Genomic DNA, 143,747 nt, shown 5'->3' with positions numbered 1-143,747 from the left:
ATTAATTTAAAAACCCTAGCCACCATCTCTCTCTCTCTCTCTCTCTCTCTCTCTCTCTCTCACGTTTTGCCTTGAGTGAATCAAAGAATTTTATTCTTTGATTGTTTTGGATTATTGAAGCCTTTGATTATTCTTGCAAAATAGATTAAAGTATCTATGGATTATCTTCATGTGGACGACGTGAGTGTAATTCTACATTGAATTGGGAAGCGAGATCAAATCAAAGACATTTGAAGGAGCCTCCAAACATTCGTAAGAATTCTAATCCTTGTATGGATTTATTTTTATACAGATTTTAGTTTAATATGTAAACATTATAATCGTTGCCAAATTTTGGATTTAGAGTAATGATCGATTCGTTTTAAATTATTTCGTTTTTTTCTGCTGCGCGAATCTGATCATTTACTTATAATTTCAACCAAACACAAAACCAATAAGATGCACACTAAAGCAAACGAAATGGGTGAGGATCAACTGAAAGAACGTATCAAAACAAGCTCTAATAGCACTTTTTAAGAGTTGTTGAACTCTAGTTAACGTTTAGGTACCCATTTTTAAAGTGCAGTGGAAGTTTTTACCAAGCTGATTAATAGTTATCGAGTTAAGCATGAATCAACATCCATAAACAATAAATGTAAAGCATACCAACATGTACATGGTTTGGTTAAAACCACTCTTAGCCTACATCCATGGGACTTCGTCCAGATCGAAGCAAATCCACTAAACAACAAACATTCCAAGATATAGTTCAAAGTTGATTTTAGCTACAGCAAAGAGAACTCCCTGTTCTAGTTACACTAAACACCACCCTTTGAATCTCAAATGTCTTGTTGCTCCAACGACCTTTTCACGTCGAGAACACACCCAAAGAACACTTGAGCTCCACCCAAGCTTCACATGGCGAAGCCACGCTCCAACATCAACAATGGGACCAAGTTCTAGAAGCCATTTAATCAAGGATAAGAGATGATAAGTGTTTGGTAAAATAACATAGTATGAACCTTTAAGGAAAAATACTCTCTAAAAATTTCAGAGCACAAACAAATATAATATCAAAGGTTAGATTTACAAATGAGCAGGAATGAAGATGATATAGGCCAATCTCGTGCTCCCCAAGTCTTGCCAAGTCAGCAAAAAAGGGCTGACATATGTTGGTCCAAAAATGGAACAAATTCCACCAATCTTTTGGGACCATGAGAAAAAAAGGCAAAACCTTATTTCCCTCAACCGCAAGAGGATATTGGGACATCTGTAGGTGATCCTCATGACAGAACAACAAATAGACAAAAAATATATCAATTGATAAAGATAAAAACGTAACTTGTGAAAAATGAGTTAGACATGCGATGTTAGCATAACAGAACAATGTGCCCACACACAAAGTAAAATGTGAAATGAAATGCAACAAGCATATGTCTGACATAAGTGTGCAAGCAAATATCCACTGTGAACACACATGAAATGAAAATGCAAAAGACATAAGCCTGACATGCCTGACATAGCTGTACATGTGGAGGACAAAAAGAATTTTGACTTTTTGTTGGACCACAAACATATATTTTCTCTTTCTTATAGAACCACAGACAAAGCCTTACAACTTTTTAGGACCACATGAGGAAATTGTGGCACTTGTAAAGTTAGATCACACAAATATATCATGAATTAAAATTAGCTTGATGGGCAAGACAACAAAGAGAAACACCACTTGGCAAAATGTGTCAGACAGTAGATGCTTGCACAAAAGAGCGATGTGTGCATATATTTACTTAACAATTCATTATCCACCATAACATAAGTTTGACAAAAATATCAACAGAGTTGGTACTACCACCAACTAATATCTCAAGTACATCTTCCCATTTTATTTAAAAACAATAAATAAAATTGAAATAAAACATAAAATAAAGGACAAAAAAAAAACCACAAAAAAAAAAAAAATAAGGGATAATGGAAACTTTGTTTCAGGACTATTTTTCCAGTGTGGCAGAAAAAATAATTGAAAACATCAGTTGGGAGAAATAAAAATTAGATAAGCCAATCGTCAAGTTATGGAGTTGCAACCTCAAGATTGTTCTTGGTCTTGGAAACATATTCTTAAGTTTAGGGTGTTGGTTAGGGGGAAAATTAAAAGCATTATTGGGAATAGGACTCTTACTTCTCTTTGGTTTGATAATCGGCACCCCAATGGCCCTTTGTTGTGTAAGTATGGACAACGTATTATTATTTTTATTCGGGTTTTGCTAAAGATGCTAGAGTTAGTGTTGTGATTGATGACTTATGTTGGAGATGACCGGTGGTAAATTCATGGGCTTTTGTGGACATGATAAATTCCGTAAACTTTAGTCCTTCTTTTAGGTTACTTGGACTCCATCTTCTTCACGTTGTTTTTCAATTAAATCAGCTTGGGAGGTTATTAGAGGAAGGAAACCAAGAGTGGATTGGAGAGACCTGGTATGGTTTCATAATTCTACTCCCCGACATGTTATGATTGTTTGGATGACAATGAAAGGAAGACTCCTAGTAAGGATAATCTCATGAGGTATAGTGTTACTTCTAATGCTAATTGTTGTTTTTGTAATATGGGGCAAAAATCCTTAAATTACCTTTTCTTTGCTTGTCCATTTACTCACTCCCTATGGTGTTGTTGCTTTGTTTAGCTTTTGTGTTTAGTTGCTTAGTTTAGCAATTAGTTAGTAGTCTTCATGATGCCTAAAGCTTGTCCTAGGGTAGGATGACCCTTTTTTATGGCCTTTTGTAAATTCTCTCTTTTCTAATGAATGTTTACTTACCCAGAGAAGGAAAAAAAAAAAAAAAAAAAAAGAATTATGGAGTTGCCAACTTCTGGCCGGATTTTTCAATTGGTGTAGTCTCTTCTTTGGATGTTTAGGAGGTGTCGTCTCCTTCCCCAAATTTTTAGGAGGTGAGGCTCCTTCGACGGGTTTCGCGAGGTGAAAAGTGCAGAGGGGACAGAAATTTAAACGTGCATTTGAAAGATTCCGCTGGTGATATTTTTATTTTTTTAATCTACGGGTGATGTTTCAATGCCATTGCAAGACTGAACTTTGGCGTGGATGGTGTCATTTAACAATGTCCGTAAAGGTGGTTATCACCGGGGTAGTGTGGATTTTCTCTTCACGAAAGTCTTCACTTAAAAATTAGGCAGGAAAAACTCTAGAGTGAATCAAAAGCTTCCTATTAAGTGATAATTTATACAAATAGAAGAGTTAACAAAACGAATTGCTGTCGAAACTGATGTGTAATTGGTGGAGCTTCTTGCATTTCTAACAATTCATTTTGATAGATATCGAGCACTCTTGGTTCTTTGCCTTGGATTTCTTCTCCTGTGGCATTGGAAACTTGAGTTTCATTTTTGCAGTAGCAGAATAACAAGCTTTGACATCATCACTTTACATAACATAGATTAACATTTCATTAGTAGAACTATTTAAATTAGAAATAAAGATAGTAAACAAAAAAAAAAAAATTGCAACAAGATAAATATTTATATATCCGATACTCAATTTTCAATTTGATAGAATGGATCTGGAAGAGTTTGTTATATATCTATTTTTCTACCTTATAACTTGAATCCATAAGAAAATTAATAAAAGCTATCAGATATAACTACCTTTTAACTTCTCTTTTATCAACTTTGGATTAACCAAAATGAAAGATTCAGCAAACAAAAAAGAAAGCACTAACAAATTAGGTCACAGTATCTCAATTATTAATTAATAAAACCAATGAATGAAAAACTAATAAAATTACTTAAATTAGCACATAAAAAGGAAAAAGAACAAATAATTCTATTTATGAACTTTACCGATATCCGGCGTTTCTTGTTTGGCTTCGGAGACTCACCATCATCATCACCACAAGAATAATAGCAGCAACGTCTTTGCTACATCCATACAATAACATAAATTTAATTTATAGAACCGAATTTTACAATATTTAATCATTACCCTTCATAGAAAGTGATCCAAAGATGAAGCAAATTGGATAAATTTTAACTCTTTCTTAAGAACTTAAAATAATAGCAATAAACTTTTTATATATAATTTACTCCAGATTTTGAAGATTAATTTAGCCTCGAAACTCAAAACATAGTGCAGAAATTCTTACAAATCTGTAAGGGAGGCAGCAACAAAGAAAGCAAAACTTGAATTGGCAGCAGTATGCCTCTGCCTTCATGATTTTGTTGAACAAAGGGAAGAGACAAAATTTATGAGAAAAAACATTTGAATTCAATAAAATTCAGATTTAGTTGTATATATTGAATTTTATATTATCATAAAGAATCAATGCCACAAAACAAGCTTACATTTTACACATTCCTTGATTCCCTTCTTAATTAATTAATTAATGATTAACACAATCATCCAGGTAATTAGATATCTAATTGGATTTTTAATGTACAATTTTAAACATTCCTTGGTTCCCTTTTAATATTAATTAATTATAAAGCAGGCATTGAGGTTTAGATATCTAATTGGATTATGAGGGATAATTATTTATGGAGAATTGAGATAAGCCTCTGCTTTATTCCGAGAAAATTTGAGTTCAATTTCCGGATGACTTTCTTGTAAAAGTGTATCCATTTGCGGAAAACATTTTCTGATTTCCAAAACTTTTCCAAATTCATCCTTAATTATGTAATGAAATAGATAAGAGAAGTAATTTACAACCTTTCTATAATAAAAAGTCTTTCACTTGAAACTAATTAGGTTGTGGCATCCCATTTTAATAATTAAGTTCATCTCTTGAGCTTTTACTAATTGATCTGTAATATATCACATATGTACATTAATGAATAATCCGATGTCTTGTATGGGTATAAATAACTTCGTTCATAAAATAATTTGGGCTCTATTATTTCAAGGTTTGTTCTCGTTGATCAATTCTGATGTCTTGTATGTATCTTCTTAGTAAATTAATTTAGTCTCAGGCTTTTATGTCCTTCATTCCATCACAAGAACAAAGTACTCATCAAATTCAAGTTATATAATTACAACAGTTGATTCCCAATTAATATAATAACTAATAAATTTTGAACTAATTAAAATTGGTTGTAATTTCAAGGTTGTACTGTCCTTTCACCGAGGGTCCTCAAAACAGAAAAGACTCGGGCAAAAAATATAATCTAATATAATAAATGAAACTTAAAAGGAGATAATTAAGTTTTAATTAAATACAAGAAAATTCTTGCAAACTTAACACTGCTGCAGCAGAAACAACAGTAGAAAGCTGTGTTGGGTAAGAAATTCTATTGCCTCACTTGGTGGAAGGACAGTACAGCCTTGAAATTACAACCACTTTTAATCAGTTCAAAAAATTATTGGTTTTTATATTCAAAAAATGGTTTTTTCTGCACTAGCAGAATATTGTAAGAAACTCTAAAATGTCGTTGAAAATATGTAATTTCAACGAGAAAAGGCTGTCGGACATAAAAAGGTTGTCTGATATATAATAAATGAAACTTAAAAGAGATAAATATATAAAATATAATTAAATGAAGAAATTCTTACAACTTAACATTGCTGCAGCAGAAACAGCAGTGGAAAGTTATATTGGTAGGCTAGTCATTATAGAGAGACGGAATTTTTATATAGAGAAGAAAGAAGGATAGCAACGATGGAGGAGAAAAATTGTAGCAAATTCATATTTAAATAAAATTGATTCTTAAAGTGACATGTTCTTATATACGTTACTTTATTCCTTCATAAATTGAAAAGAACATGTGACATTGGGTTGTGATGCCTTAATTTATAGATATGAAAGGTACATTGATGAAAGGAGAATATTTTTTGTTCAAGGATACTATTTTATTCCAAAGATGGACTGGTTAAAGACTTAAAAGTTGCATAAGGTGGTGATGATGAAAACTAACAATAAGCATGGATCTTAATTTAGAGGACAGTTTCACCACAGCTAAATAAGGTGGTGACTAACGAGACTACCCGTCTAAATTTTTCTCATAATCTTCTCATTGTTCTCCTTGGTTCATGGTTTATTTACAAAAAAAAATAAAAAAAAATTTGTGGGGCTTTGTTTAATAACTAAAGACTAAATAAAAATAATAAAACTAACAGTTTAATCAAATGTTTTTACATTCATTCTTGACTTAAAAGACTAAATAAAAGGTCATTTACTTAAGAATAAGAATATAATATATTGTCCCATTGGAAAGTCTTATTGATGCTATTGGCCCCTACTAATTTTATTAATAAACCTAATTTCAAAACTTTTGAAATTTATTTACAATATTATCCTCTCCTTTTTTTTTTTTTTTTTTTTTTTTTGGTAGGTAAACTTTTTATAGAAGGAAGAAAGAATGTACAAAAGGCCTGAAAATGACTAATCTACCTTAAACAGCCCTGGATTAGAAGCAAAAAAATTATATTATCTAAGTCAACTCCTAATCTCTCTCTTTTCCATTCCTTTTGTTAAAGAAATGGAACCAAACAGAGATTAAAAACACAAAGAAACCCACTACACAAGACAAGTTAAGTTCAAAAGTATCCAAAAACAAAACCTCCCCAACTCTTCATGATACAGCCCATAAAACAGTCACAAAAAACAAATCAACCGAATAGCAAACCAAAGGGTGGTAACCTCCGAGGTTATACAACCCATCCACCCAAAAAGGCATATTATCCTCAATTAACATTACATAAAAAAGTCAAATATCAGAAATAATTAAACTTTTATAAGGTTTATTTAGAGTGGAGTTTTGTAAGATAAAATGTAAGCATTAAATAAGCATCACCCTTACTTAAAGAATTTTGAAAAATATCCCAGATTTTTAATTTTAAATATACTCATAACTTGTTTTTTGTTATAACATTTTTTTCTTATTTCAAATTCATTATAGAAACTTATTTATTTTTATTTCATTTCTCAAATTTTTATTATTCTAATATATTTATAACTATAGACGGTAAAATCTATAGTTGACTCGAGCAAATTTGATCATGTGAGGTGATGAGAATGCAAATGTCATATTTTTTTTCCCTTAATGTCTAGTCTTTTAACTTATTTGGTGCCTAAATGTACTCATTATTATTTTATTTTGATTGGATGCAAATGGAGGCGTTAAATGCAAACGAAACTAATTGGGCGATTTCGGACAATTTTGACATGCTTCGTAATCTAGGCATACCTCTCTCATCCGAGCTCTGATTGAGATTATTCAAAATTCTATGGAACCCCAAGAAAGAGATCTACAACCTTCTGTTTTGAGTTTTGAGAGACACTCGCTACATCAAGGTCGGAATCGGGCTTGAAGTTGACACACCTGCACTGCTGACGTTCCGGAACATTCGGCCTTATCATGCAATTAAAATATGTGGTATATTGGAAGTTTTCAAGATTGGTGCACGAAAGTTACAGGGAAACACCACTTTCCTAGTTATATTAGGACTTTATTATTTTTTAATTAATCAGATTTGGATACATGTTTATTTAGGATAAAACTTAGAATATTTTTAGGAGATTTGGTAGGCTTCAAAAATGAATTGGACGTGCTAAGAGGGGGGATCAAATACACTACACAGCCTCTCTTCCCGCTTCTCCAACTTTTCCTTTGAGTTTTCATAATGGCCATGGGTGGCTAAATTTTCAATCAATAAAACTATGAGATCTAATTTGTTTTTAGTGTTCAATTATGCTTTGAGTATCGGAGTTCTCTCTAGTTTTCATGATTGTCTCATTTAATTAGTAGGAGGCGAGTAGGAGGCTATAGTTTATTATTCATTGCAATCTATCGCTAAATTAGATATCAAATCCGTAATTGTTGATCCCTCTAATTTGTGAAGTAACTAAGATTTAATGATTTGCTGCATCAGAAATTATTAAATCTTAAGAAGAATGTTGACTAATTAAATACAATCGCTTGTGTTGTGTGGTGTTCAGCTTCATCAATCTCTCTAATTCGTAAGGCTACTACTAGATTAAACCTTTAGCACTTGTCTGGGTTATTTAGTAGTAAGATTAATTAGATCGCCGTTTTTAATTAACTGGGATTAAGGAGGATAGGAAAATAGTTTCAACGGTGAATATTCAAAGTTGAATTGATATATACTGCATTGATGATCAATTGTAAAATTCCAATGGCGGATGTTGACTTAGACCAAGGTTTGTTCTTTTGATTGATTTCGATAATTTAATTTGAATTGTTCCTTAGTTGTTTTCCTTGAAATTGTTTCGTTCTCAAACACACACCCCCCCCCCCCCCCCCCCCCCCCCCCCGCCGCCGGTTCACGTAGCATAAAACTAGGCAGACACTCTCGTGGGAATGATCTACTGCACTACTACATGTATTTTTTTAGGAGTATAGATTTATTTTTGGTTGCCTACAATAGCACACCATGAGGACGAGGCCATTGACAATCGTTTAGACCTATAGGTAGACCTGGCAAACAAGTCTATACCCACAGATAGACCCATATCGGCAAAACAAAATATGGTACGGGTCCATAATTACAAACCCCTTTTCTCTACCCGTACACCAGCCCACCCTTTTTATGGGTGAGCTGGGTATTGCCTTCAAGTACCTGTGAAAAAAAGAAAAAAAAACTAAATCCTAACTAAATCGCAATCCCTAATTCCTAAAACGACAACACTCTTCCATTCAACATCAACAACACTCTTCCAACTCTCTTCTCTTCCATTCAACATCAACAACACTTTCCAACTCTCTCTTTCATTGACATGACAACACCAACAGCTCTGTTAAGCATATTAGAGCTCATGTTCATCTCGTAACTACTTACCTACCATCAAATCTTTTTTAATCGCTTTCTATTTTCTTCATCTAACTCACCCTTTTTTTCTTTAATTTTCTTGCACGTTTGACTTTGTTTTCATAGATTGAAAAATAATTTAAGTTCACTCTAATTTTGGCTATTTACTTAATTCTCCTATTATTGGTTGTTTCAGGTGAATTTTGGGTTTTGAATTTAATCTTCTTTTTGGTGGTTGACTCAAATTTCATTTTTTTTTTTTTTTTTTTTTTTGGTTTGGTTGTTGAGAAGTACATAAAGGAAAAATGTATTAACTTTTAACCTTAAATTTACCTATGTCTTATTTAGTTTTGGTATATTATGCTTAGCTATCTTTGTAATAGTTTTTTCGTCCTTTTATTTTTTCTTGTATTCTTTTCCTTTTTGAACAGAAAAGGAAAAAAAAGAAAAAGAATTTAGTTAATGTTATTGAGTTAATTAGTTTATGATAAAGCAATTTTGGTAGAACAGATGATGAATTGAGCAGGTGTGGTCTTTAGTTAGGCGGTTTGATCAACCGTAAAGGCACAAGCCATTTGTTAGCAGGTGTGTTGTGAATGGGGACCTTGGTATCAAAAGCATCAGAGAAGTTAACATTAGGTTTGGGCTTCCTGCTACAACAAGCACTATAAAAAATGTGAATTGAAAACTGTAGAAATTGTGAATTGAATTTGGAGTAGATGATTGTGGGGGTGTAACTATAAAAAATGAAAACTACAGAAATTGTTGGGGTGTAACTACAAAAATTGAAAATTGGAGTGAACAATACGGTACCTGCGGGTCTACCCGTACCCGCATTGGGTAGAGTTCAGGTCCAAAATATTGGACCCATTTAGAATCGACCCTTTTGGACCCATACCCATTGGATCCATACCAATTCATACTTAGGCAACCCGCCCAATTTGCTAGGTCTATCTATAGGGACAAAGAGAGCAAACGTGAAGGCACGGGGGATACTAGTGTGTGTTTACCATAGGCACTCTAATGCTCAAGTCAACACGGTTGAAGGGAATATATAAATGAGGTTGAGAGCGAGAAAGGGTTTATTGAGAGTGTTTGGCTAGGGCAAGACTATGAGCATAAAGTGGTTGAAGTATGACTTTACGACGACTATGAGAAGTAAATTAGTTAGAACTAAGCTTTATGACGAAAAAAGTGGCGATTCTTGAGAGCAAGAACTTTTTAGAGCTAAAGCTATGAGTTGTATGTGAATGAATAATGAGAGGCCTTGCCTTTGTTTATATAGTGAGCTAAAGTAGCTTGAGTCATACTAGAACTAAGCGTTCTCACAACAGGAATTTGAATGAAGAGGAAACTTGTAATGCTAATCCAAGTAGAAGTAGAAATATTAGTTCATGTAAGATTAGGAATTTTGGATGAACTAGGAAATAAGCAGGACTCTGAGTCTTATTTTGGAAAAGATATGAGCTAATGGGCTAGAGCCCAATTTAGCTTAATTTGTAGAAAGGCCCAACTCATGAAGTGGCCCAAAGTATAAGTTGGTTCAATTCGTAGGGTGACCCTAATCGTAGAGTGACCCTGATCATAGAGTGATCAAACTTGTAAAGTAACCTAGCTCGTGGATAGGGCTGACTTGTGGTGTGGTCTAGCTCGTAGAATGGGCCGACCCATAGAAAGGATGTTCTTACAAGATGGGTCATCCCATTGGATGGTTAATCCCCAAGTTGAATTTAAGCATGGGTCCAACTAGAATTAGGCTAAGGNATCTTTCTGATTGATCATTGCACTTATCTGTCTGAACTTCAATGATTAGGCACTGGCATATCAACAATCAACACACATCACAAGAACTAACATTATATATATATGTATGGCATACATTTTCTACTCTTATGTCCTCAAAATCACGAAAAAACGAAAAAAACTTACCATTTAAATTCAGTCTCGCTGCTCTCAGTTGACACAAAAATGCAGAGAATGTCTCCTCTCTCTCCTAAAGAAGCAACTCACATGTATTTTACTCTGAAACCATTTTATTTCATCAAAATCATTGTATTTAGATTCGCTTTTTAAGCTAAATTAATGAGATCTCGTTCAAGGGTACCTAAAATTGCATTTAAAGTTGTTTCGTTAGAATCAGTAAACGGTTATTTGTTCATGAAGTTGTGGTTATAGTATTGCGGTGGGAGAAGATAGTGGCCGGAGAATCAAACACTATGGCAGAAACAAGCGGCGAAATTTATCTGTATGCTGAAGGTTTGATTTGTTAGATCTAGAATTTGGAAGTGAAGAGAAAGAGACGGGTTTTTGTTTACACATTGCCTTCGGTTTGGTTTATCTGGGTTTTGGTTTGCCATTTTGGAAGTGACAGAAAGGTATGGGGGAGGGGAGACAGGGGAAGAAGGGTTTGAAACTTTGAATTAAATATTAATGCGTTTATTTTATTGGATAGTATTTTGAAAAAAAAAAAAAGTAAGTAATAATAAGGAGGTAGGATTTAAAAATTAACAAAACAATCCTTAGGTTTGTTAATTTACTAAACACCTCTGTAATAAAAATATTAAAAATTACAAAAACACCTCCACCCACCCATTAAATACCGACAATCGGTCACCATTGCTAGAGGTTGGCCGGAGTCGTCGTATCGACGCATGACCAGTTGGATTTGGTCGATCGTGCGTCGAGATGGCCTTTTCCAGCCAGATCTAGTCGCGTTTAGTCGTCAACGATAGCCGTCGTTGACGACTTGCTACGACCAAAGATCTGACATTTTCTGACCAGATTCATTGTGGATCTTGCCAAAAAATGTTATATCGACGCACTATCGGCCAGATCCAACCAATAGTGTGCCATTATACCAGATTCCAGCCACCTTCTGGTGGTGGTAGCCAAAATCTGGCAAATGTAGATGGGTGGGTGGGGGTATTTTTATCAATTTCCAAACTTTTTTTGGGGGGGTATTTAGTTAAATTAATAAACTTAGAGAGTTTAAAAATAATTATATAAAATATAATAGTATTTTCAAAATAGGGAAACAAATGTGTAGTTTAAAAATGAAAGGAATAGGATAGGGGAAATCTGTCATATTCCTATTCTACCCAAAATTCATATTTGTCTCCTTATTTTCAAAATTCAATCATATTCTATTAAACTATTTTTAACCCCTTTAGGTTTGTTAATTTAGCTAAGCACCTCTTACAATAAAATATTGAAAATTAACCCACCCATTGAATGCTGATAGTCGGCTACCACCGCTAGAGGGTGGCTGAAAGTCAGTGTAATAGTGCATGACCAACTAGATTTGGTCGGTCGTGCATCGAAAAAGGTCAAATCTACAATCAAAGATTTGGTCGTTGACAGTCAGATATTTGACCACATTTGGTCATTAACGACAGCCAAGATATGACCAATGTTGAAGACCAGATATGGCCAAATCTATGGTGGATCTGGTCGAAAAAGGCTATATCGACGCACGATTGGCCAAATCCACCCGGTCGTATGCCATTATAGTGACTTCCGACCACCCTCCAATGGTAATGGCCGACTGCCAGTATTTAATGGGTGAGTGAGAGTGTTTTTATTAATTTTTAATGTTTTATTATAGAAGATATTTAGCTAAATTAACAAATCTAAAGAGTGTTTTTGTTAATTTTCAAATCCTACATTTCTAATAACAATCCAACTCATTTTTTTTAAAAATACTACTCAAAATAATAAATAATCATCGCTGCAAGATCTATTTTATAAAGGTTAGATGGGATTAAGACCCAGGAAAACAAAAATCATTCTAGTAATTTTAGATTAAATATTAATAAAACAAATTAAAATAAAATTTAATACAAATATTTAATGATAATGAATATTAAATTTTTTATATAAATTAAGTACTAAAAAAAGAATAAAGGTAAAATTCAATATAAAAATAATATAATTAAACAAGGATTACTAGACCTTAGAGATGCTGTCAGAAATTCATGGAATTTATGCATGTGGGAAACTATGATAGCTGACCTAAGCGGAACCAATCAACACAACGATTGATCTAAAAAATGGTCAAGACCCTCTTTTTATCCCACACACACATACACCCACGCAGCTTCTAACATCATCTAAAAGGGCTAGTGAAAATTAAACAACAACATAAATGGAGAGCATAAATATTAATGAAGAACATGTACAAAATTGAAGAACAAGAACATAAAAGAAAACATAAATATTAAACATGTTAAAGAACATAAATTAAAACATATATGGAATATTTTGCTATCTATAACATTTTCAAAGTATTACATCACCCTTGAGGTTGAAGAAAACTTAGAAATATGAAAGAAACATGGAAGAAGTATAGTAAAGATGTGTAGAGAAAGTATGGAAGTGTAGAGAAAATATGGAAATGAAGAGTGAGAGAAATAAACAAAAGTGTTTTCAAAGTTTACAACCAAGTTCCTCCTCCTCCCGAGAATGGAAAAATCTTTATTTATAGATACAAGGGAGACAAGCACTCATAAATGAGGCATTAATTACAATGCTAACTTTTTTTTTTTTTTTTTAATAATTAAGTAGCCTACAATTGTTGACAAAACAAAGGCTTACAATACTTGACTTTTTTACAATGGCTACAGGAGATATTACAATGAAAAGGCAAATTACCATTTAGTCCACTCCTATTTTACATAAAGGACACCACCATTCTGGATAAGATGAATTGTCATCGGATTGAGCATTGATGGAACATATGCATGTCTGTTTGGCGTGGAGCAATTTCTCAGTGTAGTCTGAAGGAAAGAGTTCCCACGGAGCATCATCGTGAAAGGATGGCCATATTGCATCTGGAATGATCTGCTTTTTTTCAAAAAGGATTTTTTTAATTGATCTAGTCTCAACAGGATGATCAAACATATTATGAACAAGATCATATGGATAAGACCGATGAAAGGTGACTTGATGGTGAGAAAAATATAGGCCATCAGATCAGCTAGAGTGATGTCTGTGAAAAAATATTATAGACCATGCCATTTTGGTAGACATAGGACCTTTGGATCGGGCAAGTTGGTGAGCAAACACAGATTTCCATTTGTCGAGGGTTTTGAACCATCGGAGAAAAGTCATCAAAGAGCGTAATTCAGGGGTTGAGGTTGACTGGTATTGGGAAATTATTTTCAACATATGATGGATTGGGAATTGAATAGCAATGTGGTATTGATGTAACATATACCAAAAGAACCATAATAATTCTTCTGGAAATATGATATCAAGACCTGGAGGTAAACAAAAGATTTTTGAAAAAGGGTAATCTGGATGGACCCCTAACATATCATACATGGATTGACCACATTTTTCAATGCATTGAAGTTGGTAAGAAAACATGAGGGTGGTAGCATTTTCATCAATGGTACGTGTTTGAACAGGTTGTCGAATTTAGGAGGTACATCTGGAATATGTTTGGTGAAAAGATGATGAACAAACTGGACTGGGTGAATGGTTGGAACATAAAACATGGAAGAGGTTTGGATCCAGGGTTCATGAAACCAACTTGTTTAGGTTAGGTCTGGATAAATAATCTGCAATGGTGTTGGTGTGACCTTTGATATGTAGATGGTGAAAAATATTACTGAACATTCTCGCCCAACGAAGTAACTGCTGATGTGGAACTTTTTTCTTATGGAAACGAAGCATTGATCAAAAGACTTCATATCAGTTTTAACAAAAAAAATGATGTCCAACAAGGTGGAATCAAACCTTTCAATGGCATTTTTGACTGCTAACTTCCTTGAAAGTAGAATGATATGTTGCTGATTTGGTTTGAATGCCACTCTTTATCCGCAAGATGTCGTACCTTGCCGTCATCTTGTTCCAAAAGCACTGCACCCAATGAGTGTCACTAGCATCCGTCTGAAGAATGCGTTTCCCCGTAAGGAATCTTCATAGCTGTGTATGGAAGAATGACGCTTTGAGACTCTTGACTGCATTTGTCTGCTTTTCAGACCATTCTGGAGGATTCTTCTTAAGCATCTGGGAAAGTGGAGTAGTGAAATGAGAAATGTTAGGGATGAACAGCGCATGTAATTGCATTCCCAAGAATTGTTGTATTTCTTTCTGGTTGTGAGAACATCTAGGAATTTTTGCAATTCATTAGCAATATGAGGTTAGATCATACTTGCCATCAGCAATCACCATACGAGAAAATCAATATTTGTTTGCCCCAATTGCATTTTCTTCTCATAGCATGATACCATAATGTGGATGATATCAGCAAAGTCACGAAGAAGACGTATATGAGATTCCTCGTCTTTTGAAAAGAGAAGGATCAATCGATTAAGAGACATGTATGCAAGGAGCAAAAATCTTCGTCATGGTTTCTGAAACGGGAGGAGCGACTTTTTTCCAAAGGCATGACGTCCATGGTAGTGTTGATTGTATACAGAAAGCAGTTTATGACGATCATCAGATGAATTCCAATTGCCAAAAGCCAGCTTTGAGATCAATTTTGAAAACCATCTTTGCATTATGGAGATTTACAAAAAACTTGTTTGGAAGGCAGAGGAAATTTATCATTACGAGAAAGAAATTCAATGTCTGATAATTGATGACAAGTCTGAGTTTTCCTCTAGCCTGTTCTGCTCGTTTATTGACATAAAACTTCACATGCCCATTGAGAGTCTGTGGGTTCAAGCAATCCTGAGATAAAAGCTGAGTACATCTTTGTGGGCGGACGGAGTGTTCCGGTGACATCCGGAATGACTCCTTTAGTGGGATTGATATCTTCGCTCTTGGAATGGAAGACGGATAAAGAATTCCGAATTCTTCCATAATGGATGAGCACATTTAGGAGAAAAATCGCATGAGAATCTGCCCAAGAACGAGAAATAAGCTGGTACTTGATCTGCTCAATAGATTGCCTTCAATCTGGAATAAATTAGGCTGTTGGGTCCAGGATTGAAAAAACATCTTGTAACGAACACCATCAGGGAGATTCTAAGTTTACTGAGTTTAGAATAAACATCAAAACCTAGAACCATGTCTTTGCCAGGTAGATCGAAACCAAGAACTTTATGAAAAGTGAAATAGCCTGGGAAAATTTGGATTTTAATGTTTTGCTGATCAGATAGTAGTGAAAGTCTCACTATTAGCAGTGTAAATATTTCCTAATGAGGTTTCCACTGAAGGGGAGGATCTTAGGTTGATTATAGTCGAGTAGCACCAGTACCAAGAATGCAATGACTGAAACAGATTTGAGTATTTAGTAGGAAGATCTGAACTTTTCTGTAGGTATGTGACATGAAAGGCTAATGATGGAAGGATTGTGTTGCTTGTTGGATATGGTAGAAATAGGACAATCATCTGAATCGAGTACTCATTATCAGTGGCTGCAAACTGGAAATGTGTCTGAGGTGGGTTCGTCATCCATTGAAAACCAACTTTCAACCATCATCACAAAATCGATATCTGTAGGCTGAGAAAGTTGTTGCATCATTTTGATTGACTGCTAGGCTTGTTTGGACATTTGGCAAATCCCGGTCGGTTGCATAAATAACACCGATTGGACCGTTTGCCTTTACTTCCTTTTGCGAAGAAACTGCGGTTCTTGAAACGTCGAAATTTGCGTCGAGCCGAGCATATAGGCGAGACTTGATGCGTCTAGAATGAAACTTCTTCTTGGTAGGACAAGAACATGAGCGATCTATTTGCACTTATCTGCAAGTCTGGTCGTTGACAAACCTTTGTGAGCTGTTTAGAACGCTCATATATATCGTCAAATGTTTTTGAGAACAGAGCTTTTCCAGAGCAAGAATACAAACTGGTAAATTTCACCAAGAGAAGTGAGCCAAGTTGTTTGTTCGAGACTGCATAAGCTTGGTTGCTTCATGACTTAGGATTCAGGAATTGATGCCAAAAAGGCTTGCTTCATATAGGATCATCCAAACCCCTAGTATATGAATCGTTTGACCATCTCTTTGTAAGGCCTGTCAAGATCTTTCTTTTTTTAGAGACAGCATCGCATCTTGAAATATTCTTCTCTGACTTGTTTCTCATAAAGGTGAGGAATCCACAGAATTCATCATACATGAGATACAGGGCTTGGTTGATATCTGGCATTTGGATGAACAAATTTTTTCTATACTTCTGAAGACTTATCCACTAATCACGGAGAATGCCACAAATCTAGCTGTAAATTGCGTAAGGACATGGAGACTTGGCATTAGTTTCAACATCTCAGCTTGTAACCACCTGAAATTCATACATTCGAGTTCTCCATTTGTGTGGAGGAAGATCATCGACAGTAAAAGTGTGGAGCTTTGCTGAAGCTGTATAAGAGTCACGTTCAGCCGGAGTATGACGAGATTGTCGATACATAGGCGGAGAGTCTGGAATGGAATCATCACCTTTAGGCATCTCATCATCGACCGTAGAGACAACAGTGGTCTAACGATTCAGGTTATGGGTCATCAGTTGGGGATAAACATGGGATGTTGATCAGAATTACTTGTCAAAGTCAAATTCACTTTCAAATGATTCTCAGTGAAGGTATATGGCTTCTGATTCTGATTCTGTTTGGAAGTTGATAGAGAATCCGGAGAAGACCCGAAGCGGCAAGACGTTGCCTTTCTGCCATGTCCCGCAAAAAAGAGCTCATAAAATTGGAGGAGACAGGATTTTCAGAAGAGTCAGGATAGCAGAAGGTTGGCGGTCTTCCATCATCATTATGTGCATTGGAGCCTTATCCTTAGATAAGGACGCTGAGGCTAGAATGAGATCTGAGTGACTGGAAGAGAAAGAGTCAGGAATATCAGCGGATGGGGTCCGCGGTTTAGCAGAATACTTTTCTCTCTTCTTTTGTTCTCGTTCTAGCTTGATCTTTCATCACGTTCTTACGAAGCTTGGCAATAATTGTTCAGTGTTGCCAAAGCTTGAACAGCACCAGAAGGTATATGGTGAGACCAATGGTTGGCTAATTTTTGGGAAGGGGAAAAAGAGGGTTGTGGCCATGCTGTTGTGGAATCAAACGGGTTTGTACTAATGACATTTCAGGGAAAGTCTGTGGTTGTTTGTTTTTGCTTAAGATATTCCTGCTGAAGCGATGCCATTTGGGTTTTTAATGACTCATTTCGGCTTCCTTCTGGAGAAACGAGCTGAATAGCCATGGGAGCTACTGACAATATGCATTAATTCCTGATGGAGCTGATCAATCCTGTGTTGAAGTTGATCAATTTGTTTTTGTAGCCGAGAAATCAGCATAGTTTGGTTCTGAGACTGGAGAGTCCACCTGATGAGCTACTAGATCCGTTTTTGTTCAAGTCTGGTCATGGTTTGTTTGGGCTAAAGCATTTTCAGTTTGCCAATTAAGAACTGCTTCAGCTTGGGAGAGTTTAAGTGTGTTCCATCAGGCTGTAAGCTTTGGAAGGAACCACTTTTGGTTGTTGATGTAGTTTCTTGAAGGGAGGAAAATCGTGTCATAATTGGAATGTTGTCCTGTCTTTGTGGCTCAGGGGATTGGATCATCATGACGGACTGAACATTGCAGTATGAGCAAGGGGTGAATGGGTTGGTTTATTTTCTTTAGCAATCCACCGCAGAGACTGTTGAAAACATGGTAAAGGCTGTTTGGTAAGGTGATTTGACAGGTTTGGATAGTTTTAAAGGTGATTTGGTTGAGGTTTCGGAGGGATGTCCCATGAGGGATCACTAGATGGTGAATCTTTTCTGGCTGGTGGAGAATATTTGACATAATAGTCAAATTTACCAGACGGTTGACCAGAGAAGACCAACTTCAGATCATGTTCTTCAAAACGGGAATGAAGATTAGTCTGACTGCAGCGAGCTTTCTTCTTTTTCTGTTTGAAATGTTTCGGCTTGAGATGCTACATCGATTTCCCAAATAGGATCATCACGGCATTTTGAGCATTGGCAGTCAAGATCAAATGGAGTGTGACCAGTGACTGGATCATATTGATGGTAGACAGGAGCACCAGATTGTTGAAAAGAATGAATGGAAAGTCCAGGTTCCCGTACTGTGGTAGTGGGTATGACCGGAGTAATCATGAATTGAGTTTGTCGAAAACTCAAAGGTGGAGCACTGGGAGTTGCTGGAGACTTAAATCTGATAGTTGTTGTTCCATCACTGTTATCATGCATGGTAGATTCTGTAGAAACCACCGGAGTTTCTTTTTTGTTAAGAGACTCGTAACTCGTCACCCAAGAGTCGGGTAACAATTTAATCAAATCATATCAAGAAATTTGCCTGGGAATATTGATGCAACGAGGAGTATTCTGAGAGTCAATAGTAAGGAGCAGTGTATCAGTAGTCGTAGGGATAGCGAGATCAAGAGCATGGTCTTGGATTCGCCAAACCATTTGATAATGCAAAGTAGCTGTAATACATCCTGGATTTAAATCTGCACCAACAATCTGTAATTGAACTTTAAGAGCCTTAGAGCAATGAACATCAGAGAGAGACATGTTGAAATTAGGAAATAGCATCATGATGACTGTCCCAGCATTCAAAGTTGTCTGTGCTGTCCCGATACAAACATGTTGATATTAGACAAATCTGGTGTCCAATAAAGCAATTCGAACAGAGACTGGAAGTCCTTTTCTGCCATGATAAGAGAGAGCGAGCCGGATAGCGCCAAAATGCACATGAAAGTATCCTTCACGGATCCATTGAGTAATGGAGTCTTGAGGGATTTCCAAAGTAACATATTGTTCTTGGGATGTGGCTGGAATTTAACACTTGTCAAATGTACTAGTCTGGACATACTCTTTGACTGGCTTTCTGGAAGGACGGAGAAGAGTTTTAAAGGTTTTAGACAAAGAAGACGTAGACCTGGAAAAGGCTGTGTAAGGATTTACAATGGGAGGGATAGTGTCTTGGATTTTTTTATTTTCTGGGATATAAGATATTTCATACAGACTGTCTACTTTAGAAGAAGATCTAGATAAGCTAGTATTTATGGGAGCAGTAAACGTAGATAAAGCTGAAGAGGATTCCATGTACGTAAGTTCAACCTCTTGGATGTGTAATATCACCTCAAATGGTAAGGATAGCGCAAGACCTGAATATTAAACAAAACATAACAAATGAAAAAGAGAAAGAAAACATAACCAAAACTTAAAGGAGCCAATATCCGAGGGGAGGTAATCCTCCGCACACGCAGAAATTAGAACCAATAAGTAACTTAAAGAAGCCAATATCCGAGGGGAGGTAATCCTCCGCACACGCAGAAATTCGAATCGATAAAAACATCTTTGCATTATGGAGATTTGCAAAAAGAACTTGTCTAGAAGGCAGAGGGAAACTGCATCATGATGACTGTCCCAGCATTCAAAGTTGTCTGTGCTGTCCTGATACAAGCATGTTGATATTGGACAAATCTGGTGTTGGTGTGACCTTTGATATGCTGGACGGTGAAGGAATATTTACTGAACCATTCTGCATCTTATATCCCAGAAAATCAAAAAAATCCAAGACACTATCCCTCCCATTGTAAATCCTTACATAGCCTTTTCCAAGTCTACATCTTCTTTGTCTAAAACCTTTAAAACTCTTGTCCGTCCTTCCAGAAAGCCAGTCAAAGAGTATGTCCAGACTAGTACATTTGACAAGTGTCAAATTCCAGCCACATCCCAAGAACAATATGTTACTTTGGAAATCCCTCAAGACTCCATTACTTAATGGATCCGTGAAGGATACTCTCATGTGCATTTTGGCGCTATCTGGCTCGCTTTCTCTTATCATGGCAGAAAAGGACTNCTCAATTTTATTTGGGTTTAAATTGATAAAACTTTATTACAAATGTCAGTTTAGGGTTGCAACAACTATAAGGACAAAGTGGTGATTCTGAAAGTTTTAAATTTTAAAAATCCAATGGTAACTTCATTCATTTAAAAATTATTTTTAATAAAAATTTGGAAGGACAAATTGGTAATTTATGTTCTTATATATAATCGAGGGTATATCAGTTATTTATATTTAAAGAGTGGGTATATTAGTAATTAATCCAATTGATATGACAAATTAATAAAAATTATAAAGTCAAATATTTAAGGGTATTTTTGTCTTTTCAATTAAATATTAACAGAAAACCCTAACAAAACCCGACGAAGGATGGCAAAGTGTTATTTTGAAACTTAACAGGTGGGAAAGCGTCGTTTCGCCAAACCTTGGGTGGGAAAATGTCGTTCTCCCCTTAAAATAATATTTGTGGTAAAAGCTTAACATTAATATTCAAGTCTAATAAGATATCAGAACAATAATAATTAATTAACTTAATCCATATGTGTGAAAGCAAATGATTTTTTCCCACCCAAATAATGTTTTAATAACACTTTTCCACTTACAAACTTTTTAAAATACCACCTTACTACCCAAATTTATATTCCCTTTTTTTATTCTGACATCATTGCGATCCCACACCACCACCATTATCTTCCACAATCATTACTCACCAAAACCTCTCAAACTCTACTTCCACTGACATCGCCAATTGCCAGCGATTGAGCGATTAAGGTGTGTGCAACTGTCCCTTCCAAGTCAAATTCCGATCAATCACAACCACAAAAATCTAACCTTCTACCATCAAAAGACTCATTGGCTCCCTCTCTTCAAAAGCATCAACAGTTTGGATCGAATTTGTTCTCTGTTCACCACCAGAATATAAATTTGGTTAATAAAGTGATATCTTAAAAGTTTATGAATGGAAAAGTGCCACTAAATTATTATTTGGATGAGAAAAATCATTAACTCTATGTGTGATGACTCGCGCGTGCACAACATCATTCAGGAGGACTCTCGATTTTAAACTCCTAATTAAATTTCCAACCTTATTATTGTTTAATTTCTAGGGTTTGTATGACTTTCACTTTTTAAAAATCAAAGGTCAACTTCAACTTGTTTGTAGAAGTCATCAGCTTACTGGGTTTCCGAATTACTATTATATCATCTATAGTAACAGGCTCTTTATTCGATGCGTAATTTGAGATTATACAATTTTCATCTTAATTAGCTTATCCTTCCTTTCTTCAATTTGAAATATTATTACCACTTTTTCATTTCTCTTATGTAAACTTCAATTTCTAATTTATAGGGCTATAAAATGCTTGTTCTATATATATAGAAGGTTTGCAATTTCGATTTTATTCCTCATGTTCGAGGTATCATCGGCTGTAGTGGAAATACTTGGGGAACCATTGCAACCACCACATTATGGGCTGAACAGCAATTTGGGGTGACCGAGATCCTATTTCCGATGATCCAGGTGGGTTCTACACTCATTCACTTTATTCGTACATAATTTTATCAGCAGGGTAACATGATTAATTGTATAATTAGGGTTTTGATGTCTAATTCTTGTGATATAACTTAAGTATATATGTAAATTATTGGTTTTTGAGATACTAAGAGAATACAAGAATCGTGGAGTCCTGGTGTTTTCCTTTGTGTTTCAAGGAATATTAGTCCCGGTGAATCAACTTTGGAGGATTCAACCGGGATTTAGCTGGAGTTGGACTTTTCTTCTCAGCATTTGGTATTGTTATAATGTGTTTGAAGGAAATAGCCAATTCGGCAACCATGACACGAGCTGAGAGTCAATTTTGAGCATTGGGGCTTGCATTTTCTTTCGTTCAAATATGTTCGACCATCACAGCCGTCATGTTTCCACCAGGATTTGCTATGATTCCCATTTTCGTCGAAAGTCATCCATTGTTTTGCAAAAATTGGAGTCTTAAATATTATGAGAACGGTCTGAATTCAAAATGCTCTGGAATTTGTACAAGTGTAAATTAACCAACATATAACGCCTTATTTTGTGGAGATATGAATTACTGTTAAAGTCAAATATTATGTTTCCATTACATCCGTGATTGTATGGGATTATGATATTAAGGCAGAATATATGCATTGCCTTTTACAGATTATCTTTCATGTATAAATAGCCAATCCACAAGGCATATATGATATACAAATACAATACACAGAAAATATTTCTACAACTCTTTTCTTCTTTGTTTAGGCATTCTTCTTGCCTTCTTTTTTTTATTCTTCTTCTTTTTCTTAAATCTCTAACATGGTATTAGAGTTGTCCTTTTAAGCTTCCACCAAATCAACCTCTCTATTCTGTCCTTTATATTCAAACAAGAAAACTTGGTTACTTTTTATCTCTTTGGTTCAACAAAATGGCAGATGATCAAACTACAAACATCACACTTTCAAACAACACCAAACAGGCCCAACCCCACCAAATCAAATCGGCCCAATCCTACCAACTCAAACTGGCCCAAACCTGACACCTCAACCCAACCCATTTTCATACCTGTTTGGATTTTTGGGTCCCACACTGGGTCAGGATTCCCAACTGGGTTCAAATCCCTACCCGACCCATTTCCCCTTCAACATCCAAATGATTCCAGCAACCGCCTTGAACCAGGCAACATCCTGCACATGCAGGCCTCCGATGGCCCTAAAATCATTCTCATCAGGCAAGTTTTGACAAGATTTGAAAATTATGCCACTTGGGCCAAAGATTTCTATTGCACTCTTATCACAAAGGATAAAGAGGGCTTCATTGATGACACAACCACTCCACCACCCACCGATGACCACCTTCATCACCATTGGAAATGATGCAATATGCTCGTCCGTTCATGGATCGGCAATTGTGTCTCATCAAAAGTGGCAGTCGACTTGCCACCTATTGATCTTGCAAAGGAAATCTGAGTATACATCAAAGAGATGTATGGAAAGTTGGATCTAGCCAAACCTTCACTCCTTGGCAAAGTCTCTCGGAAATCAAACAACACATTCTGTCTATAACGACATATTTCAACAAATTAAGTGTCATTTGGAATGCCTTAGACACTGTTGAAGAAACACTCAACGGACCACCAAAAACACTCTATTAATACCAACGGATCCGAGATCCAGAACGCCTTAGCAAATTCTTGCTCAACCTTAACGAAGCCACTTACCTTTTCGCACCCAAACGCTTGCCTCCAATCCACCACCATCTCTTCGTTGGACTTTCCAATTGGCTATCCAAGAGGAAAGCCAACTGCAAGTTCTCAGCAAAGGGAAGCCTTGGCTCTTGCCGGCTCTCGATCACTACCCTCACCCTCACCAAATTCTCTCTCAAATGAAGAACTTCTCTCAAGTAGCTAGGGTTGCAAATGAGTAAAGGTAGTTTTTTATATGACAAATTGAATGGCCAGGATTCATTTAAATCATCTAACGTCCCAAATTCTTCTCATGGGTCAACCGGGTCCAATGGTGTTAATGGGCCTGGTCTTATTTCTTCTCTTTACACATAAAACGACCCACATTTAGGAAATGGGTCAAATGGTTTTCATGGGCCTGGATCTTCAAAACAAGACAAGCCTAAATTCTATTGTAATTATTGCAAATGTTGGAATGACAATCGGGATCACTGTTGGAAGCTTCATGGGCGTCCTACCAAGGACAAAAACAACAATACTTGAGTCCATCAAGTATCTAGTAATTCTTCAAGAGATCCTGTTCCAGCACCCTTGATTAGCTCAAAACAATACACTCAGCTCCTCCAAATGCTTAACAACACCCCATAGGCATCAACAACATCATTTATAGGTACATCTTTCTATCTTAATTTTATTAAAGATAATACAAGATAATTGATTTAGGAGCCAGTGACCACATAATTTACAAACCAAAATTTTTCCATACCCATACCATCAATACCACTAGCACTTCAATATGTATGGCCAACGGCAACATTGCCCTTGCAACCTACATAGGCACTGTTCATTTAACCAAACTTTTAGTGCTTAAAAATGTACTATGTATTCCAACATTTCATTTCAATCTCATTTCTATGTCTAAACTCTGTCAAGATAATGACTCTCCCTACAAAATGTGAATTTAAGGACCCTTCGATTGTGAAACTAATGGGTGTGGGTAAAGTCAATAATAATCTTTACTATTGGACACAGTGGCAGAGCCAGGATTTTTGCCCAAGGGGGGCCTCCACGGCTTCGCCATTGTTTGCCAAACAGCTAGTGAAAACTTTTAAAAAACCACCAAACTTTAAGCAAAAGAGTTTACAGCAATCACAATCCACCAAAAATATTCCACACAATTTTAGAGGTCAATCACAACTCTAACACAAGTAAAATAAATAAAAGTTTACAAAGAGATAGATTAAAATCACCAAAGAAGCAGTCAAACTTCATGTTGTATAACTCCAAATCCAGACATTAATATCAAAACTCAACAGTCTAGATTAAAGATCCACACATCCTCTGCGTATTGACCAAAGAATCAAGTTAGAATGGTATACCTAAAGATTTAAATATATGAATATTGACTGTTTAAATATGAAAGCAAGTTAGAATAGTATACCTGAAGATCTTCAATTTAACACGATTTTTTGCTTCGATATATTCTGAAAGTGTTCAATGATATCTTTATTTTCAATTGTAGCAAAAACTTCATTTTCAATGTAAAACAACAAGCAATTGTTCATCCAGTCGTCTCCCATTCGATTACACAAACTATTTTTCACAAGATTCATTGCAGAGAACACCCTTTCAACTGTTGCAGTAGCCACAGGCAAAACCAATGTTAATTTAATAAGCAAGAAAACTTTGTTGTAAGCAACATCCTTCTTAAACTCAACCATTTTTTTAGCAAGGTCGGCAATCCCTTCAACATGAGTGAAATTGGCATTGGTGCTAACATCCTCATAATAGTTTTCAAGTTGATCATCGAGCAACAAAATATCGTGTTGAGGAAAATCAGCAGGATAGAACTTTGCAAATTCAAGCAATCTATCTTTGTTAAATGCAACAAAAGAGTTATTGCAACCTCATATTTACTTCATCAAAATGATTATTGAGTTCTTCTTTAATGTTATCCAAAACTGTATACATCAATTCCACCTTAAAATGATGTTTATTCGTAATTGGCGCAATCCCCGGTTTTGTCCTCCCAAGGTTATCTTCCATATTCTCCAAGATTGGTATGTCATTATCTTTGCACATATCAAAAGCTTCTTTTAACAATATGTCGAAACAAGTGTCTTCATTTCTCATTTTATGCAATCGACGCTTTGAAATTTGTACAAATTGTATGGCATTAAGAAGATCCTGATCTTTTCTTTGTAATGCTTGTGACAGTTCATTTGTGATTCCCAATACTCTTTTCATTAAGAATAACAAAAAGATGAATTCAAAATTCTCCATGATTTGTAATAAACTCCTTGCTTGACTTTTGTTTTGCCAATCGTCTCCTTCAATCTCAATCACTCTGAGCACACCAACAACAGAAGAAAATAAATTTATGACACTATGAATTGTCCCTATGTGTGAACCCCAACGTGTATCTCCTGGTCGTTTAATAGTACATTCTTGATTCAAACCTCGTCCCATATGAAGATCACCATTAGAAATCAAAGATATCACATTTTCATATTGTTTATCATGTAGAAGATCTTTACGCTTACAAGATGCTACTATAGTGTTTGATAACATAGAAAGAGATTGAAAAAATTCACTCAATACCGAATGGTTACTTACAACTTTGACTAGCGCTAGTTGGAGTTGATGAGAGAAACAATGAATGTAGAAAGCTGATTTATTTTCTCTCAATATCAAAGTCTTCAAACCATTGAACTCACCTCTCATATTGCTTGCTCCATCTTAACCTTGCCCCCGTAAACTTGTCAAACTCAATCTTTTTTTTTTAAAAAATTCATCTATTGCAATTTTCAAAGACTTTGCAGAAGTATTCTTAACATACACAACCCTGATAAAATGTTCAATAACACAACCTATTTTGTCCACATAGCGAAAAACAATAGCCATTTGTTCTTTCACTGCCACATCACGAGATTCTTCAACTAGTAAAGAGAATGGTTGTTTATCTCTCACAATTTCTGCAATAATTTTCTTGGTCGTCAAATGAGCACAAACACTAGTTAATTCCCTTTGGATGTTGGGGGCTGTCATTTGATGGTTTTTCGGAGCATTTTCTAGCACAACTTTTTTTATGTCATCATTATGATTGGATAGAAACTTCAATAGTTCCATAAAGTTATCTTGATTTTCAGATTCAACCGACTCTTCATGACCACGAAATGACAATCCTTGATGTAAAAGAAATCTAATACAATCAATTGATGCATTCAAGCGAATGCAATAGTCCAATTTGGCCTTTTTCGACACACAAGCAAGATTTACATCGATGTGTTGCCTTTGGTTTATCAAATCAACACACTTGGCATGACATTGGTTATGAGTACTAGAATGATCTCCAACATGTTTTTTCACTTTTGCTTTATCTTTCCAATTATTAAATCCCTTACTCACAAAAACTTCACCACCTGCTTGGTCACCATAATCAGCTTTGAAAAGATAATAATTTAAACAAAAGATGCAATCTTTTGCCACACTATATTCCATCCAACTTGGACCTTCTTTGTACCACTCTAGTGTAAACCTACGCTTTTTATCTCCGAAAAGAGTGAAAGGAAAGTTATGATCTTTAGGTTGGCAAGGACCTTTCAACAAGTATGCTCTTCGAACTTCCTCCTTTTGCTTGTCAGTACAACAAATCTCGTTAATTGGTATCCTCAATCCTGGATCAGTTTCAAGCTCATCTAAATTGAACATCCCGACCGAAGGTTGAGCTTCTTTTACTTGGTGTTGTTGTTGCTGATGTGGGGCTTCTTCTTCTAATGGGATTTGATTAACCTCAATATCAATAGAGTCTCCATCAACAATTTCTGCTGGAATTTTCTTTAATCTCTTGAAATAATTGGATATCATAGCTATCAAATAAAAAAAAGATAATATGATACATGTAAAGAAAGACCGATGAAACTTTAATTAATAAAATTACAAGGACTGACTTATCACGTTTTTAGATGTAACAATTAGATCTAATTAAAATATTATTTTAGCAATTAATTAATCATTTTATTGTGTTAATTTTCTTATATTTAAAATCATTTTAGGGAAATTTAAAAACTTATATAATTTGCTAATCAATTTTTTGACTTATTTAAATTATTGGCATAGATCAACTAGATTTAATTTAATTACTATTAGAGCATACTTAGTCAACTAATCACATTATAAAATAATAAAAATATCATTATTAATATATTAATGATTGGTGCAAATCAAGTTGTCCTCTAATTATATAAAAAATTAATTTTATAAATGTATTTATGATATCTAAAGTCACAAATTAATAATAATGTTTTCAACCAATTACAAAATCAAACAAACACAAAACAAACTCACAAGATTTATACTTTTTTTCATCAGAATAAAAAACCTCCATAAAAACAAATATGATTTAACCCTAAAATAAACTAAATTAAAATAAGTAATATACATACCTAAAACTAATAAAGCAGAAAATAGTCTTCAAAAGTTGTAACTTCAACCGAGCCTATAAGACAAAGAGAAAGAGAGACACACTTACTAAATAAAATTAGGGATACAAAAATTGTGGTTTTATAAAGATTGGCCACATATGGCATATATATAATATATTTATACTAATGAAACTAATGGGCCCCACAATATTTATGATGGGTGAGCCTGCTGCATTAACATATTTTGATTGTGGGCCATATGTATTATACTTTTTGATATAAAAATCATTAGTTATAAATATTTGTAAAAAAAATTCAAAATATATGAGGGTCGGCCTCAAGGATGCTAGATCCGCCCCTGATTGGACACCTAATGTCTCTTCTACTGTTTTTCCCAAATTATCCAATTTTATTCCACACAATAAAATGTCTTATTGCAATACAAATATTAATAAAACTCCTTTTATTTTACATCAAAGACTGGGTCACAGTGCTTCCATTCCTAGCCAAAATGTTCAATTTGCCCACTTGCCAAACAATCCCAAAATACATTTCCCATTAGCACTTTTACAACCAATTGTCCCTTTACACTCATAGACCTATACATTTGGGATCCATATCAAACACCAAATCATGATGGGGTTAGGTATTTCCTTATTATTGTCAATGATTCTTCTCGTGGCACTTGGGTTTTTCTCGTGCAAACGAAAGCCCAAATCATTACTCACGTTAGGAATTTCTCAACCATGGTTATTACCCAATTTAACACATTTTTCCAAAGGGTTCGTTTTGATAATTCAAGAGAATTCATGTACTTATACTCCTCAACTAAACGAAGTAGTTGAACGAAAACATTGGCACTTATTGGAAGTAGCTCGTGCCCTTAAACACGAAGCCAACATACCTTTTTCCTTTCAATCATATGCCATCCAGAGTGCTCCATGGTAAGACACCATTTGAGATTCTATTTGGGAAAACACCGAACCTTAGCCACCTTCGTGTGTTTGGCTACCTATGTTACTCCAAAGTTGTTAGGACCAATGGCAAATTTGGGCCATGAGCTACTCCTTACATCTTCATAGGATATCCTATGCTGCAAAAGGGATATTGTCCATATGATCTTGACACTCATAAATTCCTAGTATCTCGAGATGTTATTTTCCATGAAGACACTTTTTTGTATAAAGGTGCAGTTCCCAACTCTGAACAAACACAATTGCCTAGATTCCTTGAAGACAATCCTCCTACCACAGATCCAGATTTTGTAATAATTCCTACACCTACTGAACTACCAACAACTCTAGATTCTCCTATACCCACAAAATCTCCACAGTCTCGTGTAACTCTATCAGAGTCTCCTCTTGACAACACTTCCACAGAAGCTCCTCAAAACTCCCCTAGCCTAGGCGCGGATATTCCTGCACGACAATCTTCCCGTCTCACATAGCCACCTATTTAGACAGTTTATTATAAATGTCCCACCATACAAGCATCAGGTACTCCTTATCATATATCAAATTATATCAGTTATGATAGACTTTCTCCTACACATAGGATTTGTGTCAATCACATATCTGTCGACCTGGAATCGTCCTTTTACCTTGAGGTTGTTTCACACTCTCACTAGCGACAAGCCATGGCCAATGAACTTAATGACCTCACCCATAATAATACTTGGGGCTTAATGCCTCGTCCTTCACACAGAAAGCCCATTGGGTACAAGTGGGTATACAAGATCAAACACTGTTCTGATGGGTCCATTGAACAGTATAAAGCTCAGTTAGTTGCTACAGGCTTTACTCAGCATAAGATTTTGATTACTAAGAGACTTTCTCTTCTATTGCAAAACATGTCAATGTCTGAGCTTCCTTTTAGTTGCATCTACTCGTGACTGGTCATTACATCGAATGGACGTTCATAATGCCTTTCTTTCACTGATTATTTCTTCCACCTCAAGGCAACTTGAAATCTCAACTATCTTGAGGTTTGGAACAAGAGTAAGCCATACAATTTGTTGAAGATAGTGTATGGAGATTCACCATTTCTCCTAAATCTATAACGCTATTATATACAGTTAAGCATTCGAGCTCTAGAGATCGAGTACATCTCTTTAAGTTTAAATACTTAAGATTTGTCTAACTACTTAACGTTTTCGGTTGTTCTTGTATGCTAGTCCATGATAGGATCAAGCCATTGTAGTGAGATCGTTAGTATTGGGAAAACTTGCAGGGATTCATTATGAGAAAGATTTAGAACTTTGGGAGAAGATAGAATAGATCGTAGGAAGTTATGGGGGATTCTTCATAACTTATTATGATTATGAAACAAAGTTAGAAGACAAGGACAATATGTAGGAAATTGATAGATCATCGATTTTGTTATTCGTCAAAGATATCCTTGTTTGTTACCATCCTCGACATATCAATCTTGGGAGCTTCAGTTAATCCAGCACCTGCATGAATAGAAAACTTCTCTTTCTCGTCAATTTCGCTTGTTATCTACAAAGCCATATCCCGAATCACATCATGCATTTTTTACATGATTATCATCTTCTTCTTCGATCCCCAATAATGGAGTATCCTAAACTATATATTAATCCCTCATCAATCCAATAATCTATCAAGTCTCTTTTGTGAATTTTTATAATCTCCGAGAAATAAACTTCAGTACCAAAAAGAAAATCAAATATTATTATCGTCAGACAAATGATAATAACTGAACTTTAAAAGCCTTTTTTCCCACACTTGAAAATTTAGAGGTTGAAATCCTTAAGGCTTGGATAACTTCATTCCATTCTTCAGCTGTATTTCGATCACAAACGTTTAGGCATTTGTAGACTCTTTTACAGGATGTTGATGGATTTTTTTTTTTTTTTTTGGATGACGGATGTTCGAACGAGCTTATGCGCACCCCCCCTAGGAACTTAGAACTACCACCCGGGTAAAAGCTCTAGTGGTTATCTCTATTAGCAATCGAAGAGGGATTCGAATTTAGGACCTCTTGAATAATACACTCAAGAATCTTTATCGAATCAGTCGACCACCCAAAGACAGTTAAGATGGAAATTTACTATGCAAACTAATAACTAATATCAAAATCCAAGATGGGAATGATGTAATAATTCCATTTCTTTGATAAGATTCTAATCAATGTTCTGAAAACCAGACCGGACCGCCCGGTCGGATCGGTTCGACCGGCAACCGGAAGCAAATCCGGTCCGGTATATATAAAAAACGGCTATTTTGATTGAAACCGGATTGGACCGTGGTCGGACCTTCGAAATAGTGCCGAATCGCGGTCCAATCGCAGCTAAACCCCGTCGGATTCCGGCATCTTTCGACGGAGAAAACACCCCCATTCAACGGACGACATCTCCACGACCAAACCCATCCATTTTCAGTCGTCGTCATCCAACCTACATCGATCGCCGTCCACCTAAAGTTCACACGACGTCTGATTTCTTTTGTTGATTCCGACGAGTTCTGACGCCGATGGAACTCCCTAGCACCACCATCAAAGTCGCCGGAACCTACACATCAAAAGCCCCAAGATTCCAGCTTCGATTGGCCGTCAATCGTCGCTGCCGCCACCACTCACCAGAATCTTCACGCGATAGGGGTGTTTTAGATAGATTTCAAACCTTAAGGGAGTATTATATGGGTGTTTTTGATGAATTTCAAACCTTCAGGGACTAAAAATATTTTTATAAATTACGGTCCAACCGACTGATCCAATCGGTCAAATCGGTCAAACCGAAAACCGGACCCTTGAACGAGTCATTGTCCGGTCTGGTTTTCAGAACATTGATTCTAATTTGAGCTACTTGTTTAACAGAGAGGTAAGACATGAGGTGATGAATGAGAAAAGGAGGCAACTCCGAGATTCGATCATGGGATCAATTCTCTTATCTATAGTCTTCAAATCTGCAAAAATATTCAAATTCATATATTTCTATTAAAAAAAAATCATAATAAATCAATATATTTCTATTATACTTCGAAGACTTTAAAGTAATAAATAATAATGTGACTTTTGTTTTGTAGCCTTTAGTTATGAAGATTGTGTTAAGAGATTAATATTGCAGAGCTCAAACCTCCTTGTTGGTATTACGATGAAATTATTTTATTTATATTTTGGATGGGAGAGTACAAGCCAATAAGGAAGAAGGATAAATGGATATACAATATTAAAGCAAATATTAAATTTTATAGATTATTATGAGAAATTGGAGTGAATTAATATTTAATTTCATCACTTCTTCTCTTCAGTTGGATTAGTTAATTTTTTTTTCATGGTTTTTATATAGAATATTAGTTTCTTTTTCAATTTTTTTTTTTTTTTAATTGTGTGGGATTCATTCGATAACTTGTTTTTTATTTTGGTTTTGATTTTAATTTTGTTTATTTGCCATTCATATATATTAATAAATCTGTTTTGATTTTGATTTTAATCTTGATTTTGTTTATTTCCCATTTGTAGTCCGAAATCACAAAACTAATGAATAAAAAAAATCACCAATTAAACCAACAAAAACATCACCTCACTCATAGAATTTAAATATCCTTTCATTAGTTTAAAACAGAAACTTCATTCAATTTGTCATACAAAATAATGGTATTATTATGAGATTAGAGAATTCTTGATCCCTGAACCCAAAATACTTCCAATGAAACAATTCACAAATTTCAATTTACAAAAATTTAATTTGATAAACAACCCATGTTACGAAATGGGCCGGTTTGTACAATGGATCTAAGCGTGGTCCCAACCGGAGTTAGACCATGACACTGGGTCATGTAATATTTGTTTCGTTTTTGGGCCTGATAAGGCCCGTTACGATTTTTTATCCATACATGGGTGAAGATGAGAATCATTGGATTTGAAATCTCAATATCTTATTATTCATAAATTTTTCAAAAGAAATTTAAAGAAATATAAATGAAAAACTGAAGTGCAAGGTGAGAATAAGGTAATTTAACATGTTACCCACTAAAATAATCAATATTTTCATGCATATCTCAAATAATTTTTTAAATACTATATTCCAATAATATTATCAACTTTTTTTTTTTTTTTTTAGTAATTCATAATTTTTTTTTTTTTTTTATGTATAGTGTAATATTAATAAAAATTCCATGTAAAGCTTAAAAAAGCATTAAAATGAAAATGATTATTATATTGTTCTAAAAACAAGTGATTCTTAAATGATGATAAGATATTATTGTCGAGTTGAATGTACAAGACCCGTCGTCTATCCAATTAAAGTATAGATGACTGTTCGTCCTGCAATGCAGTTAACAGACGACTTATCGTTTGTAATTTTATTTACAAAAATTAATTATAAATTTCTGTTACCACAAATAGATTAGTTGTTTGCCGGTTAGTAGCCATGGAGTTCTGTTGAGACATTCTGCAACTAACAACAGTAAAAAACTAAAAAACACAGAGAGAGCGAGCACGAGTCAAAAAATATCGGAGAGTTCTTTCACGGTCAGTTAATCAAATTTTTTTCATTTATCAATCTTTTTTTTTTTTTTTTTTTTTTTTTGGTTTTGTTTAAGTTAAAGGACACATATTTGGTCCTTAATCAATGTTTTCGTGTGAGTTTCATGAATTGCGTGAGATGGGTATGCTGTTAATTACTGTAATCAGATAGCAGAAGTTTTATTAAATCAAGTTATGTGCTTCATGTTTTTGTTCTTTCATGGCTACGGTAGATTTTCCATTTCATAATGTCCTGATAGAATGCAGATTAGGCGGCAGTATTTTTTCTTTTGCATTGTACTCACCATGTGCTTGAGGAAATGAGTCAAAGAATGAGTTAAAAAGTGGAAACATGAGTATTTATTTAAGTGGCCGTGCTCGGGTTAGTTTGATATTCTAATCAAATTTTAATGCTGAATTTTAATTGTTGGGGTTCAAAATTAAGTGTTTTGCTTCATCACCTCTGCCTCATAAAAACCCACATCATTAATTACAAAGCCCCGCTTCAAGTTTTTGATTCTGACATTACATTTGCACCATTTAGTTTTTATTCAAGGAAGCGTGAGGCAATTAGATACTCTTGGAAACAAATGCTCCGGACACCACCAGCTCTGCCTTCTGTATGGAATCCATCTCAGAAGGGTAAGCTAGTTTCTTTCTTTTTATTTTGATATCGAGGATTAAACTGTTAATGGGACAAGGGCAATGGAAGGGTATTTTCATTTGGCGCAAAGATAGGTATCACACATATTGTACTTAGTGTAAATGAAAATTTTAGCACCCTTGTGAAAAATAAAACAATCATCAGGTGCTACTTTGCAAATGGTATTTCTGCTTTAAAAGTGTTGGTGTAAGCTAGATTACCAAAATGAGCTAAAAACAAGTGTCATTATTATGTAAAATAATTTTTGACATTGCTTCACTTCACAGATGTTCAGCACAGTGCCATGGAGTTGAGGCCTCAACTCTCAGCTACTAGCTTATACACTCTATGGTTGCAGGTTATGTTTTCTTGATTATGTTCTATTGGGTTTTTCATTTTAATCATACATTATGTTGGAAGTAAATCTGTGAATATGCGATGTATAAAATGATTTGCCTATCTCTGTTTTTATGTGTTGAAAACAATGCTAGTTAAATTTATGAATATTTGCATAAGAAAATGTTATACACCTATCATGAATCTATAAGTTTGTGTTTTGTCCTTGCTGACATTCTTTATGGATAATTGTTTTGGAAGCTCATACTTCAATTTCATTCTACATGCAGTTTGGGCTTGGGCAGTTTCAGAAAGTTGATTCAACAAGTTGTAGGACATTCCTATGTGCTAGCCAGAGATCTGGACATTATCAAACTGTAAAGAAACAAAAAGGATATCCCCAAAATGTGGATCTTCCACCTATACTACCTAAGAGAAAGAAGAAGCCTTTTCCCATTCCAATAGAGAAGATGAANTCGTCTTAATTAGCTTATCCTTCGTTTCTTCAATTTGAAATATTATTACCACTTTTTCATTTCTCTTATGTAAACTTCAATTTCTAATTTATAGGGCTATAAAATGCTTGTTATATATAGAAGGTTTGCAATTTCATTTTTATTCCTCATGTTCGAGGTATCATCGGCTGTAATGGAAATACTTGGGGAACCATTGCAACCACCACATTATGGGCTGAACAACAATTTGGGGTGATCAAGATTCTGGGTGCACTTGGTTCATTATTCTGATACTTTTAGAATAATATTTTGAAAAAAGTAAAATTGGGTGGTTATTACGTTTTAGGATTTAGAAATTAACAAAAATATCCCCTAGATTTGTTTATTTACTAAACACCCCCATAATAAAATTTTGAAAATTAACAAAAACATCTCCACCGACCCAATAAATACAGACAATCGGCCACAGCCGTTGGAGGGTGGCCAGAGTCACCATATCGGCACACGACTGGCTAGATCTGGCCGTTCGTGCGCCCGTATGCGGATCTGGCTATCAATGGCCAGATCTACAGCTAGATCTGGCCATTGACAACCAAATTTGGCCGCATTTGGTCATCAAGGATAGCCAAAGATATGGTTGACGTTGATGATTGGCTACAGCCAAAGATCTGACTGTCAATTGCCAGATCTTTGATAATAAATCTAGCCTTTTTCGGCTAGATCTATGGTGGATCTAGCTGAAAAAGGCTAGATCGGCGTACTATAGGCCAGATCCAGTCGATAGTGTGCCATTATACCAGATTTTAGCTAGCTTCTAACAGTGGTGGCTGGAATCAGGCAAATGTGGGTTGTTGGGGTGTTTTTATCAATTTATAAATTTTTTTTAGGGGTGTTTAGTTAAATTAATAAACTAGGGGGTTCAAAAGAATTGAATAAAATAGAATAATATTTTGAGAATAAAGAAATAAATGTGTATTTTGGATAGGATATGGAATAGAGGGGAAAATGAGTAATGTTATATTTACAAAGAAATTTTACAAAGATTTCCATACAAAAGGGGTGTTTGTCTGAGCTTATGAAAATTAGCTTATAAGGAACAAATGCTTATAAGCTTATAAGCATTTGAAATTTTAAGTAATTACATGTTTTGTTAAAGTACTTATAAGTGACTGATAAGTAGTTGACGTGTTTGGTACAATGTGGCTTATAAGTACATTTTATTATAAAATGACTAAAAATGGTACTACATTAAACAAGGGTATATTATAAAATTTTAAAATTAAACAAGGATAACGTGGTAATATACTTGGTCAAACTAGCTTATAAGCAGAGTGCTTATAAGCAAAAAAAAAAAAGTACCTCCCCCCCAACTTATTTTTTTTTTTGTTATAAGCTCAACTTTACACTCAAAAAGTTATAAAACAAACATGTCAGCTTAATTTGAGAGCTTATAAGCTTAGCCAAACACCCCCCAAAGTGATGTGGCAAAAAGTGAATTTAATGAGTTTGACTTTTTGTTTCACTCTTCCATTCATTTATGTCACCTCTTTTGTATGAAAATCTTTGTAAGATTCTTTGTAAATATAGTATATTGGGAAAAATGTGTACCAAAGGCGCCCAGCTATTTCCGATGATCTAGATGGTTCTACACTCATTCACTTTTCGTACGGTTGGAGATAAAGATTCGTACACTTAGGATAGGAGTACAATTTTCAGTTATCATTTTTCTTTCCGCTAGTCTATCTGTGGTTTCTATTATGTTCTTTCTAAGCGATTAACACTGTTGCACCACAAAGTTCGCTTAATTTTATCAGCAGGGTAACATGATTAATTGTATAATTAGGGTTTTGATGTCTAATTCTTGTGATATAACTTAAGTATATATGTAAATTATTGGTTTTTGAGATACTAAGAGAATACAAGAATCGTGGAGTCCTGGTGTTTTCCTTTGTGTTTCAAGGAATATTAGTTCCGGTGAATCAATTTGGAGGATTCAACCGGGATTTAGCTGGAGTTGGACTTTTCTTCTCAGCATTTGGTATTGTTATAATGTGTTTGAAGGAAATAGCCAATTCGGCAACCATGACACGAGCTGAGAGTCAATTTTGAGCATTGTGGCTTGCATTTTCTTTCGTTCAAATATGTTCGACCATCACAGCCGTCGGGTTTCCACCAGGATTTGCTATGATTCCCATTTTCGTCGAAAGTCATCCATTGTTTTGCAAAAATTGGAGTCTTAAATATTATGAGAACGGTCTGAATTCAAAATGCTCTAGAATTTGTACAAGTGTAAATTAACCAACATATAACGCCTTATTTTGTGAAGATATGAATTACTGTTAAAGTCAAATATTATGTTTCCATTACATCCGTGATTGTATGGGATTATGATATTAAGGCAGAATATATGCATTGCCTTTTACAGATTATCTTTCATGTATAAATAGCCAATCCACAAGGCATATATGATATACAAATACAATACACAGAAAATATTTCTACAACTCTTTTCTTCTTTGTTTAGGCATTCTTCTTGCCTTCTTTTTTTTATTCTTCTTCTTTTTCTTAAATCTCTAACATGGTATTAGAGTTGTCCTTTTAAGCTTCCACCAAATCAACCTCTCTATTCTGTCCTTTATATTCAAACAAGAAAACTTGGTTACTTTTTATCTCTTTGGTTCAACAAAATGTCAGATGATCAAACTAAAACATCACACTTTCAAACCAGGCAACATCCTGTACACGTCAGCCTCCGATGGCCCTGAAATCATTCTCATCAAGCAAGTTTTGACAAGATTTGAAAATCATGCCACTTGGGCCAAAGATTTTTGTTGCGCTCTTATCACAAAGGATAAAGAGAGCTTCATCGACGACACAACCATTCCACCACCCACCGACGACCACCTTCATCACCATTGGAACTGATGCAATATGCTCGTCCATTCATGGATCGACAATTGTGTCTCATCAAAAGTGGTAGTCGACTTGCCACCTATTGATCTTGCAAAGGAAATCTGAGTATACATCAAAGAGTTGTATGGAAAGTTGGATCTAGTCCAGACCTTCACTCCTTGGCAAAGTCTCTCGGAAATCAAACAACACAATATGTTTGTAACAACATATTTCAACAAATTAAGTGTCATTTGGAATGCTTTAGACACTATTGAAGAAACACTCAATGGGTTGCCAGAAACACTCTGTTAATACCAACGGATCCGAGATCAAGAAAACCTTAGCAAATTCTTGCTCAGCCTCAAAGAAGCCTACTTACCTTTTTGCACCCAAACGCTTGCCTCCAATCCACCACCATTTCTTCGCCAGACTTTCCAATTGGCTATCCAAGAGGAAAGCCAATGGCAAGTTCTTGGCAAAGGGAAGCCTTGGCTCTTGTCGGCTCTCGGTCATTGCCCTTACCATCACCAAATTCTCTCTCAAATGAAGAATATCTCAAGCAGCTAGGGTTGCAAATGAGTAAAGATTATTTATATGACAAATTGAATGGCTAGGATTCATTTAAATCATCTAACGGTCCAAATTCTTCTCATGGGTCAACCAGGTCCAATGGTGTTAATAGGCCTGGTCTTATTTCTTCTCTTTACACATATAACGGCCCACATTCAGCAAATGGGTCAAATGGTTTTCATGGGCCTGGATCTTCAAAACAAGACAAGCCTAAATTCTATTGTAATTATTGCAAATGTCGGAATGACAATCGGGATCATTGTTGGAAGCTTCATGGGCGTCCTACCGAGGACAAAAACGGCAATACTTGAGTCCATCAAGTATCTAGTAGTTCTTCAAGAGATCCCGTTCCAGCACCCTTGATTAGCTCAAAACAATACACTCAACTCCTCCAAATGCTTAACAACGCCCCATAGGCATCAACAACATCATATGTAGGTACATCTTTCTATCTTAATTTTATTAAAGATAATATCTGGATAATTGATTAAAGAGTTAGTGACCACATAATTTACAAACCGCAATTTTCCATACCCATACGATCAATACCACCAACACTTCAATCTGTATGCCCAACGACAACATTGCCCTTACAACTAGGGGTGCATACGAGCCAAGCCGAGCCGAGCCAAGCCTAGTAGTGGCTAGCTCAAGCTCAGCTCGAATGTATTAGGAGTAGGCTTGAGCTCGAGCTCGAGCTCGAGCTCGAGCTTGAGCTCGGCTCAGCTCAGCTATTTATAAGGATTTAACAAAATGACGTCGTTTTGAACCCACCTACTTCTTCTTCTTCTTCTTCTTCTTCTTTTTCTTCCACCGCCACTCCCACTAACTTCTTAGTCGAATCTGTTGAGACCAAAATCCAACTCCTCATCTCCACCTAGTCATAATCTTTAGTCGATCTACATCATGAGGAAACTACTCACCACCATTGGAGTCCACCCCACTGCCATCGAACTCGTCAGATCTCAGCTTTACCTCCGACCTCCTCTCATGCGACACCTGCGTCAGTGGCCTTGACTCTCTCTCTATTTTCGGCCGAATGAATGACTTTATTTCAGATTTTAGGGCAAATATGAATACACAAGCTGAAACCTTACCGATCGATCTCACGAGCTCTCCTACTCGAATGATGTTTCGAGTGATTCGAACAGGTCGCGAAGAGTTCAAATCGAGCCCAAAAAGCTCGACATTTTTCACGAGCTTGAAGTTGAGCTCGAACTCGTGAAATACTAGTTCTCCAACGAGTTGAGGCTGAGCTCATCACGAGTCGAATCCGAGTAGCTCACAAGCTACTCGGTTTGACTACACCCCTACCTACAACCCACATATGCACTATTCATTTAACCAAACTTTTAGTGCTTAAAAATGTACTATGTGTTCCAACATTTCATTTCAATCCATTTCTATGTCTAAACTCTGTCAAGATAATAAATGTCATTTACATTTTCTCCCTACAAAATGTGAATTTCAAGACCCTTCGATTGTGAAATTGATGCGCTTGGGTAAAATCAATAACAATCTTTTACTATTGGACACCTGGTGTCTCTTCTACTATTTTTCCCAAATTATCCAATTTTATTACACACAATAAAATGTCTTATTGCAATACAAATATTAATAAAACTCCTTTTATTTTACATCAAAGACTAGATCACAGTGCTTCCATTCCTAGCCAAAATGTCCAATTTGCCCACTTGCCAAACAATCCCAAAATACATTTCCCATTAGCACTTCTACAACCAATTGTCCCTTTACACTCATACACCTATACATTTGGGGTCCATATCACACACCAAATCATGATGGGGCTAGGTATTTCCTTACTATTGTCAATGATTCTTCTCGTGGCACTTGGGTTTTTCTTGTGCAAACGAAAGCCCAAATCATTTCTCACATTAGGAATTTCCCAGCCATGGTTATTATCCAATTTAACACATCTGTCTAAAGGGTTCATTCTGATAATGCAAGAGAGTTCATGTACTTATACTCCTCAACAAAACGGAGTAGTTGAGCGAAAACATTGGCACTTATTGGAGGTAGCCCGTGCCCTTAAACTTGAAGCCAACATACCTTTTTCCTTTTAATCGTATGCCATCCAAAGTGCTCTATGGTAAGACACCATTTGAGATTCTATTTGGGAAAACAATGGACCTTAGCCACCTCCGTGTGTTTGGCTACCTATGTTACTCCAAAGTTGTTAGGAGCAATGGAAAATTTGGGCCATGAGCTACTCCTTACATCTTCATGGGATATCCTATGCTGCAAAAGGGATATCATCCATATGATCCTGACACTCATAAATTCCTAGTATCTTAGGATGTTATTTTCCATGAAGACATTTTTCTGTATAAAGGTGCAGTTCCCAACTCTGAACAAACACAATTGCCTAGATTCCTTGAAGACAATCCTCCTACCACAGATCCAGATTTTGTAATAATTCCTGCACCTATTGAAGTACCAACAACTCTAGATTCTCCTATACCCACAAAATCTCCACAGTCTGGTGTAACTCCATCAGAGTCTCCTTTTGACAATACTTCCACAGAAGCTCCTCGAAACTCCCCTAGCCTAGTCCCAACTCTTCCTGCACGACAGTCTTCCCATCTCACACGGCCACCTATTTAGACAGCTAATTATGAATGTCCCACCATACAAGCATCAGGTACCCCTTATCCTACATCAAATTATGTAAGTTATGATAGACTTTCTCTTACACATAGGATTTGTGTCAGCCACATATTTGCCGACCTGGAACCGTCCTTTTACTTTGAGGCTATTTCACACTCTCAATAGCGACAAGCCATGGCTAATGAACTTAATGCCCTCACCCATAATAATACTTGAGACTTAATGCCTCGTCCTTCACACTGAAAGCCCATGGGGTACAAGTGGGTATACAAGATCAAACACTGTTCTGATGGGTCCATTGAAGAGTATAAAGCTCAGTTAGTTGCTACAGGCTTTACTCAGCATAAGATTTTGATTACCAAGAGACTTTCTCTTATATTGCAAAACATGTCAATGTCCAGGCTTCCTTTTAGTCGCATGTACTCATGACTGGTCATTACATCAAATGGACGTCCATAATGCCTTTCTTTCACTGATTATTTCTTCCACCTCAAGGCAACTTGAAATCTCAACTATCTTGAGGTTTGGAACAAGAGTAAGCCATACAATTTGTTAAAGATAGTGAATAGAGATTCACCATTTCTCCTAAATCTAGAACGCTATTATATACAGTTAAGCATTCGAGCTCTAGAGATCGAGTACATCTCTTTAAGTTTAAATGCTTAAGATTTGTCTAACTGCTTAGTTGTTCTTGTATGCCAGTCCATGATAGGATCAAGCTATTGTAGTGAGATAGTTGGTATTGGGAAAACTTGCAGGGATTCATTATGAGAAAGGTTTAGAACTTTGGGAGAAGACATAATAGGAAATGGATAGATCATCGATTTTGTTATTCGTCAAAGATATCCTTGTTTGTTACCATCCTCGACATATCAATCTTAGGAGCTTCAGTTAATCCAGCACCTACATGAATAGAAAACTTCTCTTTCTCGTCAATTTCGCTTGTTATCTACAAAGCCATATCCCGAATCACATCATGCATTTTTTACATGATTATCATCTTCTTCTTCGATCCCCAATAATGGAGTATCCTCAACTATATATTAATCCCTCATCAATCCAACAATCTATCAAGTCTCTTTTGTGAATTTTTATAATCTCCAGGAAATAAACTTCAGTACCAAAAACAAAATCAAATATTATTATCGTCAGACAAATGATAATAACTGAACTTTAAAAGCCTCTTTTCCCACACCTGAAAATTTAGAGGCTGAAATCCTTAAGGCTTGGATAACTTCATTCCATTCTTTAGTTGTATTTCGATCACAAACGTTCAGACATTTGTAGACTCTTTTATGGGATGTTCATGGTTTTTTTTTTTTTTTTTTTGGATGACGGATGTTCGAACGAGCTTATGTGCACCTCAATTAGTCCCCTAGGACCTTGGAACTACCAGCTGAGTAAAAGCCCTAGTGGTTATCCCTATTAGCAATCGAAGAGGGATTCGAACTTAGGACCTCTTGAATAATATACTTAAGAATCTCTATCGAATCACTCGACCACCCAAAGACTGTTAAGATGGAAATTTACTATGCAAACTAATAACTAATATCAAAATCCAAGATGGGAATGATGTAATAATTCCATTTCTTTGATAAGATTCTAATTTGAGCTACTTGTTTAACAAAGAGGTAAGACATGAGGTGATGAATGAGAAAAGGAGGCAACGCCGAGATTCGATCATAGGATCAATTCTCTTATCTATAGTCTTCAAATCTGCAAAAATATTCAAATTCATATATTTCTATTAAAAAAAAATTCATAATAAATCCATATATTTCTATTATACTTCAAAGACTTTAAAGTAATAACTATGATGTGACTTTTGTAGCCTTTAGTTATGAAGATTGTGTTAAGAGATTAATATTGCAGAGCTCAGACCTAGACCTGGCAAACGGGGGGTGGGCCGGGGTCCGGGTACAGGCCCTTATACGGGTCGATATATACGGATCCAATATTTTGGACCGTGCCCTACCCTATACGGGTACGGGTGGACCCGTTTTTTCTCTCTCCAAATTTTAGTTTTACAATTTCACCCCTAATAATTTTCAATTATGACAATTACACCCCCAAATCCTACAGTTTTAATTTTTTTACTTTACACCCCCTAAATCAACTACTCTAAATTCAATTCAATTAAGATATAAACAAATGGAACCAAAATAAACAATAACACAAACACAAACAAACAAAATATAATACAAAACTACAATACCAACCAAAATAAACAAATACAAAATCACTAATACACAATTACACATAAACAAACAAAATAAGTCAATAAACTATAAATACCAACTAAAATAAACAAATACATAATCCAATATTCAACAAAAACATTCTTAGGATAACAAATGTTCATCCCACAATGGGCGTGATAAAGTCTCTTGATTCCACAGTCTAGATCCAGTCAATGGCACATTAAGATGATCATCCGAATATCATTCACCTCATCATCTACAAAACATGATCAATTACAAATATAATAATGTAAATAATAAAAATATATGAAATATTTGTTAACATGTTACCTTCAAACTCATATCCATATAGCCAGTTGAGTGATAAAGGTGGAAATTAGAGGTTAATAAATTAGCCAAACATAAAAAATTTAGAGACAACAATTCATGCCAAATTCTTCACTCGTTCAACCAAAAGGAAAAGAAAGCATATAAACATTTATCAAAAAGACTGTTAAAACCATACTAAAAAACACACCAATAGAAATAAAAAAACACGAAAAAAACAACCCAGTAACATAATCAATTCAAAAAATCAGCAAGACAAAATAGTTAAATTCTAGGGTAGCATGGCCATTCATGGCTCATTTGAGAAAAATAAATAAAAAATCCACATAAACCATCATTAGCAACTACACTAAAGACAGTATAAAAACTTACCATGAACAATGGAGCTATTTATAATCTCCTTGAAGATAATCAAACGACCTCGTCACCTTCTACCGATAATAGAACACAATTCCGCTGCAATGAATGAAATCAAGAAATTTCACAATTTTAACTAATCCAAATAACTTGTAAGAACAATAATTTATGAATGCCTCAAATGGTAGCCAATACAAGAGCTTCTTCCCAAATACTTAGCATAAAAAATACTCATGTAATTGACGATTCAATTCATTCCAAACAAATAAATTAAATGGAAGCCACTAGAAAAGTTTCTGATTCTCTCAATTCCCTGAACTCCCAGATTTCTTGCAATTTAGTAAATTTCCTCTCTGCCCAAACAACTCAAACCAATGTATCTAATTTATTCTCACGTTTTCACATTTCTCTCCAATAACTAAAACCAGATTAAAACTAAGTACAATTAATTTTCTCACTTTTTCACATTTGCTTTCTGTCAAACAACTAAACTAGATAGAACTAAATTAATTCCAATTTTCTCCACTTTCTCACATTTTTTTCTACCCAATTTTCTCTGCCAAACAAATCAAGAAGATTAAAACCAAGTAAAATTCTATTTTTCTCCACTTTCTCAAATTTTCTCTCCGTTAAAATAACTCAACCAGATTAAGAATAATAAAATTCTCATTTTCTCAGTTTCTTTCCATCCAAACAAGTCAAACAATAAAACTAAAGTAGAAATTATAATTTGCTCTCACTTTCTCATTTCTCTCAGTCTAAACAACTCAAATATATATCAAAAGTAAGTACAATATTTGAAAGTATTTCATATCATTAAAATTTTCAAACTGGATTTGGGCCGTTCACTTTTCTTCTGCTATCTCTTATTAGTCATTCATCATTGGGCTGTTCTTCACTACCTCATTTTGTCTCCGTCCAAACAACTCAAACTAGATTAAAACTGAGTCAATAAGTGAAAGTTTATATCTTTCAAAGCTAATCATTTAAAAAATTTGTGCAAAGACATCAGTCAACATTTTTAAGGAAAAACAGTTTTGGAAATATAAATTTCAGTGACTAGCAAAACACATAACCGATAATAATTGATTCAGTACATCCCTTATACATTTAAGTAAACCCCACTTGCAAAACCCATCAACCAGGGGAACCCAACACAAACACACTCAACGACACAGATCGACGTACAAGGAAAGCTCACACAAAATCTGTCAAAAAAACAAAAACAAACACACAAATTAGGGGTTGGATTCATATCAGCCGACGAGGTGAGTGACGGCGACTGGGCTACTGTGGTACTGCCGAACTAGGAATGGGAATGAATGACGAGTGACGAACTGACGAGTGATGAACTGACGAAGTGACGATTAATTGAAGAGGGAGACACCGAGACAGGGAGTTGAACTTTAGGCAAAGAAGACTGATGACTGATGAGAGATTGAGAGGTAGGAGAGATTTGAGTTACTGAGAGTCTGAGAGATGAGAGATGAGATGCGGCCGCGATCTGAGATGAGAGATCAGAGATGAGATGAGAGTGAGACTGTGAGAGGCGTGAGCGTGATAAAAAACTTAGGGATTAAAAATCATTAGTGAACTGAATAGTGATAGTGACCAGTAAATACGGGTGCCGCGGGTTCACCTGTTAAAACCGTGAGATATTGGACCGGGTACGGGTACGGGTCTCAAAAAAGGGGTTAATATATTGGACCTGTACCCAATTTTTTAACCGGGTACGGGCCGACCCACGGGTCTAGACCCGTTTTGCCAGGTCTACTCAGACCTCTGTGGTATTACGATGAAAATATTTTATTTATATGTGATGGGAGAGTACAAGCCAATAAGGAAGAAGGATAAATGGATATACAAATTAAAGCAAATATAAATTTTATAGATTATTATGAAGAATTGGAGTGAATTAATATTAATTTCATCACTTCTTCTCTTCAGTTGGATTAGTTAATTTTTTTTTCATGGTTTTTAAATAGAATATTAGTTTCTTTTTCAATTTTTTTTTTTTTTAATTGTGTGGGATTCATTCGAAAATTGTTTTTTATTTTGGTTTTGATTTAATTTTGTTTATTTGCCATTCATATATATTAATAAATCTGTTTTGTTTTGATTTTAATCTTGATTTTGTTTATTCCCATTTGTAGTCCGAAATCACAAAACTAATGAATAAAAAAAATCACCAATTAAACCAACAAAAACATCACCTCACCATAGAATTTAAATATCTTTCATTAGTTTAAAACAGAAACTTCATTCAATTTGTCATACAAAATAATGGTATTATTATGAGATTAGAGAATTCTTGATCCCTGAACCCAAAATAATTCCAATGAAACAATTCACAAATTTCAATTTACAAAAATTTAATTTGATAAACAACCCATGTTACGAAATGGGCGTTTGTACAATGGATCTAAGCGTGGTCCCAACCGGAGTTAGACCATAACACTGAGTCATGTAATATTTGTTTGTCTTGGGCCTGATAAGGCCGTTACGATTTTTTACCCATACAAGGGTGAAGATGAGAACATGGATTTGAAATTCCAATATCTTATTATTCATAAATTTTTCAAAGAAATTTAAAGAAATATAAATGAAAAACTGAAGTGAAGGTGAGAATAAGGTAATTTAACATGTTACCCACTAAAATAATCAATATTTTCATGCATATCTCAAATAATTTTTTAAATACTATATTCCAATAATATTATCAACTTTTTTTTTTTTTTTTAGTAATTCATATATTTTTTTTTTTTATGTATAGTGTAATATTAATAAAATTCATGTAAAGCTAAAAAAAGCATTAAAATGAAAATATTATTATATTGTCTAAAAACAAGTGATTCTTAAAGATGATAAGATACTATGTCGAGTTGAATGTACAAGACCCGTGTCTATCCAATTAAAGTATAGATGACTGTTGTCCTGCAATTCAGTTAACAGACGACTTGTGTTTGTAATTTTATTTACAAAAATTAATTATAAATTTCGTTACCACAAATAGATTAGTTGTTTGCCGTAGCCATGGAGTTCTGTGAGACATTCTGCAACTAACAACAGTTAAAAAACTATAAAAACACAGAGAGAGCGAGCACGAGTCAAAAAATATCGGAGAGTTCTTTCACGGTCAGTTAATCAAATTTTTTTATTATCAATCTTTTTTTTTTTTTTTTTTTTGGTTTTGTTAAGTTAAAGGACACATATTTGGTCCTTAACAATGTTTTCGTGTGAGTTTCATGAATTGCGTGAGATGGGTATGCTGTTAATTACTGTAATCAGATAGCAGAAGTTTTATTAAATCAGTTATGTGCTTCATGTTTTTGTTCTTTCATGGCTACGGTAGATTTTCAATTTTAAAATGTCCTGATAGAATGAGATAGGCGGCAGTATTTTTCTTTTGCATTGTACTCACCATGTGCTTGAGGAAATGGGTCAAAGAATGAGTTAAAAAGTGGAAACATGAGTATTTATTTAAGTGGCGTGCTCGGTTAGTTTGATATTCTAATCAAATTTTAATGCTGAATTTTAATTGTTGGGGTTCAAAATTAAGTGTTTTGCTTCATCACCTCTCCATAAAAACCCACATCATAATTACAAAGCCCCGCTTCAAGTTTTTGATTCTGACATTAAATTTGCACCATTTAGTTTTATTCAAGGAAGCGTGAGGCAATAGATACTCTGGAAACAAATGCTCCGGACACCACCAGCTCTGCCTTCTGTATGGAATCCATCTCAGAAGGGTAAGCTAGTTTCTTTCTTTATTTTGATATCGAGGATAAACTGTTAATGGGACAAGGGCAATGAAGGGTATTTTCATTTGGCGCAAAGATAGGTATCACACATATTGTACTTAGTGTAAATGAAAATTTTAGCACCCTTGTGAAAAATAAAACAATCATCAGGTGCTACTTTGCAAATGGTATTTCTGCTTTAAAAGTGTTGGTGTAAGCTAGATTACCAAAATGAGCTAAAAACAAGTGTCATTATTATGTAAATAATTTTTGACATTGCTTCACTTCACAGGTGTTCAGCACAGTGCCATGGAGTTGAGGCCTCAACTCTCAGCTACTAGCTTATACACTCTATGGTTGCAGGTTATCTTTTCTTGATTATGTTCTATTGGGTTTTTTATTTTAATCATACATTATGTTGGAAGTAAATCTGTGAATATGCGATGTATAAAATGATTTGCCTATCTCTGTTTTTATGTGCAAAATGTTATACACCTATCATGAATCTATAAGTTTGTGTTTTGTCCTTGCTGACATTCTTTATGGATAATTGTTTTGGAAGCTCATACTTCAATTTCATTCTACATGCAGTTTGGGCTTGGGCAGTTTCAGAAAGTTGATTCAACAAGTTGTAGGACGTTCCTATGTGCTAGCCAGAGATCTGGACATTATCAAACTGTAAAGAAACAAAAAGGATATCCCCAAAATGTGGATCTTCCACCTATACTACCTAAGAGAAAGAAGAAGCCTTTTCCCATTCCAATAGAGAAGATGAAGCAGGCTGCAAGGAAGGACAAAAAACTTGCAGAAAGAGGTATAGAGAAGCCCCTGAAGCCTCCAGAGAATGGAATACTTGTTCCCCAATTGGTCCCTGTTGCTTATGAAGTATTAGATGCCTGGAAAAGTTTGATCAAAGGCCTTGCACAGCTGTTGCATGTTATTCCTGTTTATGGTTGCAGGTAAGTTGGATTTAAATATACACAGAGACTCTTAATTCATTTTGCAGTTCACAGTTTTGACCTGTGTCTTAGAAATTTGATATCTTTGCACTTCGACAGTGAGTGCTCGGAAATTCATGTTGCCCAGAGTGGTCACCTCATTCAGAACTGCCATGGTGCAACCAGCCGAACACGTCGAAGTTTTCACACATGGGTCAAGGGTTCCGTTGATGATGTACTTGTCCCAATAGAGTCGTATCACTTGTTTGACCCTTTCGGTCATCGCATTAAACATGAGACTAGGTTTGACTATGACAGGATTCCAGCTGTTGTGGAGCTATGCATCCAAGCCGGTGTGGACATACCAGAATACCCATCTCGCCGAAGAACCAGACCTATCCGAATGCTTGGAAAGAGAGTTGTTGATCGTGGTGGAATTCTTGAGGAGCCAAAGCCATGGCGTTCTAGAGATAAATCACCACTTGTTGATCTTGATACAGCTGGGGTTTATGGGCGGTTTCCACCTCCTCCGTTGGAGGATGTACCCAGGATTGCACAAGAGACAATGGACGCATATGAGGTTGTCAAGTCAGGTGTGACAAAGTTGATGAGGAAATACTCTGTGAAAGCATGTGGTTACTGCTCAGAGGTTCACGTTGGACCTTGGGGTCACAATGCTAAGCTATGTGGGGCCTATAAGCACCAGTGGAGGGATGGGAAGCATGGTTGGCAGCCTGCAGTCGTGGACGAAGTTTTCCCACCAAATTATGTATGGCATGTTCAAGACCCTACGGGGCCTCCCTTGAGGAGTGCACTGAAGAGGTTTTATGGTAAGGCACCTGCGGTGGTTGAAGTTTGCATGCAGGCGGGTGCACAAGTTCCTGAAACATACAAGCCGATGATGAGGCTTGACATTGTAGTCCCTGAAACTGATGAGGAAAGACATGTTGCATAATGAGTTCATTCTAAATTATTATGCTCCATTTTATGTGTACTAATCATGCAAATTGGCTAGTCCTAAACTGCTATATGGAAACACACTTCAGTTATTTAAAGACTAAAAGTCATGTGAATACAAATAGTTTTTTAGCATATAAGATTTCTGGTATGTGTGATTTGCAGTGATTATGTATAANGACTTTTGTAGCCTTTAGTTATGAAGATTGTGTTAAGAGATTAATATTGCAGAGCTCAGACCTAGACCTGGCAAAACGGGTGGGTGGGCCGGGTCAAACGGGTACAGGCCCTTATACGGGTCGATATATACGGATCCAATATTTTGGACCCGTGCCCTACCCTATACGGGTACGGGTGGACCCGTTTTTTCTCTCTCCAAATTTTAGTTTTTACAATTTCACCCCTAATAATTTTCAATTATGACAATTACACCCCCAAAATTCCTACAGTTTTAATTTTTTACATTTACACCCCCTAAATCAACTACTCTAAATTCAATTCAATTAAGAATATAAACAAATAGGAACCAAAATAAACAAATAACACATAAACAAACAATAACATATAATACAAAACTACAAATACCAACCAAAATAAACAAATACAAAATCACTAATACACAATTACACATAAACAAACAAAATAAGTCAATAAACTATAAATACCAACTAAAATAAACAAATACATAATCCAATATTCAACAAAAAACATTCTTAGGATAACAAATGTTCATCCCACAGTGGGCGTGATAAAGTCTCTTGATTCCACAGTCTCGAGATCAGTCAATGGCACATTAAGATGATCATCCGAATCATCATTCACCTCATCATCTACAAAACAATGATCAATTACAAATATTAATAAATGTAAATAATAAAATATATGAAATATTATGTTAACATGTTACCTTCAAACTCATATCCATATAGCCAAGTTCGAGTGATAAAGGTGGAAAATTAGAGGTTAAATAAATTAGCCAAACATAAAAAATTTAGAGACAACAATTCATGCCAAATTCTTCACTCGGTCTTCAACCAAAAGGAAAAGAAAGCATATAAACTATTTATCAAAAAGACTGTTAAAACCATACTAAAAAACACACCAATAGAAATAAAAAAACAACGAAAAACACAACCCAGCTAACATAATCAATTCAAAAAATCAGCAAGACAAAATAGTTAAATTCTAGGGTAGCATGGCATTCATGGCTCATTTTGAGAAAAATAAATAAAAAAATCCACATAAACCATCATTAGCAACTACACTAAAGACAGTATAAAAACTTACCATGAACAATGGAGCTATTTAATAATCTCCTTGAAGATAATCAAACGACCTCGTCACCTTCTACCGATAATAGAACACAATATCCGCTGCAATGAATGAAATCAAGAAATTTCACAATTTTAACTAATCCAAATAAACTTGTAAGAACAATAATTTATGAATGCCACCTCAAATGGTAGCCAATACAAGAGCTTCTTCCCAAATACTTAAGCATAAAAAATACTCATGTAATTGACGATTCAATTCATTCCAAACAAATAAATTAAATGGAAGCCACTAGAAAAGTTTCTGATTCTCTCAATTCCCTGAACTCCCAGATTTCTTGCAATTTAGTAAATTTCCTCTCTGCCCAAACAACTCAAACCAAATTGTATCTAATTTATTCTCACGTTTTCACATTTCCTCCCCAATAACTAAAACAGATTAAAACTAAGTACAATTAAATTTTCTCACTTTTTCACATTTGCTTTCGTCCAAACAACTCAAAATAGATAGAACTAAATTAAATTCCAATTTTCTCTCACTTTCTCACATTTTCTTTCTACCCAATTTTCTCTGCCCCAACAACCAAAGAAGATTAAAACCAAGTAAAAATCTTATTTTCTTCCACTTTCTCAAATTTTCTCTCCGTCAAATAACTCAACCAGATTAAGAATAAATAAAATCTCATTTTCTCACGGTCTTTCCATCCAAACAAGTCAAAAAAATAAAACTAAAGTAGAAATTATAAATTGCTCTCACTTTCTCATTTTCTCTCAGTCTAAACAACTCAAATATATATCAAAAGTAAGTACAATTATTGAAAGTATTTCATATCATTAAAATTTTTTCAAACTGGATTTGGGCCGTTCACTTTTCTTCCTGCTATCTTATTAGTCATTCATGCTCATTGGGCTGTCTTCACTACCTCTCATTTTGTCTCCGCCAAAAACTCAAACTAGATAAAACTGAGTCAAATAAGTGAAAGTATTTCATATCTTTCAAAGCTAATCATTTAAAAAATTTGTGGCAAAGACATCAGTCAACATTTTTAAGGAAAAACAGTTTTGGAAATATAAATTTCAGTGACTAGCAAATACACATAACCGATAATAATTGATTCCAGTATACATCCCTTATACATTTAAGTAAACCCACTTGCAAAACCCATCAACCAGGGGAACCCAACACAAACACATCAACGACACAGATCGACGTACAAGGAAAGCTCACACAAAATCTGTCAAAAAAACAAAAAAACAAACACACAAAATTAGGGGTTAGGATTCATTATCAGCGACGAGGGTGAGTGACGGCGATGGCTACTGTGGTACTGCCGAACTAGGAATGGGAATGACTGACGAGTGACGAACTGACGAAGTGATGAACTGACGAAGTGACGATTAATTGAGAGGGAGACACCGAGACAGGGATAGTGAACTTTAGGCACGAAGAGACTGATGACTGATGAGAGATTGAGAGGTAGGAGAGATTTGAGTTACTGAGAGTCTGAGAGATGAGAGATGAGATGCGGCCGCGATCTGAGACTGAGAGATCAGAGATGAGATGAGATGAGTGAGACTGTGAGAGGCGTGAGCGTGATAAAAACTTAGGGTTAAAATTCATTAGTGAACTGAATAGTGAATAGTGACCAGTAAATACGGGTGCGCGCGGGTTCACCTGTTATAAACCGTGAGATATTGGACCGGGTACGGGTACGGGTCTCAAAAAAGGGTTTAATATATTGGACCTGTACCCTATATTTTTACCGGGTACGGGCCGACCCGGGTCTAGACCGTTTTGCCAGGTCTACTCAGACCTCCTTGTTGGTATTACGATGAAATTTATTATTTATATTTGGATGGGAGAGTACAAGCCAATAAGGAAGAAGGATAAATGGATATACAATATTAAGCAAATATTAAATTTTATAGATTATTATGAGAAATTGGAGTGAATTAATATTTAATTTCATCACTTCTCTCTTCAGTTGGATTAGTTAATTTTTTTTCATGGTTTTTATATAGAATATTGTTTCTTCAATTTTTTTTTTTTTTAATTGTGTGGGATTCATTCGATAACTTGTTTTTTATTTTGGTTTTGATTTAATTTTGTTTATTTGCCATTCTTATATTAATAAATCTGTTTTGATTTTGATTTTAATCTTGATTTTGTTATTTCCCATTTGTAGTCCGAAATCACAAAAATAATGAATAAAAAAATCACCAATTAAACCAACAAAAAATCACCTCACTCATAGAATTTAAATATCCTTTCATTAGTTTTAAAACAGAAACTTCATTCAATTTGTCATACAAAATAATGGTATTATTATGAGATTAGAGAATTCTTGATCCCTGAACCCAAAATACTTCCAATGAAACAATTCACAAATTTCAATTACAAAAATTTAATTTGATAAACAACCCATGTTACGAAATGGGCCGGTTTGTACAAGGATCTAAGCGTGGTCCCAACGGAGTTAGACCATAACACTGAGTCATGTAATATGTTTCGTCTTTGGGCTGTAAGGCCCGTTACGATTTTTTACCCATACAAGGGTGAAGATGAGAATCATTGGATTTGAAATCTCAATATCTTATTATCATAAATTTTTCAAAAGAAATTTAAAGAAATATAAATGAAAAACTGAAGTGAAGGTGAGAATAAGGTAATTTAACATGTTACCCACTAAAATAATCAATATTTCATGCATATCTCAAATAATTTTTTAAATACTATATTCCAATAATATTATCAACTTTTTTTTTTTTTTTAGTAATTCATAATTTTTTTTTTTAGTATAGTGAATATTAAAAAATTCCATGTAAAGCTAAAAAAGCATTAAATGAAAATATTATTATATTGTTCTAAAAACAAGTGATTCTTAAATGATGATAAGATTACTATTGTCGAGTTGAATGTACAAGACCCGTCGTCTATCCAATTAAAGTATAGATGACTGTTCGTCCTGCAATTCAGTTAACAGACGACTTGTCGGTTGTAATTTTATTTACAAAAATTAATTATAATTTCTGTTACCACAAATAGATTAGTGTGTTTGCCGTAGTACCATGGAGTTCTGTTGAGACATTCTGCAACTAACAACAGTAAAAAACTAAAAAACACAGAGAGAGCGAGCACGAGTCAAAAAATATCGGAGAGTTCTTTCACGGTCAGTTAATCAAATTTTTTCATTTATCAATCTTTTTTTTTTTTTTTTTTTTTTGGTTTGTTTAAGTTAAAGGACACATATTTGGTCCTTAATCAATGTTTTCGTGTGAGTTTCATGAATTGCGTGAGATGGGTATGCTGTTAATTACTGTAATCAGATAGCAGAAGTTTTATTAAATCAAGTTATGTGCTTCATTGTTTTGTTCTTTCATGGCTACGGTAGATTTTCAATTTAATATGTCCTGATAGAATGCAGATGGCGGCAGTATTTTTTCTTTTGCATTGTACTCACCATGTGCTTGAGGAAATGGGTCAAAGAATGATTAAAAAGTGGAAAACTGAGTATTTATTTAAGTGGCCGTGCTCGGGTTAGTTTGATATTCTAATCAAATTTTAATGCTGAATTTTAATTGTTGGGGTTCAAAATTAAGTGTTTTGCTTCATCACTCTGCCTCATAAAAACCCACATCATTAATTACAAAGCCCCGCTTCAAGTTTTGATTCTGACATTACATTTGCACCATTTAGTTTTTATTCAAGGAAGCGTGAGGCAATTAGAATACTCTTGGAAACAAATGCTCCGGACACCACCAGCTCTGCCTTCTGTATGGAATCCATCAGAAGGGTAAGCTATCTTCTTTCTTATTTTGAATCGAGGATTAAAATGTTAATGGGACAAGGGCAATGGAAGGGTATTTTCATTTGGCGCAAAGATAGGTATCACACATATTGTACTTAGTGTAAATGAAAAATTTAGCACCTTGTGAAAAATAAAACAATCACAGTGCTACTTTGCAAATGGTATTTCTGCTTTAAAGTGTGTGTGTAAGCTAGATTACCAAAATGAGCTAAAAACAAGTGTCATTATTATGTAAATAATTTTTGACATTGCTTCACTTCACAGTGTCAGCACAGTGCCATGGAGTTGAGGCCTCAACTCTCAGCTACTAGCTTATACACTCTATGGTTGCAGGTTATTTTTCTTGATTATGTTCTATTGGTTTTTTATTTAATCATACATTAGTTGGAAGTAAATCTGTGAATATGCGATGTATAAAATGATTTGCCTATCTTGTTTTTATGTGCAAAATGTTATACACCTATCATGAATCTATAAGTTTGTGTTTGTCCTTGCTGACATTCTTATGGATAATTGTTTTGGAAGCTCATACTTCAATTTCATTCTAATGCAGTTTGGGCTTGGGCAGTTTCAGAAAGTTGATTCAACAAGGTGTAGGACTCCTATGTGCTAGCCAGAGATCTGGACATTACAAACTGTAAAGAAACAAAAAGGATACCCAAAATGTGGATCTTCCACCTATACTACCAAGAGAAAGAAGAGCCTTTTCCCATTCCAATAGAGAAGATGAAGCAGGCTGCAAGGAAGGACAAAAAACTTGCAGAAAGAGGGATAGAGAAGCCCCTGAAGCCTCCAGAGAATGGAATACTTGTTCCCCAATTGGTCCCTGTTGCTTATGAGTATTAGATGCCTGGAAAAGTTTGATCAAAGGCCTTGCACAGATGTTGCATGTTACTGGTTATGGTTGCAGGTAAGTTGGATTTAAATATACACAGAGACTCTTAATTCATTTTGCAGTTCACAGTTTTGACCTGTGTCTTAGAAATTTGATATCTTGCACTTCGACAGTGAGTGCTCGGAAATTCATGTTGCCCAGAGTGGTCACCTCATTCAGAACTGCCATGGTGCAACCAGCCGAACACGTCGAAGGTTTCACACATGGGTCAAGGGTTCCGTTGATGATGTACTTGTCCCAATAGAGTCGTACACTTGTTTGACCCTTCGGTCATCGCATTAAACATGAGACTAGGTTTGACTATGACAGGATTCCAGCTGTTGTGGAGCATGCATCCAAGCCGGTGTGGGACATACCAGAATACCCATCTCGCCGAAGAACCAGACCTATCCGAAGCTTGGAAAGAGAGTTGTTGATCGTGGTGGAATTTTGAGGAGCCAAAGCCATGGCGTTCTAGAGATAAATCACCACTGTGATCTTGATACAGCTGGGGTTTATGGCGGTTTCCACCTCCTCCGTTGGAGGATGTACCCAGGATTGCACAAGAGACAATGGACGCATATGAGGTTGTCAAGTCAGGTGTGACAAAGTTGATGAGGAAATACTCTGTGAAAGCATGTGGTTACTGCTCAGAGGTTCACGTTGGACCTTGGGGGCACAATGCTAAGCTATGTGGGGCCTATAAGCACCAGTGGAGGGATGGGAAGCATGGTTGGCAGCCTGCAGTCGTGGACGAAGTTTTCCACCAAATTATGTATGGCATGTTCAAGACTACGGGGCCTCCCTTGAGGAGTGCACTGAAGAGGTTTATGGTAAGGCACCTGCGGTGGTTGAAGTTTGCATGCAGGCGGGTGCACAAGTTCCGAAACATACAAGCCGATGATGAGGCTTGACATTGTAGTCCTGAAACTGATGAGGAAAGACATGTTGCATAATGAGTTCATTCTAAATTATTATGCTCCATTTTATGTGTGCTAATCATGCAAATGGCTAGTCCCAATCGCTATAGGAAACACACTAAGTTATTTAAAGACTAAAAGTCATGTGAATACAAATAGTTTTTAGCATATAGATTCTGGTATGTGTGATTTGCAGTGATTATGTATAATTAGTAACATTTATAAGATTTTTGGGGTCATGGGGTTTCAATGTCGACTAAAATCTAAAGGTAATACTAATTTACAATTTAATTCACAAACTTTCTCTTATAATTTCGTGTACAGCTCGTAATAGTCAGTTCGAATGGATCTCGCTTATTTGTTATGGCCTGCACAATTGCTATTATAATATGCATCTACACGGTAACTATTCATAATGTTTTCAATTTTATAAATTTTGGGATTAAAGTATCCATTGTTTAATATTAGATTAAATTTTTGCTAAGACTTGGAATATTCATTGAATTATAATAATTTCCCAAAAAAAAAAAAAAAAAAGTAGGTCTCCTGAAGGTTTTGAAATAGAACATAATATCAATTTTCTTTTATCTTTGTAAAAACTAAAATTTGTCAAAAAGTTAGATTTGTTAACTTACACAGAAATGAACATATTGATTTGGTGTATAGCTAGGGTTACTTAGAAACAAGTCTTTGTATGGGGTACTTCATTGATATTTTCCTCACTATTAAACCCAAAACCCTTTCTTCTTAAAACACGAGTACACAACACAAACGCTTTCTCCCTCTCAACATCTGACGACGACGATGGCTAAGCAGAAGCTCAAGTCTCTTATAACTTCTTTCACTCCTGACGGGGACTTCCTCGCAGTCTTGTACCCGAACGGTGTCGTTAAAGTACACACTCTCTCTCCCCCTCTCTATATTAATCGTGAAATATAAGTTTTTTGTTTTATATTTTTTTTTTTCTGTCAATATATCAACGTTTTCAAAGGAGTTGAAAAGCTTTCTGTCTTTTTTAATGCTGGGATTGTTTTTATTTTTTTTTCTAAACCAAGTTTTATCTGGGTTTATTTTTTCTTTTTTGGTTTGTGTTTATAATAATAATAATAAATAATATGCTATTGAAGCATTCAATTAGATATATTTTGAAACTAAAATATTGTTGAAAGCATTCTTTGAGAATAAGGGGAGTTTCATGTGATGAATTGAAATTAATTAATTTAGTATGACGCATTTGAGGTGAGGTGATTGTATATTCGAACAATTTCAATTGAGTTCATATTTGTATTTCCTGGTTGATGTTTGGTATTCGTGAAGCAATGTGTTTCAGCAATTAAAATGATGTGTTAGATTTGAGTGGGAGGATTCAAGTTGTGCTGACTTCTGAATATATGCCCCTCAGTCGAAAATGTTTTTATTTGACAATAAAATTAAAGGAAATTCGATGGAATTTGGATGCTACTCCCAGTATTGTTAATCAAATTTATGATTTTGGTGACTCACAACATCATTTTAGCGATATCAATTGTGATACTAGTAACATCAAAATCAGAGTTGCAATGTAATATTAATTGTACAACATGGTTTTAATAACAATCGATGTCTGAATGTTATCAGTTCTTGTGATGTACTGGGAGAGTTAGCATTACTGGGTTAGACTGTAGTAGTCTCCACTAGTTAAATGTCAAGGGCTTGGTATTTTAAGTTTTCCTACACTGAAGAGCATTAAGTGCATATTTTGTAGATATGGAGCACAAGCAATGGAACTCTGTTGGCAGAGTGGAAGCAGCCAGATGGAGATACTGTAGTTGGTTATTCATGTATAGCATGCAGTTTTGTTGGAAAGAAGGTAGCCTCCAACTCAATGGGAAACCCCTATTAGTTTTTCATTGATACTTTTTTGTATTTCCTGCTTGAAGTAAACCTCTTACTTGATTGGTTGTACGATTCTTTTCTTGTCTTTGAATTTATAGCGTAGAAAGGAACGTGGTACTTGCTTATTAGCTCTTGGCACAAGTGAAGGTGAAATATTGGTGATTGATGTTTTTACTGGAGAGACGAAGTGGAAATCTACTGGACATCACTCTGGGTATGGTTCTTAGTTTTGCTAATAAATCTTGTTGCTGGAAGTGCATGAAATTAATGAATTCCCTGATATAGCATACTCTTATAGACATGTTGTATGTATGAATCTGTATTAATTAATGATAGTTGCAGTAGGATGAACAAGAACCTTTAGTTTTCTACTATTTGTTGATTTAGCATGGGGTCACCTACTGACCCTGACAGTTATTTAATCTTCTTAATGTAAGTAAACTTCTTCTATCTTTTGCAAGGAGTTTCTGAGTTGCTCTGATACATATTAATGCACCAATTCTAATCTTCTCCCCTCATTTGTGCAGTGGACTTGCTGGTCTTGCTTTTGCAAATAATGGCTGTAGTTTACATGTTGTTGGAAGAAGTGGAATGGCTTCCAAGATGAAATCAGAAAGTGGAGAAGTAATAGAAGAGTTTGGAGCTTCAAAAAAGCCTATCTCTTCTTTAGCTTTTTCATGTGGTAAGCTATCTTGAGTCTGTGGCATTGGTTAACCCAGTTATTCTTGTTCTTATATGTTATCTCTTTTCATTTATGTGCCAGATGAGAAAATATTTGCTTTAGCCAGTGATAAGTTACGGGTTCTAAGCATGGAAAATGGGAAAGAGGTTCTGAAGTTTGTGTATGATGTGGTATGTTATTTGATTAGCCAACAAATTTTGATGTTTCATTTATATTCTCAAAGCTTTGGCCATTTTGGTTTCTTTGTTATTGCAGGGTCAAGTGCAGTACCTATGTATATCTGATGATGCAAAGACCATTGTTACATCAGGTTCTGGGGAAAAACATCTTCAAGTGTGGAATTGTGATTTCAGTTCCAAATCTGCAAGTAGCGGTCCTGGTCTTTTGATGCGACATCCTCCATTAGCTATTCAATGCAAGAATAGTACAAATGACGAAGGTAGTAAAGTCATATTAGCAGTTTCAGAATCTGGTGCAGCTTATGTTTGGAATTTGAAGATTATTTCGAAAGATGAAGAAATAAACCCAACAAAGATCACTGTAAAAGCTACCAAAGGTGACGCAGATCTGCAAAACAGTGTGAATGTGAAGAAGAGTCGCACTTCTATTATTGCTGCCAGATTGACTGCTGTAGAAGCAGATGGACAGGTGACAGCCCTTATCAGTTATGGTTCAATAGATTCTCCACAGTTTAGTCTTGTGAAAATTAGTAACCCAGGGGAGAATATTGTTATTACTGATGGAGATGCAACTGTAACCATTCGAGAAAATGGGATTCCTACAGGGAAAGGTGTGGCCATTTTTATTTCATTCGCAGTGGTTATTCAAATGGTTGCTTGTTCACATGAATAATTTAAATAAATTAAAAAAAAAAAAAAATTGTAGTTCTCTAACAATTAGGTTCATTAACCTTTTAAGGGTTTTATTTATTTTTTTTTTTTTTTTCCCCCTGTATTGGTCTTTGAGGGTTTCTCTCTATCTATGGAATTTGTTTTGCTAGTACTAAGGAATCATCATAAATAACCCTTTGTTTTGAACTGTTTTTAATCGAAGGGGATTATCCCAAGTAAAAATTTTAGTATATCCAGTCAAGCTTAGATTTTCTTCTCTACCATTTAGTTATTTCCTGTACACCTGCTTAAACTTCTTAAAACATTTTTTCTTCGTTTTTTATTAATATACTTAGGCTAAGCATTCTGTACCTTGAACCTTAGGGTGTAAGATGATCACTTCCCTTTTTCCTTTTATTTATGTGATGAAAACCACAGTTGAGTCCATCCTTGTGATATTATCTATATACGTCCTGTCAACCTATTGGAAATTTATTCTATTGTTTTTGTAATATAATGAGAGAAAATTGTTCCTGGTCTTTATGATGCAGAGTCTGAAGCAGCCACCGCTTCAGCCCAAACTAAAAAAGGAAGTAAGAAACGAGCTGCATCTGATCCTGATCTTGCAACCACTAGAAGTGTTGTAGATAGTGGTAAGGATTGTATTTTTCAGAGAGGTTCTAGTTTCATGGTTGTATTAGTCTTATTTTAAAATTGAGATAGTATTAGACTAAAAGGATCAAGTACTGTTGTGAAAGGAAGAATAAAATGGTGATTCCAAATTGAATTTTCACTTTTAACAGCATTTATACTTGGGGATATTGTGATGTTTATATCCTGGTGATAGTATTCTTAGAGGTTATTTTCAATATTTCTGTTTCCCTAAAACATGCAGCTGATTCTATGGTATACATTTATTCATTCAATGGCTGTTTTGGTTACAGGTCATGGGGAGGATATGGATGGAGTCATTGATGATGATCTGAATGAGCCTACAATGGGTGACAAACTTGCAAATTTGAATTTACTAGATAATGATAAATCCAAGGGCCATGAAATACAAGAATCCGTTCCTGCAAAGCCTCCAAGTGCAGATTCAGTTAATGTTCTGCTTAAGCAAGCACTACATGCAGATGATCGAGCTCTTCTCTTAGAGTGCTTATATAACCAAGATAATAAGGTTGTTTTCAATTCATAGATTATGCCATTGGATGAAGTATGACATAGTAGCTGTTTTTGTGTAAGAATTTGGTAACATAATATAAGTTATTTTTGCAGGTTATCGCAAATTCAATATCACAGTTAAAACCAGCTGACGTTCTCAAGCTTTTACATTCTCTTGTATCTATAATTCAGTCAAGGTAAAGATTGATTACCTCTTAATTGTTTATCTGGTAGTGGATGAGAAAGCTTGGGTTTTTGCTGTCTTCCATGTTGAGTTTGTGTTTGATGTCAACCATAAACTTAGATTCCTAAAATTATCAAGCTCAGTGTGTTTCTCTGTTACATTTTTGCTGCAGAGGTGCAGTATTGGCATGTGCCCTTCCGTGGCTAAAAAGTTTGCTTCTTCAACATGCTAGCGGAATTATGTCCCAGGAATCTTCATTACTTGCCCTGAACACTTTATACCAGGTAAGAAATGGTGACTTATTCATGTAACACATGATTGTACTCTTGCCTAAATTTTACCTTGCACAAATATGTATGATAGTTTCTGTGCATATTTTGTATGAGTGACACTATTAACATTTTTTGCAAACAAGTATTCAAGTTCTTGGATGCCAGTAAAATTGCCATGTTGTTTTAGATTACCATTGGATTGGTTCAATCATATTTATCTGATGTCTTCTATTGGCACCACTTTGAGGACCTCAAGAGGAGTTAAAATTGTTTTAAATTGCTATTGGAATGATGCCCCTTCCCCCGCCGGCATTCCCCCCCTCCCCCCGGGGCAGGCGAAGATTGATGTTTTACATGCTTCTCACATTCTGATGCTGCAAGTAGTCTATAACTACTTCCAATCTTTTTCCCTTCCTATCTACAATCCTGAACATTGATTGCAGTACCGTTAATTTAATCCTTTCTTATATGCATGCCATTAACTGAAAAACATCTATATTATTGAACTCCTGTAATAGTGTTTCTAATTCTTTGTGCAGCTCATAGAATCTAGAGTCTCAACATTCCAATCGGCTCTTCAAATATCAAGTTGCTTGGACTTCCTTTATTCAGAGGTATGTTTGCTCACAATGTTATAATTTGTTGTAAATGGAGTTTTCAAGGAGTCATGTTATAAAGGTTCTTTTTGTTTTTTTGGTAGATTGTTGATGAAGGGTTGGAAGAGAATGACGCCGTGATACCTGTAATATACGAGGACAAGGATACTGATGAAGAAGAATCTGAAGATGCCATGGATACTGATCAAGATAATGAAGACGAAGAAAAAGAAGACAATGAAGAAGCTGGCGGAATTAGCGATTTTGAAGGGAGTGATGGCATGAGTGATTGAAGGTTACCCCTATCAAAAAAAAAAAAAAAAGAATTGGCCTGAGATATATGAAGATTTTTATATGCAGAAAAGCATCTCGGATCATAGTAAAACAGTCGATCAAACCGACTACAAACCCTCTAAAACTTTCAGAGAGTGCAGTGTCATTGCAAATGAGCACAAAAACATGTTGGCAGATTGAGATACATCGGCATGAGACCAGGCACCTTGATTATTTACTTGAGCTGCCAAATTTCTTGAGGCCTATGTTGTATGTTAATGGCTTGAAGCTTTTTTCCTGTTGTATTCTTGGTAGACCAAATTAACTTAATAGCAAGATGTAGGAAAAACCCATAAACCTCACATTTGGTTAATTCTGTTTTGACTTTTTGAGTAATGGAAATTTTTGACTCTATGCATTTCGCATTCAATCAAAGCACTCAGAAGGGCAATGATACTATGTTTAAAACAGATTCAAGCGACACCATTGCATTGGAGTTCATCAATGGGGAAAGATACAAACACGAATTATACACATGGATGTCTGTCCAAAAATTTGCTTGACTGATATTTCGAGGATCTTTGTAAATTCAAATGTCTTGACCTATGCTCATATTAAGCAAGCTATGTACTGAAAAAGGTTGATCCAATCAGGACCAATAATGGATGTATTGTCATTTTCACTGAAGATATATTGCCCTTATTTGTTATACTATTTTAGATCATAATTTATGTTATTTTTTTTTGGATTAAAAAATAGGATATGTATGTTTACTTATTGGGCTAATCTAATCTTAAAATTAATCCAATTCAAATAAGATTTTTTTGTCTAAAAATGAAAAGATGGTGAGACTCGTTTTCATATTATCCAACTCTATTCAATAAAAAACATTTTTCTTTCTCTCCTCATTTTTCTCTCCTTTCAATCTGTAAATTAATCCACCCACGATCACCACTGCTGGCCACCGTCGCTTCTACAAGTGACCACCGTCGGCCGAAGTAGCTAGAACAGCACACGGCCAACTGAATCTGGCCGATCATATGCCGATCTGGCTTTTGACGACGGTCAGATAGATTTGGGACTTGTTTTCAAATTATCCAACTCTATTCAACTGAAAACATTTTTCTTTCTCTACTTCTTATTTTTCTCTTCTTCTAATCTGAAAATTAATCCACCCAAAATCACCATCGCTGCTTCCGCCAACGGCTGACATGGTCGGAACGGCGCACGACTAGCCAGATATGGCTAGTCGTGCTCCGATTTGGCTGGAAACATCTAGATCTACGGCCATAGATCAAGTTGTTGACGACGACCAAATAGATATAGGACTTGTTTTCATATTATCCAATTCTATTCAACTAAAAGCATTTTTCTTCTCCTTCCAATCTGAAAATTAATCCACTTAAGACCACCACTGCCTGCTAGCAACCATTACTGCAGACTGATATGGCCGGTTGTGCTCTGATCTGGCTATTAATAGCTAAATCTATTTGGTTGTAGATCTAGCCAAAAACAGTCATATCAACGCACGACCGGTCAGATCTAGTCGATCATGCTTCGTTTTGATGACTGTCGAATACCGTATGGCGGTGGTGGCCGGCGGTCATTATCCTCTTAGGTGACTTGGGTGCTTTAGTTAATTTTTAAACTTTTATTGTGGGTGTTTAGCTAATTTAACAATGTATGAGGTGAAAAAAAATCTAAATATTTTCAGAAAATATATTAAACAATTATTTTGTCTTAAAAATCTTTTTAAAAAAATGTATCAGACAACTTTATAATTTTCATATATTTTACCAAATATATTTTCATATTCAAATCCAATTCGATTTGATTCAACTTAACTTCACTTAAAACACTTCTTCGAAATAACATTTAAAAAAAAAAAAAAAAAAAAGTGCAATAGGCTCAATGTATTTATTATTTTATTTATTTTAGATTTTATCTATTTTAGGTAGGTTTGTCTTGAATCTAGAAATCAGAAACCCGTGTTGGAGTATTGTGCCAATTCTATACCATATGATAGGCCAAAGCATGGATGATATATAATTTGTACATATGTATGCATAATTTACAGTGACCTTAATATAAACAAATTATTATTATGTTTATATTTTTATGACAGAAAAGATAGGAGATTAATTTCTTCCCGGAACTGAAGAGACGAGAACCGTGCAATGTTGTAAAGAATTAAAGAAACAACCGGAAGTTTGTCTTTGATTTCCTTTCAAGTCCAGTCAAGCTGAAAGTACTTACCCTTTGTACTTTCTGAGAGAAGCCAAATCCCAAATCACAGTGTTCATAATATTAAAGGGAAACTTGATTGCTTTATGTATGATAATCTGCAATATAGCTAAAATCTTTTTATTTCTCCCATGAAACTTGATGGAAAAACAGAAATCAACCAACCTTCATTCACAACTAATGAAGGGACTCCTAATATTCCTTCATTTACAGAAAATGAAGGGACTCAAAAGCATGCCCTACAGACTGTAAAATAAAACAGACACAACACAACACAAACTTGTTGCATATTTCAACACTAATTAATTAATAGTCCCTCCTGTATGTAGTGCTAGGTGTTTTTGTGGTCTTATTATTTTCATACTCATCATCATCATCATCATCATCACCAGTGCTGTCAAATCCAAAAGTATGCTTCACTGCCTCTGCAGCACCTTGTGCCATGCTCTTCACTTGCTCCCCAGTCTTCTGGACTATGCCACTCGTCTCCTCCTTCCCAGCCTCAGCCTTCTCTCGGGCTTCCTGGGCAGTCTCATGTGTCTTCTGGTTCGCTGCCTCCGTGGTCCCTGAGGCCTTCTCTTTCGCCGACTGGCCTGTCTGGCCTGTCTTCTCTTTGGCTGCTTGAGCTGTCTGGGAGGTCTTGTCTTTCGCAGCTTGTGTAGTCCCTGAGGCCTTGTCTTTCGCCGACTGGCCTATCTGGCCTGTCCTTCTCTTTGCTGCTTGAGCTGTCTGGGAGGTCTTGTCTTTCGCAGCTTGTGTAGTCTGGGAGGTCTTTCTTTGGCAGCCTGGGCTGTCTCAGCTGTTTTCTCCTTGGCTTCTCTTGCTTTCTCCTTCATAACTCCATCATCTGGTCAGTCTTCTCCTTTTATTATACCAAAACCATTTACAGAAATGAAGTTAGCCACCACATTAATAATTCATACTCAGCTCAATCCTCAAACCTACTTAATTAAGCAGCCAGTTCTAGCCAAAACTTCAAACTAGTGCTAGTTTATGCTGTATAATCAGTACAAAAAAAAAAAAAAAAAAAGGATTCCTTAATTTTAAACCGTGAAGAACAGCAATAGCTGAAATTGTTCTTGTATCCAAGATCAAGAATTTCCTTCACGTTTAAAAAAAAAAAAGGTGAAGAAGTTCAAAACTTGCGCCTTCTCAAGAGAAAACTTAGATAATTAAAAATCTTAGTCCTAATGAGATTATCACTTCAAATCACTGTAAAAAAGAAAAACAGAAGCAATGAATCACCATTGCATATATGTAGATGCTGATATCGTGTAAAGTTATTTATTATATATATAATATACCTCAGATTGGCCTCTGGCTTCACCGGCTCTGTAGCTCTGATTGTGAGATGCCATAGTTTTTCTTTCTGACACTGTTTTGATCAACTGATAACTGAAATTTCTTGAAGATGTGTACTCTGCTTCTCCGAGATTTTTTCTTGCTGTGTGAAACCAGAGAGGAGAGTGCATGGTCATATATACAGTTTGAGAAGTTGTGGGTGGCAAACACGTGTCCTGCTTTCGGACGCGTGGATGGGACGTGCCATGCTTTGGTATTAGTATTTTGATCCTTGTTGCTTCGTGGGTTTGTAATTTCCCATGAGGACAAACAGAACCTGTGTTATCATGCCACGTGTACTATATTCTGTAGATGGCGACGTGTCAGCAGTGCGGAGTATACACGCTTATTCCTTACAGTAACCCACGCATATCCAGCTGATTTCCATCTTTCCATTCTCACATCTCTTTTATAGAATATGTTTTCTCTTTTTTTTTTTTTTTTAATTGAAATTAAGAAGATAAATGAGAGAAAATAATAAAATAATTATAATTAAACATCTTACGGGAATTTATTTTTAATTATATGTAATATTTTATGGAAAAAAATTCATTTTAACAATAAGAAAAATACAACATTTTTCTTAATAATTCAATGTTGATTGTTTTAAAACCTGACCTAGCTCAGCCGATTGAACTGGGACTCAGAGCCTTCACCAGGTTGGGTTACAAATTTTACTATTTATTAAAAACCCTAGAAATTAGGACATCAATCCGTGAACAATTGAAGACTGGAATGTAAGAACCTTTAAAGAGGAATGGCCGGTGAGTGCAACGGTGGCAATACTGGCGATTTCCGGTGAGTGAATCGATTGGAAATCGCAAAACAATGTCATTGGAAAAAGCTTGTTGTTGCCAGCGATTGGGGAGACAAACGCGGGAGGCATGAGATGGGTTTTGGTCTCAAGAGGCTAAGGGGAATGTTTTCGTAGTAATGAGAAGTGTTGTCATCGTCAGAAATAGACCCTATTTGTCGATGCCAATGGTGGTGTTTAGGGTGTTTTTACAAGATTTTAAACCTATAGGGACTTACAGAATTTTAAGGGTATTTTTGTTAGATGTCAAACCTTTGGACATCGGTTTGACCCACTGGTCAAACAGGTTAAACCGATCAACCCGAGACCCGGCCACTTTGTCGAGTTTCACCCAGGTTGGGTTTTAAAACATTGTAATTCACTATTAAAAAACTATAACAATTTATGACAACATTACCAACGATGCAACTTTGTGGGTAATATCCTCGGTTGCTAATAGGGGAAATCACTAGAGTTTTTATCTGATCGATAGTTCTAGGGTCTTGAAAAATTAGTTAAAATACGTATAAACTAACCCGAACACCCCTAGTTATTTAAAAAAAAAAAAAAAGTGTGAGCAATATAATATCAAATATCCTTATTCAAATTATACTAGCGATTATAAAGGTACGAGACATTACTTTCTCCGATGTATTTATTGTTTCAGAGAATAGTCATTTATTATACATAAACATAAATTTGACTTCCTCTAAACCTGCATCGAATGTGTTGGTTGGCCGATCAGAATTTTAAACCATCAGTACAAGAAAGCTGTCAAGGATGCTCTTGTTTTCAGAAATGATTGTAGACGACACAAATTTTTACCATCACACAACACATGTAACTATATATCCACACTTTTTTTTTTTTAATCACCGGGGGGGTATTCGGTAGAGGTGTTTAAAAGCGGTTAACCGGTTTGAACCGAACCGGTTTGAAGGGAAAACCGGTTTTTCGGTTAACCGGTTTTGAACCGGTTTTCCCTTTTTTTTATAAAACTTATTTTTTTTATTTTTTCCTAAATTAAATTGTAAATATAAATAATACATATCCAAATAAAAATTAGACATTCATATATATCCATTGACCATTGCTAACGACACATTAAAAATATTATTATTTTTTATTTAATATATAATATATAATATTATTATTTTTTATTTAATATATAATATTTATTTTTATTTAATATATAATATATATATATATATTTTTTTTTGTAAAACCGGTTCAAAAAACCGGTTTCGGTTAACCGCTTTTTATTTTTTCCCAAACCGGTAACCGAACCGGAAATTCGGTTTTTTGAATTTTTCGAACCGTAACCGAACCGTTTTTTCGGTTAACCGGTTTTTCGGTTCGGTTATCGGTTTGGTTCGGTTTTTGCATTTTTTTGAACACCTCAAATAATTTTTCAGGACCCTAAAATTGCTAATTGGATAAGAACTCCAATAACCACCCTTATCAGTGTTTGAGGGACTCAAACTCAGGAGTTCATTGAACTCTTTTAGGTACACATTGTAATTCAACAAATTATATAATCAGAATCATTTAATCAAATGCTACATTGTACATTAGAGAATAATTAATCAATGTTAGAGTAAATTAGTTAGGGTTAATGAATGAAGTCGAGGTCTTCCCTAACTCTAAGCCGAGGGTTTCTCTTCTTTAGACTGAGTTATTATATCAAACTTAATTTGAACCATTCCTGACCACACTGTTTACTCTTACGGAATGTGCTACGTGTTAGTAAATGCATGTATTTTGGACATTTTTTAGCTATAAATTAACTTGGTTTCTCTTTGATTATCATTCACTTGAGTAATTCCAATTCATTAAAGAAAATGGCAAGCCAGCAATCTCGTGAAAACGTTGCTCAAACTGCAGGCCAACTCACCGGCGAAGCTCAGGTTAAGAGAGACGAAATCCTGAACCAGGCGTCTGAAGCATCCCAAGAAACTAAAGAAAATGCCGGTGCTTACGCCTCCGAAACCTCCAACTTCCTCCAACAGGCATCACCTTTTTCTTTTTTACCTCCTATATGTATATATATAATATGATGTTAGTCCAATGAGATGAATCCAACTGTGTATATATAAGTTCATTGATTAATTTAATTAGTTTGAATAATTAACTATAATCTAGTTTTGGGTTCTTGTTCATTTCTAGAATTTACTCAAAGGTCTTAATAAATGGTGACTAATAATTTGTGTTTGATTGCAGAAAACAGAACAAGTGAAGAACATGGCTCAAGGAGCCGGAGAGCAAGTGAAAACCATGGCTCAAGGAGCCGGAGAGCAAGTGAAGAACATGGCTCAGGGGGCAGCTGATGCAGTGAAGAACACTCTTGGAATTAACCCAGGCAACCCAATTGACCCAAATAACCCAACCAACCCAAGTGGTTCAGGTGGCTCAAATGACCTAACCAATCTAAGCAACCCATCTACCAGGATTTGAAGTGATGATTCCAAGCTAGCTCAAAAACATTTGCTTTGATTTGGTGTTGGTTTTGCATAAGTTTTTGTGACCTGCAGTGTCATTGATTATTTGCCATCTGTATTGTGACGATGGTGTTTGATTATTATTATTATTAATTTTTTTTAGTTCATTTTTGTGATGTGATTCATCTTCAAATTGTCATTCTTGACGATTTGATTTAATGATAAGATGGTTCAATTTTAAATGTTTTGGTTAGATTTTGTTAAGCATAAATTAAGCGTTGTTAGGTCAATTTTGTTTTGACCTGGATTTTGCTTTCTTGGGTTAAATTACAGTAACATAAACAAAATTAGGGATGCACATTTGGCCCGCCCCGCGCTGGCCCAAATGAGGTGTTGATTCCCCGAAACAGTTGGGAGTCGGGATGGGCCCAATAGCATTCCTCGACCTCGATAATGTGCCAGGGACGGAGCTGGTCATGACCTCGCCCCAGCCCCACATCCTCGTTTCAGGAACAGGTTGGGCTTAGAGAATCCCCTTGGGCCCTTCGTCGGGTCCAGAGGTAAGGGTCCCCAGCCCGTGCCCATCCCTAGACAAAATGATATCTATATATTCATTAAATAGATCAAATAAGGGACAGAATAGATATATATACTAAGGAATTTAAAACATGTAAAAATTCAATCACTTTCTGAGAGTCTGGAAAATATTTATTAATGGCCGGGAGACAAGAGACATTAAATATAACAGGATCTTTTAAATCATATAACAAATACAACTCCAAAAGTTCCAATAGTTAAAAATGAAATGAAATGCAAATTTAGTGGCTTGATTCTCCCATTAAGCTCTTTCCACAACTCTTCCTTTCCGTTGATAAAAAAATTTATGCTCCTTTTGCACTGTTGGAATCAAGTGGAAGCCAGGAGTTATTGATGTGACATGGAATGTGGGTTGCACCCAAAAAAAAGAAGGAAAAAGTGTGATATTAAAAATATAAATTATATAAAATACTATTTTTTTAATTCATCACTGCAAATTTCTGTGGTTTTTATTTTATGTAATAAATTTAATATTTACACAAAAAAATTCAGATTTATTCTTGTAATTTGATTTATTTTAATATGCGATATATATGTAAAGAAAATATTTTATGTATAGTCTCATATAGGGGTGTTAAAAAAATTGTAAAAATCGAACGAAACTGGTTTTTCGGTTATTTGAAAAACTAGTTCGGTTTCGGTTAAAAGAAATACATAAACTAAAAATTTGGTTTTGTTACCGGTTTAAAGAAATTTTAAAACCATTTAACCGGACTAGTTTATAAAAATGGTTTTCACTTTAAAAAAAAAAAAAAAAATCCAAAAATTCAAATCCTTTTCTCTTTACTCTTCACCCTTTATGCATTTCTTCTCTTTTTTTTTTTTTTTTTTCACACAGACACATACATTTCTCCTCAGTCCTCACCGACTTTCACTTTTTTGTTCCCTCTCAAAATAAAAAATAAGTTAAATTAGAGAAAAATCAAAATAAAAAATGAGTTAAAAGAAAAACCGGTTTTTCCCTTAACCGATTCGATTTCAGTTCAGGAAAATTCTTGAACCGAAAAACCAATTTAGTTTAAAAAATCGATTAACCAATTATGAACACTGCTATTCTCACTTAGCTATTAAAAACCTATAGTAAAAATGCTTGGGCCAATTAAGTAATGAAATCGGATTACATAAAATTTGGATTTTCACTTTGTTAAGGCATTGGCCACCACAAGCAAACGTTGCCGGAAAGGTGCACGACCAGCTGGATCCATACCGCACAACACTAAAATATATCCGGCCGTTAACGGCTAGGTCCAGGGCTACTAACGACCACAAATCTATTAATGGTCATTGATCTGGCTGGAAATGGCCAGATTGACGCATGGTCGGTCAGATCAATCGGTCCTTGCCTTTTCGGCGACTGTCGACAGCGATCGAAGGTGGTGACAATGGCCGACGATTGCTTGGGGGTGATTTTGTTAGAAATTAAACTTTTATATGGCTAGGGTGTTTTAGCAAAATCTCAAATGTATAGGGTTAAAAAAAACGATTCAAAAAATAATATTATATTAATATTTATAAAGGAGGATAATTTTAGTAATCTATATAATGTACCCACAAATTTATTTCTTCCAACCAAACATATCAGTTACCAATATAACATACCTACTGATTTATTCCAACATAACCAAACATATTTTCCTAAACTTTGATAGTGATGTTCAAGATAATCTATCTTTTCATTATCGTAATATTTACAGTAATACAAAATTTTCGAACCAAATGCACCCTTAAAGTCATTTTCTTAGGCTTTTCAAATTTAGGACAACATCCTTGTGACCAATATAAAGTTGAAATCTCAGATTTTTATCATGATATCAATATAGTATTAACTATAGAAAAGTAATTTTATTTTTTTTATAACTAGTGTGGTTTTGAGTCTTTTGACACCACTTCAGTCATATCACCTAGATAACATTAGAGGTTCCTTAGATTTAGTGGATGACAACACATTTAAATAACTGTTTACATTAAATCATTTTGTGTAGGTTAATATAGACCCAGAAAGTATTATAATAANAACTCTTCCTTTCCCTTTGATAACAATTTTATGCTTCTTTTGCAGTGTTGGAATCAAGTGGAAGCCAGGAGTTATTGATGTGACATGGAATGTGGGTTGAACCAAAACAAAAGAAGGAAAAAGTGTGATATTAAAAATATAAATTATATAAAATACTATTTTTTTAATTCATCACTGCAAATTTTTGTGGTTTTTATTTTATATGTAATAAATTTAATATTTACACAAAAAAATTCAGATTTATTCTTGTAATTTGATTTATTTTAGTATGTAATATATATGTAAAGAAAATATTTTATGTATAGTATAGTCTCAGGCAGATGGTTTACAAGTGTGTTCCTTCCGATGCTCAAATCAGCTCAATTAGTAAATGTTAATTGCTAATACGAGAAAAGAAACGTTTCAAATTAATATTCTTGCAAACTTGCCAAAATTAGGGCACTTTTTGATGTTTTGCTTTCTTTTTATTTATATCAGACAAATCCTATGCAATTACGGGGTGTTTGGTTGATGGTTATCTTTATTATCGAGATAATGTTATTTTATATTAAAGTACTTAAATTACTATGTTTAGTTGTTAAATAATATAAAATTTCGGTAATCTTTAAAATCAATAGTAATTATTATTGCTTATATAGGTGATAATCTGAATACCTCTATTTTCTTAGGTATTTTAAGATTACTTAATGATCTTAATTTTGTTACAATTTTACCTTTAACTATTAATTTTATTTTGGATAATAATGCCTTAATTTTGAAATTAATTTACATAAATCTGCAATTACAATTTTACCCCTTATACTTAAAACAAATTGCAGGTCACCTAAGACCACCACCATCGATCGTTGGCCACCAAAGGCAAACGTCGTCGGAAAGGCGTATGACAGGCCGGATCTGACCAGCCAGATCCATACCGCACGACGCTAAAATAGATATAGTCGTTAACCGCCATATCCAATGCTGCTAACGGCCACAAATATGACCGTTAATGGTCATTGATTCGGTTAGATCAGCACACAGTTGGCTAGATCTAGTCGATCGTGCACCTTTCCGACAATTGTTGATAGTGATCGATGGAGGTGGCGGTGGCGGTGGCCGGCAGTGGCTTGAGGTGGATGGGGGTGATTTTGTTAGAAATTAAACTTTTATATAGCTGGGGTGTTTTAGCTAAATCTCAAATGTATGGGGTAAAAAAAAATAATTCAAAAAATAATACTATATTAATATTAAAAAAGAGAGCAATTTTAGTCATCTATATAATATACTCACTAATTTATTCCTGTAGACCAAACATTTCAGTTACCAATATAACATACCTACTAATTTATTCCAACATAATTAAAAATATTTCTCTAAACATTGATAATAATCTTAAAGATAATCTATCTTTTTATTAGTGTAACATTCACGGTAATACAAAATTTCCAAACCAAATGCACCCTTAAAGTCATTTTCTTGCTCTTCCAAATTTAGGACAACATCTTTGTGACCAATATAAAGTTGAAATCTCAGATTTTTATCACAAGTTATGTGATATCAATATAGTATTAACTATAGAAAAGTAATTTTTTTTTTTTATTTTTTTTTATAACTAGTGTGGTTTTGACACCACTTCAGTCATATCACCTAGATAACATTAGAGGTTCCTTAGATTTAGTGGATGACAACACATTTAAATAACTGTTTACATTAAATCATTTTGTGTAGGTTAATATAGACCCAGAAAGTATTATAATAACAAAACTTTATCATTAATAAATCATGTTAAAGTTTATATTATTATGAATTAGTTAATATTATCAAATTATTTTTTTATTTTTATTTTAATATTTCTGAAATATCAAGAGAATTTTTGTGATTTTATTATGCCTACGTGGGATTAAGTCATTATTATGGTGTATTGCAAAATAGAAGGAATTTAATTAATAAATATTATGTGATTTACCGTATAATTAATCTTCCCTTAACGTGAAGCCGACCGTAGTGTATCATTCTCTTGCGTGCAAAATTATGTTTCTTGAGATCCGCCGCCCAAACCCAACCAAAACCAAAGCTTTTCCAGCACCAAACCGACCAAATCAAGAACCATAGAAACTCTCACACTCCAACTCTTATCGCAACCTCAATTTTGAAATCTCTTCGAGAATGTCTCTAACAGCAGTTAAAATGTCCGAGGATGTTTGGTTAACTTGTCTTACTCACGCATTGTCCACTGAAACTGAAGAGATCATGGGTCTTCTTCTTGGTGACATCGAGGTTCTTTTACCTATCAGTTGTTACTATTTATTAGGTTTTTTTTTTCGTATTTCATTTTGTATTTCTGGTGGATATATAGTTGAAATTCTTGAAATTGTGTTTTGGATGGATTCTTGAATTGGGTTTTTGATTATTTTTTTTTGGCTAAAAATCGATTCTCATTTTGTAAATTTTACCACTTTTAGGTGTTTGTGTTATGTTAAAATCGACATTTTTTTTGGTTAGTTTTGGGTGGTTATCTCAATTGGGATTTCCGAATTTTAGCTAACGTTTGATACCCTTTTGATATGTTTATTTCTTTTTGTATTATATTAATGTCTTGAGCTTTGTAGTGCAAATTCAGTTGAAGTTATCGGGACTCTGTGGGTTTTTATCCGTTCCTTGTATTGGGGTTTCTGGAAATCTAGTCGAAACTTTGTATGTTTGTTCATATGCAGTTTTTATTTTTTATTATTGGTTAGCGTTCATTTAAAGTAGTGTTGAAATGGTTTGAACTTTGTGTGTTTTGGATTTCTAGTCAATATTTGGGTCCTTTTTTACAAAATTTGTGCCATTTGGATTCTGTATATTAAGTATAAATCTGATTTGGCTTCACTTTTGATATAGACTTGAATTGATTTAGAGATAGGTGGATAATTATTTTCGAGAGAAACCAAACGAATTCTTATTTGCAGAATTTGTCACCTTCTTCTGGTTCTGTGTAAGTAGTGGTATTTCAACTAGTCCCTTTTTTTTCTGTATGCACATAGTGATATGTATTCTCATTTTATTTTTATTTTTTTTCGCATGAAAGGCCTAAATTTAAGGATAAGTAAGAGTGCTACTGTATCTTAAGGTTAGCTGAATCCAGTGTACGTCATAATGTTTTTGTATTAAACAAAGTTTGTGGATCGAAGTTGGCCCATATCCATATCCTTGGAATAATAAGTTTCTTGAGCATGTATATGAGTAGGCCTTTTTTTTTTTTTCAAAGCAAAGTACATTAATTTTATTTGAAGAACGTGCAATTTTGATGAAGTTCTGCTCTTTGCTAAGGAACTTATTATGTAGCTACTTTGTTCTTTTGTTTTTGCATTTTATGCTTCTCGTCATACCATGCCGACTCAAAATTGGTGATTATGAGTGTTCAATGTAGCCAATTAAAAAAATCAACTCTATATTTTTGTTCTACTTCTGGTTTGCTGATTCTCTTTTAAATCAGCTTTTATTTTTTTTTTTTTTTTTTTTTAAATCTTTTAACTTTACAGGAAATGAGAATGTTGCATTCTTATGATTTTGCATTTCTTGTACTATGAGGTGGCTTCTTTTGCATTTTCTTTTTGGCTTTATGTTCTTGTAAGTGATGGTTTGGTTCAAATTTGCAATTTCCAGTACTCAAAAAATGGTAATGTCACTGCACTAATTTGGGGAGCGTCACCTCAGTCACGATCTGATCGGCGAAAGGATCGAGTAGAGACAAATCCTGAACAGTTGGCTGCTGCCTCAGCTCAGGCCGATATATCCTTAATTTTTATGTGATTTTTTACCTGTTACGGAAAATTCTTTACCCCTAATTTTTTCTGCTGCAATTTGTTGTTGACAATGGAAACTAGATTTGACTCTTCCCCCTAATGACATCATAATTTTTATAATTAATAACTTTTAAAGGATAGTTAATATACTTTACATAACAAGCCAACCTTTTCTATTAAGAGTTCATGAAGAAGAATTAGCTTCTATTCTCACTAGGCTTTCACCACATGGATAGTTAAGTTGTGAACTGAAAACTATTCTTTGGTTTGGCCATAGAGGTCAGAAAGAAGCTGTGACTTACCACTCTCCCCTCCCTCCCCTCTTCTTTTTATGGTTATATAGCTGCTAAGTGTTAAAGTTTATGTTCTGTTATTGTTTTAATTGACTCCATAGCACAGAATGACCATGTTGACTGGAAGAACAACAAGAGTCATTGGGTGGTACCATTCACATCCGCATATTACAGTTCTTCCTTCTCATGTTGGTGAGTATTGATGAATTGCTCCTTTTTTCCTCTCTCTCTTTGTTAGATGCTGTTGATTCTCTTTATAAGAAAAAAAAATATTCCACTAATAAGAAAAACCATCTTTCCACTTTATGTTCTAAATGCAAACTAGGTTTTGATAGTATTAAGTAAGCTACATCTTTATGTTGATTTCTTTCTTTCAGTGCTTATAGGTAAATGACCTAACAATAGTTTTTAAGCTCTAACATGCCCCCTATCAAAAGCAACATAACAACGACAATGAAAGCAAACATAACTTGATATGATTAATGAATGCAGTAGGGAGATTCAAACACAATACCTCCCAGTCCACTTGATTTTGATACTGTGTTGAGCCATCACTAAACCCAAATGTTTAAGCTTATAGATAAGCATCCAGCAATAATATTTGAGGTCTAACAACCAATACTTAAAATGTCCTGTTACTTTCAGATAGAGAAAAAGTATGAAAAAAAAAAAAAAAAAAAAAAAACCAACGAACTTAATGTAATTTGGTTGGCTTATACTTGCAATACCATCATAAAAGAGTGATTGCTGTGGTCAGTGAGTATAAGATTTATGGTTCTCCAGTTATACCTGCTTATATGCTATCAACCTGTGCTCAAAACTGAATAAAATTGGAAATTTGTTAGAATACTTTCAATTGTTAAGTATTTCCAAATGCTTGGAGACTAGGGTGGAATTGCTATTTTCATGGCCATGGCTACTATGATAGTTGGATGTGACATTAAAAGTTCTATTCGCTTCCTTCTGCAGATGTGCGGACTCAAGCAATGTATCAACTTCTAGATTCTGGATTTATTGGGCTGATATTTTCTTGTTTTAGTGAAGATATAAACAAGGTATGTGTTTCATGTTTTCTAAATTGTAAGTAGTCTTGCATATTGTTTTTTGGTTGGCCCAGCTGAGCTCAAAACATGGGCTAATTGCAGATTGGAAGAATCCAAGTTATTGCATTTCAGTCCTCGGATGGGAAGCAGAATCTCATATCAAGACCAATTTCTTTATCACCCGTTAATAAAAATGTAGTTATTGATTTGGATTCATCTTTAAGTTCCTCTGAAAATCTATTACTGAGATCTGGAAGTGCAAGGGCAGAGAGCCCTGAACAAGACACCGGTGATTCCAGCACAGCAACAGGATCTTGGAAGGTATAATTTTCACATTATTCCTTGATTATCATACCACCAGTAGAGTTCTAAGACATGTAGGAAGTTAAAGAAACAGTATGATAGTTCATGAGATATAGGATTACACATTTTTCCTGCTTATCATTATGCTTTACTTGTGGTCATAAAAGTGTCTGATTGTATACTCATCTTTAAGATCTTCAGTCAGTATCAGAGTATTGATATAAATTCTTCTGCTTCACCATTTTTAAATATTTATGTGTATGATGAATTGCTCACTTTGGTATAATCATTTTTATAAAATAGCTTCAGCAGGATTACTATTATATTTGAAAATTGAAATGTCAAGTATTGGTTTTGCAGGATATATCTTTACAAAAGAGAGAACTACCAATCAACTTGAATGTCTTTTAATACCATTTCTGATAGGTTTATGTATTTACATCATGGGCTCTTTTCACTCTATTATCTTCTCATTCAATGCATGCATGTGTAATTGGCTAGGGTGTGGGAAGATCTTCAGACTTGGGTGGTTTCTTTGCAAATGCTGATGCCAACCATCTTGAGAGAGAGAGAGTTGGAGGAAACTACCAAACTGGTGATTTAAGTAACACCATTGCGGATTTAGATCCCATGGATATGTCAGAAAGTATGCAAGAGGCCATGCACCGTTCAAATTTGGACATGAGGTATACCTGAGTATGTACTTAATCACATGATATCTTATTCTTGTTTTGAAGTTCAACTGTATATATATGTTGAGCGGGTCCGGGTACCCGCCAAAGTCCAAGGAACTGGAACCGGAACCGAAACCGAAACCAGCCGGTTCTTGGATTTGGAACCGGAACCGGAATTGGCTGGTTTCAGTTCCCAGAAGCCAGGAACTGGAACCTAAAACATATACACCCCCAATAGTTTACAAAAAAATTACAGTTCAGTCCCGATTCCTAGCAAGGTACCTGGATATCGGTTCCAGTTCCCGTTCCTGCAGTGATGGAACCGGAACCGCACAATACCGGTCCTGGTTTTTGAGAATCGGAACCGACCTCATGAGGGCCAGTATCGGGTAGGAACTGGAACCGGAATCCCGGGTACCTGCTGCTTCTGGTTCTACTCTAAAATCATGCTCCCCCATATATGTTATCATTGCAAACAAGATGATAGGTTGGCAAAATGCATCTATCTACTTGAGATCCTCATATTAGCTTCTGTTTGCTGACAGTGGTGCGGAGTATGTCAGGAAAGAAATCCCTCTTCATGTTTTGCCGACCTCATCTCTTCTGAAACTTGATTCGCCTCTAACATCTTTTACGGATTTGCAACATGTACTATATCAAGAGGAACGGGCAGCATATAACCAAGCTATATTGCAAAATATGAGGTGTTTGTCGAATACATGTGTCAATTTTTTATCATTTGCTTGTGTTATATCTCTGTTCACTGTTTAACGTCTATTTTTATTTTTTTCAATTTTACTCAGGGATGGAAAAGTGCATCCCCTTACTTACATTCATCACACATCTACATATCAGGCTTCAATGTGCAAATTAATTGAATATTGGTTCGAAACAAACACCTATATCTTGTTCGATTATATATGCTCCACTTTTTGTTTGTTCTCACCCATTATTTTAAATCATTTTTTACAGTTTAAGTCCTGCCATAAATGCACTACAAGATCAATTGAGCGAGAATGAAATTCGGGTATAGAATGAAGTTTGTTATATGTATTTGGTAGACAGCAGCAATGGTTTATTGTTTACAAACTTTTTCAGAGAACTTGGATGGAAATGATATTAAATTTTTAGATTGACCTTTTCTATGGAACCAACTTCATCAATGCATTGTCATATTGGCATATGCTCCATTTGGTTTCCATGATATTATCAAGGACCTAACATTTTGGGGGTTCCATTTGATGCGTCCCTTGTAGCTATAGAAATTAATGTCATATATTTTACCTCTTTTCTACTGGATAATTAATTTCTTCTTGCCTATATTATGTTCAGGAACTGATCTGGTTTTTATAAAACAGTTGGCAATGCTGACGGATGAAGCAAAGATGTTAGAGACTGATGCCTCTAAGGGGGGTGAGTCTAGTTCATCTCCCCGTCATCCTCCATCTCATGGTCTCAGGGGAAGTGCTTTGGTTGGTCACAGGGACTTGCATAGCTCAGCTAATTTGAGGACCGTATCTAGTCCTGGTAGCCGCAGCAGAAAAGGGGGTTCCTAGTAGAAACAAAAACCAAGTTTCTTGACACTGCATCAGTAAGTGTTAACTATGGCCATCATTTTTGTTTTTAGTTTTTTTCATATATATATATATATATAATCGCTTCTTGAGATGGTATGATATGTAAGTTTCATGTTGTTTTCTATTTATCGTAGATAAATGCTCAAACAAAATGATTATTAATTCAAATGATTAAAAGACTTTTTTTCGTTTTATCTCTCCATGTTTCTGGGAGAAAAAACCTACATGTATATGAAATTTGAGCATATAGTTTTACCAATGTTAGTCTTGGAGATGCTTTTCCACCCAGAATACTGATTTGGATGATTTTGATTACTAAATAATTGAGGCTGGCTCTGCTCTTAAGCCCCATCCTTTTTTCTCAGTTTTGGCTTTTGTTGGTCTATTGGAAGGGCTTTTGTTGGTCTATTGGAAGAGCTTTTGTGACTTTCGTGATATCCATGGTGATACAAGTTCTGAAGGCAGTGTAGCAAGTGATATATTTCTTGATCACCGCGATGATCAATCTGAATAATTCTCCAAGAGGAATTGGTAAGTGGGACTTGTTCCCTGAAAATGAATGTGATTGTATATATTGCCTCCTTGGTTTTGTACCGTACCATGTTTCTTCTGGACTTGGCAGTTCCGTTGGAGTTTATGGAGTATGATTTTTTGATATTAGTCGATAGTTTTCCTTGGTATGAACATATTTTCCATTTCTTTTCATCCCTGGAGGTAATTACTTGCACTTTTGTATCTTGTATTTTGGTGAAGTAGTGTGTATCCTTTAGCCCGAAAAGGAAAGGGCAAAAAAGAAATGAAGATTGGGTTTTTAGCTTGATTTATTGATTGCTGCAATTTCTGTTCTTAGTTTGTTGTTGGGAATCTTTAGTTTACAAAGAAATGCACATGCATAGATTACGTAATTCTGATAACGGATAAGGCGAGGAGAAAATTTGCAGGCTTTAATTGTGTTCGCCGTAGAAGAATCACAGCCAAATTATATACCCACTAATATAATTTTAAATTTTGTCATAGATTATTAACCTTTTTCTTTTTTCTTTCTGTTTTCGTTATGTTTTCCATTCAATCAACTAATCAAGTATTACTAAAATGATCTTGTATTGGAGTTATTATATTTATGGACTAAATTAGAATTTAAAATTTTTAATAATAGTTGGACATAGATGTAGGGTTTTAAAACCCAGTTTGGGGTGAAACCTAACAAAGTGGTCGGGTCTTGGGTTGAACCGGTTTGACCGGTGGGTCAAACTGGTGATATGTACATGTTTAAAGATTTGAAATCTAGCAAAAACACTCTTAAAAATTATATATCAGTCCCTATAGGTTTAAATCAGCAAACACACTTCAAATGCAATCATTGGTGTTGACAACCTAGGGCCAAATAAGATATGTTTCCAGCGTCGACAACACTCCCCATTACCACGAAAATACTCTCTTCAGCCTCCTAATCAAAACCAATCTCACCCCATCTATGTTTGTCTTGTCAATTGTTGACAACACTGGGTTGTTGTCACCATGTGATTTTTGTGATTTTCAGTCGTTTCACTTATCGAAAATCATCTACGTTGCCATCTTTTGACTCACCGACCCTTCCTTTTCATAATCTCTAACATCCCAACCACTAATTGCTTGCTGGTTGCCATCTATAAATCTAAGGTTTGCTTTGATAAGTTGTGAACGATTGAAATTAGGAACCCGACTTGGCCAAGGCCTTGGGTCCTGGTTAGACCGATTTAACCAGCCATGCCAGGCCAGGTTTTTAAACCTGTTTAGATGATTATGAACACATTTTGGAGAGTGAAGTTCAAATCATTGGGTGTAACTAGCCCCACCCCAACGTAAAGGTCTATAAATAAAATAAGGTATCAAAGTTAAAATAAATTATAAAACACTAAGTTGCATTAATATATCTAGAGTTTAACCAACAAATTTTTTGTTTATTTTGATATATTTTATTTTAAAAAATTACAAAAATATATACTTTTCAATAAATTGATATGATATGATCAATTTTGTATTCATTAGCACTATTTTGAAATCCAACTCGACCCGACCACTTTAATCAGTTAGACCGAGACCTGGGGCTTTCTCCAAGCTAGGTTAACCTGACCGCCAGCGAATGAGAGACTAGCAAGTGCCAGGATTAAAGAGGTTTTGTAGAGTGGTGGCCAATTGTTCAAGGGGTGGTGTTGGATTGAATTTTGGATGCCGAAATCAGCTAGAATTTGACTGAAAAAATTAATCCAATCACGTCGGTATATGCGAGTCACGGTTGACAAACGAGAGGCTATCAAGTGTTGGGGTTATTGAGTTTTATAGAGTGGAGGTTGGTGGTTCAGGTGGTGGTGTTGGATTGGATTGGATTTTGGACATCGAAATCAGTCGAAATTTCGTAAGAAAAATCAACTCAATCGTGACAGTAGACACGAATCACGACCGATAAATGGGGGGCTACCAAGTGGTAGTGTTAGAGGGGTTTTACAGATGGAGGTCGGTGGTTTAAGTGGTTGTTTCGTATTGAATTTTGGACGTCGAAATTTGGCCAGAGAAATCAACCAAATCGTAACAATATATGCGAATCAGACCGATGAGCGAGGGGCTACCAAGTGCTAGGGTTAGAGGGATTTTGTAGAATGGAGGTCGATGGTTCAGGTGGTGGTTAAGAAAAGAACAAAAATTTTAAAAAGACAAATGGAATATTTCTTACCCTCTAACATTAAATCTTGAGTTTGTTCATCCATGTAATGATTTTAAAAATGAGTTTATTATAAACAAAAGAGTTTATTTATTTATAATTAACTACTTCTGAAAACAGTTTGTACTAATGAAATGAACTACTAATTTTATGATCCTAATTTAAAAAAGAAATGTTTTAAGGGTGTATTGAGTTTAGAGAATGTTGTATTACTGGAAATGTTATATTAATGGAAAAATATATTATTTTGAAGATTGCTAGGAATTTTTAGGGAAATGTGTTTCGTTGGTTTGAATAAATTGTTAATTATGTTTAGAGCTGGGCATTCGGGACCAGGCCCAAAAACCCAGCTCGAGAACCCGGACCTAGGAGGCCTGGTCCCAAAATAGGACTAGGCCTAAGGAGGAGGGCCCGGGCCCAAAAAAATTTGTATTATTTCAATATAGTCCCTTGTCAAATTACATAAAAACCCATATTAATTTGAAAATAAATATAAATTAAGAGGGCTAAAATGACATTTTATAAAATTTATATTAAAAAAAAATCTTCCAGGTCTAAAAAATTTATAAATTTTACCCCTAAAAAATACTAAAAACCCCCCATAAAATTTTATTTTGCCCCCAAAATATAAAAAAAATTGAGGGGGGAAAAATTAATTATCCAAGCCCCATGGGACTGGTCCTAGGACCGGTCCTGGGTCTATAGGACCAGTCCCTACCAGGCCTAGGGCCTAGTCCGGGTCCTAATTTTTCTCATGGGCCTGGGACCGGTCCCAGGCTCATGAGTGACTGGTCCTATTTGGGACCAGTCCCAAACGGGCCTAGGCCTGGGCCTGCTTGGGACCGGTCCCTGCCCACCTCTAATTATGTTATGTTAATATATTTGGTTGGAGAAATAAACTGGTGGGTTTGTTATATAAATTACTAAATTGTCATTCTTTTTAAATATTAATATAATATTTTTTTTCTTATTATTTTTTGAATGATTTTTTTAACCCCCTACATTCAGATTTAGCTAAAACACCCCAGCAACTAAAAAAGTTTAAAACTTAACAAAAATACCCCAGCCACCTTCTCAAAACTGTTGGTTGTCGGCCACCATTGTCGACTGTCACCGACAGTCACTTGAACGGTGCACGATCGATCATATTTGGCCGTTCGTGCGTCGTTAAGACCATTTCTGGCCATGGATTAGTGATTCATGGCCGGAAACGGGCAGATTTGGCCATGAAAAGGCCACATATGTGGTCGTGAAATGGCCAAATCTGACCATTTTTGACCATGGATCCGACCTTATTGGCACACGGTCGGTCAGCCGTGTGTCATTCTGATGGTGGCTGGTAGTCAGCAATCCTCTTAGGTGGTTGGAGGTGGTTGTGATCTTGGGTAATTTAGTTGAAGTACAAGGGTAATTTTGTCTTAAAATTTTTAAGTATAAGGCTAAAATTGTGCATAAATTTATTGTAAATTGTTTAGATAACAAGGGTATTATCGTCCTAAACTTTTATTAATAAGGGATAAAATTGTAACAAAATTAAGATTACTAAATAATATTAAAATATTTAAGAAAATTGAAGTAATTAGATTATCTCCTATACAACCAATTACTATTGTTTTTGGAAGATTACCGAAATCTTATATTACTTGATAATCAAACATGATAATCAAATAATATAAAGTGACATTACCTTAATAATAGGAGATTATCTCCCACCAAAGACCCTACCAAGTGCCCTAATGACGTATGTTCATATGTCATTAGACATTATAAGACTTTAATATGCCCTTAGTATAAGTCTTTTACAAAGATATTTGTGGTTCTAGACCGACAATACAAAATGAAATTTTATTGCTTCTTAAAAGTTATCGAACTCTCATTGTTTATAAGTAGGATCAAAATAAAGTGTAGCTACTACAAGATCTCCAAACTCTTTCAAAAATGTTCACTTCACTCCCACACACCAATTCCCATAGTCACAATCACAAGCCTCACAAAGCAAACCAGCCGGCTTGGCTGGCCATGAAGCGCCTCCAACAGCAACATGGTCAAGTTGGTCTTCACCATTTTCAGCTTCTGCACCTTGTAGGCAGTGGAAATATCGCTAATGTCTATGTTTGCAAGGTTAAGCAGCAGCCTGCCGTGGAGCTTCAGCTTCCTCATCGATTGTACGCCATGAAGGTGGTGGATAGAGAGGCTTCAAGTGTCATGAACAAGAAACATAGAGTAGAGATGGAGAAGAAGATACTAAGAATGCTTGATCATCCTTTTCTTCCCACACTCTATGCGGAGTTTGACGCTTCTCGTTACTCTTGTTTAGTCATGGAATATTGCCCTGAAGGTGACTTGCTCACCGTTTTGCAGAAACAGCCACGACAAAGATTAAGTGTAGCATCTGCAAAGTAAGTCCTTGTTTCTCTATATATATATTTTGACAAATTCTTTTTGCTTCTAAAGCGGAATATCTTTCAGTACTTTGTTGAAAATCAGTTCTCACTGATTATATCTCGCTTTACAAGTTTGTATCTCATGAACCTTGAAGTGCGGTTTCATGGAAATTTTATGTGAAATCTGAACCACTTAATTCAATAAGCAAAGTGCATGTTTTAAGGTTAAGTTTCAAAGCTAATCTTTAATGCAACAGATTTTATGCAGCCGAGGTCCTCTTAGCACTTGAATATCTTCATGCAATGGGGATAATTTATCGTGATCTTAAACCAGAAAATGTGCTTATTCAAGAAGATGGGCATATCATGCTTTCCGATTTTGACCTCTCTCTCAAATGTGAAGTTTCCCCAAAGATTTTGCAGCTTAATTCTAAAATCCAAACCATGGACAAAACCATGAAGTGCTACTGCTCTTGTTTCTCAGTCTCCAACAAGCACAACAAAAAGAAGAAGAAAAATTCAAGTAGTTGCAAAGCAACACGACAAGCTCATATTCCTTTTCAGAATGATACACAATTCTGGGCTGAACCAGTTAATGCTTGTTCGAGTTCGTTCGTTGGAACTCACGAATACTTGGCGCCGGAGGTGATCTTGGGACTTGGCCATGGAAGTGCAGTAGATTGGTGGACATTTGGGGTGTTTTTGTACGAACTCTTGCATGGAAATACTCCTTTCCAAGGTGAAAACAATGAGAAAACGCTCAAGAACATCCTGGAGAAGCCACTGAGGTTTCCCTGCAGGACTAGTTCAAGTAACCTTAACCAATGTGATCGTCGAGAAATGGAGAAGGCACATGACCTTATAAGAAAGCTTTTGATGAAGAATCCCAAGAAGAGAATGGGCAGTTTGTGGGGTGCTCTTGAAATCAAGAATCATGAGTTCTTTCGAGGTGTAAATTGGGCTTTGATTCGATCAGTTAAGCCTCGAGAGATCCCTGAATTTAAACAAAAGCTAATCAACAAAGATACTACAAAGGTCCCTGATCTTCATGTTGATTGCTTTTAACTTCACCATAAATTGAGTTCAAAGATGAGCTTAGTTTGCTCATATTGGGATAATCAATCCTCAAGAAATTTCGTCTTCAATAAGAGAATGTAAAGGTCACAAATTATGAAGAATTTGGTGTCAGCTTTCATGTAAGCTTGGATTAGAAGTCAATTAGATTTGAAGTTTCTAGCTACAGAATTGAATCAAATCAATGTTCTTATATATATGTGTTAATTTCAATGTTGCTTTAGTACTATGTATAATTACTTGTAAAGATTCTACAATAAAAGTGTACCAAGTGTTTTACACCAACTAGAAGTACATAAATTTCTTGATGAAATCTATGCAAGGGTTTGTATTAAACCGGTATTTTAATGCTGGATTAATGCAAAGATAGTAAGCAAGCGCAAAGAATAAAAAGTTTTTAAAGTGGTTTAGATTCAAGGCGCAAATTCTAAGTCCACTATTATTTTAATACTTTTTTTGTGTGTTTTTCACGTACAAACGAGCTTAGCTCTTAGCATAGATGAGACGGTTTTAAATAGTAGGAAAAAATGGTCCAAAGATCCCCCCATTAAGGTGAGAGATCAGTTTATATACTGTTATATTGGTAAACTTATACATGAAGTAATCTTTACTTAAAGTGACATACAACCTAATTGATAACACAACCTTAAGACTTATAAATAAAATAATCCTTAATAAATTTACAAATAAAGCAACCCTCTCATAGAGTGACACGCGACCTGGATTACAGTACGGCCTTGGGCCACATGACGTGAATCCGTATTGTATAGATTTACCACATAACAGCACGATAAAGGGATTGTTGTCAAACAATAGAAGGCGTATTTGTGTAGCATATGTATGAAATAAAAGTAGAATTAATGAAAATATCAGCAGAATTAATGAAAATATCGGGAAAATGTGACTACCTAACACAGTTATACTGTAAACTTTCTCTCAACATAATTTTGTGATTAAATATTATAGCAAGAGGTTGGTGGTTACATTTAAGATGTCGATGGCTAGGCATACAAAAAAAAGTAAAAGCGAAAAGAAAATTTAATTAAAAGAAACAAAACTCATTTCGATATCACATTGAAAACGAGCTCTCTCGGCCTCTGCAAATGGGTTAGAGACAGATAATATGTACAAAAAGATGCGCAAGAGAGCGATGGCAAACTAGCAAATGGTACAAAAAGGTGCGTTGTGGCAGCATGGGAATGCTAACACATGCAGTGAAGGCTAAGTGTTCGATGTTTTGCCACATCGAATGATATAATAAATTATTAGTGATGGATTTATAGGTAAGGTGGCGGCAAACATTCCTTGTCAACACTTTAAATTTCGCAACAACAAATTCATATAAACCGTACCAAGCTATTCACGCTTCACAGTGACCAAGAATGGACCTTTTTTATGTTGAGTATGGCAATAAAAGAGCATTTGGTCTAGAGTATGTTATATTAAAGAAAAGTTAGATTACCTTGAAGATTATTGAGAATTTTTAAAAAAATATGTTTGGTTAGTTGAAATAAATTAGTGGGTATGTTATATTAATATATTTGGTTGGGAGAAATAAATTGGTGAGTATATTATATAAATTACTAAATTACCCTCATTTTTAAATATTAATATAATATTATTTTTATTATTAAATTTTGAATTTTTTTTTTAACCCCCAATATTTTAGATTTAACTAAAACACCTCAGCTTATATAAAATTTTAATTTGTAACAAAATCACCCCTACCCACCCCAAGCCATTGTCGACTGTCGAAAGTTGCTGGAAATCATCGGAAGTCGTCGATATGGCTGTTTTTGGCCATCAATATGGCTGAAAACAGCCATATCGACAACTTGCAAGTCCCAGCAACTCCCAACAACTTCCGACAACAACTGGCGGTGGTTGGCTAGCTACTGCTGGTGGTGGCTAAGGGCGATGGTGGTCTGGAATTTTTTTTAAATATAAGGGCATTATTGTTATTAAAAAAAAAAACTTAATTAAATAAGGGTAAAATTGTAATGGCAGATTAATGTAAATTGTTTTTAAAACAATGGCATTATTGTCCAAAAATTTTATTAATAAGGGGTAAAATTGTAATAAAAATAAGATTACTAAGTAATCTTAAAATACCTAAGAAAATGGAAGTAATCAGATTAACTCCTAAATTACGTACCAATAGTAACTATTATTGGGTTTGGAAGATTATCGAAATCTTATATTATTTGATAACCAAACGTGGTAATCAAGTAATATAAGTTAGGATGTGAATAATTTCAATTTTTTTTTTTTTATATATTAATATGAACGTATATATAGTCTTCACAAAAATTATTTTCTAGTGTTACCCTTGGTTATCACAAAGATTTTGCACCAATCATTCTACAAACCAAGATATGCATTACATATAAATAATAATCACCTATATCAATTAATTTAATAATTATCAATCATATTTATTATAAAGATAAATAAGAAAAAAAAAATTCATAGATCACATAAGCATACGGATCAATAGTATAATTTGATATAATACATTGTTCTAAATTTTTCTATAAACGCTAATATAAGAAGGAAAAATAATGCATTAATTATGATAATAGTTGACGAAAAATGTAATTGGTATAAACTTAATTGAACCATAAAGCACATCTTAATTGCATAGAATCAAATCAAAAGTGTAGAAACCCTAAATTTTGATTATGAACCCTAATTTGATATTGTAACTTTAATTATGCAATATATAAACAGTAAATTACATATTCATATCAATCAATTGCATACTCTTACATTCACATCAACAAATCAATTCATTCTATATCTTAATTGTCCATAAACATAAATACAGGAACTTAAACTTAATGATTTTCACAATAATAATGTAAGGATAATTAATACATACCTTTATCCATGAATATTCTTGAACTTGTCTTGACTTTCACTTGAATCTCCTTGAAATGATGTTTCTCTTCCTTAATTCCTTCAATGAGGATAGTGATTCTCGATGGAATAGAAAATTGTAAACTATGGTGTATATAGAATAGAATAGAGAGAGGACTAGTTTCTAATCACAAAATTTAATTGCAATACACCTTCCATCAAGGTGTCTCCCTCAAAAGATCATATTACCCTTGACACTTTATTATTATTAAACCAATACCCCTATTATATAACATATAAGAATATATAAATATATTCTAACAATTGAATCATATATAAAGGAGGATCATATGATTATGATTATGTATATAGATGAAGTTATTAATTTTGTACACTTTCGATTAGTTCAAAATATAGATTAAAAAAAAAAATGCAACTTTAGCTTGACAAAATATGGATAAGAATGAATGAGCCAACCGTTTGAACAATTAATAGGCTCATTAAAGTTTGGGTAGTAGCTCTATTGAAGTTTTCTTAGAAAATCTCCAGATGGCTCTTTATATGACTCAAACTCTTTTATTATAAAGAGTCTATCTATAAAAATAAAAGTTCAACAGACTTTTTATCTTTAAAATATAAATTAAAAAGTGAGTTGGCTCTCCACATTTAGAGAGTCAAATTTCACTCTCTATCCTAATTTTAATTAATAAACTACAAGTTTCTATGCATTTTATTTATTAATTCTCTCTCCCATTAAGTCTCTTTCTTAAAAATAAAGAGCATCTTCATTAAATTTAAAGAGTCTATTGGATTTGAATAAAAATTGTGTTATTTATATTTAAAAATTAATGAAGATGTTCTTTATTTATATGAAATATGTTTTTCAAAATAAAAAGCACCATTGGAGATGCTCTTAGAGAGTAGAGCTATTTGTGTTCCAGTAAATGAAGTAAAGAAGCCCATCTTTTAACATTTTTTTTTTAAATGCAAACTTATTTAAAAATAAAACTACCTAAAATACCAAATTTGAATCTACATCCCATTTGTTTTTTTTTTTTTTTTCCAAAAATTCTAAGTTGAAAAAAAAAAAAGAAGCGAAAATAATTAATATCAAACAGCAAATAAACAATAATAAATAAACAATAAGAAGACTAAAAACTAGTATCGTAATGACAATGGGGTGAGTGCGATGACTTCAAACGAGCTAGAGTGAGGATCAAAGAGAGAATGTGCTTTCAAAGTTTTTATTTTGCGTTAATACACTCTATCCATTGCTTTATGTTTCAATGGTCAAGCCTAGGGCTGCAACCGAACCGAGTTGTTCGCGAACAATTCCGGCTCGACTTGGCTAAAGTTCATGTTTGGCTCGACATGTCTCGAGCTGAACTCAAGCTCGAACAGTTCGAGTAATGTTCGAGCCGAGTGCAGAACCTGTTAGTACTCGACTCAAAAGCTCACGAGCCACAGGAAATTTGCGAGCTCTAACAAGCTTTCGAGCTTTCAGGCTCGCAAGCTTGCTTAGGCTCGAGTATATATAAATTATATGTATTAATTGCCCCTCTAATATTTTTTCAAGAACTTTGATACTTATTTAAAAAATTTACCCTCATCTTAAATATTATTGAAAAATACCATTGATTTGATTGAAATTTCCATTATATATATAGAAAGAATTTGGAATTTCTTGAAATAAATCTAAAACTAAAAGGATGTATTTTAATTACTTAATTAACGTCTGTTATGAAATAGAAGACTTGAAATATAATAGTACCCATACCTAAATAGTTTAAAGTCCTAGGAATTAATTTAATATTAAGAGCAAACGACATGTTTCCACCCAAAGATTAGCGAAATGACATGTCGTTAATTTAAAGTCCTAGGAATTAATAGTTTAAAGTCCTAGGAATTAATTTCTACCCCTGATTTTATTTATTCTAGATTCCCTCCCTTAAAGTAATACCGTTAGTGATTGTGGAGTTTTGACACAGATGCAGAGGGTGCTACTACTAAACTGCCCTCCCATCTTCTTCTTCTTCATCTCTCTCTTCTCATCTCCAAGCACCCAATCGTTGTCGCCATGGCGCCACCCAGCCACCATTGGTTGTGGCTTTTTTACAAATAGATGGTAAGCGCCGGTGGGTGAGTAGGTTGGGGTTGGAAAACACGACTAACTTGCGGCGAAAGAGGGAGGTCACGGGCAACAAATGGCGAGTAAGGGGTTCAAAGGAGATTGAGGTTTAGAAGGGGCGAGGTTGGAGGTTCAAATGGTGGCGATAAGGGGAATTTCAGGTGTTCGAAACGATCGAAAAATTGGCCAAGAAATAGTCAGTTTGTGCAAGAGTGCAGAGGCTGTCAACCAGTGATTTGAGGGTGCACAGGGGTGGAAAAGAGAGGGGTTTTGGTGAGGCTGATGTGAGGATTCAGATGGAAGTGTTTAAGGGCTTTGGTGGTGTTGGAATCTGGCCAAATCAGGCTAGAAACAACAATCGAATGGGTGAAGATGGATCAAAGGAACACGGTGCAAATCCGGCTAGAAAAAGCACAAAAAACCTTCGAATGAGTTGAGTCTTGTCAATTTTGCTGGTCTGAATCAACAAGGAGCCTACTGAACAACCAATGGCGATGCCGGTAGTGTAATGGGTTGGCAATTAAGGGGTTTTGGAATGACTATTTTATCCTTTAACCGTTACATTAAACAATTTTTGTTAATTTAAGGGTGAGAATCCCCGAAAAAATGAAACCAGGGGTGAAAACTTGTCAATTCGCTAATCTTTAGGTGGGAACATGTCGTTCACTCTAACATTAATAATGAATTCAAGTAGTTAGTAAATATTATTATTAAATGTTTTGCAATATGCAAATTAGGGCATTCAACCATAACAATTATCGTAAACTTGGAGGTTAAGAAAACGAAGAAGAAATTAATTGAAGCAAAGAAATAAAGTGAAAGTTTCTTTTGTGACCAAAATACACATGCAGAAGCAGAGACGAAATGATACAAAGGAGAAGTAAGAGATTGGTATGGAAAAATAAAGGGTAGAATAATATGGAGTTGGTCGTGGTCATGCATGGGATGGGAGTGATTTCCGAGGAGAATCGAATCAGCCCACTTTCCTTTAATTTGCTCTTCTCTCTTTACAGTTTGCCTCTCTCCCTTTACCATTCTCCAAGAGAATGGAGGCCAGATCTTAATATTTATCTTCTTTCATTTATGCCTTATTTATTTATTTATTATATGTAATTAATAAAGAGATAGACAGAGAAAAAGGGAGGGACAGAGAATTAAAGAGAGAGAATTGAAATGGCAGCCGCAGAAAAGGTAAAAAAAAAAGAAAAGATTGGTCAAAATGAAACCTCGAAGACTTGTTATTCCATCATCACCCTTCAACTCTCTTTATTGAAACTCACCATTTGTCTTTCCTTTCCTTCTTCTTCTCCATTTTTTTTCTTCATAATTTTGAAGTTCAACAAAATCCCATAATTTATTTCATCTCAAAGCTGCCGCTGCCTCTGCCTCTGCCCATTACATTTTCTTTTTTAAAATTTATGTGGTTTCTATATTGAGAAAAAGGCATTTGGTCATTTCTGTGTTATTGCAAAGCAAAAATATATGTAGCATTCAATCTTATTATTCCATTGAAGATCATGAAGTGCGATGGAATAAAGCCAGGAATATTCAAACTTGTAAAGCAGCAACAATTTAACCAATATATTGACTGAAATATTATGTTGATTCTCAAAGTAATTGAAAGAGACTTGACCAAAATAATTGAGTTTAGATGTGGCCCTGCTTAGACTTTCATATTTAGAATATTCATTACATGGGTTATTCCTCATGCTCCATTAAAATGAAGACACCTAGGTTTCTTCTTCCTTGTTCATTAATTCTTCATTGAAACAATTCTGCTGTTGCTTTTTTTTTTTTAATTAATTTTGTTAGTGGGGTTGGAATCGACCATATTGTTGATCAAGGTGGGGTCATAATTTTCCATGGTCAAAGGGCCTTTATAAGTTCATGCTTCAATTGATAATCGATAGATTGATTTATGGATTATGGCTGTTGTGCTTATAGGTTAGCAATATCTCCTGTTTGCTTTATGTGGGATCCTTAATTGTTGGGCTGCTGCTTAGATTTTCATGGGTTAGATTCTTTGCTAAATATATATTCCACAGAGGGAAGACATTAACAAAAAATAATAATAATAATAATAATAAAATAAGAAAAAAAATTAAAGAAATAGAAAATGGAAGCCATAGAGAATTGCTTGGAGAAATTAAAAGGAACATCTTAATTTACAAGATTTTCGGTGTGCATTTGATTCACAGCTGGAATAAACTTTAGAATCTTAGGATGTAATTCAGGATTTTGCGATCTAATTAATGTTAAATTATGTTAAGAAGTGTTCCTAGATCAAAAGGGCATTAATGAAGATCTTTATAAGACGAAAATTTGAGCACATATAATATAATTGAACTACCACTGGGTGATCTAATGGTAAAAGGGCAAAAGATGTTCTATGAGTTCTTAAGTTCAAGTTCTCCCTGGCACTAATAAGGGTGATCACTAGAACTCTTATCTAGTTGACTCTTCCAGAGTCTCAAAAAATTAGTTAAGGTACACATAAACTGATCCAGACACTCCCGGTGAACAAAAATATAACAGTTGCATGAAAAGCGGATGGTTTCCCTTAATATAAGCTATAACGGCCACTTTAATTAAGAGGATTCTTAATATTATATCATATAAAAAATTATAAGCAACTTGGTATTAGAATTATATTAGAGATCTATTTTTTGAGACATTTCAGTATTCAAACATGCACTCTTAATTCATTCTAAGAAGAAAGAATTTTATTTTGATTGCAAATCAAGTAAGTGGGTGTGTATGCAGAAAGTGTTACTTCTTGTGATTTACATGATTATTAAATCAAAATTTATTTATTTATCCATGAGAAAGTTTATATAAGCATGCATTAATTTGTGGGTTATAATTAAAAACAGTAAAGGAAGGTGGTATAGGTTCGTAATTTCAAAAATTTCGGTCTCTCTCTGTGTCTCTGGAATCGTAGTGGAATTTTCCTTTATCTCTTTTTCATTCTCCTTTAGATTTTTTCGATTCCATTTATCAAGGTTGCCAGGTGAAGAACACGAAAAAGTTTTTACACGGCCCTCCATTTATTCCCTTTTTCTTTCCCCTCTCCATGTATTTAACCCCTCCTCTCTTCCTTCATTTTCTTCAGCTTCATCCAAACCAATCAGTCTCGATCCCTTCTTCTTCTTCTTCTTCTTCACCTCCCCATTCATCTTTCAACTCAGAGATCGCCTCCATTTTTTTCAGGTTTGTTTTTTCAATTACATCTTTCACTTCTCTAATCTTCATGCATTTTAGTTCCAATGTTTTATTGCTTAATTGTTTGTGCATTTTGTTTGCAGAAAAAAAAACGATGAGCAGACCAGGAGATTGGAACTGTAGGTCATGCCAGCACTTGAACTTTCAGAGGCGTGACTCGTGCCAACGTTGCGGGGACTCTAGGTCCGGTGACTTTGGCGGTTTCGGCGGGAGAGTTGGATCGTCATTCGGGTTCAGTACCGGGTCCGACGTCCGGCCAGGCGACTGGTACTGCTCTGCCGGGAACTGTGGGGCGCATAACTTTGCCAGCCGCTCTAGCTGCTTCAAATGTGGCGCTTTCAAGGATGACATTGGTGGTGGCGGCGGCTTTGATAGTGACATTCCACGCTCCAGAGGTTCAGGATTTGGTGGCAATCGATCTGGATGGAAATCAGGAGATTGGATTTGCACCAGGTGAAATTTATGTTGCATTAAAAAAATATATATATGTTATAAAACCTAGATATTCCTGAGAACCAAAATAACTTTTTTTCTTGGGTTTTGGCTAGATACGATACTTTAAAAAGGCTGTAATCAACCATATTAATATAATAATTTTGGTCTATAATCCTCCTCCTTTGACTGCTTTTGCAAGTGAGCTACATTCTTTAATTCAAGAATCTCCCAATCTCAAAGGATATCCAGGCTTACTGCGATTTTAATACAACGTCGGAAAAAAAAAAAAAAAAAAAAAAAATCTTGTACGGTGCATGAAGCGAATTATATATGTATTTTGCAGGTCTGGATGCAACGAACACAACTTTGCGAGCAGAATGGAGTGTTTTAGATGCAATGCTCCGAGGGACCTTGGAAGCAGAATCTCATACTAGACTTAATACTTCATTTCTGGGTACGTAATTTAATTTGTTTTCAATTTCATTAACTTAATTATACATAACCACCACGGGGTGATTCGATGGTAAAAGAGTAAAGGGGTCCAACATATGTTCCAGAATTCAAGTACTCCCAGGGACTAAGGTAACGGTGGCCATTGACGGGATTTGTCTGTCCGTTTTCAAGGTCCTGTGGGATTAATTGAATTACGTGTAAGCTTCGCTATAAAAATAAAAATAAAAAATAAAAAAACTTAATTATATATTTAGATTTTTTTTCAAATATACCTTTTATTATTGATAAATACTAAACTGGGTTCATTTAATATATATTTGCAGGTATTGCAGGCAAGGAAGAGAGAAAGAAGATCAAGTCGTAAAATATATGCATTTTCTTGATATTAAATATTTGTTTTGGGTGCTAGGTAGGGTTTTCTCGAGGTGAGAAATATGGTTTAAAATTAACCAATGTTCATCACTTTGGGGAATACCCAATTTAGGATATTTTGTTAGGTTTTTGAATTCCCATAAAAATTATTATTATAGCAATGAATGTAGCCATTTGTGGTGCTTTAGTTTCAATTTATTCATCCATTTGTCTTTTTGTTTTTCAAGAGATTATTGTATGTTGCATGGCTTTCTTAAAAGAAGATATGATTCTCTGAATTCTCATCATCGTCTTCATTAGTAGAAGAAACTAATGATTTTGCATGAACTTCATCAAGAAAATAAAAACTCTCTCTCTCTCTCTCTCTGGATCAGTCTAAATCTGGAATTGAAATAATATTTTAAAGTTTATTAAACAATTTAAAAGTTGATATTCAAAGGGTCCACATACAGCTGAGCTTTATGTTCTTCCAATGCAAAAAGAATAAAATTAGGTCAAGATTCAAAGAATAATTAACTGAGTATTATATTGTATATACTTTCAAAAAAATTAAAGCCTGCAGTGAGATAATAATAATGCTTCAGTTTTTCACTTTTGCATGCAGACGTACGCCCCATTAATGTATTTCTTTCAAGAAAATCAAAATTAACGTGTTATATATATAACATAATTTTTGTAAAAAAAAAATATCTTCAAATTTATAAAAGCAAACCACCTAGAGCTAGCTCTCCCCCCTTAGGCCAGTAGCAACACATTTTAGTCACTGTAGTTAGTTATATTTAAGGGATATTGTGTTCGAGTTCATAAGAGAAATTGGTCCATTAGACTTATAAGTATTCTGTGGCCCTGAGAATTATGCACGCTCTAGTGTAAACTTAGATACCACATATTCAAAAAAAAAAAAAAAATCACTTAGAGAGCTAGTTTTCAAAACCTATACTTAAAGTTAACAAATTATAATTGATTTTTCAGAATGCAAAGTATTGTAACAAATATAAAGGCATGTTTGATATAAAATTCAAATACAATTTTTTTTTTTAAACAATGGATGCAAATTTGTTTATGAAAATACGCTTGATAAGAATAAGTCCAAATGTTTTTTAAAATAGTTTTTGGATAAAATCTTAAAAATTAATGTAAAATCAGAAATCATTTTCTTAGTTTTTTTTTTTTAATTTTTAATCCGCATTTGAATATTATATCAATGTTAAAAATACAGTAGAACCTTTATATAGTGATACTCTATATAGGAATAATCTTCATATAGTCATAAAAATTATGGTCCCAACTTGGATCAGTTATAAATAAGAATGAACTCCACATTATAATAAGTTATAATTTTTCTAGGCCTCGTCTTAAGTAACTTGTCTCCACATAATAATAATTATCTATATATTGTAAAAAATATATCAGCCACCGATGAGTTGTCTGTTTGGATGGTAAGAGGCGCATTGGAGATTTTCGGTCTATGCTAGACATCTTGGGTTCAATTCCACATATGGGCACCCCATCTTACCTAGGGGGTTGTTGATGGTAGGGTCCTACGGTTATCCCCAAATATTGGGTTCAATAACCCGTCTGGGGGTTATGCGACTTGCAAGGGGGTTGTACGGCTTGCAAATGGACCTGGATACCTCGGTTAATATATATACACACCTTGGATTTGACATATTCTATTAATTAATTAATAAAATTAGTTTGTTTCCACCATTATGACTATAGAGAAGTTTTACTGTATTAAATATATAATTTAGAAATTTAAATTATATTTTAATTTTTTTAAATTATTTTCGAATTACAAGTCAAACAGACCCTAAAGAAAAGCATAGAGATAAGGACACAAATAAAATCACATTGGATTCCATTCATTGACCTCTTGTGTTATAAATTGGATTTAAAAGCAGCTGATCTCCATTTTAGTATGTCTCCTCCAGCACTACATATATAGCTATGGCTTTAAGCAAGATTCTTGTCTAACTTTTAAAATAGCTTTACTTCTGCTGACCTTAATTTTAATCAAGTCCCACATTCTAAATATATGTCAATTGGGGCCAAGATGTTCAATACTTGCATGCTGCAGTTAGGTATGATTCATATATGGATATATATTCATAGTGCAGGCTACTTTTGATTAAAGTATGTTATCCTTTGAAAGACCTTACTTTATGAATATGGTGTGATTATTATGTATAGGTTTAATGAAAATATTTATTTCTTTAGTGTTACACTCTCAAATTTCAAACTAATAACCTCTTCCCTTGTGGTCAGTGGCGGATCCATAAATTTTTTTTAGGGTGGGCTAAAATAAAAACTAATTACATATTGATATTTTTGTCCATTAATATTTTTGTTAGGGTGAGCCAAAATCAAAAGATTATATATATTAATATTTTTTTTTTAAAAATTTGAGAGTGGGTCATGGCCCACCCAAAAGTGGGCTGGATCCGCCCTGCTTGTGGTTGATAACAAACCCTTTAACCACAAGGGTTAGCTATACTTATGAGGTCTTGTATTCGAGTTGCAGGAGAGGTACCTACAAGATTTGTGCAATTACCTTGGTCCATTAGACTTGTAGGGTGTTCCGTGGCCCTAAGGATTAGGTTAGTCCATTGGACTTAAAGGGTATTCTATGACCCTGAAGATTAGGCAAGCTCCAATGTTGGCCTAGATACTTCAGGTACCTCAAAAAAGAAAATCAAATCATACGATATCGTATAGGTGTTTCTCAGCTAGTTTAATTAGGCTAAATAAGGGTACATATATGAAATTAAGATGGCAATCCAGAGAACATAAAAACCCAACTGAAAAAAAAAAAAACAACAACAACAACAAATTTTGGAACCAGGAATTAGGATTACTTATTTATAACTATAATATTTATCATCTAAAAAATGAAACTTTTATAATATTTAGGCATTGCCACGCCTTTGTGATCGGTTATGCATTCAATTTGTGTATTGTGCTATAACCTAATGTTAGATTAGGGGAAAGTATAATATTTCTAAATTGAAATGAGAATGCAAATGACAAAGATATCGTTTGTAACCAATAGGTCCAATAACGAGCCTTATCTCTTAGGGTGTGTTTGGTTAGGGCTTTGGAAATATAACTCCCGTAATATATCTTTAATTCCGAACATTCTCTTGTTTTGTTATCAAGTAATAAAATATTTCGGTAATCTTTTAATACCAATAGTGAATAATGTGGGTTAAATAGGGGGTAATCATATTACCTCCTCAAATGATGATATTTAAAGATTATCGGGGTAATCTTAATTTTATACCCATTTTACCCTTAATTAAATACCATTCTGGACACAATTACACTCAAATGTCTACCAAATAACAATCAAGCCAGACCCTCTACATTTTAGAATTCAGCTAAAATACCCCAATCACAAAAAGTTTAAAAGTTAACAAAATACCCCTAGCTACCAAAGACCATCGCCGACCGCCAGCCACCATCGTCGGCCACCAAAGACCACCACCGGTCACCAGCCACCATCGTCAGCCACCAGCAATAGTCATTAGATTGATGCACGACCGGCAGGATCTAGCCGGCCGTGCACCAATTTGGCTATTTTCGATCAGATTGAAGGATGAAAACGGTCAGATCGTCATGGATCTGGAAAAAAACGGCCATAATAGATCAGCCGTTTGTGGTTGTTTCTTATCAGATCCATGGCTTTCTGGTTGTTTTGGCCTTCGATCTTTCCAGAAACAGCCAAATCAGGTGGATCTGGTTGGAAACAACCAGATCGTCGTGGATTTGACTGTTTTCGGCTAGATCCATATTGATCTAGCTGTTTTCGGCCTTTGATTTGGCCGAAAACAGCCAAAATGGCGCACGACCAATCTAATCTCGCTAGTCATGCACTATTTTGGTGACTGATGCCGGTGACCAGCGGTGGTCTTAAGTGGCTGGCGGTATTTTGTTAAAATTTAAACTTTGTTGTTAGGGTGTTTTAGCTAAATTCTCAAATACAGGAGGTTAAAAAAATCTATTTAAATAATAATATTATTATTATTATAATGATATTAAAAAGAAAAGACAATTCAGTAAAACCTCTGTCGATAATATTTTATTCTTCCTAATCAAACATCTTAATTATTTATACCCACTAATCTAACCAAACATATTGATATATCATTTTACCGTAATCTTTAAGGTAATTTATTTCGATGATAATCCTATATTTTCAATAATAAAACATTCACCGAACCTAGCGCACCCTCGATATCATTTAGCTTTATCTTATATTTCAATTTTGTAATTGATATTTCATTATTTGAGCAATTTCAAATTTTCAATTTTGCTGCCTTTCTCTCTTTCGCAAAAGATCATGCTTCCAGTCATTGTTAGCTAAGATCCCATTATTAGCAAATGAAGTCGAAAATTTCCACTCCTAGCATGGAGGCGACAACGTTAGAAAGATGATGAAGATACGCAACGCGAAGAAATTAGGATTTAGTTTTAACTTTTGAAATTAAAAATATTAATACAAAAATTAAATTTAAGTTTATATTGAGGTCGACATGTGTTAGTCTCTAAATGGCTTGCGGTACAACTCAGCAACTTGAGTTGGTAGTTGGCACCTCCATAATATTCTAAATTAAATAATACTACTACACTTATAAACTTTCTTATACAATTGATGTAACAAAAGATGATTGGATAAAAGTTTATCTTTAATTAAAGTCATTGAATCATCTTTTACCACATCAATTTGTATGAGAAAGTTTGTAAGTATAGTATTACTCTTTTAAATTTTCTCTTTTATGTACAATGAACTCCCAATCCTGTTCATTTTCTTAACAATAAAACTACACTTACAATTTTTTCATACAACTTTTTTATACAACCCTAAGGTAGCAGCTCGCAATTGATCAGTAAATAGGGTCAGTTTTTTACGACAGCAAAACTCTCCATCATCATGAAAACACTCCCCTCAATCTCTTGACCAAAACTCATTTCACCTCTCCCCCGTTTGCCTCCCCAATTATTGACAATAGAGAGCTTTTTCCAACAACATAGTTTTGTGATTTCTAGTCTATTCACTCACCGGAAATCACCTATGTTGCTACCATTCAACTCATTGGCCATTCCTCTTCAAAAAGCCTAACATCTCAGCCTTCAGTTGTTCACGGATTGATGTCTTAATTTATAAGGTTTTGAATTAATAGGAAAATTCGTAACCCAACTCGGTGAAGGCCTCGGGTCTCAGTTCAACCGGCCGGGTCAGACCGGGTTTAAAACACTGAGATTATAGATTCCCAATATTGTATGGTAACTAAAAATATACGTGTATGAGCATTAACTATTACAAACTCTTCATTAAAGGGGCAAAAGAGAAAAGAAGAAATAATTAATAAGATTGGAGTGTTTGTCTAAGCTTATAAGCTGGTCAAACTAGCTAACTTATAAGCTTTAAAATTAAGCTGATCTGTTTGTTTATAACTTTTTTGAGCTTNAAGATGTTCAATACTTGCATGCTGCAGTTAGGTATGATTCATATATGGATATATATTCATAGTGCAGGCTACTTTTGATTAAAGTATGTTATCCTTTGGAAAAACTAGAGCTAGGCAAGGGACCGGTCCCTTGCGAGCCCAGGCCTGGGCCCGTTTGGGACTGGTCCCAAATGGGACTAGTTACTCATGGGCCAGGGACCGGTCCCAGGCCCATGAGAAAAACTAGGACCCGGACCAGGCCTTAGGCCTAGTCAGGACTGGTCCCATGGGCCCAGGACCGGTCCTAGGACCAGTCCCATGGGCCTTGGACAATTTCATTTTCTCCCCTCAATTTTTTTATGTTTTGGGGGCAAAACAAAATTTTATAGAGGGTTTTTAGTATTTTTTAGGGGTAAAATTTATAAATTTTATAAATTTTTTAGACCTGGAAGATTTTTTTTTTAATAAATTTTGTAAAATTTTTTTTAGCCCTCGTAATTTATATCTATTTAAAATTAACAGGGGGTTTTATGTAATTTGGCAGGAGACTACATTGAAAAAATACAAATTTTTTTGGGCCTAGGCCCGGGCCTTGGAGGAGGGTCCTCTCAAGGACCGGTCCTAGGACCGGGTTTTAGAGCCGGGCTTTTGGGCCCGGTCCCAAATGCCCAGCTCTAGGAAAAACCTTACTTTCTGAATATGGTGTGATTATTATGTATAGGTTAAATGAAAATATTTATTTCTTTAGTGTTACACTCTCAAATTTCAAACTAATAACATCTTCCCTTGTGGTTTGACAACAAACCCTTTAACCATTGAGGTTAGCTATATTCATGGAGTCTTGTATTCAAATTGCATGAGAGGTACCTACCAGATTTGTGCAATTACCTTGGTCCATTAGACTTGTAGGGTGTTCCGTGGCCATAAGGATTAGGTTGGTCCATTGGACTTGAAGGGTGTTTCATGACCTTAAGGATTAGACAAGCTCCAATGTTGGCCTAGATACTTCAGGTACCTCAAAAAAGAAAATCAAATCATACGATATCGTATAGGTGTTTCTCAGCTAGTTTAATTAGGCTAAATAAGGGAACATATATGAAATTAAGATGGCAATCCAGAGAACATAAAAACCCAACTGAAAAAAAAAAAAACAACAACAACAACAAATTTTGGAACCAGGAATTAGGATTACTTATTTATAACTATAATATTTATCATCTAAAAAATGAAACTTTTATAATATTTAGGCATTGCCACGCCTTTGTGATCGGTTATGCATTCAATTTGTGTATTGTGCTCTAAACTAATGTTAGATTAGGAGAAAGTATAATCTTTCTAAATTGAAATGAGAATGCAAATGACAAAGATATCGTTTGTAACCAATAGGTCCAATAGTACATTGTTCATGTATGTATAATTATATATAATTTTTTCAAAATAACCTCGTGGAGAAAGAGATTTAGTAAACATAAAGGAACTACATGACATTAACTAATGATAGGACATAACGGGCCTTATCTCTTAGGGTGTGTTTGGTTAGAGCTCTGGAAAGATAACTCCCGTAATCTACCTTAAATTCCAGACATTCCCTTGCTTTGTTGTCAAGTGATAAAAGATTTCGATAATCTTTTAATACCAATAGTGAGTATTGTGGGTTAAATATGGGGTAACCAGATTACCTCCTCAAATGATGGTAGTTAAATATTATCGGGGTAGTCTTAATTTTATACCCATTTTGCCCTTAATTAAACACCATTCCGGACACAATTACCCTCAAATATCTACCAAATAACAATCAAGCTAGACCCCTTATATTTTAGAATTTATCTAAAACACCCCAGTCACAAAAAGTTTAAAAGTTAACAAAATACCTCTAGCCACCAAACACCACTGTCGGCCGCCAGCCACCATCTTCGGCCACCAAAGACCACTGCCGGTCGTCAGCCACCATCATCGGCCACCAACAATAGCCACTAGACTGATGCACGACCGACAGGATCTGGCCAGTCATGCACCGATTTGGCTATTTCCGACCAGATTGAAGGCTGAAAATGGCTAGATTGCCATGGATCTAGCAAAAAACAACAATAATAGATCGGCTATTTGTAGTTGTTTCTTATTAGATCCACGGCGGTCTAGCTATTTTTGACCTTCGATCTTTCCAGAAACAGCCAAATCATGTGGATTTGGCTAGAAACAGCCAGATTGCCGTGGATTTGACCGTTTTCGACTAGATCCACATTGATCTAGCTGTTTTCAGCCTTTGATTTGGCTGAAAATAGCCAAAATGGTGCACAACCAGTCTAATCTCACTGGTTATGAACCATTTTGGTGATTGAAGCCAGTGGCCGACGGTGGTCTTAAGTGGCTAGCGGTATTTTGTTAAAATTTAAACTTTGTTGTTATGGGTGTTTTAGCTAAATTCTCAAATATAGGAGGTTAAAAAAATATATTTAAATAATAATAATAATATTATTATTATTATTATGATATTAAAAAGGAAAGACAATTCAGTAAAACCTTTGTCGATAATATTTTATTCTTCCTAACCAAACATCTTAATTATTTATACCCATTAATCTAACCAAACATATTGATATATCATTTTCTCGTAATCTTTAAGGCAATCTATCTCGGTGGTAATCATACATTTTCATCAATAAAACATTCACCGAATCAAACGCACCCTCGATATCATTTAGCTTTATCTTATATTTCAATTTTGCAATTGATATTTCATTATTTGAGCAACTTCAAAATTCCAATTTTGCTGCCTTCTCTCTTTCGAAAGAGATCATGCTTCCAGTCATTGTTAGCTAAGATCCCATTATTAGCAAATGAAGTCGAAAATTTCCACTCATAGCACAGAGGCGACAACGTTAGAAAGATGATGAAGATACGCAACGCAAAGAAATTAGGATTTGGTTTTAACTTTTGAAATTAAAAATATTAATATAAAAATTAAATTTAAGTTTATATTGAGGTTGACATGTGTTAGTCTCTAAATGGCTTGCGGTACAACTCAGCAAGTTGAGTTAGTGGTTGGTACCTCGATAATATTCTAAATTAAATAATATTATCCTTACAAACTTTCAACTGGTGTAATAAAAGTTGATTAAACGAAAGTTTATCTTTAATTTAAAATCATTCAATCATATTTTGTTACTTTAATTTGTATGAGAAAATTTACAAGTATTGTATTACTCTTCTAAATTTTCTCTTTTATATACAATGAACTCCCAATCCTATTCATTTTCTCAACAATAAAACTATACTTAAACTTTTTCGTATAATTTTTTTATACAACTCTGAGGTAGTAGCTCACGATTGGTTAGTAAATAGGGTCGGTTTTCAACGACGACAATACTTCCCATCATCATGAAAACACTCCCCCCAGTCTCTTGACCAAAACTCATCTCACCTCTCCCCCGTTCGCCTACCCAATTGCCGACAATAGAAGGCTTATTTCCAATGACATAATTTTGTGATTTCTGATCGATTCACTCACTGAAAATCACCTCTGTTGCCACCATTTAGAGGTGGAACAAATGGGTCGGGTTAGACGAGTCAACCCTAACCCGGCCCATAATGAAGAGGGTTGAACCCGAACTGCCAATATGGCGGTCCAGGTTGAACCCAACCCGGCAGCAACCCCTGGGCGAGCCGGGTTGCAAAATGGCAACTCGCAAACCCAGCGGGTTCCTGTTTTGTCCCTTCTAAGAAGGGACCACCAACCCGCCGGATTGGCTGTTGTCAACCCAGCGGGTTGGCTGTTATAAAATAATGGTCAACCCACTGGGTTGACCCACGGGTTGGCCGAAAAAAAATAAAAAATAAATAAATTTAATTTATTTTTTCAAATTACCCATTTACCCTTGAAATATAGCCGTTTTATAGCCGTTTGGGGGGTCTTTTTCATCATTTTTCTTTCCCATTTTTTTCTATAAATTGGCCATAAACTCTCACATTTTTCTCAAAACTCAAATTCTCTCATTCTCTCATATTCTCTAGTCTCTAATCTTTCAATTATTCATTTATTCTCTTAATTTCTTTGTTATCAATTTGCTCGTATTTTAATTTTTATTAGTTTTTGCAATTTTTAATTCATATTTCCAATTTTCCAAATTCCAATTTCCAATTTCCAAATTCCAATTCTCTTTCTTTAATTTTTATTTCTTCTACATCAATTTTTTTTTCAACTACAATGGATATATATTTCTCTCCCATCAATTACAATGATGAAGGAAACTATTATGCTAGTCCTAGCCCCACTGATTTCACTAACATAAATGCAAGAGAAGATTCAAATAGTCCAGCTTTCCCATTCTCAGAATCCGGTACACCTCAAAATATGCCCCCGATTCCAACAGCTCCCGGTTGTTCTAGAAGTCGTCCTCGTAATCGTTGTGCTCGTTCAACTTCATCTCAAGCTAAGGCGAGATCATCAACTGCCGTCGAAACCGAAGATAGACATACATCAGATGTTTGGGCGCATTTTGACAAGTTTTACGGGATAGAAAATGGCGTTCAAGTCAAGAAAGCGAGATGCAAATACTGTGAAAATATTTATAAAGCTGATTCAGGTAATGATACTAGTACTTTAAAAAGGCATGCTAATAAACATATTAATCAACATGGAAATAGAGAAAGCAATCAAACTCAAATAACTAATATGAGTACTATTTGTCTTTATAATTCTGATGTATATAGGGAACAGTTAGCTTTATATATTGCTGCAACTGATCAACCTATTAATATGGCTGAAGATAAATATTTTGAAAGATTTGTTCAAAATTCATTTTTTCCAGGATTTAAAAGTTATTCTCAAACTGCAACTAAAATGGTTTAATAAAAATGTTTAGAAAAATGAAATTAGAATTAAAAAATAAAATAATACTTGTCATGTTAGTGTGGCTCTAACTGCCGATATTTGGAGTGGTAGAGCTAACAAGATTATATTTGTGTGATTAGTATTATTTTGATAATGAATGTCAATTAAATAAATCTTTATTAGGATTATTTAATTACATTCATTATCAAAATAATGACTAATCACACAAATATAATCTGTTTAGCTCTACCACTCCAAAATTGATTTAGATTAATGGATGTTGATCATAGTGGTGAACAAATTTATAATAAATTGTTGAAGTTTTAGAAGATTATAATATTGTTAGTAAAGTGATAAGTTGAACTTTAGATAATGCAAGTTCTAATAGTAAAGCTATAGATTATTTTCAAAGTAATTATCCTTTATATAACAATTTGAAGTTTTTTCATCAACGTTGTGCATGTCATGTTATTAATTTAATTGTGAAAAGTTGTGAAAACAATTAAAGAAAATATTAATAGAATTAGAGATGTTTAGCTTGGATTACTAGTAGTAATAAAAAGAAATGCTGAATTTCAAGACGCTTGTATAAAATTAAATATGTCTCCTAGAATTTTGCATTGACATGTCTGTTAGATGGAATAGTACTTATTTAATGTTTGATTTATGTTCCTTATGCTAATATAATGTTATTTTGTAACAAATAATAGAGGTCATCATTATTTGGTAGAAAATGATTGGCAAATAGACTAAGTATTTCATTATTTTCTTAAAAAATTTTACCAATCCACTTACAACTTTCTGGTGTGTATTATCCTACTAGTCCATTGGTAATACATACAATTATAAAAATTTCCGAATCATTTATAAAAAACAAGACAAGAAATTTAAATGCACCAATAAAGGCAATGGAATTTTTTTTTTTAAATATTGGGAACCCATTCATTTTCTTTATTGTTAGGTGCTATATTTGATCCTAGAATTAAATATTAGGTTTAGAAAATGGTTTTGACAATTATGTGAAATTTACAAACCAAAGTATATGCCAATCAAATGGAGAGGTAAAAAATAGACTTTTCGAAGTATATTTCCAATATGAAAACAGGTATGGGAACCCACAAAGAGGCAAAAACATCCAGGGAAGCTGCATCAGAAGAAACAAATGAAGACTTCTACTCTTGGGGTGCACTGAATAGGCCGAAGAGGACCCGAATCCAAAGCACAGCCTCCTCTTCAGAAGCTCCACCAACAACAACAACTAATGTACTGTCTTCCATACAGTCGCAGAGTAATGAGCTTCAACAATATTTGGCAACCCCTGAAATGTTACCAGTAGATCCACAACAGAGAGCCAACATTGATCTCTTAGACTATTGGAGAGCCAGAAAATGTATTTTTCCGGTATTATCAAGACTTGCCTTAGATGTTTTCACTGTTCTTGTTTTAACCGTCTCATCCGAACAAACATTTAGTGTAAGTGGAAGAATTTTAAATGAAAGTAGGACTAAACTTTCACCAAAAATGATTGAAGTCCTCACATGTCTTCGAGATTGGGAACGGTCGCGCCATCAAGGTCAATACAAGGTTGTCGACAATACTTTAATATAATCATTTTAATTTTGTAATATAGATTATACGGATGAGGGAGGTCCTAGTGAACCTCAAAATTAGTTGTTTTGTAAATTGTAACTCGTAAATTAATTGTCAATTATTGCACTCTTTTTTCCTTACCAAGTTTTTGTCCTATTTGGTTTTTCTTGTTGAGGTTTTTAACGAGTCAATAATTATTGTAATTTCTTATTTTATTTTTTAATAAATGAATAAATTTAATTTTTCTTATATTACAATTTTAATGTATTAAAATTGAATTAATATTTGGAAATTGGAATGTTAACAAAAAAAATTTTAATTTAATTTAATTATTGATATTTGAAAAGAAGTTAACACTTAACTAAAAACAATTACATTTATTCATTTATAAATTGTTAATTATTCATTTGAAAAGTTAATTAAACATTTAAACTTAAACAAAACAAAACAAAAAAAAAAAAATCAAAAAGAGGGTTAACCCGGCCCAACCCGTGGCCTAACGCGGTGGGTTAGGGTTGGTGGTCCGGGTTGGGCCAGCCAATTCCCCAACATTGGCAGGCCTAACCCGGCCTGCCAATGTTGGCGGACGGGTCAGGACCGACCCGCCACTTTGCGCAACCCGCCGCGGGCCGAGTCGGGTTGGGCGGGCTACTTTTCCACCTCTACCACCATTCAACTCACTGGTCATTCCTCTTCAAAAGGCCTAACATCTCAACCTTCAATTGTTCACGGATTGATGTTCTAATTTCTAAGGTCTTGAATTAATAGGAAAATTTGTAATCTGACCCAGTTAAGGCCTCGGGTCTCTGTTCAACCAGCCGGGCCAGCCGAGTTTTAAAACACTAAGATTATAGGCTGCGTTTGTTTAACATTTGGGAATACTACTTTTAGTATTCCCAAAAAAGTTAAACAGTAAAATACCCAAAAATTCAGATTTTTGGGAATACTACTCCCAAAATTATTCAACTTTTTTTAAACCCCTTAAATTTGATAATTAAATTAAATACCCCTAAATATTTTTTTTTAAATTACAAAAACACCCCAATAATTCACATTTACCAGATTCCGGCCACCACCACCGGAAAATGGCCGGAATCTGGTAGAATGGCGCACTACCGGCTGAATCTGGCCGGCAGTGCGCCGATCTAGCCTTTTCCGGCCAGATCCACGGTTTATCCTTGCCGGAAAAGGCCAGATCTAAGGCCAAAGATCTGGCCGTAACACTCGGTCACGACGGCCAACAACGGTCGTCGTTGACCATCAACGACGACCGTTTGTTGGCCGTCGTTGAGAGTAAATACGGCCAGATCTGGCCGTTGACGGCCAGATCTGACCGTAGATCTGGCCTTTTCTGGCCAGATCCACCGTGGATCTGGCCGGAAAAGGCCATAGCGACGCATGACCGGCAAGATCCAACCGTCATGCGCCCATACGGCTGTTCCGGCCACCTCCGGTGGTGGTCGCCGCTGGGGGTTTTTGAGGTGGGTTAGGGGTATTTTTGTTAACTTTTAATGTTTTATTAGGGGGTATTTTGTAAAAAAACAAACATAAGGAGATTTTATTAATTTATAAATTTTACCCTCGTAATACCCGCCCAATTCAACTTTTTTTAACTTTTTTCAAAAAACTTTCCCAAAACCCCCAAATTTGAACCAAACGCAGCCTGAGTCCCAATATTGTATGTAACTAAAATGTATGTGTATGAGCATTAACTATTACAAACTCTTCGTTAAAAGGGCAAAAAGAAAAGAAGAAATAATTAATAAGATTAAAATAAGAGAATAAGTATGTCATAATGTTTACCTTTCCCTAAAAGATGCCTTCATTTATTGAATCCTATTAATAGAAGCCCTATAATCCAATAGGATGACTAATTAAACATAGCCTTAGTTGCTTTTCACTCAATGTCATTAAACAAAACCCTAATTCAATAAATGATTAAATCAATTGCCTTATTAGCTTTTTCTTTTAATTCGTCCTAAGTTATGAATTTGACATCTCTACTTAAATATAATTAATCATGTTGTAGTTAATAAAATCAATCAATTATTACACGAAAACAATAAAATAAAAAAAAAAAGTGGGCCTGGGCCTCGGCGAGGCCAGCTAATCCAAAATCCAGAGGTATGCGCTTTTCACAGTGGTGTTGGCTCCATCATTCAACCTCATATGGGTTTCATAAAGTTTGAAACAGGTGTCCTGCTCCTCTGCAACCTTTTACATGGGGTTTAACGTCTGACTTCAATCTTTCTTTTGCTGAATTTTGTTTTTTTTCTAAGTATACAGCACTTTTTCTGCCGTCTTTTCATTGATATTCAAGAGGGTTTCAATGGCTTCATGTAAGTCTATTAGAATGTTTTATTTGGAGAATTTAATGGCTTAATGATTATCTGTCCGTAGGAGAAATGGGTATGTGTTGATTTTGTTTTTGTTGTGTTGGTGATTGGTTTTCTGGGTTTGTTCGTTCATTATTGTGTTGTGCTTTTTTTGTGAGAGCCCAGGTTGTTGAATTTCATTGTTTGTTTTTATGTTTTTTTTTTTTTTAATATGTTCCTTCTTGCATTTGCTCGACTTGTTTACCTCCTTAATTGTGCTTTTAGGTTTGTTGTTTTGAACTAGCCTTGAAGTTTGTAATGTCTAAAATTGGGGAATTTTTGTGATATTTTTCTTTTGTTGATGTATGATAAGATATTGAGAATGTACATTGAAGCCTTATCATCAATTTTATCGAAATGATCAATTAGAATGTCAGAATTTGAGAAGGACGATTAAGCCTTACTAATTTCAATAAAGAAGTTATGGGCTGCTTTTAGAATCTGACTTCTTTGTGATGATCCAATGAAATTGAAAATGGTCCTGTCTAGCAAAATGCACTTCAATGTGAGGTAAAACAATGGTTTTATTGAATTTTTTTAATTTTGTTATTTGAGTTCGTTGTGCCTTGCAATTGTTTGAAACAGTGATAATTGGATGAACTTTTATGGTTTTGAATCCATATTATGGTGCTAGTGCCTTACAATGCTTTGAATCAATTTATGGATAATATAATTTTCTTTAGATGTTCAAATGTTCTTTAGTTAATAAATAATTCTACTTGATCCTTAGTAAGTGTATCTAATCAATGATTTGGTTTGAGAAACAGAAGTGTAGGTTACAGATTTCTAGAGTTAAGACTACAGCTTTGTAATCGACAAAAACCAGGGCATCTTCTATCATTATGGCTATATGAGTGGTTAATATGAAAATCTTATATAATTCTTGTACTATAGGCTTTGTAGCAAGGACTGACATAAGTATTTCCTTGATTTTGTCTGGCATAGACTCCCTAAAATTCCCAAATTGTTGTATAATTCTTGTTGTGCTAACACATGTTAACTTGAAGAAGGTGAAATCGGTTTTTATCCTGTCCTGTATTTGTAGATATATTTTGCTACCTCCACCTAGTAGTGTTGTGAGACGCAAAAATATGCATTGTTTATAAGACATTGTGTTAATTTCTTTTACTTGTAAGTTAAAGATTTGGCATCGGGAATGCTGTTAAATAATTTCTTTGGATGCACGTAATGGTGGGGGGAATCTTGAATAGGACTGTCATCTGTTCTATCTTTTTGAGGCATTTTTTAGGTTGTGTCACTTGTGCCCGATAAATGATACCAGGATTTATACATCATCATTGTAGTGCGCTATCACTTCAGGAAGGTTAAATTAGATGATGGGGACATGGTATATGAAATTTAAATTAAATACTTCGGATACACACTGGGAACAAAAGCTAATCCAAGTATTATTGTTAATGAGTTCAAGATTGCATCTACATCTATATTGGAGAAACCAAATATATAATTTTTGTATTGCCGTCATTTGCAGTTCCTTGTTTTTCCAGGTTATTAAAGAGTTCATGGTGTATAACTTATGTTTCAAAACTTCTAATTTTTCCTCTTCATCAGTTCATTGTGATTTCTGCGGTCACTGTTTATTGAAGTATAATAAAGATAAACTAGTGAATCGCAGTCTGTGACACGCAAAGAATCTCTTAGTTAAGTACTGAATAATTGTTGCCTTTTTCTTTTCCAGGTAGCTTGGGAGCTTCAAATGTTAAATTTCTCAGAGTGAACCTTGGTAGAGTCAGAGCTAGTGATTTACAACCACGATGTGATGTAAGGAAATGGATGGGACGGAAACAAGTACTATATACAGGCTTGGTGATATCACAGCCAGTGGAAAAGACATTCAGGGTATATTGTGGTTTGGAAACTGAGTGTAAGTGTTCTTTATTGAAACATACTTCATTTTTACTTCTTTTGCAAGTCCTCAACATATATCTATGTATTGTATATGTGTCTATTATATTACTGTGATTGAAGAAGCTCTGCAGTTTATTGATGACTAAGATGAGTAATCCTTTTGTTGTTGACACTATAGCTGCGAGAAGTGTTGACGATGATTATGAAGAGACAAAGTCATCTAGTTTGAGAAGCCAACTCATTCCAAATTCATCAGAGGTAACTACAATTTTTATTCACTCTCCATCTTGCTATATAATAAATGCATGTTTGCGACAATTTGTATTGCTACTTCTCTTTTCTTCTAAATATTTGTTGCCACAGATAGATTGCAATCTGTAGGGTTTTTTTATTTTTTATTTTGAGACTCTTTATTTTATATTGTATAAACAGATGTAGGATAAATCTGCTAGTAATGCTTGCATGGTTTTTTTCATCTTTGTAAACAGCCATAAAGAAAATTGAAAACATAATGGAAAGACCAACCTTTTCTAAGTACTTACAACTGGTAAATCAGTTTGTACATTATGCTGTTTTATTCCTTAGATGTTTCTTAGATTTTAAAATTCTTTTTAAATTTTTCTGCAGGTGGAGTCTCTTGTCACAGATATATGCGATTCAACTTCAGTTGCTGAATTTGAACTGAAAGTAAGCTCTTGCAAAATTGTTTTGTTTTAGTCGTAATTATTTTATAACTAGAATGCTACTTCCAGCTATTTCTATAATAAAGTATAAGCAGAGACATATGTCCCTTGAATTCTAAGTCTTTCCCATATTTTGTTAGCTCGATGGCTTTAGGCTCTATGTGACAAGGGACTTAAATAGGAACAGTGTACCTCCACCTCCTTCAAGTCCTGCTCCTGTCAGCATAAATACAACTGTTGAGGAACCTGATTTAAATGGGTCTGTTACTTCTCCATCTCTGGCTATTACAAAACCCGTGCTGTCTTTAGGGAGGGTTCAGAGATTTCTTGATAAAGCTGCTGATGAAGGCTTGATGATACTTCAGTCTCCGAAGGTGAGAAACCAAAATGTTGGCCCTTCTACTTTCTTCAAGCTCCAGGACTAAGGTCATTAAATTATGATATGGTGCAGGTGGGATTTTTCAGGAGATCTCGAACCATAAAGGGGAAGCGTGCACCACCATCATGTAAAGAGGTAATGTTCATGGCATAATGGTGACCTTTTTTACCTTTTAGAAAATCAAACATTTTTGATGGATTGCACTTTTACGATTACCTTTGGTTTAGTGTTGGATTCAGGTTGGGTAAATTTCGAAGTCATTTCTAGAACTAACCCATTGTGATGGTCCATTGCACTCTGAATGAAGTCATTTCAATTTGTCTTATTTGCCACCCCAACATATTTTCTTTTTTCTCTCAAGAGATGATTTACACTCATGACTAATCTGTCAACATCTCTGATAACATTTGCTTTATTGCTCAACAGAAGCAAATAGTAAAGGAGGGTCAAGTGCTTTGCTATATTGAACAACTTGGTGGTGAAATTCCAATTGAGGTTTGGTTCTTAACTTTCACATGATTTATTGTGCTTAATTGTGTTGATAGTTACACTTTGTGCTTGTTCTGAGCCAAGCAAGGACTGATTCACCATTTCCGCTAATTATTTTCCTGATTTTATTTTCCAGTCTGATGTATCTGGGGAAGTGATCAAAATCCTTAGAGAGGATGGCGGTATGTTGTGCATCTTTCAATAGTTTCACAATCTTGGATTTCTTTTTTGTATCATGCGGTTTATATTCTAATTTGGTTGGGTTATTTTGTTTAAATTGAACAGAGCCTGTTGGATATGGTGATGCTCTCATTGCAATTCTCCCTTCTTTTCCTGGGATAAAGAAGCTTCAGTAGAAATTTTGTTTGATTCTTCCTCAATAATACCTTGATGAGTGTACTGTCTTTCGTAGAAAAAAATATACATGCCTTTACCATTGGATTTTGGTGGGAATTGTAAACAGATTTGTGCTCAAGATTTTCTCCTCTTAACTCTAGAGTTGTTCCAGTGATATTGTTAAACATTAAATGAGGCATCGAGTTATTGAATGGATCACTAAATCAAATGAAAGTTCAACTTATGTTTTCTGTTTTAAACCATGGCAAATCTTACACTCTCTGCTTTTGTGTATTCATCATCCCATTTGTGAACTAATGTATGCCTTCCTTAAGAGTATTAAAACTATCATGGAACTATAGTCTAACAAAAACAAAACTACCAACAGGAGTTTCAGAATTGGTTTCACTACAACATCTTGACCTATCATGGACTATCATAGAAAAGTTGCCAATAGAGTTAATGGCCTTGGTAGATCTTAAATCTTTGAACTTGGAGTTCACAGATTTTCTCCATTCAATACCGCGGCAGTTGATATCAAAGTTCTCAAAATTGCATGTATTGAGAATGCTTGAGTGCGATTCTGATAATAGAGCAAATGTAGATAGTGTTTTATATGGAGGTGGTGAAATTTTGGTAGGTGAATTGCTTTGTTTAAAGCATTTAAACTTCTTGAGTATCACCTTAAAAAGTTTCAATGCTCTTCAAACAGTTTTGAGCTCTCAAAAATTACAAAGCTGTACTCAATCTTTAAGCCTCAGATACTTGGACAATTCGGAGTACATGTGATTGTCTTTATCTTTAGCATACATGAAGCATCTACGGACACTCTCTTTTGGTTTTTGTCAATATTGGGAAGAACTGAAGGTTGACTGTGTGAGGGAAGTTCTGAAAATAAGAGAATCTCAAGGTTTCCACAGCCTGCACACGGTTGAAGTACAGGGTTGCCGAAACTTGAAGGACCTGACATGGCTTATTCTTGCTCCAAACACGAAAAAACTTGTGGTGATAGGTTGCTCTGATATGGAAGAAATAATCAGTGTTGAAAAATTAGGGGAAGTTCGAGGAATGATGGAAAATCTGAAACCATTTGCAAAACTCAAATTTCTTCGATTAGTTTTTTGCCAAATTTGAACAGCATCTGTTTAGATGTCTTGCCTTTTCCACATCTGGAGGAAATGTCTGTAGAAAGATGTCCAGACCTTAAGAACCTACCCACTCGATTCCAACCGTGTAAAGGAAGGTAAAATTGTTATCAAGGGAAAGGAAGGTTGGTGGAAAGAAATACAGTGGGAGAATCAAGCCACTCAAAATGCTTTTGTTCCCTGTTTCAAACGCATAGCAAATGATTCAGAAGACGAACTCATTTCAGATGATTCTGAAGATGAATAACTGGAGATCTTGAAGCGGAATTTGTGCAAAAATATTGTCACAGATAATAAAGCAGAGCGATATGTAAATGTTAACATTTTCATATCAGCAAATTATGGACCACTGGATTTGCTACTCTTTTTTTCTGTTCTTTCTTTTCATTCAGAAGTGAAGTTTGATGTAAAAGCTCTCAATTAACTGGTGTCACATGTAGTATGATTCGTTTGTACTGTTCTTCAGTAGTTGTTTTCATTTAATAAATAAAGGTATGAGTGCAGGATTCTTGTCTTTCTATCATCTAAAGTTAACTGAGATTTCTGAATATCACCTCTTTAAATGAGATCATGTATCAAACTGTTCCATGTATCAAAATTTCTGTGCACGGAACATGAAATTCAGTCAGCAAAGGGCAGATGCCGCAGGTAGAATGATTTGGGATAAAGAATGAAGTTATCTCTTCAACTTTAGTTCCTAGGCTTGTGCCTTATATCAAGATTTCATTTCAGTAATTGATCTGGTAGCGAATTTTAGGTAGGAGCAATAATCACTGACATTGTCGTTGAAACTCTCAAATTAACACAGAATTGTTAAAATTGCTAATTTTTCCATGATAGAGAAGCGATGTGAGAAATGAAACTCAAGAAGCAATTGTGTGTAGTTTTGCCACATAATATATAGAAGAGCACACCAGTCTATCACTGGCCGAGAAGGAAAGAAAAGAAGAAGACGGATTTATAAAAGAATCAATCTCAACCACTTTCCCTGATTCCCTTCCGCTAATAACAAATCTAAATTCTCAGCCTTTAAGGTCAACAAAAGAGTAAACGACATATTCTCACCCGAGGTTTAGCGAAATCCCAAGATGATACTCTTGGTAACATATATTCCAGATTCCCACCTTTAACTAACACTGTTAAAGATTGTTAGAAGTGGTTGGAAACGGTGAGTGGGATCAACATTCTCTCTTAGATGTAAAAGTATAGAAGTTTGCTCTCTTAAATGTAAAAGTATAAAGGTTTTCTCAAGTCGACAAACAAAATAATGGGAAGAACCAATAATGTGTTCAAGTGATAATAATAGAGGGTTGTACCACCAAAGCATAAAATGATTATTGGATATTAAAATCTCTGGAATCTTCAAGCTTGATACATGAAGATCGCTCTTAAGATGAATGAGAGTAGCAATCATGAAAGAGAACCAAAACATTGAAGAACAATTTTGCATATTTAAGAAGTCAAGATACAAAAGGGATTTTCAGATTGAAGAATTTAACTCATTTAAAAAGGCACCCTTTCACCTTTTAATCTTCAAATAAACACACGAATTCCTCACATGATGACAATATTTGTGTAACACATTTACACATAAAATTTTGGCAAAATGGAGATGGATGGTGAACTAGATTAATCAAGTTGTTGGCATTCTCTATGTACCTCTTTCAGCAGATTTCGCCCACTCAATGGTTGACTTGGCAAGTATATCCAGTGGGTCGATGCATTTCTTAAGAAGAGGATCATTATGAGGCAATATACCCCGCATATCATCAGAGGCCAGGATTACAGTGTTCACTGCCCGCACCAACAGTACCTGAAGTGCAATTCTCATCAAATTCCGGGCCCCTTCCATGTCCTTTCCGTTTAAAGCATCTATTGCAGGGATCACCGTATGTTCAATGGTTGCTTTATCTGGTAGCACAACCTCAAATCCCTAAATAGAAAAAGAAATAATAGAAGTTAACAGTATGAAACATCACACCCAAGTAAGGATTGCACTCCAGTATAGCACCCAACACAGAAATAAACGGAAACAAGATAAAAAGAAATGGATCCATTTCAAATAAAGCTCAACAATTCCAAAATTGTTGGGGGAAATGTCAGCTGTAATGGCCAGGTAAATTTACCTTTTTTAAACAAAGTACATTTAGGCTAACATGAATACAGCTTGAGCCTTCAGTTCAATATGTACAATAATGTATAGTGAACTCCTACTTATATATCACTTTAAATATGTTTCCTGATGGGAGCTGGAAAAATGTAAATCAGAAAGAATGGAAGACCTTATTTTTATATGATGCGCTCATCTGAGCTAGTTGTAAAATGCAATTTACATGGGACATTCAGTTTCTGTCTTCTGCTAAAATTTGTCGTACCCGTTTAACCTTATAAGATATTTGGTTGTCAAGGAAACTGAAAAAAACATTAGTTTGTGATTTCAAAACCACCACTTTAGTTCTTACGAGTTTTGTACTTATGCCCATTTTTGTATAGCATTTAAGACTTTAGAACAACCCTTAACCCCCCCAAACTTCAACAAGTTTGATTTTAAGTTCATCTCAATGAAGAACTATATAAACCGCAATTTCAAGCATGCAAAATAACATTATAGGTAGGCTACTAGGCTTCTTTTTTAGAAGGTTCACGGACTCTAAAAGTAGAAGCCCTGGAGAAAATGTCTTCAATCTCTTTGGCTGACCACAGAGTCAATGCAGATCACTCTGTTTGCTAGAGGCTTTTGGGACATCCACTCGATTCCCATGCACTCACTCTAATCAAATAGACCACTAAAGAAAATAGAAGGAAAGAGCTTAAGATGTAAGCTAAAGATGAGATACTTTTAACACCTAGTACAACAAAGTGCAAGCTTTAGAGGCATGACAAGTAGTCCTAAGTTTCAAATATTCTATTCTTCTATGCTAACGCAGAAGAAAAAGAAAAGGAAAGGTTAATAGGGTACAAAATCATTTTCCTTATCATTTCCTCTTCATCTCTCTTTTTATTTATTTTACCCTTTGCCAATATAATCCTTTCTATAACCAAATCGTTCTAAGACAGTCTCGCAAAACATCCCATAAAAACTGTTGACAGGAACTTTTATTGCAGTTCTTACAAGATGGGAATTAGAATCTATTCCACTTTTATACTGCATAATATTTTCATTCAAGGTCTTATTAATGCTAAAATAGGTGTTACACTCTCAATTCTGCTACTCTTCACGCGGATAAATTCACAATTCCTATTTCAATACCTTTTGGAAGCATCCATAGAGCATCAATAAGATAACGTATGTCTTTGCTAGCTAATTTCAATTTTTTTTTTTCTTGGTTATATAGTTAAATTAAAAAAAAAAAAAAAAAAAAAAAAAACAAACAAGCAAACAAACAACTATAAAATGAGTCAAAGAAGGAAATTACCTCACTCTGAAGTTTCTCCTGATAAAACCCTGCATTTGTTGCAAGCACCCCAATCCTCAAAGGACTCCCAGCTTCAAGAGGCTTGAGCTTTGCTTCCTTCAGCTCCTTGGCAACACACTCACTTACATGCAGGAAAGGAACAGAACATCCACTAGAAACCTCATCATGCCAAGTATGAGAGAGATGACAAGGCATTACGATGCAGCGAGCTCCTGATTTCTCAAGAAAATCCCTTTTACTCCTCAAATTCTCGACAATTGAGGTAGGGTCAGCTTGAGCACATCCACTTTTACCATTCACAAAAGGCAAAGAGTTCCTCTCATAGAACAATAATTCCTTATTTAACACAGGATCAGAGCAAAGCACAAAGGGAATGCTATTTTCTTGACCACTCAGTTGAATCAACTTTGTCAAAAAATTCAAAGTAGAATTTACTGATACTCCTCCAATTATACCAACTGTTTTAGCTTGATTATGCAAAGAATGACAGCCTAGTGAAGCTTCATTTGAACCAGAACTCTTCTTAAGTTGTTGAAATTTTCCATTTTCATCTGTGTGTAAGAGAACTGATGAAGGGGGCATAGCTAGAACTGGATTTAACCTTGTCTTATACACACTCGTATGACTCTTTCCAAAACCCGAAATACATGATGGGTATTTTAATGTATGAACAGATACTGCCAAACTTCTATCAAACATCTCCTATACCAAAACCAATCAATTCAAGCTAACAGAACTGAATGAATATCTAGATTATACTATCCATGAACCAGAGTCTGCCATCAAATTCACCTATGAGCGTCTTTCAACCACAACCTGCATCTAAGAACAACTAAATTTCCACTGTAAATTCATAATGCATATAAGAAATCTGAAAAGAAGTTGTTTGACCTTCTAAATTCTCTCAGTCACCAAAAATTTAAACTCTATCACTCTTCAGCACTTCAAACCTCAAATTCGTTCTGGGTTTCAACCCAAAAACCCTAAAGACTGAAACCCACTTCAAAAATGCAAAATTCAACTGGGCTGTCTAGGTTATCTCCAAAAAGTGACAACTTACCCAACAAAGCAAGATAAATTAACGAAGTTCTCGCTCTGCACTTTCAGACCCAGAAGCAAAATCCAATTCTAAAACCCAAAGAACCCAACATTACTATCAAAATCATTAATAGCTGGTGGGAATGATAAAGGAGAAAGTGAGGCACACAACTTCCAAATATTCTGGATTATTTTTTAATGTGGGCCAATCATTAATTACTGGAGCAGCAGATTCAGAAAGTGGGAAAGAATATTTGTGCTCTGTACAAAATCATGTTCACATTTCAGTTTATATCATTTTCCACTAAACTAACTTCAGTTAAAATAAAAAAAAAAATCACTGAAGAAGAAACAACACATGTTAAATTGATAATGTCACATTCAGTTACCTAAAAATTTAATTAAAAAGAGAAGAAAATGTTTTTCAATCATCTAAAAGATTTTATGGAATATTCAATTAGGATATTCAATATAAAAAGATAATCTCCAACTCCAAGCAGTTTTTAACTATGAAAGATGGTTAACAATTTTAATCCTGATCCATATACAGTAGCCATTAGCTCATTTTGTAATGCCCATTTGATGCTGAATGCCTTGTCATCTTATCTCAATTCCAAATGTGAATGCAAAAAATGTGTTTGATTATATGTCTTGCACACCATGTGATTCTGAGCCACATATTCTTGGAGTTTATACTAGCTCATGATTCTCATCTTGCTTTAGCCATTATGAGTAGCATTTCTTCATTTCAAGGAAACTCATACACAGGACACACCTAACAAACTAGGCCCCATTTTCTCAGTTTTGAGTCACAGGAAATTGAGGGACAACATGATTAACACAATCCTTTAAATTCCATGGCATTAATGAACATACAAGCAACATGGGGTGTTCCAAAGTTAATTTACATAAACATTCATGGGACCGAAAATGACATTACAACTTTAGAAGATATTGATAGACATGATATTTTTTATGGTATGGTAAGTGTCGTTAACAGAGAATTGCTATAAGGATGCCTGTAAAGAATTTTAAGTCTATGTTAACCATCAGAAAGTTTGCAAAAGCTTTTGTCTTATTTTCAGATCATGAGGGATTAATTGTGTTTGGTCAAACCTCATGAGAGAATGAAATTTTTTCGAAGTTATAATCAAAAGTGTCAAACAACTAAAAAGATATTTAAACAGAGTTTCTCGATTTAAAGATCAATGCAATCAAAGAAGATTATAAAGTGTCATCCGAATTTGCTCTTATGAAGAATCCAAGTAATACATGCATTTTCTCCACTCGCTAAACCAACTCATATACAAAGGAATTGCTATATGGAATCAACTACACAAAAATTTTCATAAAGAATCAAGAGAACCGACACAAGCCTAGAAATACAAATGTTCTACAAAGGTAATATGGCTCCAATTAACTTTGAATCTAAAATTAATGCTTACATACAACATTAAACTATCTCAAAACATTTTTCTGTTTTAAGTGTTTCCTTCCATGTATCCAATTGTTGGTGTAACACTTGGCTACTTACAGCAATCATGTTTTTTGGCAGCCTCAACCTATGTATCTTTTGCTTTTGATTTCTCAGATTTTGCAACAGCCCTGCTAGCTCTACAACACCGAATTATTTTTCTTAAATCTCTTCTTATAGACAAGAAAGCACAAAGCACAGCCATTAACATAGTTGGGTAGATATAAACAACTTTTGTGGGAATTATGTCATCATGTTTTTTGAGACTGATAACTTCTTTTACAAGGCCCCATAATGTAATAAGTGTCCCAAACAGGCCAATTCTCCCTGCTCTTACAAGACATAAAAGGGCTCCTGCCACAGACAAGTAGCTTCCTGCAAGAATCTGATCATGCAAACAAAAACAAGCAAGAAATGATCATATGCGCGGCTAAATACAAGCAAGAAAGATGACCAAACAGTGCATATACATGAACCTCTAGGCGCTGGAGATCGGTTGCAACAGAGGCATTGTTGAGATTGGTGAGCTGATACAAGTTGAGCAATTTGTTGTAGCTAGGAATGGTTGAACTCTTCAGGATAGCTTTCGCAAACGCCCCTGGATAAAGAAGAGCCTTAATAACAGATTCAGGAAAGACTTCATTAGCAATCAACTGAGAAGATGTCACTTCTATAGGTGTCGTGCAAATTCCACTTCTACATTGTACCCTGTGAAACCAACCAGCACAACCAATTCAATTTAGTGCTATTGAAGCTCAATGAAAAACTCATTCATGCCTTTACTGAGAACAGTATGGTATGAAACAGTATAACATTATGAAACTTTTATCAAACATGAGATTGACAAGTAAGATTTTTCCTCCCTATGTCATCAATAAGTCTTATTATTTTGAAAACAAAGTGGTTTCTTCTCTAGAAATGCAGCCTAAATAAACAAAGAAGAAACAAATATACCAATAACTTGACATGAATGGAGTAATCATGTATGTTGCATTTTGTTTGTTCAACAATATGTGTCAGATTTATCTGTGAATTTATATGTGAAATTTGAAGCAAGAATAAAAAAATCCCAAATTGAGAAAAAAGTAGTACAATAAATTCTCTTAAAAAAAATTTAGAAGTATAATAGAATGTGATCAAAAGAAAAGCATGGAGGTGCAAATGTGTTCGTAAATTTGCGGGAAAAAAATATATATTCATTTGCTTTAAGTTGTTTAGAATCAAGGAAATTCATCAATATTGTACCTGAAAAGAGGGACTTGGAAGAAAATGAGAAAGAAGTAGAAAGAAGAAGCAATGGTAGAAATTAAGGCTGCCCATTTTTTAGAAGAAGCCATTAATGCTTTTCATTAATTGGAAATCAGCAGGGGCCCATTCACAGAGACAATGGAAGTGGCAACTGCCCACGTTAGATGATGGTGGCATATGGAACACCATGGACCCGACACCTGTAACTCAATAAATTTTTACCATTAGTTTATTTCAGCCACCCGAAAAAAGCTCAAGGGCACTTTCCCATTTCTGTACTTTTAAGATATTACTTCAATACTCGAAACATAACTGGTCAACAGTCCGTTATAAGTGAGGGCAAAATAGTCAAAAATATTTTTGCGGTTGTACAAGAACAAAAGAAAAAATGACGGGACACATTAGCAATAGATGGCGCATTGCAACCGATGATTTTTGTTGTTTTCAAGTCGATCCTGACATTTAAAATGGCTTCAAGACCACTCAAAGAATCTTCATCACCTCCTCAACAAACTCCAAGCCTCTATTTGCCACCATCACTCATCATTTCTCACTACCACCTCTATTCGCATCGTCAACTCTTCAAGCTGGATTTTCGATTGATTTCTTTGCCAGAAATTCACCCAAACACCACCATCACACTCTCCACAAACCCACTCTACAAAACCCTTATACCTCCATCACCGCCCTTTGCTCGTCTATCGCTAGTCGCGCACCGCGTGACCTTTCAACTTCTAGGTCAATTTCCAGTCGTTTTCGATGTCGAAAATCCACCTTGAAACCACCAACAGAATCCCCATCCTTCCCTCTCCAAAACCTCTAACAACCCTAACCTCATTTGCTCGCCGATTACTACTGTCCTTTTCCTAGGGTTTCAATTGCATGATGAACTTAGGGTGTGTTTGATTGATGAAATTAAGCAAAATTGAAGGTTGATTTGCCAATTGCATGTTGTTCGTCGTTCTCCACCACTTAGGGTTTCAATGTTCACCGTTCTCTCCAACATCGATGACAAGAGAAGGGTATTTTTGTCTTCACAATAAAAATTGTTGTATTTTCCACCCAAACTAGAGAGAAACATAATATTTGAATACTAAAGTGGTATTTTAAAAATCCAATGATGGAAAAGTGTCATTAACCTTTATTTTTTGGGTGTGAAAAAGTCGTTAACTCTCTTTATATTTTTATTTAATCAATTTCATAGTTTATGTTGCATAATATTAAAAGGAAGTAATCCACAAATCTTATCAAAAGTTTGTATCATTTAGATTTATTGTTCTAATTGTCACATCATTTTTTATTATTTACATAAAGAAAATAATCACTTGGGAGAATTTAAAGTATCCTATTGCATACATGTATTTAATTGTTAAAACCTAAAGTACAATTTCAAAAATATATAGAGAATGAGGAGTGTATTTTGGTGGGCTTGGATTGGTCTAAATGGGCCTTTTGTGGATCTATAGATGGTCTAAATGGGCCTTGAATGGGCCTTTTGGACAATCTTGAAAGGGCCTCTTCCCAAGATTTCATCTAGTTTGGGTTTTCGATAGTTTTATCGGAGATTTTTCTCAACGGGATTATGCAGTTGTCACCAAGAAAAATCTATTTGTCCTTATAGTACTCGTTTTGTCTCCATCAAATTCTCCAACGGTTGAAAACAAAAGAAGAGATTTTAATAGTCAATTTTTTACAACTTGTCGCCGAATCTCTTCTATTCAATAAATAAATAAAATGAGAGTCTACTAAACTAAGCATGTGACAATGAAAGAGATCCATAATAAACAATGAAATTATTTAATCCTACACAGATCTTCTGGAGAATTTCACTTCTTCTAACACCAAATACTATGAAAATAAACAATATTAAATCAAGACAATTAACCACACTGGATATTCTAATGGTAAAAGAGTAAAATGATGTTTCATGAATTCCTAGATTCTGAGTCTCCTCAGACACTAATAGAGATAGTCATTAAAGCTTTTATCTAGCCGATTATGAAAATAAACAATACTAAAGTAAGACAATTAACCACCATTAATTGGGTTCCATGAGCTAGCTACCACTGGGTGGCCTGAGGGTAAAAGAGCAAAGAGGTCAAATATGAGTTCCTGAATTCAAGTCTTTCAGGCACTAATAGAGGTGGTCATTGAGAAAATTTACTCGGTTATTCACTTCAGAGCCCCAGGGGATTAATGAGGTTCATGCACGCTAGTCCAGACTCCTCGATCACAAAAAAAAATAAAAATTGTTTTATGGACACCTAATTTCGAGTCCTCTCAAACACTAATAGAAGTGGCCATTGAAGTTCTTATCCGACTGACAGTTTTAGAGCCTCAAAACCTAGAGAATTAGTTAAGTTACGCACAAGTTGATATAAATACTCCGAAGATTTTAAAAAAAAAAAATTGGATGCTTCTATCGATAATAAGAGTGCCGTTTGAAATTGTGTAAATTGATGATAAGGATTCTATCAACATCAGAATCTCAAAATTGGAAGTTTGTCAAACTTAATCAACCACCCTCCTAATTTCATCTCTATCTTCACCAAATTAACAAATTCTTCCTTCATTCATATATTAAATTAAAAAAACAAATTAATACATCCATCATGAGCATCTTAGACTAAGAAATAAAGCAATAACGTAGTTGCAAAAGTCGGAATTAAAAACCCACAGGGAATTAATTAAGTATTAATTACATCATTAAATATTTAAATTAATGGTTGAGAGTGGTCCTCATAAAAAGATAATTAAACTTTAGGTTACATCTCAATTCAATCTTTTTGGCCTCTGGGCCGGCTCACCCGAGAACCACCCAATGTACAAGAAAACATTAAAAAAATTAACAGACTCACATGTGGGTCACGCATCCCAATAGCATATGCTTCCAATAATTCACCATCAATAATTGATTTTTTGTGCCTACAAATTTCTACTTGTATTCTATATACAATTTCACACCCCAATCTTCAAATCCCTGCACCATTTTTTTGTTCTGTTATCGTAAACATGTGGAGCAATCTTCCCTTTGATCTCCTAGCCAACATCTTATCCTTCCTTTCTTCAGACTCCTTGGCTATGGCTAGCTCAGTTTGCCAGCACTGGCATTCTTGTTCCAGGGCCTACAACCTCCAATATACTGTCAAAGACCGCCTCGCTTGGCTCGTGGTTTTCCCGACACGTAACCGCAGCCCGTGTTGCTATGTTCACAATCCGGTTATTGATAAGTGGCATGTGTTATCGCTCGACTTCTTGCCCGACCCTGTTCGGCCCGTTACCTCAATTGGTAGCCTTCTTCTTTTAAGACCTACGAATTCTATAGTTCTTCAGTTGGTTTTGTGTAATCCGTTTACCAGGCAGTTTAGGTACCTCCCAGTGTTGAATATGGCTAGAACTAACCCAGCTGTGGGTGTTGTGGTGGAAAGCCAGACCAAACAAGGCCCATTTCCGTCTTTTAGAGTCTACGTGGCAGGTGGGATGTCGGAGGTAGCAAGCGGCGGCGCCATGTATGAGCCCACATTAGAAATGTACGACTCGAGGTACGACACATGGAAAATAGTGGGGCCAATGCCGGTGGAATTCGCGGTGAGACTAACGGTTTGGACCCCAAACGAGAGTGTATACACCAACGGAGTGCTATATTGGATGACTTCCGCCCGGGCCTATAGTGTAATGGGCTTCGAGATCATATCAAACACATGGCGCGAATTAAGCGTCCCAATGTCAGACAGGTTAGAATTTGCAGCATTGGTGCAACGAAACGAGAGGTTAACACTAGTCGGTGGCACCTGCGGTGGCGGTGGCGGTGGCGACGCTTGCGTGTGGGAGCTTAGTGAGGGTGAGATTTGGTGCTTAATAGAGAAGGTGCCAATGGAATTGGGGATGAAACTATTGGGGGGAAAGCCAAGTTGGGGAAGCACAAAATGTGTGGGTGGCAATGGTGCAATTTGCCTGTATAGAGAACTTGGGTCAGGGATGATAATTTGGAGAGAGGTCGAGGAAGAAGAAAAGAGAAGGAGATGGGAATGGAGTTGGGGTGATGGGTGTTGTTTGGTTAGAGGGAAAAGAATCCAAAATTTGGCAATAAAAGGAGTGTTGCTTCATCCAAGCCCTCTTGCTTTCTGAACAAAAAACATTGATTGATGCAGCAACTTGTCTACGTGTTAAATGATTAAGAAGATTTGCTCTATTTATTAATTTTGTGGGTTAAAACCATTTTAGAATATTATGTTTATAAAGTGTTTAATAGATTTCGATGATTAGTTGAAATATACACAAATTGATATAAATATTTTAGTCTATACATGTCGATTATTAAACTTGTATACATAAGGGGTCTCTCTTTGGACCCAATCCCCAATTGATGATGGTAAAATATTCAATTGTTTTGTGAATTGTTGTGGTTTATTAGTAAAATAGAGTTTAAATCACTTTAAAATTACTAACTATATTTATGGGTTACTTAGAATATTATGTTCATAGAAAACTAATAAACTTGACAAGTATAAGTAAAGGCCAATGCTATGTATACTAATTATTTATATTAACCTAAGTATTAATATTAAAATTCAAATTTTTTAATATTAATACTTAAACTAGCATGAAATGGTTAGTGAAGATTGTATTATTGATAAGTAAAGTGGCTGGACACCGTCGCGACTTGCATACATGGCAGGTCCGTCTTTGGGCCCCCCAATCCCCAATTGTTTTATGAAATGTTGTCGTAAAATTGTGTGCTTGAAATCAAAGCGAGTCGCCATCCCACAGTGACAGTGCGTCATGCTTGTGTGGAATTAATTGAAAAACATTTTTAAAAAAACAAAAGTATGTTGCAAAAGAGTAACCGCTAGAGGAAGGGCTTGAACCTTCGACCTTGTGGTTAACAGCCACACGCTCTAACCAACTGAGCTACTCCAGCAGTTGCCAATCGCCAACCGGCTTACATATTTTATTTTTTTAATTTATGTATGCTCTGGGATCTTTTAGATTATACTGTAAGTAAGTGATCATATTAATTTATTATATGGGAATGACTAGAAAATAGTGTAAATTTGAAGTTTTTAATAATGTAGTAAGATTAATTGTCAAGATATGTAATTGGTACGTTCTCCTAATTAATGGAGCAGAGGAGAGATATTGTCATTTTCATAATTTTAAAATCTAATTCAGAACTCTTGAATAATACACTTAAAAATCTTAGTTAATTATTCGGTCATCAAATGATAATTATTTAACATTATTATTAATGTTCTTAATAGAAAGATATACTTAACCTGATTCAATTACAATTAACAATAAACAAAATAAAAATTCAAACGTCTAATTTAATGCATATCAAACATATATAATAAACATTAAAAAGAAAAAAAAATAGTATTATATCATCAAGAAGAAGAAAAAACACTGTGGACGAATTGAAATTTGACATAGTTGAAGGACTTGAAGGTTGAACGAAAATGATAGAATGATTGATGATAGCTTAAACAGTGAGGCAACCCAACTATAGTCGACCCTCCAATTTGATTGGATTATCATTACCCTCAGCCTATCTTCATCAATAATCATCCTCCTTACACGTGCCAAGTCGCAGTTTCATTGGTCTGTGCCTTTGACTTGTGAATGTGCAACAGTTGAGTTGAATGAGTTCACATTTTTTTGATAGGATAGGGGGAGAATTGTGATACAAATGCAGCCCATAGTCTTTTCTTTCATCAGACAATATTTTTGAGTTTCAAATTTTCAATCTTTTACTAAAGTGGAAAAAACACTAATGTTCAACAACAAAATAAGCTGCTAAAGCTAAAGTCTTTACTAGGTTTCAACAACATCAACTCTCTCTTTTAAGTCATAAAAAGTTCAGAGCCAACCAGGTATGACCAACCTTTTATTTTAAATTATTTCTGACATTTTTCGGCATGATTGGTCTCAGTTTCTCGATGTACAAACTGGGTATGAATCTGTTTTTGAATTGGTTTTGGTTTTGGTTTTGGTTTGCTTTGGATTTGTATTGTTTAACGGATTGTTTTTCCTTTTCAAGACCATATAAAACCTGTATTGGATTTGCTTTTGAATGATGTTCATCTGTAAGCTTACTGAGGTTTTGTTAAGATTTTTGGATTCATTTTTATGTTAAGGATCATGTAATTCGTTTATTATGCAAACTAGGATATATTGTTTTCAAGGATTTTGATCATTCTTTGAGTGTGTGATTGCCATGGAATATGTTTTAGAGTTGGATTGTTGTTGAAATTTTTGACCTTTTAGTTCATAGTGCATTGGAAATTCTGAATTATTCTATTTTATATTAGCATAAAGGAGATTCTTATTTCAATTTGATTGAAATCATTTTATGTTTTCATTAAATTATTGGAAATATCAAAGCGGGCATCTATTTTGTGGCCTTATCTGATAGTCTGATTTTAATCTTCTGCAGCATCATAACTTTGAGGGGGGTAGGTTTATTTGTCTCAGGACTCTTTTGAGGGACAAATATGGAGTTATCAAAGTTTCCTGAAAACGAGATTGTAATTGCTGTGGGGCGTTTCTTCAAGCTTGATTTTCCTTATTGTCTTTGGCAAAATTGGGTTACTGCTGGTGCTTGTTCAATTCTAAGTTGAAGTTGAGTGTATTGTTTTAAAGTATTCATGAAATAGACAGTGGAGCTATCATAGCTTCAGGAATTATGTTAATGAAATCTCCATTATGTGAATTTCACGGTGGATCCAATGGGAGTTTATATCTGAACTCTTGGGTGAGTTCAATCATTGGTTTGAGCACAATTATTTTACTGGTCAAAATTCGGAAATAAAACGAACTTCCCTTTTAAAGTGGTAATGGATCCTTTGCAAGCCGTTACCGCAGCAACAGAAATAGTTTCAAGTATGTTAGGGGCTGTTGGTGCATTAGAAGTAGCCTCTAGGAATCTTGAAGAAGCTCCAAAGAGAATTCGAAGCCTTGAGGATTTTGTATCAGATCTTGAGAATTTGACACGCCGAGTTAAACAAAAACATGTATACAAGCTTCATAACCCCCAATTAGATCACCAACTTCAGAGTTTGAATGCCCTGATAGAAAGGCTGCATCCGAAGATTGGTAGGGCAAGAAGGATTGTGTCAAGAAGTAAAATCAAGAAGTTGGCTCATGTAGTATGGACTTCTATGACTGGAGACCCTATTGGGAAACTGGTAAACTCAATCAAGAATGACTTGAATTGGTGGCTTGAGTCTCAATTATTGGCTCAAAATGTTGAGAGAGTAATAGAATCAACCGCACAAGATGTCCCAATTCGATTGAAAGTAAAGGCTGAACAAGGCTACCCAATTTCTAGTAAATCTATGTATGTGAGAAATTTGCTAGAGCGGGATGAGCCTCATCGAGTCATTCTAATTGTTGGGTTATCTGGTATTGGAAAGTCATGTTTGGCTCGTCAAGTAGCTTCAGATCCTCCTGCAAGATTTATGGGAGGGGCGGTTGAACTTGGATTCGGACAATGGTGTAGTAGAGCTGCTTGCAACGGACGTAAGTCTGATTACCAGAAGCGATTAGCAAGAAAAATTAGTAAATTCTTGGTGCAGATAGGGTTTTGGAAAAAGATTAAGGATGAGAATATCGGAGATCTTGACTATCTTTGTTGCTTGCTTCAAGAAGCCTTGTATGGAAAGAGCTTATTGATCCTTCTTGATGATGTGTGGGAGCAAGACATAGTTGAGCGGTTTGCAAAGCTGTACAATAATGATTGCAAGTATTTAGTAACAACCAGAAATGAAGCTGTCTACGAAATAACAGAAGCTGAGAAAGTAGAGTTGAGCAAAGATGATATAAGGGAGATAAGCAAGGCAATCCTTCTCTACCATACCCTCCTTAGTGAAGAAGAGTTACCGGTATGAACTGGCTCAATTAAAATTTCGTTGTCCAAATTTGTTACATTGTTTCCAAGTAACTATGTCGGCATTTTCAATCTTTTGATGCATCAAAACACATGCAAATTTGATTAGTCTCTGCATAGTTATGGATACATTGAATTTTTTTTTATCTTTCTGATTCTACGACATGGTCAATGCATTACAAGCCTGTGAATGAAAACATGGAAGGTGCAGCCTGTGAATAAGTAGATTATGCAGCATTTCTGTTATTTGAAAATTTGAACTACCCAACAATTGTCAATACTGGATTTTATCTTTATTAAGTCAGAAATACAGGATGTTATATGCCCTTTGCATCAAGCCTTGCTCGGATTGTGTCTAGATATCCCGTAAGTTTCAAATGGCTAATTATATCATTCACAGCTTCTAAAGATGGGAGCAATCATCCCTAATGATGCTACTAGAAAAGAGGAGCATCTACTTTGTGGCCTTTTCTTCTAATATAGAAAAAAATACTAATAATAAAATTTCAAGCTCTATTTCAATGTTATATAAACCAAAATAGAACCCAGTTGTTATAGAACGCCCTAAAAAGCACATAGGGGAATTGCAATCTTCTTGTTTAAAAAAAGATGGAAGCTTCTTTGAAAGCTGACATGTGAGCTAAACTTATGTGCTTAACTCATTACCATCACTGGCCAACTTTTTGTTACATTTCACTAATTACTTTCTGATGTGTCGAGATATCTTCTTGCATTACAGGACATAGCTGAAAACTTGCTCGAGCGTTGTGGCCACCATCCTCTAACAGTTGCTGTCATGGGTAAAGCTCTCAGGAAAGAGTTAAGAGGTGAAAAATGGGAGAAGGCCATCACAAATCTATCCACCTTTGCCACTTGTGCACCAGGTCCAGTCTCATATGTGAATGAGAAAGAAGCTGAGAATACTCTAACAATTTTTGGGTCATTTGGGTTCAGTCTTGAAGCAATGCCTAGAGATCCCAGAAGGCTTTTCATAGCTCTTGCTGCTCTTTCATGGGCAGAACCTGTACCAGAAACTTGTCTAGAGGCTATGTGTTCAATTCTTGGGCAGAAAAGCCTATTCCCTCTAATAGTGTGCAAGCTTGTTGAAGGTTCATTGCTTATGAAAGATGATACAGATCCCTTATACCATGTACATGATATGGTTTCTCTGTTCCTTGATAGCAAGAAAAATGATTCAGTTCAGATACTATTAAGTGAATCAGAAACTGAAGAAATTTCATTCATTTGGCCTTGGCTTCTTACTTTTGGGAAAGAGGACATCAAAAAAATTGCGGAGCAAAAGATAGAGAGTGTCCTCAGTGTCTTAGAAGAAAAGCAGACAATTATCACCTTAGAAGCTATCCTGCAGGCTCTAATGGCTAGCAAATCCATTTCTGAACTTGAAGCTAGCAGAGCCAGCTTCAGTGGCATATTGGGACCCTGGATTCCAAAACTCATCTCAACAGACTCGCAGAGTCTAATTGCTGTGTCTGCAGAGGCTATTACAAATATATTTAGTAAGGGTGATTATTGTAGTTATTTTCCATCCCTTGAAATGTCTGGAGCAGTTGATAAGTTGGCAGGTCAGTTAGAAAAATGTGAGGATCCAATAATCCAAACTAACATTTTAACTGTCCTCACAAAGCTTGCAGAGTTCAGTAGTCCAGAGACAGTTGACAAGGTGCTTGAGAGCGTTCCCTTTGATAAGCTTGCCAATTTGCTCTCTCACAATGCTGAAGAATGGCATGAGAGCATATTTGCGATTTTGATGTCATTGATCAAAGCTGGAAAATCAAAAGCTGTTGAGAAAATGTTTGCCTTTGAGATTGAGAAGAACCTTATCAAACTTCTTGAGAATGGATCAGAAGTAGTACAACACCATGCGGTTGTCACGTTGAAGGCACTTTATGAGCTGGCTGGCCCTCATGCAAATGGTTCCCTTCAACCTGCTAATCTAAGCCTTTTGCCATGGCAAGCGAGGCTTCGTTTGGAAAGATTTGTTTTGTCAGACAGAAGTGTTGCCCCTTCGCCAAAGCCTCAAACCTTTGAAGATGTCATTCATAGAGTACTAGACAATGATAACAAGCAGGTATTAGACGCAATGGAGGATCTCATACCATTCGTCGAGAAAGCAGGTGATCCAAGAATGAGAGAAATGATTTTACGAAGTCCCCTTATAGAAAGACTATCAGAGCTTCTGCAATATGTGCACCCAGAACAAAATTCAATGAGATCTGGATCTGCCTTCTTACTGACAAAGCTAGCTTGCGGAGGTGGGGAACCTTGCATAAAGAAATTTATTGAGTATGATATTATTTCACTGCTAGTTAAGTTAATGCAATGCAATGTCGTAGAGGTCCAGGATTCAGGCTACACAGCATTACACCAGATGCTTTTCAGTAATGGTGGGTTCCTGGTTTTGAATAAGATAATTCAGATGGGTCTAATAGAACGGATGGTTCAGTCACTTGAAAGCAAATCGATGAAGACACGGGAAGTGTTCATGCACTGTGTTATGGATGTCGTTGAATTGGGAAAAAAAGCCTGCTTAGAACAGATGCTTTCACTGCAAGTGGTGGAGAAGCTTGTGAAATTAGAAAAATCCAGAGGTGGCTCTGGTGAAACCCTGATTGAATTTCTCAAAGGGATGGATAAGTGCAAGCATCTTTCCGTAGCTGAACGTAAGTTGATGAAGCAACAAGTGGTTCGGAAGGTAAGAACTGTACTGAAAGGACATAAGTTCGAAACTCGGATTGTTGTTGCATTAGATACTTTTCTATCCGAGGGTTCGAGAGGTTCTAGTAGTAGTGGTAGTAGTAACAGTAAACACAGAAAGTAAACGAGTATTTGAAAAGATAACTGTCATCCAGGCTTGCTTTTCAAAGCTTGAGGTCACTTGTAAAATTTATTGGCATTTTATCAAGCCGAGAAATTAATAAAATTCTTTGTTAGTTTTTCATGGTCTTTACCTCTACCAGACCATACTCAAATATTTCATTGCGGAATTTGTCCTTCATCAAAGCATTTTGAGTCTATCCACACGTTTAATCAAATAGAACCTAATCTATGCAAGACACAATAGAAACACCCTAATTTACAAGTCAATCTCAACATAATATATCGATATAAAACATCCAAAAGCTTGCATCTTCAATATATTTTCTATCCTTTCTCTCAGAATGAGAAAGCAGCTCAACTTCCTCACTCAGGTTACATGTATGATTAAGCAAAAATAAGAATTTACATGCCGAACAAGCAACAAAGTCAAGTCCGTTAGATTTCCATAAAATATTGGGAAAATGTTGTACTTGACTTTTGGGTTATCCTGTGAGCTCTTCCATCAGACCCTGTTGATCAAAGAAAACAATAAATAGTTGAAAGGAATTCAAGAGTTTCAACGATCCCATTTTGATAACACAACTCGGGAACCCAGTAAAAGAGAAAACCCACCCGTGAGATGTATGGCTCTGCATCAGTTCGTTTGAGAAAGTGCATCGAATGGCGAGCAAAATTGGCTGCCTTATCACTTACTACTATTCCTTCACCAACATCATCAAGAACCCTCACCTTGATGTAAGGATCTTTTGGTGGCACCATATCCTGGCAAAAGCAAGAAGTTTAGCAATAATAATCTAGGCAGTTGGTTCAAGATGCTTGGTCATGCCATAAAGAAAATTAGTTACAATTTGGATAATTCAAACATTTCATCCAATTTTGGAGCAAGCAACAGTACAATTTTGATCACATGTTTGTGTAATTCAAAATCATCTCAAAAAAATGTTAATAAAATAATGATCCTTCAAAGGCCTTTTTGTCCCTTCAGTGCATTTTGCTCCAAAACATTTCCAACTTACTAGTGATTATGTCTCAATTCTTTCCCAAAGCAAAAAATATTATTCCATAAACCCTACTTTCTGTATTTTAGAGATACATAGAACAATTTTTATCATAGTAACCAACCTTCAGCTCTTTAGACCATTTACATTTTCTGTTGCATAAACAATCAACAGCCATCACAATCAAGATCCACAACTTGCGAACCTTTAGTAAAATAAATTTTAATTCACATGACAGACATAAAGAAATGACTCACCACATTCAAATCAAGATCCATTTTCGACATGTATAATTCCAGAGCAGCAGAATGTCTCTTAAAATACTCTTTCTCTGAATGACTGAGCTTCTCTTGAATTTCTTCTGGAAGTTCAAAGAGCCTAAGCCCTACTTTCCACACCAAATTCTGTATTATTTCTGCCCGGTTATACCTGCATAGTCATAAACAAGGAACCTGAGCGGCTGATCATAATGACAAACCTCACATTGGCTTAAAGAATCTTGCTCAAAAACTCACACATAAGCCATTAAGCAGCGCTTGTTCCGAATTAAAGAAAGGTGGTTGATGAGTGCTCCATAATGGTCTGCATTTCTTGTTGTTTGGAAATCTAATCCTTCGTCCTGCATTTTCCTAAAATAGAACCATCACATGAATCATACAACCAAAAATTGAGATAAATTGACATAGTAAATAAAATATACACAATTATTTAACACATGGAAAGAGTCCTCAAAATGCATGATCAGAAAGAAACAGTGTGACAATTACCTTATCAAAGACTGAAGCACAAGGAAATTTTCACTACATTCTTTAGTTACTTCATTTAACAGCTCGTCCTGTAACATCACACAACAAAAACCAAGTCAAAGCTATCACAAATTAAATTATCTCCTCTCCCAAAAAAAATAAAAATCCCGGAAAGATACCATAATTTATTACATGTAAATCAAATTCAGTCATAAGGATCCGAAGTGATTTAACTCTCATATATACCAATCTATAAGGCCACTCAGATCTTAAAAATTAAAATCAATTTAATTTTTAGATATAAATGGGTTATGAATTATCAGCTTGATCTATGATTGTAGAACAAAAGAATCAATTCAACTGACAAGTGCAATTCATACAATGAGCTATCAAGACATATAAACGGCTTACATTGAAAGGCTGAAGCTGCCCTTTTTCGCCGGTCGTTATTTCTTTCACAAGGCGGCATGCCAGTCTTCCGTGCATACTTATCTATTCACAACCTACACTCGTTAAAACATTTCATCAAACACGTTACATATATATTAATTACATGTAAAAATCGTATCTTCCGATGACAATTTTGGTGAATTACCTGTTTTCGATTGTTTGGTCAAATAGAAAATCTGAGAAAGGGAAGGAATATGCTTGGAAAGCAAAGTTATGCGATCCGGTAGTAATGGGTTTTAGCGGGAAAGTTTTCAACGGTTTTTGAATTTAGCGCTCAAAATTTCGGGCGTTTAGATTGCGTTCACCTTTTTCAGTTCCATAAAACGCTGCGTTTATCTTTTTAGGCTCTATGAAACGCTGCGTTTATAAGAGGTAAACACGTGTAAGTTGCCTATGTCATATTAAAATCTATATATAAATTAATTTAAAGTTAAAAAAGTTAATTTAAAATAAAAATTCCTCGGATATTTTATGAAATAATAAAAATCTATTTAGTTAAAGCTTATACTAATATAAGTTAATAAATATTTATGAAATTATTCTTTTACTATTTAATATAATACTTAAAACTTAACAATAGAGAAATAGAAATATTTTTGTTATTTCATAAATAATTAAGAGTTTTATTATTTAATGAAAAGTATAGAGAATTAATTTCATATAACTTTGATTAAAATACTCTAATAATTGTAGAGTTGGGTATCTCTCTTGTGAATGTTTATATTTTATGGTGCTCATAGTTAAAATTTGGAGCTAACTATTTTTTTCCACCCAAATAATAGTTTAATGACATTTTTTTACCCACAAATTTTTAAAATACTACTTTATTACCCAAATTTATATTCCGATGGCAAATAGAGAGCAAACTCAGTCCAAGTTGTTGAGGCTTTTGAAAAGGGAAAGTCTATGAGGCTTTTGGTGGTGGAAGATTGGATTTTGGTAGTTGGTATTGGCGAGGTCAACGGGAGTAGGGTTTGAGCCTTTGAGGGTTTTGGTGAATGATGATCGAAGAAGAGAATGATGGTGGTGTAGGGTCACAACGATACCAAAAGTGGAAATATAATATAAATTTGAATAATAAAGTGGTATTTTAAAAGTTTGTGGTGGAAAAATGTTATTGAATCATTATTTGAGTGAAAAAAATCATTTACTCTTAAAATTTGGGTTCACATAAAGAATCCCAAGATTTTTAGACTATAAAAGAAAATAAATGGTGCGTTTGGCTCCATATTTCTACCCATATCCCCAATCCTATTCCCCAAATATTGTTTGGCATATTATTTGAGAAATATTATTATATTTTTAATTACTTTTAGACCCCATAAGTTTATTAATTTTATTAAATACCCCCAAAAAAAAGTTTAAAAATTAACAAAAATACCCCCACTGACCCATACTTGCCAGATTCCGGCAACCACCATCGGTGATAGCCAGAATCTGTCACAACGACCTACACCATGACGGGAACTGGCCTTTTTCGGCTAGATCTGGCCGTTGTTGACCGACAACGATGGCCATATCTTTGGCCATTGCTGATGGCCAAAGATGGACTTTTGCGGCCGTCGACGGCCACATCTGGCCATAGATCTGGCCTTTTTCGGCTAGATCCATGGTGGATCTGGTCGAAAAATGTCATATCAACACCATACCCGCCAGATCTGATCGGTATGTGTCGTTACTCAATTTTTCGGCCAGATTCCGACGGTGGTGGCTGGAATCGGGCACTGCAGGTGGTGGAGATATTTTTGTCATTTTACAAAAAATTTATATGTTAAAGTATTTAGTTAAACTAGTAAACTTAGGGAGTTTTTTTTATAAATTTTTAAATTTTACCTCGTAATACTTCCCTATTCAACTACCCAATATTATTTCTAAAATCCTATCCAAAATAATAAAATAAACGAACCCAAAATTATCTAATTAAACTTTCACATATAAAAAAATTATTATTTTTTTCATTTTAATAATCACGTGGGATATTTCTTATACTGTATAATAACTAAAGTTAAAATGATGAGTTAATTAAATTCTTGATCTCATAATTATGTCAAGTAGGTTGTAACATGAATGAAGTGTAAGTTGACTGGTAGTCATTATCATTAAGGCCCATCATTATCATAAAACTTTTTATTTTATTTTGGGTTTAAATACATGTCCTCGAGATATGATAAAATAGTTTGGTTGTGTTTGATTTACTATTTAGAATAGTATTATGCTATTTTATTTGTTTAAACAGTACAAGTAAACATTTGTTTTAATATTCAAATAAAATAATTTTCAAAATCTTAGGGTACGTTTTGGTTAGTATTTTTACCCATATTTCCAATCCTATTCCCCAAATATTGTTTGGCACATTATTCCAGAAATATTAGTGAATTTTTTTAACTACTTTTAGACCCTTTAAGTTTATTAATTTCACTAAATACACCCTAAAAAGTTTAAAAATTAGTAAAAACACCCCCATCCACCCATACTTGCCCGAAACTGATCAGTTATTCACCGATCTGGCCTTTTTCGGCCAACGAAGGCCAAAGATGGATCTTTGCGGCCGTCGACTGCCACATTTGGGCGTATATCTGGCCGGAAAAGGCTATAGCGACGCGTTACGACACAGATCCGACTGGTCTGTGTTGTAACGAAATTTTTCGGCCAGATTCCGACAGTGGTGGCCGGAATCTGGCACTGCGGGTGGTGAGGGTATTTTTGTCATTTTACATATTGGGGGTATTTAATTAATTTAGTAAACCTTGGGGTTTTTTTAAAAATTTTTAAATTTTATCTTGTAATACTCCCCTATCCAACTACTCAAAATTATTCCCAAAATCCTGTCCAAAATAATGAACCAAACGCACCCTTAGGCTTCATTTGGTTCATTATTGGATGATTTTTAAAATAGTATTTTAAAAAAAAAAAAGTAAAATTGGGTTATCTTTACGAGAAAGATAATTATTAATGTTTTGTGAGATGAATAAAGTAGAATAGGATTTTGAGAATATTGAAACAAATGCATTTTTGAGTTGATTTTCTATTTAACTTTATTGGGAAAACCAGAATAGTACTTTAAAGAGTGTACCAAACGGAGTATTTTATTACTTTTTAACCGTTGTGTCTCTCATATTTTATCTGTTCTCTCTGACAACTATCTTCGTTCTTCTTCTTCTTTTTTCTACAAGCATTCATCACCTAGGCAAAGGTCTTCATTCCTCTTCTTCTTTTTCCTTCTTCTTTTTCATCACTCCACCAGGCGACGCAAACTCTCTTCGTCCCTTTATCTCTCTCTCTCCATAGATAGTTTGACCAGCCCGTTCTTCTTCTTTTTTTTCACTCATTCACCAATCGACACAAACTAGATATGATAACTTTGGTGTTTTAAAAAAAAAAGGTTCCGTATTCTAGTGAATGAATAGTTATCATTAGAGAAACAAGCTAAAATTATTATGGTATGTTGTGTAGTTCATAATTTTATCATAAGATATAGTATGCAGGACCCTATCTTGGAATGGTCTAATGAAGATAGAGTTTATGAGCAAGAATATGTTGATGTCAAAAACGAGGTAGAAGATGAAGGGAATGGGGAGGAATTGAGTCAATTGCATCAATGTATTATAGATGACATGACGACTCTACGGGATAGCATAACTACTGAAATGTGGGCACAACATTTGATTATGTAGTAGTTGTTAATGGAGTATAGGTGTACGAACAATTGTGAGGGTGGATAATTAGTATTTTCGCATTATTAATTCATATGTGTATTAATGTAGTGTTTTTAAACTATGTATTAGTACTTGAAATTAATATGGAGAATTTGTTTTTAATTTATTGATTAAAAAATTACCAAACAAATATTTAATATTATTAAAATAATAAATTGAAAAGTTTTAGGCTATAATAATAAATTATTTTAATAAAGTGTACCAAAATATTCTATCGATAAATCCTTTATAAAAAAAATATACCAGACAATTATTCAACTCTAACTTAATATTCAAAAAATTTACCAAACACATTTTCATATTTAACTCATATTCTGGTAATAACAATCCAACTCAACTTTTTCAATTTTCAAAAATACTATTCTAAATACTCTACCAAACACAGCAAAATATCTTTCTAAAATTTATGAAATAACAAAAAATCGTTATTAATAAACTGTTAATGAGTTATTAAAATATATAGTTAAGAGTTCGTGAATATTACTAAATTGCCCTCTTATTGTTTATTTTAACATTTAAAACTTTTTTTTTAATGACTGAGTGTCTCAATCAGCTTACGTGCACCTCAACTAATCCCATAAGACCTTGAAACTATTGATCGGGTAATAGCTTTAATGACTACCTCTATTAGCAACCGAGTAAGGACTCAAACTCAGGACTTATAGAGTAATACATGCACCCAAGGCTAAGAGTCCTTATCGAACCACTCAATTACCCAAAGGTAGTTAACATCTAAAACTTAAAATCAGAAAAATATCTATTAAAACCAGAAACCTTAAGGCCATTTTTGTCTATTGTAAATATGTGAGGGGTATTAATGTCATTAAGATTTTGATTGAAAAAAGGGCGAACGACATGCACCCACCCATAGTTTGCCATAAAGACAAATTGGTACTCAAAAGGTTTGGAAATAACAAACAACCACTTTCTGTTAGGTTCTGTTAGGGATTTCTGTCAACAATGCTGAAAAAGACTGAAATACCGTTGAAAGTTTGATATTATAGTTTTTTTATTAATCTATAGCAAGTCAAATCAATCAATTACGTAAATACCCACATCATTTACATTAAATTACTACCATGCCATCAAGTTGTTATGCGTTAATAAAATGCATACCAGTAATTTAATGTAAATGATAGGGGTATTTACGTAATGAACTGAGTTCACTTGTCATATATTAATAAAAAAATTATAATATCAAACTTTTAAGGGTATTTTAGTCTTTTTCAATATTGTTGACAGAAATCTCTAACAGAACCTGATGAAAAGTGATTGTTTATTATTTTTAAACCTTTTTAGTATCAATTTGTCTTTACAACAAACTATGGGCAGGAGTATGTTGTTTGCCCTTTTTTTTAATTACCTAGGGAATCAAGGGATGCCAGACGGTGGATATATGGCACATGACTTTTTTTTCAATATTATTTGTTGAATGATGATAAGTGAGAAAGGACAGGAATAAATGTGTTCTTTTGAATTTTGATTGTGGTTTAGATTTACAGGACAAACCAAAATTCTTTGTTATGATTTGGTTTCTTACCAAATTTCAAAATCCCCAATCATGAATATTCTATTTTTTTGATTCTTGACCAAATATTTTTCCTATTGGTATACTGACCAAATTAATTTTATTCTAACCTAATCATTTTCAATCCCTTTATTTAATGAGTAAACTACTTTTTCCCACCCAAAGTTTGCCTTAACTATACTTTATCTTCGAAAAAATTTCAAAATACTACTTTCCCACCAAAAGATTTTGTTACTACTAAAAATCGATTTTAATGACAAAAATGATCTCTGTCACTATCATTTAAACCTCTGGTCTCCTCTTTACAAAACCCCTTTTATTTAATATTTGATTTCTCGTCGATTGTCAGTCATCGTAAAACTAGCGTTTCCTATTCTTAGCTGATTTTCAACTAATTCGAATAACGAATATTCAATCGGTCACCACCATACGATCCACCAGTAGGCATGGCAATGGGGCGGGGCGGGGCGGGGATCTTATTCACCGTACCCATCCCCACCCTCAAAATCATTCCCCACCCCCGCCCCATCCCCGTTACGGGGATGATAGGAATTCCCCTTCCCCGCCCCAAAGGGGAATGTTGGAGGCCCGTCCCCGTCCCGTTAATTTTATATAAATATAAATTAATTTAAGCATTACCAAACACAATAGTTAATTTTCGTCCATATGACAAACACTTAAATTAATCGTTTAAACATAATTAATTATACATAAATATGGGTCAAGGTTTGTTCTTGTTCAATTGTTTAGGGTGAGAAAAATTAGGAAAATATGGGTTTATATAGGTAGGATAATTGTGTAATTAGATGAAATATAAGGATATTAGTGAAAAGTAAATATATATATACATTTTTTAATTTTATATATTATATACGGGCGGGGCGGGCCGGGGGAAAGGCATCACCCACCCCCGCCCCATCCCCGAGGACGGGGATTAAAACACCCCCCACCCCTGCCCCTATCCCCAAAAAAACCGGGGCTTCCCCGCCCCATATGGGGCGGGGCGGGACGGGTCCCCAAAATCCCGGGGAACATTGCCATGCCTATCCACCAGCCTGTACTCTATAAAAACCCTCTTTCCTTGGCTCTTGGTAATCGTCGAATGCTGGTTGAGAAAGTGAAGTGTATTTTAGGTATTAACGAAATATAAACTTTAGGTGAGAAAGTGGTATTTTGAAACTTTTTAAATAGGAAAGTGTCATGTACTCTTATTTAATTTACTAAGCTTGTTTGTGAAGAGTTGCCAATTTTGAAATAGATCTAGTTTTAAGATATAAACATTAATCAAATTTTATTTACTTGAATTCTTTTCCCATGAAGAAGAAATTTTATATGTTAAAAAAAGATTTATTTTGTGATTCTCCTATAAAGATGAATATTTACATATAACTAATTTACATATTATTATTAAGCTATGAGATTTACATTAAAAGAAAATATAAAAATATAATTAAAGCATAGACCCCTTGAGTTTGATTAAATAACAAAATACTTCTAAGTTTATAAAATAACAAAATAATAATTGTATATTATTAGTGAACCGTGATTCAACTGTTACAAATTATTGTATTATAAGTATAAAATTTCAGATAAGGTCTTAAAAATTGAAAGAGCCCATGGACGGTGCTCGTTGTTTGACTTGTTGTCACATCACCATCACCACTTGTGCATCTATTCCCTAACTTTGTGACACGTAGTGGGATTTGGTGATAACTCCTATTATTTCAGTTTTAAAATAAATATCTAAAAGATAAATTTTATATATTATTATATAAAATATAGAAATACATACGTAGCAGCAATAAAATTTTCTATACCACTGCAATAGTCGTTGGTAAAGAGTAAAAGAGACTCAAGTTTATTGATCTTTTAAATTTGAGTTTCACAACTGTTAATAAAGTGATTATTAGAGCTCGTATTTTCTTGTAACTTTAATATGGGTAATATTGAAGCCCGATCTGATCGATGGTTTTAAGGTTTTAGAAATTAATTAAGTATACACAAACACATCTGGACACTCTCGTTTAGATAAAAAAAAATATATGTATTTTGTAATCAATATCAAACATGGGTTCAAATCAAATTGTAGGATTGAAGTTTAAAGATTTATTATGTTTCAACTACTTAACTATAGTTTTGGAGCGGTTTTATATTGATTCATACTTAATCCTTAAACAAATTTAATAATAAGATAATTAAATGTTAAAAATACTTAATCTACGTTATAATAAGTCAAATTTTAGCATGTGAACCCATCAACATATAGTCTCAAATTTATTTAAATAAAATATAAGGTGCGTCCAGCTAACACATGGCACAGACATTTTTGATCTGACCTTCTTATTTTAAATTATTTCATTGTTTTATTAGTATTTATTGTAACTATAAAATCTTATATCATCCAAAATGCATTACTTTAAACAATCGGATTATCTAAAATTAATCTCCAATATATCTTTCTTTTATCCATTTTTTTTTTTTTGAATTCAACCAAGTCAAATTTCATATTAATCTGATAAAATTAATATTAAAAATTTACAATTATTCTAATTTATATTTCGTTATGTTTCTGCATGTTGTTGGACCTGATAACCACTATCATTTCTTTCCTAATCATCACTCATCAAACCCTCAAACTTTATTCCGTCGACCCCATCATTATCGACAATGAGTGATTAGGTTTATGCAACTGCCTCCTAAGTCAAGTTCGATCAATCCTTCACTAAATTCCACATTTTCTACCAAAAGATTTATCGCCCTCTCTCTTTAAAAATTTAACAGTTTGGACCAATTTACTCTCTATAAATTTGATACTAAATGATATTTTAAAATTTATATATAAAAGTATCATTAAACATTATTTGTGGAAAAAAAGGTTATCTCTATAATTAAAAGGAGGCTACTTTTGTGTACATGACTAAGGCCGTAGGTTATGTTGGGAAAAAAGACTTAATCACGTTATAATTCGGATACAATATTTTGAATAAAAGCATTAAATAATACAACAATATTAAAAAAAAAAAAAAAAAACTTTATAATGACTTTTAGAATAAGATAACTTACCCCAATATTTAATCCATAACAACAAATTTCGCCACCTTATATACTTCCATAATTAACAATGATAATATATTAAAAAAAGATTGATTTTTGATTACAAACTTTGAAATTTTGACTGAGTTGCCTCGTCATCTAATCTCATCAAGACCTTTTCCTTTAAGACTTCCCTTGTCCGCCTCAAGGTTTGACGAATTAAAGCCTCAAGATTTTCAAAAAGTAACATTCACCCTAAAAATAAATTACGTTTATCATATAACAATATAGAGCTATTTACCCTCAAGCTTTTATTCTTCAAATTATTATATGATTTGTTAAAAAATCCTAACAATCAGGTACCAGTACCAGACGGGACTGAGTAGGATGTGCGCATGATTAGGATAATTAATTAGGTAATGAATTTTGTGCTAAATAATGAAAGACAAAAGAGATTTCTAAAGTAATTCGAGGTTAAAACCAAGCATACTTTCACTACCATTTTATTATTAGGACCGGCCTACACACAAGTTGATTACAAGAAGGAAACTGTCACACGAGCTTACAAGGGTTTGCTAAGTGGGCTCTTTGTTAAGCTGTTTTTCCAGGGTTTTTTTTTTTACAAGGGTGTCTATGTATATTCTCTATCCAAATTGGAGGCGACGCCCTCCTTTTATACATGCGTTCTGAAAGTAGTTGAGAGTTGTAAATTACGAGGGGGATTACACGCATAATCCCCTCGTAATCCAATCTGAGTTAGTTTTGCCCATGCTTAAGTCAGAGCAAAATGCTAGGATTGATGGACTTATCGACCAAGTATCCATTGGAGGACACCACACATGGGTGACCATATCCATCCAATCTTGGCATAGTTCGTAGAATTGGCGTGAACGACGTAAAATCAGCACAACAATATAAATAGTAATATTATTTTAACAATTTTACATTAAAAAATATAATTGAAATAGATATATTAATATTAAATTATTATTTAATAACTAAATAAAAACTTAAAAAATTAATAAAATAAATGAGAGAGGGAGTAAAATAAGATAGATGACAATATCTGTTAGAAACAAAGTTTAAATTCTTTCCATTTTTATATCTTCGATTTTTATATGTTAAAAAAATTGAAGAAATA

The 143,747-nt window shown here is 34.7% G+C and overlaps 12 protein-coding genes, 1 long non-coding RNA gene, 1 other non-coding gene and 2 pseudogenes across 19 annotated transcripts; 10 read left to right on the top strand and 6 right to left on the bottom strand.

Moving 5' to 3' along the window:
- Positions 1-3,192: 3,192 nt before the first annotated feature.
- On the bottom strand, positions 3,193-4,239 carry LOC116121618. 2 transcript variants are annotated; one of them, XR_004126752.1, is made up of 3 exons: positions 4,126-4,239; positions 3,824-3,901; positions 3,193-3,405 (listed from the first exon to the last, which is right to left on the bottom strand). It is a non-coding gene; the product is annotated as an uncharacterized LOC116121618 (long non-coding RNA). The 2 variants fall into 2 exon arrangements; XR_004126751.1 differs by having other exon boundaries at positions 3,193-3,341.
- Positions 4,240-33,479: 29,240 nt separating this feature from the next.
- On the top strand, positions 33,480-56,580 carry LOC116121659 (annotated as a pseudogene).
- Positions 47,687-49,780, top strand: LOC116121633 (APO protein 1, chloroplastic). Its single transcript, XM_031407576.1, has 4 exons — positions 47,687-47,741; positions 48,025-48,095; positions 48,324-48,691; positions 48,791-49,780. Exons 1-4 carry the CDS (start codon positions 47,690-47,692, stop codon positions 49,623-49,625), a joined length of 1,326 nt encoding a protein of 441 aa, XP_031263436.1. The 5' UTR covers positions 47,687-47,689; the 3' UTR covers positions 49,626-49,780.
- A 688-nt stretch (positions 56,581-57,268) lies between the features above and the next one.
- On the top strand, positions 57,269-62,437 carry LOC116121634 (WD repeat-containing protein 43). Its single transcript, XM_031407578.1, has 12 exons — positions 57,269-57,395; positions 58,246-58,350; positions 58,475-58,590; positions 58,904-59,058; positions 59,140-59,228; positions 59,314-59,848; positions 60,440-60,541; positions 60,833-61,068; positions 61,167-61,249; positions 61,409-61,520; positions 62,048-62,122; positions 62,209-62,437. Exons 1-12 carry the CDS (start codon positions 57,306-57,308, stop codon positions 62,395-62,397), a joined length of 1,887 nt encoding a protein of 628 aa, XP_031263438.1. The 5' UTR covers positions 57,269-57,305; the 3' UTR covers positions 62,398-62,437.
- Positions 62,438-64,684: 2,247 nt separating this feature from the next.
- LOC116121689 lies at positions 64,685-66,056 on the bottom strand (annotated as a pseudogene).
- A 2,540-nt stretch (positions 66,057-68,596) lies between these two features.
- LOC116121658 (late embryogenesis abundant protein 7) lies at positions 68,597-69,209 on the top strand. Its single transcript, XM_031407601.1, has 2 exons — positions 68,597-68,764; positions 68,976-69,209. Exons 1-2 carry the CDS (start codon positions 68,597-68,599, stop codon positions 69,207-69,209), a joined length of 402 nt encoding a protein of 133 aa, XP_031263461.1.
- Positions 69,210-73,813: 4,604 nt separating this feature from the next.
- On the top strand, positions 73,814-80,285 carry LOC116121698 (lys-63-specific deubiquitinase BRCC36). Of its 3 annotated transcripts, none has more exons than XM_031407636.1 (11): positions 73,814-74,060; positions 75,432-75,557; positions 75,969-76,056; positions 76,834-76,919; positions 77,010-77,228; positions 77,712-77,896; positions 78,430-78,588; positions 78,688-78,768; positions 78,857-78,911; positions 79,243-79,475; positions 79,854-80,285. In XM_031407636.1, the coding sequence occupies exons 1-10, from the start codon at positions 73,950-73,952 to the stop codon at positions 79,438-79,440; spliced, it is 1,308 nt and encodes a 435-aa protein (XP_031263496.1). In that variant the 5' UTR covers positions 73,814-73,949; the 3' UTR covers positions 79,441-79,475; positions 79,854-80,285. The 3 variants fall into 3 exon arrangements, with proteins under 3 accessions (XP_031263496.1, XP_031263494.1, XP_031263495.1); XM_031407634.1 differs by having other exon boundaries at positions 79,827-80,285; XM_031407635.1 differs by having other exon boundaries at positions 79,790-80,285.
- A 3,810-nt stretch (positions 80,286-84,095) lies between these two features.
- On the top strand, positions 84,096-85,879 carry LOC116121704 (protein kinase PINOID 2-like). Its single transcript, XM_031407644.1, has 2 exons — positions 84,096-84,558; positions 84,801-85,879. Exons 1-2 carry the CDS (start codon positions 84,098-84,100, stop codon positions 85,606-85,608), a joined length of 1,269 nt encoding a protein of 422 aa, XP_031263504.1. The 5' UTR covers positions 84,096-84,097; the 3' UTR covers positions 85,609-85,879.
- A 7,873-nt stretch (positions 85,880-93,752) lies between these two features.
- On the top strand, positions 93,753-95,363 carry LOC116121695 (TATA-binding protein-associated factor 2N). Its single transcript, XM_031407631.1, has 4 exons — positions 93,753-93,814; positions 93,910-94,279; positions 94,605-94,715; positions 95,038-95,363. Exons 2-3 carry the CDS (start codon positions 93,921-93,923, stop codon positions 94,693-94,695), a joined length of 450 nt encoding a protein of 149 aa, XP_031263491.1. The 5' UTR covers positions 93,753-93,814; positions 93,910-93,920; the 3' UTR covers positions 94,696-94,715; positions 95,038-95,363.
- A 13,754-nt stretch (positions 95,364-109,117) lies between these two features.
- On the top strand, positions 109,118-113,227 carry LOC116121643 (biotin carboxyl carrier protein of acetyl-CoA carboxylase). Its single transcript, XM_031407585.1, has 9 exons — positions 109,118-109,296; positions 111,032-111,217; positions 111,380-111,459; positions 111,829-111,888; positions 112,025-112,258; positions 112,336-112,398; positions 112,690-112,758; positions 112,889-112,934; positions 113,038-113,227. Exons 1-9 carry the CDS (start codon positions 109,287-109,289, stop codon positions 113,106-113,108), a joined length of 819 nt encoding a protein of 272 aa, XP_031263445.1. The 5' UTR covers positions 109,118-109,286; the 3' UTR covers positions 113,109-113,227.
- Positions 113,228-115,659: 2,432 nt separating this feature from the next.
- On the bottom strand, positions 115,660-118,948 carry LOC116121637 (broad specificity amino-acid racemase RacX). The gene is made up of 2 exons (XM_031407581.1): positions 117,650-118,948; positions 115,660-116,166 (listed from the first exon to the last, which is right to left on the bottom strand). The coding sequence occupies exons 1-2, from the start codon at positions 118,346-118,348 to the stop codon at positions 115,885-115,887; spliced, it is 981 nt and encodes a 326-aa protein (XP_031263441.1). The 5' UTR covers positions 118,349-118,948; the 3' UTR covers positions 115,660-115,884.
- A 1,005-nt stretch (positions 118,949-119,953) lies between these two features.
- Positions 119,954-121,536, bottom strand: LOC116121703. Of its 2 annotated transcripts, none has more exons than XM_031407642.1 (3): positions 121,407-121,536; positions 120,632-120,869; positions 119,954-120,546 (listed from the first exon to the last, which is right to left on the bottom strand). In XM_031407642.1, the coding sequence occupies exons 1-3, from the start codon at positions 121,496-121,498 to the stop codon at positions 120,250-120,252; spliced, it is 627 nt and encodes a 208-aa protein (XP_031263502.1). In that variant the 5' UTR covers positions 121,499-121,536; the 3' UTR covers positions 119,954-120,249. The 2 variants fall into 2 exon arrangements, with proteins under 2 accessions (XP_031263502.1, XP_031263503.1); XM_031407643.1 differs by having other exon boundaries at positions 120,638-120,869.
- Positions 121,537-124,308: 2,772 nt separating this feature from the next.
- On the top strand, positions 124,309-125,557 carry LOC116121674 (protein UNUSUAL FLORAL ORGANS-like). The gene has a single exon (XM_031407611.1). The coding sequence runs from the start codon at positions 124,422-124,424 to the stop codon at positions 125,535-125,537; it is 1,116 nt and encodes a 371-aa protein (XP_031263471.1). The 5' UTR covers positions 124,309-124,421; the 3' UTR covers positions 125,538-125,557.
- A 699-nt stretch (positions 125,558-126,256) lies between these two features.
- Positions 126,257-126,330, bottom strand: TRNAN-GUU. Its single transcript has one exon. It is a non-coding gene; the product is annotated as a tRNA-Asn (tRNA).
- Positions 126,331-128,394: 2,064 nt separating this feature from the next.
- On the top strand, positions 128,395-132,226 carry LOC116121680. The gene is made up of 2 exons (XM_031407618.1): positions 128,395-129,292; positions 130,037-132,226. The coding sequence occupies exons 1-2, from the start codon at positions 128,570-128,572 to the stop codon at positions 132,134-132,136; spliced, it is 2,823 nt and encodes a 940-aa protein (XP_031263478.1). The 5' UTR covers positions 128,395-128,569; the 3' UTR covers positions 132,137-132,226.
- Positions 132,227-132,428: 202 nt separating this feature from the next.
- LOC116121700 (probable DNA replication complex GINS protein PSF1) lies at positions 132,429-134,609 on the bottom strand. 2 transcript variants are annotated; one of them, XM_031407638.1, is made up of 7 exons: positions 134,475-134,609; positions 134,291-134,382; positions 133,901-133,968; positions 133,649-133,762; positions 133,391-133,562; positions 132,748-132,897; positions 132,429-132,644 (listed from the first exon to the last, which is right to left on the bottom strand). In XM_031407638.1, exons 2-7 carry the CDS (start codon positions 134,363-134,365, stop codon positions 132,618-132,620), a joined length of 606 nt encoding a protein of 201 aa, XP_031263498.1. In that variant the 5' UTR covers positions 134,366-134,382; positions 134,475-134,609; the 3' UTR covers positions 132,429-132,617. The 2 variants fall into 2 exon arrangements, with proteins under 2 accessions (XP_031263498.1, XP_031263499.1); XM_031407639.1 differs by having other exon boundaries at positions 134,291-134,371.
- Between the last annotated feature and the right edge of the window lie 9,138 nt (positions 134,610-143,747).

The sequence above is a fragment of the Pistacia vera genome, unplaced genomic scaffold (genome assembly GCF_008641045.1).
Source record: "Pistacia vera cultivar Batoury unplaced genomic scaffold, PisVer_v2 Contig127, whole genome shotgun sequence".
NCBI lineage: Eukaryota > Viridiplantae > Streptophyta > Magnoliopsida > Sapindales > Anacardiaceae > Pistacia > Pistacia vera.
Note: the sequence above shows the minus strand (reverse complement) of the source record. Positions and strands in the feature narration are given on the sequence as shown.

Bases quoted from the DNA above. Each gene is read 5' to 3' on its own strand.
- LOC116121633 (XM_031407576.1), top strand. From the start codon at position 47,690: ATGCTCCGGACACCACCAGCTCTGCCTTCTGTATGGAATCCATCTCAG. The intron at 48,096-48,323 runs GTTATCTTTTCT...TTCTACATGCAG, and splicing joins TATACACTCTATGGTTGCAG to TTTGGGCTTGGGCAGTTTCA. The intron at 48,692-48,790 runs GTAAGTTGGATT...GCACTTCGACAG, and splicing joins ATTCCTGTTTATGGTTGCAG to TGAGTGCTCGGAAATTCATG.
- LOC116121634 (XM_031407578.1), top strand. From the start codon at position 57,306: ATGGCTAAGCAGAAGCTCAAGTCTCTTATAACTTCTTTCACTCCTGAC. The intron at 61,069-61,166 runs GTTGTTTTCAAT...TTATTTTTGCAG, and splicing joins TATATAACCAAGATAATAAG to GTTATCGCAAATTCAATATC. The intron at 62,123-62,208 runs GTATGTTTGCTC...TTTTTTTGGTAG, and splicing joins TGGACTTCCTTTATTCAGAG to ATTGTTGATGAAGGGTTGGA.
- LOC116121658 (XM_031407601.1), top strand. From the start codon at position 68,597: ATGGCAAGCCAGCAATCTCGTGAAAACGTTGCTCAAACTGCAGGCCAA. The intron at 68,765-68,975 runs GCATCACCTTTT...GTTTGATTGCAG, and splicing joins CCTCCAACTTCCTCCAACAG to AAAACAGAACAAGTGAAGAA.
- LOC116121698 (XM_031407636.1), top strand. From the start codon at position 73,950: ATGTCTCTAACAGCAGTTAAAATGTCCGAGGATGTTTGGTTAACTTGT. The intron at 76,920-77,009 runs GTATGTGTTTCA...GGCTAATTGCAG, and splicing joins TTAGTGAAGATATAAACAAG to ATTGGAAGAATCCAAGTTAT. The intron at 78,912-79,242 runs GTATAGAATGAA...TTTATAAAACAG, and splicing joins TGAGCGAGAATGAAATTCGG to TTGGCAATGCTGACGGATGA.
- LOC116121704 (XM_031407644.1), top strand. From the start codon at position 84,098: ATGTTCACTTCACTCCCACACACCAATTCCCATAGTCACAATCACAAG. The intron at 84,559-84,800 runs GTAAGTCCTTGT...TTAATGCAACAG, and splicing joins TTAAGTGTAGCATCTGCAAA to ATTTTATGCAGCCGAGGTCC.
- LOC116121695 (XM_031407631.1), top strand. From the start codon at position 93,921: ATGAGCAGACCAGGAGATTGGAACTGTAGGTCATGCCAGCACTTGAAC. The intron at 94,280-94,604 runs GTGAAATTTATG...TGTATTTTGCAG, and splicing joins GGAGATTGGATTTGCACCAG to GTCTGGATGCAACGAACACA.
- LOC116121643 (XM_031407585.1), top strand. The intron at 111,889-112,024 runs GTAAGCTCTTGC...ATATTTTGTTAG, and splicing joins TTGCTGAATTTGAACTGAAA to CTCGATGGCTTTAGGCTCTA. The intron at 112,259-112,335 runs GTGAGAAACCAA...GATATGGTGCAG, and splicing joins TGATACTTCAGTCTCCGAAG to GTGGGATTTTTCAGGAGATC.
- LOC116121637 (XM_031407581.1), bottom strand. From the start codon at position 118,348: ATGTTTGATAGAAGTTTGGCAGTATCTGTTCATACATTAAAATACCCA. The intron at 116,167-117,649 runs GTAATTTCCTTC...TTTTCTATTTAG, and splicing joins AGGAGAAACTTCAGAGTGAG to GGATTTGAGGTTGTGCTACC.
- LOC116121703 (XM_031407642.1), bottom strand. From the start codon at position 121,498: ATGGCTTCTTCTAAAAAATGGGCAGCCTTAATTTCTACCATTGCTTCT. The intron at 120,870-121,406 runs GTACAATATTGA...TTGGTTTCACAG, and splicing joins TTCCAAGTCCCTCTTTTCAG to GGTACAATGTAGAAGTGGAA. The intron at 120,547-120,631 runs GTATATGCACTG...TTGCATGATCAG, and splicing joins TCCAGCGCCTAGAGGTTCAT to ATTCTTGCAGGAAGCTACTT.
- LOC116121674 (XM_031407611.1), top strand. From the start codon at position 124,422: ATGTGGAGCAATCTTCCCTTTGATCTCCTAGCCAACATCTTATCCTTC.
- LOC116121680 (XM_031407618.1), top strand. From the start codon at position 128,570: ATGACTGGAGACCCTATTGGGAAACTGGTAAACTCAATCAAGAATGAC. The intron at 129,293-130,036 runs GTATGAACTGGC...CTTGCATTACAG, and splicing joins TTAGTGAAGAAGAGTTACCG to GACATAGCTGAAAACTTGCT.
- LOC116121700 (XM_031407638.1), bottom strand. From the start codon at position 134,365: ATGCACGGAAGACTGGCATGCCGCCTTGTGAAAGAAATAACGACCGGC. The intron at 133,969-134,290 runs GTAAGCCGTTTA...GTGATGTTACAG, and splicing joins GGCAGCTTCAGCCTTTCAAT to GACGAGCTGTTAAATGAAGT. The intron at 133,763-133,900 runs GTAATTGTCACA...GTTCTATTTTAG, and splicing joins GTGCTTCAGTCTTTGATAAG to GAAAATGCAGGACGAAGGAT.